Genomic DNA, 144,179 nt, shown 5'->3' on the forward strand with positions numbered 1-144,179 from the left:
TATGTCAGCAACATGATTGTTAAGTGAATCTGGCTTCCCCATTGACTTTGCTTGTCCGAAAGTCTCAAAAGGGGATCCAGGACACTGCAGCCATCATAAAGGTGAATCACGTTGCCCAGTGTCTGAATTTGGATCCCTGCAACAGTTGCAAGTGTGAAAAACAGCCATAAGTCTCCTTTTTCAGTACTGTTCTAACTTTGAACAGTCACTAAATGAGCTCTTGTAAGTCCAGGACTATCTGTGCCTAAAAAGCTGCTGTTTTTGGGGGGGAGAGCTTTGATCAGAACCAGCGTGGTTAGTCTGTGGTTCAGTCCTGCGAATCCGTGCAGGACTGGGTTTTATCCGAGGAACTTTGTTTCTTAACGAAGGATAATGAAAAGCATCTCGGGTGAACGTAATTTAGCGAAGGCGAAAAGACAAAAGCTGTAAATTACGCCTTCCTCAGCTGAAAATAAACTTCTAAATTCACTTTGTCTTTGGAATCGGGCGTTAAGCCCCTGAACGTGAAAGTGGTAGAATCACAAGTGGCTACACTAACATAATTGGGTGAAATGATGGCTTAAACTCTCTCCGGGAAAGTAGAATGAAAAGCCGTGCAGGAGATTACGATGTTTCCCCCCTGATCCTTGAAAATAATATGCTTTATTGCAATGCTGGGAATTATTTCTGACAAATGTAAGAGCCCTTTTTCCGACTCCACCCACCGAAGCCCCCGTGGAACAGCAGAACATTAAAAGGTTTTCCCAGGGAACCACTGAACAGAAACCTGGGTTGTTTTACAGCTGGTTGCATTTTTGGGCTCTGCCAATCACTGCTGCTATCCATCTCCTAAGTACGTAGCCAATAAAGCAGAGATCCCCAACCTTTTGGGCACCGTTTGCAACGTGGAGAGAGCTTTTTTGCTGACCAGAGGGGGCGTGGTTTTGTGCGCTTTCCTGCATACCGCGGATGGGGCTTTGCTTGTTTGTGCGGACCGGTTGCTGGCATGCCGCGGCCTGGTGCTGGTCCATGGAACGGGGGTTGGGGGCCCCTGCAAAAAAGGATACAGATAGTCCTCGGTTTACAGCAACAATGGAGCCCAAAATTGACCTTTGGGAAGTTGGTGGACAAAAATGCCAAATCCAATCTAAGCATCTGGATGACTGTGTGCTGAACCATAAGAATGAAAAAAAAAAAGAACAACTCTATAGCTTCCTAAAAGGGACGCGGTGGCTCAGTGGGTTAGGACGCTGAGCTTGTCGATCAGAAGGTCGGCAGTTTGGCGGGTCGAATCCCGAGTGCCGTGTAGCAGAGTGAGTGTCTGTTACTCGTCCCAGCTTCTGCCAACCTAGCAGTTCAAAAGCACGTAAAAATGCAAGTAGAAAAATAGGGACCACTACGGTGGGAAGGTAACAGCGTTCCGTGCGCCTTTGGTGTCTAGTCATGCCGGCCACATGACCACGGAGATGTCCTCGGACAAGCGCTGGCTCTTCAGCTTTGAAACGGAGATGAGCACCGGCCCCTAGAGTTGGAAAGGACTAGCACGCATGTGCAGGGGAACCTTTACCTTTACCTTATAGCTTCCTAAATGACAATCGAAGTCAGCTCTCACTTTTGCAAGCCGTCTGGCTAAGAATGATGGAAACCTGTGTGCAGTTGGCCTTAACTTATCTCCACAACTGAGCCACAGATTTCTCTTGCTAAGCACTGCAGTTGTTCAGTGAGTTGCACCCCATCTTATGACCCTTTTTTTACCTTGTTGTTAAGTGAATCCTGGGGTTGCGAAGTGAATACAGCTTCCCTCACTGACTTTGTTTGCCAGAAGGTCGCAAAAGGGGAATCATGTCACCCTGGGACGCTGCAACCGTCATAAATGCGAGTCAGTTGCCGGATGTCCGAATTTTGATTGTGTGACCATGGAGACGCTGCAACGGTCACGTGAAAAACGGTCATAAGTCAATTTTTTTAAAGTGCCTTTGCAACTTTGAACAAATGGTTGTAAATCAAGGACTACTTGTAGGGTGGTGGGTGAGGATGAACAGAAACGCATGCAAAGTAACAATGCGACACTGTTGCCCATAAAGTACAGGTAGTTCTTGACTTATGACAGTTCATTTAGTGACCGAAGTTACAACAGCACTGAAAAAGTGAATTATGTCCATTTTTCGCTTATGACCATTGCAGCACCCCCATGTTCACGTGATTTACATTTGGATGCTTGACATCTGCTTCCTATTTACGACAGTTGTAGTGTCCCAGAGTTGTGTGATCCCCTTTTGCAACCTTCTGACAAGGAAAGACAATGAGGAAGCCCGATTCATTTAAAAGCCATGTTATTAATTTAACAACTGCAGTAATTCACTTAACAAATATGGCAAGAAAAGTCATGAAATGGGGCAATACACACTTAACAAATTTCTTACTTAGCAACATAAATTTTGGGTTCAGTTGTGGTCATAAGTCAAGGACTACCTGTAATACACTGTTCTCATTATTCAGCCAATAGTATCATATCAAATGGCGATATATATATATATATATATGTATGTATGTATGTATGTATGTATGTATGTATGTGTATATATATATATATATATATATATATATATATATAGCCATTTGATATGATACTATTGGCTGAATAATGTATATATATATGTGTGTGTGTGTGTGTGTGTGCGTGTAAATTTTAAATTGCTAACAAAGAATTAATTCTTTTTTAGCAATTTAAAATTTACACAAATATGAGCTGTCACCGGTGTGACTACTGCCTGTCGATGGCCTTTAGGATAGGCTGACACAGGAGATAAAGATTTGTCCCATGTTTGGGGCCTAGCAAGGTAATCTAATAGTTAACAAGCATTTGTCATATATATATATATATATATATATATATATATATATATATATATATATACACATATATATATATATATACACATATGTATATGTATATGTATGTGTATGTGTATATATGTATATATATATGTATATATATATATATATATATATATATATATATATATATATATATATATATATATATATATATATATATATATATATATATATAAATATATACATGATTGCCTCATATGCAATCAGCCCATGGTTCGAATCTCAGAAGGGTATGGCTGGCTGATGACGACTAATAAGTCAGAAATGCATTTCAGTTTCCCTTTAATTCTTTGTTAGTAATTTACACAAATATAGGAATTGTCCGGTGTGACTACTGCCTGTTCGATAGCCTTCAAGATAGGCTGAAAACAGGAAATAAAGATTTGCCCCATGTTTGGGGCCTAGCAAGGTAATCTAAAGAGTTAACATTTGAAAAATATATACATATATATACATATATATACATATATATATATATATAAGAGGATTGGAGAAGCAGGTGACCCCTTTGCCAGCCAGATGGGACATTGACGGGGTTTAAGTGTCAAATTTTCTGATACAATAGTTGTATTTGCAAGTTATTTTTGTAAGGTTTTTTTTTGGTAAAAACAAAAACACCAGGTCTGCTACAATCTCTCCGTAATCACAACAACAGCTAAGAAGAAAGGATCAGAGAGGAAGACAGGAAGAAGGGATTGCTTTAGAGAGGCAGAGAAAGAATATAGTGATCTTATTTAAGTGGAGATCAGATGCTTTCCGGGAAATAAATATTAAAGGGGCCGGGTAACTGATTTCAGCAAAATTAAATTCCCAGCAAAAGTAGAAAGAGCATTTATGCTAGGTTCTGGTGTGGTGTAACGCACTGGTAATAATTAGGCAACTCTGATTGTTAGCATGATGTTAGCCTCTCACAATGTCAGGGGAGATAAGAGCATGCAATTAAGATGATTGAAATAATGATGGTTTTTTGCGTCTTTCTTTCTTTCTTTCTTTCTCTCTCTCTCTCTCTCTATTCCCCCCCTGACAAACTCTCGAAAGCCAAACCCTTCCTAAATGTGAAACACCAGACAGCTAATACTGGTATCAGAAAGAATAGTAATTAAAAGAAATAATCAGCCGTTTTGGTTTTGTAAGTGGGCAGGATTAGGGGTCATGATATGAAATATTGTAAACTTCTGTGGAATTGAAAATGGCAAATTCCCCTTTCCTTTGCAAGATCTGAGTGAATGCAGATTTCTCGGGAGGAAAACCTGAGGCTGACGGGAATCCCTCAGCGTTTGCTTTGACAAGGCAATGTAGTTGGAAGTTGCCAGTGCTTTTTTTGTAAAAGAAAGAGGTGCCGGAACTCACACATGTCATACAACCCGCTTTGCCTATCCTACAAGGTTCCATCCAAAAAAGGTGCTGGAACTCCGTTCTGAGCGTTCTATGACAAAAAAAGCCCTGGAAGTTGCACATCTGTGGGTCCTTCTCTCCATAGTATTGTTAATGGCTATACGGGTAGTCCTCAATTTACGACCACAATTGAGCCTAACATTTCTGTTGCTAAGTGAGGCAGTTAAGTGATATTTGCCCCATTTTGCCACCTTTCTGTTGCTAAAGTGAGGCAGCTGTTAAGTGAATCACTGCAGTTAAGGTAGCAAGACAGTCGTTAAGTGAATTTGGCTCTCCCCCATTGACTTTGCTTGTCGGAAGGTCGCAAAAGGTGATCACATGACCCCCGGGACACTGCCACCATCATAAATATGAGGCATTTGCCAAGCGTCTGAATTTCAACCACGTGACCACGGAGCTGCTACAACGGTCTTGTGAGGAAAAAAAAGAGTCGTAAGTCACTTTTTTCAGTGCTGTTGTAACTCTGAACGGTCACTAAATGAGCTATTGTAAGTCGAGGACTACCCCGTAACACTCCATTAGCACATATCTCTGAAGAAAAGATCTCTTTCACCTCTTTCCTTAACCATGTTGGTTTGCAAGTCCTGCAGGCTTAGAACTTCTATGGCAGGGGTAGGCAACCTCGGCTCTTTTATGACTCATGGACTTCAACTCCCAGAATTCCTGAGCCAGCATGTGGGAACTATGGCCCCCTCATGACTTGTGGACTTCCAGAATTCCTGAGCCAGCATGGCTCAGCTTGGAAACCTCTCCCTTTTCCCTCAGTATGGCTGGCTCAGGAATTCTGGGAGTTGAAGTCCATGAGTCATAAAAGAGCCGAGGTTGCCTACCCCTGTTCTATGGCATTGAAGTTCTGAATTGCCCTAATATCACAGAGGGAAAAGTTTAATGTTTTCAGTTCTGAAACTGTCAAATCACAATTTTTCTGGGCTAGGGATTGCACTCCCGTTTTGTGGGGAGGGGAGGGAACGGATGTCGTGATATCACTGGAGTTGTTGGGTCAAATTTTGGGGTTTTACATATTCAAAGACTCAGCCTTGGAATTGACAGATATCAAAGTGGTGGTGAGCTCTGCTGCCTTTTAGGATCAACCATCAACAGCAGTCAAGAAATATACTGCGGTCTTTAGTATATTTCTGCTACCCTTGGTAGACCAATCCTGATGGCCTTGGAAGAGATCAGAATCCTGCAAACCATGGCATTCCCCATGACGCTCTATAGAAGTGAAAGTTGGACTTTAAAGAAGCAGAATAAGAAGAGCATTGGTGCGTTTCAACTTTGGTGTTGAAGAAGACTCTTGAGAATAACACGTACAGCCAAGAAAGCAAAAGAACGGTTCATTAAACAAATCAACCTAGAATTCTCACTTGAGACACAAATAACAAGGCTGAAATTATTATTATTTTTTAATTTTAATTCCATTTATATCCCGCCCTTCTCCAAAGACTCAGGGCGGCTTACAAGCTTAGCAGTAGCCTTCATTCTATGTATATGCCTGCTTATTAGGGCCTTCACACACACCCCAAGTGGCATTATTACAAAGTCAGCTTAATTGCCCCCAACAATCTGGGTCCTCATTTTACCTACCTGGGAAGGATGGAAGGCTGAGTCAACCTTGAGCCTGGTGGGACTCGAACCTGCACTAATTGCAGGCAGCTGGTATTACTTAAGGAGGCATTAGCCCACTGCTCCTACTTCGGACACGTTATGTGATGATCCAGTTCTGGAAAATGGACTTATGCTGGGAAAGGTGGAAGGAAAAAGGAAGAAAAGGATGGACCATCAGCAAAGTAGAGAGACTCAGTTACAGCGGCAATGGATGCAACCTGAAAGAACAAGTCAGGGGCAGATTGCTATGGAGAAAACCTATAAGCTTTTATCAATAGAAAAAGAACAGAAAAGAGCAACAAAGATGTTTAGGGGATTGGAGGCTAAAACGTATGAAGAACAGTTGCAGGAACTGTGTATGTCTAGTCCAGACATGTCAAACACAAGGCCCGGGGCCGGATCCGGCCCGTGAAGTGGTTTCATGTGGCCCATGAAGCCATCCTGGAAACAGTGAAGGAACGGCCTCCACTGCCTTGGCCCTGGCCCAGAGACCCTCCTCCTGCCAGAGACCCTCAGATCTGTCCCACTCTTGCCCAGGCCCCCATAGGCACCCTTGATGCCAACGATGCAGAGCTGGCCACGCCCACCCAGTAGGCCATACGCACTCTAGCCACGCCCACCCAGTAGGCCACGCCCACCCAGGCCACACCCACCCGGCCCCCTGAGGGCAACCGCAATGCTGATGTGGCCCTCAATGAAATTGAGTTTGACACCCCTGTTCTAGTCTAATGAAGAGAAAGATTAAGGGGAAAACATGATAGCAGTCTTCCAATATTTGAGGGGCTGCCACAAGAAAGAGGGGAGCATCATTCCCCCAAAGCACCTGAGGCCAGGACGAGAAGTAACCGAATTTATCAAAGGGAAATCCAACCTAGAACTAAGTAGAAATTTCCTGACAGAACAATTAATCAGTGGAACAACTTGCCTCCAGAAGTTGTGGGTGCTCCAACACTGTAGGTTTTCAAGAAAAGATTGGATAGTCATTTGTCAGAAATTGTATATAGTCTCCCGCTTGAGCAAAGGGTTGGACTAGAAGACCTCCAAGGTCCCTTCCAACTCTGTTATTCTGTTATTCTATATGAGTGGCACATAAGTTGACCCATCAATTTACATTTTTGAAGCTTCTGGCCGCACTGTGCCTTAACCCCCTCTTCCAGCAAACCTGGGAACACAATTTCTTTTGTAGATCTGGGGATTTTTAAGGGGTGAATTGGGGATCTTTGTAGCTGAGCACGTTTTAAGGTGTTCATTTTTGGCCCTTTACTATACTTCACTTTCTAAGTTGGCAACCTGTGACCTCATTTTGGCGCCGAGCCCCAGATGGAGTCATTATTTACTTTGCAAGTTTGGAGCATTTGTTTGGGTAACTGTGCTTACATTTTGATGGGCTAGTTCAGAGTCGTATAAAGAATTCTTTGGCACTGATACATCTGCTTTTATTTATTTGTTTGTTTTTATTTCATACTTCTTAACACCCCAACTCCCTCACGTGGGAGACTGGTTTTCCAAGTGCTGAAGAGAAAAATTCCCTGGATGCATTCTTTCCTTTGGACTGGATGATTATTGAAGATACTAAATTAAGGAAGCAAATGTCTATGGAGATTCTCAGTCATCCAGGTCATGTTGTCCCAAAAATGTTGTGTTTTTTTCCCCAAAAGGCAACTGGACTTTCTTGTTTTTTTTCCTTGAAGACATTTCGCTTCTCCTCCAACTCCCATTTACAACACAGACCTTTCAGCAGTACCAGGAGGGTTCCACACCCATTTGCACTATTCAGGTGACCCTGAGGGCAGAGATAAACCTCCGAGTGACCTCAACAACTCTCAGAAAGAGTGCTAAGGACCAGATGACTGCCAGGAATATAAATCCTTCCATTCTCCGCCCTTCAGTCAGAACTGAAGAAGCTTCTTGGATGAGAAGCGAAACATCAAGGAAAAACCAAGTCCAGTTGCCTTTTGGAAAAACTCATCTTTGGGTTTAGGGGCGCACATGTTTGATGGCCAAACATTTGGGGTGCAGAAAGGCCCACAGGCTGGAGCACTGACCAAACATGGGTGCAGCAGCATGATGAATATTGATGTGGTTAGAAACCTTGAAGGTTCTTGTGTTAGGAGGGTGCTGTTTTAAAGTGTTGGGATATAGTTTTTCAAATTGTGCAGAAGCTGCTTTAGGATTTGGGGACTTAGACTAATGTTTTCGAAGGATACCAGCTGTCCTCATTTTGCAGCCAAGCTTTCAAAGAGGCCAAAATCACCGTAGTAGGTAAATAAAAAAATCCTAAACTTCCACCTGAGATTTGCAAAAGCTTTTGTCATGACAAATGTGCAAATTTTGAACGGGCCACACCGGTTATAGGCTGTTAGTGCAATTTTATGTCCTTCGTGCTGTCATAAATTGCCATAAATTGAGGAGGGGGTTGCCAGTCAGGCCACTGAAATTAAGAGGGGCAACCGGGAGGATGCAGTGCTCCAAGGAAGAGTTTCATAGGGTCTCTCTCGTCACCCATTTTTTATTTTTTTTTATTTTTTTTTATTTTAATTCCATTTTTATCCCGCCCTTCTCCGAAGACTCAGGGCCGCTTACAAGCTTAGCAGTAGCCTTCATTCTATGTATATGCCTGCTTATTAGGGCTTTCACACACACCCCAAGCGGTATTATTACAAAGTCAGCTTATTGCCCCCAACAATCTGGGTCCTCATTTTACCTACCTGGGAAGGATGGAAGGCTGAGTCAACCTTGAGCCTGGTGGGACTCGAACCTGCACTAATTGCAGGCAGCTGGTGTTACTTAAGGAGGCATTAGCCCACTGCTCCACCAAGGCTCTTGTTTTCCCCCAAATGTAATCATATTTCAAATTTCTGTCTTAGTCTCTAATAGCTTTTCTCTGCAAACCTTACATATAGATAGTTCTTGACTTATGACCACAACTGAGCCCAAAATTTCTGTTACTAAGGATGACAGTTCTTAAGTGAGTATGGTCCCCTTTTATGACTATTTTTGCCACAGTTGTTAAGTGAATCTGGCTTGCCCATCGACTTTGCTTGTCATAAGGTCGCAGAAGGGGATCACATGACCCCGGGATACTGCAACCGTCATAAGTATGAGTCAGTTGCCAAGCGTCTGAATTCTGATCACATGACCATAGGGATTCTGCAACAGCCGTAAGTGTGAAAAATGGTCATATTAACAGCTGCAAGACTTTTGGTAGCGCGATATTGGAGGAAGGAAGACCTGCCAACAATTGAAGATTGGACTTTGAAAGTTTCGAACTTGGCAGAAATTGATAAAATCTCGGCATATGTGAAAGTTCACTCGCAACAGAGATATACAGTGGAATGGAGAAGATGGATTGATTTTATTCAGAACAAATATGGGACTACAAAGTACCATTTAGCATTTGAATAGTTATTAGTTATTGTAATTAGAGGCTATATTATTTTTCTTTTCTATGGCTAAGGAGATTTAAAGTGCGATAGGGTTTAAAGAGTAATTATTGTAATTAGAATATTTTAGAGTAAGATTGTATGATGTAATACCCTGTATTTGGCTCTGGGAAGTCGAGGTGGGGTGTTGGGATGGGAGGGATGGGGAGAGGGGTGGGGTAGATGGGGTATATGTTTCAAAAATGTATTTTAAAACTTTTCAATTAAAAAAATGGTCATAAGTCACATTTTTCAGTGTCGTTGTAGCTTTGAACCATCGTGAAACGGAATGGTTGTATGTTGAGTGCTACCTGTATACATTTTTTTAAAGACAAGACTTTAAAAATACTTATTTTTGTTTTGGATTTTGTCTGTTCTTCCAGCATTGGGTTTCAGGCAAGAGCTTCCCCCCCCAGCCCCCCCCCAACGTACTTCCAGCTCCAGAATTAAATGGTGTCATTTATATCTAAGTAGGGCCTCACTTCTTAAATTATTCAAAGGTTTTAGCTTTCATTAATTCCTCTGTCTATATAGGCTGAGTTTTGTTGTTGATGTTGAAAGGGATTGCTTGCCTTTAAACTGCTGTAATAAGCCATTTTATCCTGCTCTGTTCTTCTTTCTCTTGCTTAAAACACAGGCTTGGTATCGTTTCACCAATTAAAAAAAATATATATGTTGACATGATATATGAAATTCAACCTGGCCTTCTGCGCAGAGTTTAAAAGGGCCAAGATTGGATCCCCTCTCATTTCTAATCTAAACAGTGGAGCAAAGAGGAGATTGGTTTACTAGGGTGCATGCAACCAGCTCTTGAATGAATGCCGATGAGAATATGTCAAGAGTTCAGCCAGTTCTCCGGGAATTTTGACCAGTTATTTACACATTCACGCAGCCTTTGCAGATTTCTCCAGCCCACCCAGAACCCACTGTCTGTGCAGTGAGCTTCTCCAACCTAATGTCCTTCAGATCTCTCTCTGTCTCTCTCATCTATCTATCTATCTATCTATCTATCTATCTATCTATCTATCTATCTATCTATCTATCTATCTATCTATCTATCTATCACAGGTATTCAGCGACTTAACTACACAACTGAGTGCAAAAATTCTGTTGCTAAGTGAGAAATTTCTTAAGTGAGTTTTGCCCTATTCTACCACCTTTCTCGCCACAGTTGCTAAGCGAATCACCGCAACTGTGAAGTTACTAACACAGTTGTTAAGTGAATCTGGCTTCCCCATTGACTTTGCTGGTCATAAGGTCACAAAAGGGGATCACGTGACCCCCCCGGGACACTGCAACCGTCGTAACTATGAGTCAGTTGCCAAGTGTCTGAATTCTGATCACATGCCCATGCGGAATGGATGCTGCAACCGGTCCTAAGTGGGGGAAAAACAGTCATAGGGTCCCTTTTTTCAGTCCCATTGTAACTTTGAACAGTCACTAAATGAAGTCGAGGACTACCTGTATATCTCTCTGAAGGGCATAGGGCAGGGGTCTTCAAACTTGGCCCTTTTATGACTTGTGGACTTCAACTCCCAGAATTCCTCAGCCAGCATGCTGGCTGAGGAATTCTGGGAGTTGAAGTCCACAAGTCATAAAAGGGCCAAGTTTGAAGACCCCTGGCATAGGGTATATGGTTTAATAATAAACCCCATATGGTATCATAGGGTTTGTTCTTGATTCCATTGGGTGCTAGTGCGTATGTGTGGGGTTAAAAATACAGGCAGCCCTCAACTTACCACCATTTGTTTAGTGACTGTTGGCAGTCACAACAGCACTGAAAAGGGTGACCTTTGATTGTTTTTCACACGACGGTTGCAGCATCCCCATGGTCACTTGATCAAAATTAGGATGCTTGGCAACTGGCATGTATACATGGCGGTTGCAGTCATCTGACCGCCTTTTGCGACCGTCTGACAAGCAAAGTCAGTGGGGAAGCCAAATTCACCGAACAACTGCAGAGATGCACTTAAACAACTGTGGCAAAAAAAGATCGTGAAATGGGGCAAAAATCACTTTTAACAACTGCCTTGCTTAGCAACAGACTACCTGCAGGTCCGTCCAGCCATAAGCTGGTTGTTTTCTCCCTCCAAAATTACGGGATGGCGATTGCAGACACGGTGGGCAACCACGTATGCTAAGGGCTAAATCTGCATCAAATCTTTTTCCATATTTTCCCATTTAGTTTTGAAGCCCTGTGGCGAATTCAAACCCAATCACTATTTTCTCTTCGTTCTATGTTCTACTTATTTTATTATCCTATCAATCATAGATTCTGGGAGAGAGTTTTTTTGGTGGACTCTTGCATCTAATCATTAATTGGGTCTGAGATGCCAAAAAAAATGGAATTCAGAAATATTTCAGTCTTATTTAACTGCTCTCCACTTTACTGGGACCTTTTCTAGTTTTGTAAAATTTTTAAAAAATGAAAAAGAATAATAGGTAGTTAAAAAAATTGTGCTTTTCCAAACAGATGTCTGAGTTCTGGTTTTGTAGGTGTTCAGTAAGAGCTACAGCAAAGCAGATGGATATTATTTATTGCACTATTTATTATTTTTTATTATTTTGCTGTTGTGGTGGCACCCTCAGGGTCCAAAGGCTGGGAGAAAAAGATCAAGTGTTAACACGCGTTACACACTTCCATATGTGTAACATGGAGGCATCCAGGGCGTACTTTACAGACATCAAATATCCTTCAGCGCAAAAATCCTTCCAAATCGTTTCAAGGAGAACCTGAATCCCATTATACAGGTAGTTGTTGTGATTCAGGGTCAGCCTGTGGGTTCGGTAGTTGGGTCGGACGACTCAGAGGAGGAGGAGGGGGTGTTGAAGAGCTTGCTGATGATGGCCTTGAGGCTCCGCAGAGCCCTCAGCTGGGCCCCTCCCACCTGGTCATGACGGAGACCCAGCTGTGTGAGCCTGACAGCATGGATGAAGATGACCCACAGCTGGCCCTGTTCAAGGACGCCCGACGCAGGAGGCAGTCAGTCAGGAGTAAACAGAGGAAGGCAATGGGGCACCTCGGAAGGAGGCAGAGAGAGGCCACGCCCTGAACTGTATAAAAGGGGAATGCGTGGGAGGGCTGGTTTGCTGAAGGCAACCGCTTGGATAGTTCCTGTTTCTTAGCTCGTGTTTTATGGTTGGTGTCTTGTCTTGCTCTGTTTTATGTTAATAAATTTGGCAGGCTTTATTCCAGCCTCTTGCCATTTGTAAAGGGGTTGTCCCTGCTTTTGCTGCAGGGCCAGTAGCAGGCTGGTACAGAACAGTAGTCCTCAATGTATAACGGTTCATTTAATGACCATTCAGCACTGAAAAAAGGACTTATGACCATTTTTCGCACTTACGGCCGTTGCAGCATCCCCATCCATGGTCACGTGATGAAAATTCAGACGCTTGGCAACCGACTCATATTTATGACGATTGCAGTGTCCCAAGATCATGCAATCCCCTTTTGCAATCTTCTGACAAGCAAAGTCAATGGGGAAGCCAGATTCACTTAACAACCGGGTTGCTAACTTAACAACTGCAGTGATTCACTTATCGACCGTGGCACCAAAGGTCGTAACATGGGGCAAAACGCGCTGAAAATCGTCTCGCTTAGCCACAGACATTTTGGGCTCAACTGTGGTCGTAAGTTGAGGACTACCTGCACTCCCTTGCGAAGGTTTCTTCAGTTAGCAGAATAATTTGGAGAAGAACTATCTTTCTCCCCTCTTCCCTTGTTAAACCCTTGGAAGTCAGGAAGCAAGCTAAGATTTATGTATGACCTGCACATCTGCCACCAGCCTTAGTAGAAAAGTGCAGTGTCTCCAAGTCCGGATGTTGACCCTGGGCAGACTCCATCCTGTCAGCTAATTCTCTTAAGAAGCCATCAAGTTTGGCTATTTACGCTGACCCGGGTTGGCAGGGATGGGGAGCTGGGTTGTATCTCCTCCAGATGGTGCCAAGATAAGAGGGGCTGAGCCGAAGACTAAAAATATACGGTAAATTCACCTCTCTTGAGATTCGAAATCTTACTGTAGATGGGTCAGATAAGGGGAATCCTTCCTACGATAAAACCTCCTTTTGTGCCATTTCTGTCAAGGCCTTTGTGACTTTGCAAATAGAAAGGTCAGAGCTGAGGGGGGGGAGAGAAATCTTAGACATTGTTTTTTTATTTGTTTGTTTGGTTATTGTCAGAGCTGAGGGGAAAAATCCTATTTATTTATTTATTTATTTGTGGGGGGGGGAATCTTAGACATTGTTTATTTATTCATTTAATTATTGTCAGAGCTGAGGGGGAGAAAATGTTAGACATTGTTTATTTATTTATTGTCAGAGCTGAGGGAGGAAAAATCTTAGGCATTCTTTTATTTATTTATTGTCAGAGCTGAGGGGAAAAAAATCTTAGACATTGTTTATTTATTTATTTTTTGTCAGAGCTGAGGGGGAAAAGAAAATCTTAGGAAGTTTATTTATTTATTTATTGCCAGGGCTGAGGGGGAAAAAATCTTAGACATTGTTTGTTTATTTATTGTCAGACCTGAGGGTAAAAATCTTAGACAATGTATGTATGTATGTATATATGCATGTATGTCTTTATTTATTTACCCAAGTAAAGAGAGACCCATTTCAACCTTTCTTCATTGCAGATATTGTATCTTGAGGGCTGACACATGAGAAGGCTTTGGGTTTAGCTCTGAAGCATCTGAGAACTATTAAGAGGGATGTTTTTGTGAAAATCCAGTTGCGGCTTTGTCTTTACTTGTTACATCCTGAAACAAATTCTCCACCATCCCCCGGGTTGGTGGGTTGGTGGGTTGGATAATGTGCCTTCCTCCCATCTCATTTTGATTTCGTTTGGAATAAGATGGAGTAAGAGAAACTCTTGTCAGACTTTCAAAATTCTGTTAACACTCTAAAGAATCCATGCTGCTCCTGTTTCGTGACTTAACCTACTTTAAAGGGCTGACAGATGTTCCAGTTTAGCATTTAATTTAACATTTTATTCGTGGCTATGAATGGAGCTGTAGTGCTTTCCAGTCTGACACTTAAATATTAAGTCTCTCTCTCTGTGTGGCTAAAATGCAGTATTGTAGGCAAACTCTGCCCGCAGCCTGGAGTTCAACCCTGAAGGGCTCAAAGTTGACTCAGCCTTCCAGCCTTCTGAGGTTGGTAAAATGAGGAGCCAGATTGTTGGGAGCAATACACAAATAATGCTGATGTGTCAACATCCAGCTCGAGAATCCAGATAAAGCTCCAGGTTCATTCTGTTTCTGAAAATCTTACTGTTTATTGAATAGACGGCATGGTAAAGTTGAAGCAATACTAACTGAAATTCCCAGGCATCAGTTCATACAATTAAACAATAATTTCTCCAGCCAAGCCTCCAACCTCTCACGTAATCCATGTAAACGATTTCACTTTGTTATGGGAACCGTCTGCTTCCTCTCCACACCTGCTGCAGTGTCCTTGGAAGGGTTTCAGGCTCTCATGGTCATCAGAGGAATTATAGAGGTTTAGTTTCTCCATCTAACCTGTTCTAAAGCATCACCTCCCCCGTCCCCCTTACCCTAATGGCAAGTTGAAGTGAAGAGGCACATAGCTGTCATTTTTTTTATTTTTGACATGATGTTGTAAACCACCAACTGTTGTAAGGAAGGTAATAAAATGAGGCAAAAACTCATTTGACAACTGTTTTGCTTTGCAATGGAAATTTTGGGTTCAATTGTGGCTGTAATTCGAGGACTACCTGTACAACAATTGTCTTAACAAAGACCATTTGGTGAAGAGAAAACTTGCACCTAACTGATTGGTGAAGAAACACCCAAATATTTAAGAACTGCCAAGGGCTACATGCCTGGGTATTACGCCTGGCTGAATATTGAACTTGTTTCTGGGTAAATGTGTGTAGGCATGACATGTCATCCTTTCAACACTGCAATGTGTGCAGGGCCCGGTTTTGATCTGAAAGGGTATGATCTTTGCCAGTCTGAGATGTTTTCCCTCCAGGCAGCGGCTTAAGTAATATACAGCCAATAAGTGACTTATTAGGAAATGAGTGGCAATTCTCAGTTAATCGTTTCATTTACTTGTTTCCATTTGCTAAAAGAGGAAGTGGATCCAACTGAATTTCATTTCTTTTTTGTGGTTCTGTTGGTTTTCCTTGACCTGGGGAGGCCTTTTGGTTCTTTGAGGAGAATTTCAGCTTTTTTAAAAAAAAACCAACAACAAACAAACAGGAAAAGAATCCACGTTTCTCATTCCAGCTTGCCTCTTTTTGGTGTTTCAGGCATATTCTACCGGGTCTGAGTTGGCCTCTAATGCAAATATTCTGCTTTTCAAAAGTGACTTTCCCACCCAACTGAGGGCAAGGTCAAAGGCCAAAGGGCTGCAGGGTTGCCTGCCCGGGAATGCTGTCTCTAACATTCCTCTTCCTACAATTTTGAGTGTCAAACAACCTGAATTGTTAAGATCTGGAATCCGATAAGGCAAAATAATTGAGCCCAGAGCATTTCTCTTGATGGGTTGATAGAAGCCTTCTTTTCGACTGGCTGCTTAATTGTTTGTGAGACTGACTTGTTGAATTTCTGGCCTGCCCTCCCATCAAGAGTTCAGAGGAGTCTTCTTAACATGGCTTTCTCCAGTTTGCCCCCCCACCCTCGCTCTTTCCCCAAACAACCCTGTGAGATAGGTTGGACTGAGAGACAGTCCCCGACTCCAGTCACCAGTTGAATTGTAGTTCTGGTGAACTTGAACCTGGATCAGTCTTACTCCAACACCATCATCGTCCCACCATCTACCTATTATCGATCTAAGTTGTACATGTAGGTTCTAGAGTAGCGCTTCTCAACCTTGGCAACTTGAAGATGTGCCTTGTCCCCAGCCTTGTCCCCTCCTTGGAGAAGAGCAAGGAGAAAGTGCAGCAAGGATCCCCCAAATGCCAATTTTAGTGCCCCAAGTGCAGACAACAAACCAGACCAGAAGTTGCTACATTGAGGTTCTTCAAACCCATCCTTCCATTATTTTGCTCTTGAGGCTCAAGAGTGAGTCATGTCCGGTGCATCCCAATCCTCCACTTACAACCACAACTGAGCCCAAAATTTCTGTTGCTAAGTGAGACATTTGTTATGTGAGTTTTCGCCCACTTTACAACCTTTCTTACCATAGTTGTTAAGTGAATTGCTGCAGTTGTAACCTGGTTGTTAAGTGAATCTGGCTCCCCCATTGGCTTTGCTGGTCAGAAGGTCTCAAAAGGGGATCACATGATCCCAGGACACTGCAACCGTCATAAATACGAGTCAGATGCCAAGCTTCTGAATTTTGATCACGTAGCCACAAGGATGCTGCAACGGTCATAAGTGTGAAAAACAGTCATAAGTCACTTTTTCCAGTGCCCTTGTAACTTTGAATGGTCACTAAGTGAATTATTGCAACTTGAGGTTTACCTGTATCCTCTTTTCCACCTGGGAAAAGGGGGAGGGGGAATTCCTTATCTTTTGGGCCCCGGATCAGCTTGCATGGCAAATCCAAATGTTTCCCAGATTCCTCCTCTTGCTTTAGACAGCAACCCAAGTTGGATTAGGAGGGGAACAATTTGGAGTGTAATCTGAGGTAAGGCACATGGAGAAACAGAGAAGGAAGGCAGGGATGCCGATCTGTGGGTCAGAAGTAAGGAAAAAACTTTTCCAAACTCTAGAGCAGGGCTTTTCAACCACCTGTGGTACGTTGGCACCTGGCAGGTGGTACGCGACCATCCTAGAAAAGTAGTAGCGGGGGAGGGAAATGAGCTGAACCGGTGGCAGCACCGCACAAGCCTGAGCGAGAGACGGCTGAAGCTGCAGGGCTGTCAGGGCTCAGCGGAAGCGCCGGGATCAGCGCCACTTTCCAGCTGATTGGCTGTTCTTTCGGGCTGTCAGGGCTCAGCGGAAGCGCCAGGATCAGCACCAGGCTCCAGCTGGAGCTCGGCACTGATCCTGGAGCTTCTGCTGAGCCCAGAAGAAGCGCCGATCAGCTGGAATGTTGCAGCATCTCCAGGGTCTTGTGATTTACATTCAGATGCTTGGCAACTGATTCATATTTATGACGGGCACAGTGTCCCAGGGTCATGTGAAGTGACCAAAACCTGCTGCAACCACCCAGCAGACGGGGGGAATAAAAACCAAACACCTCCCCACCCCACCCCTACTGCCAATCCTCAACAGAAATGCTCACAACAATGAAAACCTCGGACAGGAGGAAGAGCGCCGCCAGGCGGGCGGGCAGGTGTCTTGCTCGGCTGTGGATTGGGGGGCACTTTTTTCAGTGTCATTGTAACTTCGAATAGTCACTAAGCGAACTGTTGTAAGTCAAGGACTATCTGTACTTCATCACTTTTTTCCTTTTTTTTTTTTTTGGTCATCAAGTTTTTGACACCTTGCTAGGCGACTGGTGGTACTCGTATGTTGCCATATCCTAAAAGTGGTACAATGGGTGAAAAGGTTGAAAAGCCCTGCTCTAGTGTCTCAGTTTACCTTTAGCCCTGGAGCTGAGAACGAACACAGCCATTGTGTCTGCCGCTTTTATTAAACCATTAAGCATTTTAAAACATCGGCTTCCCCCTGCTATGGCAAAGCACCTGTCCGCTCTTTTTCTAAAGAGTGAAAAAACTGCAGGGAGTTCCTGATTTATGACTGCAATTGAACCCAACGTTTCTGTTGCTAAGCGAGACGATTGTTAAGTGAATTTCACCCCGTTTCGTGAACTTTCTTGCCGCAGCTGTTAAGTGAATCACTGCAGCAGTTAAGTTAGTAACGGGGTTGTGAAGTGAATTTGGCTTCGCATCCCAGGATAATGTTGCAGGATCCAATCTGGGTCGGTCATCGGGACCAGGGATTCTGTCTTCCGAGCTTTCAGATTTGTGCTGGAGCCCATCTTGGGGCTAGAGAAGTTGCTTGGGGATGATGGGCTCTCCAGCACAAGTCTGTAAACTCGGAAGAGAGAACCCCTGGTCCCGATGACCGACCCAGATTGAATTTGGCTTCCCCTATTGAGTTTGTCAGAAGGTCGCAAAAGGGGATCACATGACCGACCCAGGGCACTGCAACCGTGATAAATATGAAGCAGTTGTCAAACATCTGAACTTTGACTATGTGACCATGGGGACGCTGCAACGGTCATAAGTGTGAAAAATGGCCATTGGGTCATTTTTTTTCAGCGATGTTGTAACTTCGAATAGTCACTAAATGAATTGTTGTAAGTCGAGGACTACCAGCATATGTGAAATTTCAAATAACTATTACGTGTGGTCCCCAGGTTGCAACCGCCCATAATGGAGCCTGCCCATCACAGTCGTAATTCATGATGATAGTAAAGGAGTTCAGTTTTTTGAGGGTTGTTTTTTTTGTGTGACAGCTGTTAAGTGAATCCGGGTTTGTTAAGGGAACCAGTGGTTTGCTAATGGGTGCGATTTTCTGAAAACCCAAAATGAATATTTGCTTTAGTCAAAAACCGCAAGTAAAATTTGGTCACGTGACCATGGGATGCTGCAAATGGCCATAAATGTGACTTGGTTACTGGGGGGGGGGGAATGAACATCAAAACTTCAAATTGGGGTCATAAGTACCCCCAGATAAGCTTATCAGAACTTTGGTAAAACATAAGAATGTTTTGTAATGAACAATGTAAGTTTTGTAGACAAGAGAAGTATTCTTTATTGAAATAGGGAATTGTGGGTTACCCAAAAATTAATCTTTCTTTTGTATATTATAGGCTACTCTAGAGTATTCTATTGCAATTAGGTAAAACTTAAAAACAGGATATTGATATGTATTAGTGAAAATATATTGAAACTTCTGTTAATTGACTAGGTCACAACTAGAAATGTATTAACTTGATTATTTTGACTGTGTGGTAACTAAGGGGGAATCAGAGAGAGAATCCTTGTTGATGCAACCTGAACTATTTACAAACAACTTAATAATAATAAGTAAGTTGGAAGGGACCTTGGAGGTCATCTAGTCCAACCCCCTGCTCAGGCAGCAAATCCTATACCATTTCAGACAAGTGGCTGGCCAGTCTCTTCTTAAAAACTTCCAGTGTTGGAGCATTCACCGCTTCTGGAGACAGGTTGTTCCACTGGTTAATTCTTCTGACTGTCAGGAAGTTCCTCCTTAGTTCTAGGTTTTGCTTCTCTCCTTGATGAGTTTCCATCCGTTGCTTTTTGTCCTGCTTGTTATTTGTTATCTTGACTACCCAACCACGATATTGCTTCACAAATACATGTATTTCTAAATATTAAAAAATCAATAAAACTTGGTGGGGGGAAGGAACTTTGAACGGTTGCTAAGCAACCAGTCATAAGCTGAGGACATTTTGCAAAGTGATTTTATTTTTCTTGGCAATGCCGAGGGCTAGAAACATGGTTCCTTTTTAGAATCCGACAGTTTAAGACTTAAGATCCTTAGGAAGCTACTGGATTGTTCGTTTGAGCTCCCCTCTTCTAAGCATAAGTCCCTTGGCAAGTTTTCCCCGGCTTAAACCCTGCGGCTGTTTCTCATTTCTCCTGTGGGCTTCCAAGGATGACCTCTTCTCTTCTCTTTTTTTTATTCCAGATTTCGGCTTCTCCACCGAACTGGCGTTCACCATAGAGCCCAGCGACCAAATTGCGGCGCAGGAGCAACCCCTGGTCTTGGATTGCCAAGTGGAAGGGATTCAACCCATTAGCATCACGTGGCGGAAGAACGGGATGCTGGTGGCGGAAGGTGAGGGTGAGGAGCCCTCGACGCTGGCCAACGGCTCCCTCTACTTCTCCCACTTCCAGAAGCGGAAGGAGGACGGCACTTCCGATGAAGGGGAATACGGCTGCATGGCTCGGAATCGCTTTGGTTTGTTGGTGAGCCGGAAAGCCCGGATTCAGGCAGCCAGTAAGTGGTCCTTTTTTAAAAAAAATTCCATTTATATCCCGCCCTTCTCCGAAGACTCAGGGCGGCTTACAAGCTTAGCAGTAGCCTTCATTCTATGTATATGCCTGCTTATTAGGGCTTTCATACACACCCCAAGCGACATTATTACAAAGTCAGCTTATTGCCCCCAACAATCTGGGTCCTCATTTTACCTACCTCGGAAGGATGGAAGGCTGAGTCAACCTTGAGCCTGGTGGGATGCGAACCTGCACTAATTGCAGGCAGCTGGTGTTACTTAAGGAGGCATTAGCCCACTGCTCCACCAAGGCTCTTCCTTCCCAAACCATGTATTCGGATGTCCACTTTGGACTGACAAGGTTTCTGCCCCTGTCAAAACCAGTCCTGGTTTGGCTGGTTCCCAGCGGGCTCGAGAATATCCTTCCAATTTCTTGAGATGATGGACAGCGAGTCCTCGACTTACAACAGTTCACTTAACGACCATTCAAAGTTACAAAGTGAATTATGACAAAGTGATGTCCACAGTTAACGATCATTGAAGCATGCCCGCAGTCACGTCATCACAGTTCAGACACTTGACCAACTGGTTCATATTTATGACGGTCGCAGGGTCCCGGGCTCACGGGATCCCTCTTTTCCCACCTTCTGACAAGCCAAGTCAGTGGGGAAGCCAGATTGCCTTAACAAGCGGGATACTAAATTAACAACTGCAATGATCCACTTAACAACAATGCCAAGAAAGGTCGTAAAATGGGGCAAAACCTACTTAACAAATGTTTCACTTAGCAAATAGAAATTGTTGGCTCAGTTGTGGTCATAAGTCAAAGACTACAGTACCGGTATTGCACATTCAGTTTTCTGTATCGTCAGGAGAGGCTACCGGTGGAGCTGTTGTTTTTGTGGACTCTCTTTCCACCCATTCATGCCTCCCCCAACTACTCCTTATGAAAAGACCCCCCCTCAAGGGGGGGGGGTCCCTCATTCAGGGTCTAAATGGAAGAAGCCAGAGAAGGCAAGGCGGTTCCCACTCTCCTTGATTAGTTTCCATCCATTGCTTCTTGTCTTGCCTTCTGGTGCTTTGGAAAATAGGTTGACCCTCTCATCTTTGTAGGAGCCCCTCAAATATTAGAAGACTGCTATCATGTCACCCCTAGTCCCTTTTTCATTAAAGTAAGGTAAAGGTAAAGGTTCCCCTGCACATGCGTGCTAGTTGTTTCCGACTCTAGGGGCCGGTGCTCATCTCCGTTTCAAAGCCAAAGAGCCAGCATTTGTCCGAGGACGTCTCCGTGGTCATGTGGCCGGCATGACTAGACACCAAAGGCGCACGGAGCGCTGTTACCTTCCTACCATAGTGGTCCCTATTTTTCTACTTGCATTTTTACGTGCTTTCCAACTGCTAGGTTGGCAGAAGCTGGGACGAGTAACAGGCTCTCACTCTGCTACGCGGCACTCGGGATTCGACCCGCCAAACTGCCGACCTTCTGATCGACAAGCTCAGCATCCTAACCCACTGAACCACTGCGTCCCTTCATTAAAGTAGATGGACGTCATTAAAGTAGACATGCCCAATTCCTGCAACTGTTGTTCATATGTTTTAGCCTCCAGTCCCCTAGTCATCTTCATTGCTCTTCTCTCTACTCTTTCCAGAGTCTCAACATCTATTTTATATTGTTAAGTCAAAGATTCTGTACTGGGGTAGGTCTTCTTGCAATCTGAAGGAGATGCAGAAAAATGGCCAGCTTCAGAACTCAAGTTTTTCTTTTAAATCTATCAACTGAGAAGAAGGTACCCTGGTTCTGTACCGTAAGAACTTTTCAGCTTCTAGCAGAATAGCAAAAGAAGTGTCTGATCTTTGTGAGAGCAAAAGGATTTGGGGGAGATGTGTGAACAAGGCCTCCAGCAATCCCAGAACTTGCATTAGTCTTAAAATAAGCTTAGCATTTGAAGATAAATGCTGCAATTTCTCAGATACCTTCTCATGCATGATAAAATAGGCAGAAAGGAAGAGAAATTAGAAAAAACAGAAATGTATCTAGGTCATAGGCTATGGAGAGCATAAGTATAGCATATATGTATTTTTTAAAAATAGCATGCTTCACTAACATTTATTTTAATCCATCACCACTCTTTCTTCTTTGGAAAGCTTAGAATGACTGAATTAGCTGTTGGTCAGCTTCCAGTTTAAACTAGAATTGTCTGTTCTCTATCATTTCTGTGTGGATCTGCATTTTTAAAAATCTGCATAAAAATGTGCCTCTTAATACACTATCTTCTGTCTCTTTTAAATCTCCATTTACAATGTATATGCTGACTGGGATTAAAGATGGGCCGGAACATTAAGAGGAGTATAAAACCAGTTGCCAACAATATAGGGAGATACAAATTTGGTTGCAAGTTGGAAGTCAGACCCACCGGGGTTGAATTTGAGAGCATCCAAAACCTGAGCCACTGAATGGTGTCTTTCACCCACCCATCCCCTGTTCCATCTTTGCACAAGTGCACTAAGGAGGGTGAGAATCGACTATTTCAGATGCAGTAAATTGCAAGAAAAACTTCACACGGAGTCTTCCTTGCTCTGTGAGCTTGGTTGTTTGCACTGTTGATAGGGGTGTCCTAGCAGGGCAAATGATTCATAGTTATAGTTTATAGTTTTATTTAATTTGTATACCGCCCTTCTCCCTAGGGACTCAGGGCGGTTCACAGGGCATATATAAATTACGATACAAAAGTTAAAATAAGATTAAACCAATGCCCAAATAAATAAAAAACAATAATACAATAATAAAAACAACAATTTTAAAAACCCATATTCCCCCATCAGGCCAGACCAGCTAGATCGAATAAGTGGGTCTTCAGGCCGCGACGGAAGGTTCGGAGGTCTGATGTCATCCGGAGCTCCACCGGCAGTTGATTCCATAGTGCCGGAGCGCCCACAGAGAAGGCCCTCCCCCTGGGGGCCACCAGTCGGCATTCCCTGACCGGAGGCACCCTGAGGAGGCCCTCTCTGTGGGAACGCACAGGGCGGAGGGGAGTTGACGCCGGCAGCAGGTGGTCCCTGAGGTAACCCGGACCCATGCCATGTAATTCACTCTATATACACAGTATATAAACTGGGAATAAATAAACCCTACACTCACTGTCACAGATGGGGTTATCATTATAATTTAGCATATGATGAGAACATAACAAGAGAGAGTAAACATATATACACAGTCCACATAATTATAATTCACTCTGCCGAACACTTAATTCCCACAGCACTGTCTTAGGCCTAAGAAATTTACCCACATAGTAGGTTACTATCATCTTTCTCATCTTCTAATTTTTCCTACTATCTTCTCCTGTTGGTATCTTACGATTTATCACTTGTTTGTATCTTATGATTAATGTTACAGTCATGATTAATGATTGTAACTATGATTTGTGATCTATGACCTATCACTTTGTTGCTGTGTATGTGTACATACAGATGTTATACACCGGAGACAAATTCCTTGTGCGTCCAATCAAACTTGGCCAATAAAGATTTCTATTCTATTCTATTCTATTCTATTCTATTCTATTCTATTCTATTCTATTCTATTCTATTCTATTCTATTCTATTCTATTCTATGCTATGCTATGCTATGCTATGCTATGCTATGCTATGCTATGCTATGCTATGCTATGCCATGCCATGCATAAAACTCCTATACGGGTATGCCAGTGGCCTCATAACTGGATGATCAATTCAGCTATCCAGGCAATCACCTCTGGTGTTGCTTCATTCAGTTCTCCTGGGGGGGGGGGCAGAGAATTCACTGATGGTGTTGCCTAGTTGGGTAGCAAAACTTCTGCACGCAAACTGAGAGAACTCCAAGAACTTCACAAACCAACTCTGAACCACAGTGATTCTCCTCTATTGGTATATGGTAATCTGTGCAGTTCTTAATTCTCTCTGAACTTGGTTGTTGGCTTGCAGACATTTTGACTTGCAGTTATTTCATTGCTCAACTAAGGTGGCATCATTAGTGCCCTCATGTTGCACTGATGGGACACTGATGATGTTACCTAGTCTGGTAATAAAACGTCCGCAAGTTCAGAGAGCCCCAAGGATCCCACAGCTCAGCCCCCAACTACAGAGATTTTCTTCTATTTTAAAACCTTCACCTTTTTCATTTCCTGAACCTAGGAATTGGAATCACACTATTCATCAAGCAGTGGGGAAACAAATCTTTGTAAGTCACCCAGAGTTGCCTCGAGACAAGATGGGGAGCAAATAAATCTAACGAGAACTTGAGAAACAGTGGTCTGGTTAGCCATTGCTATAAGTGACCTGTGAACATCCCCAGTGTCAAGCACAAAGAATCAGGGCCACAGGTTGAGTTGAAGTTAAGAAGAATTTATTGCTGAAGCCTATACACGAGAATCTAGACAACTAAGATTCAATACTAAATTGGCACCAGATAAGGTTCAGCAGGAGAGGTTGAACTTAGACTACTTGTGGGAATGTAAGGACTCTAGGCTGATGAGTCTCTTAACTCCACCCCCACCCCCCCACATACACCATCACCACCACCTCTGCCTGCGCCTCTCCTACAGCCAGTAACTGCACCATCCCTGCATCTCACTCTCTGGAGAACTTGATCAAAATGACTTCTTTTTGGAAATCAATTTCTAAGGCAACTTCTCTTTCACCCAGCCGAATGGGGGGAAAAGAAAAAAAAAACAGGTTGGGAAAAATGCCAGATAACGTTTTTTTGTTTTGTTTTTTTTGCAGGGCACTTGGATGCCCATAGCAGGCTGGGGACTGGTTCTCTTCCTCTCCATGGCCTGTTTTTTTCAAAGAGAGGCAAGTGTTTGAAACTTAATTTTTTTTTTAAACAATTGGGTTGCTGTCTTGCCTGGGGTGGGGAGGGGAGCGGTCAGTGTCCCTTGCTAAATACCCCCCCCCATTAAGCCTGAACCTGGGATCTTCTCCTCAGCTCCCCCCCCCTCTCCCTTGTCTTGGCAGGAGCAGATGGCCTCTTGAATGGAGCTGGGAGTTTCTCCTGTTCTTTTGTTCTCCCATTCTTTGGGGCTGAATAGAGTCCTGCCAGAGGAAAAGCAGATTCTGCTCGCCCAGCCCCGCCTGGGAGAGGAAGCACCAAAGGATGCAGAGGCTGGAGAGGGTTGAGAAAGAGGCCTCCTTGCTCCACAGGTCTTCCATCCTTAAGAGGAGAGGGAAAATTCCCCAGAACACACACACACACACACACACACACACACACACACACACACACACACACAACTAGCGTGTCCTTTCATTCAGTTGTCTCCACCCCCACCTCCCTGCCCTTCCTTTTCATTTTCCTGCTTAGAAAAGGTGTACAGGACGGGGATGGTCTCTCTGCTTGCTCTTTCCCATGGCACTGATTGTGTCTGTAGCTCAAGGGAGGGGAAGGGGTGGGGGTGGTGGGGGGGGGCAGGAAGGTTGCAATGTAATCCAGATGTAAGTAGTTTTCTCTCCCGTTCCTCTGCTTCTCCCATCACGGGAAGGCGCAACCGTAGGTTTGTTTGTTTATTATTTCAAGCCATGCCCCCATCAGACTGCCCTTAAGGGACCTGAGCGAACGATAAAAATCAGGATAGAAAACGGAGGGGGGGGGGCGCCGGGCGGGGGAACGACGTCCATCTAGGAATGTTGTCGATTTAGTTCAGAACTCAAAGGTGCTTTTTTTTTTCCCCCTCCCCAAAAGGCAACTGGATTTTCCCGGTATTTTTCTTTGAGAACATTTTGCTTCTCCTCCAAGAAGCTTCTTTGGGACTGAGAAGGGTGAAAAGCAAAATGTTTTCAAAGAGAAAAGGGGGAGAGAGAAAAAAAAACAACCACAGAAGAAAGTAACTTTGGGACAACCGTGACCTGGATGATGGGAGATTCTCCCTAGAAATTTAGCTCAGAAGATATTCTGAAAAGGAAGGTCTCAGTCTGGTGACTGTAGAAAGAGAAAGGGGTAAATGTCACAAGTCTTCTATCATTTGGAAGCAACACAGGGGGGGAAAGTGTTTTCTTGGAGGCTTCAAATCAAACTCAGGCAATAGAGTTTTCTGAAGAGTTTCTTCCACTGAATGTTGTGCTGGAACAGTTTTCTAGGGAGTCTTCAGAGAAACAAGTTAGATCCAAATTTTGTGCTGCCGGGAAGCAGAAATATGCCCATCAATTCCCTGGTCCCCTGCATTATCCGGTTCCATTCCATTGTGTTCTGTTCTGAAGATGTTCTGAATTAAAAAAAAGAAATTGGTCGCTGTCTCAGCAAAGCGCCAGCTTCTACAGTAGCAGGCATGGATTATCCAGTAGACTTTTTGGGTCTAGATAGACATGGTCAACCAAGTCAAGATGGTGATGACACACATAAGAGCAGGTAGAGCCTTTTGTGATTGCCCTCTTCGTTTATACCACCATACTCCAAAGACCCCGCTGTGGCAGCTAGAGTACTGACAAGATTCAATAATTGCCAACAGGAAGAACCCATGAAACATATCATAAAGTCTGATGTTTCTAGTGAACCATGGTTAAACACAAGACGGCATTTTGCAGCCACGTTTTTGGGGTTAGGGAGCAGAACCATATCTTGAGTTTTCTGGTGAGATCAGGAAGGGAGGGAGGGAAGAAGTTCTTAAAGGTTCTCGTTTCTTTTACTTTTTGTGTCTCTCAGAGTCACCTCATAGGGGAGATTGGTGGCAAGATAGGTAGATGGATGGATAGATGATAGATAGATAGATAGATAGATAGATAGATAGATAGATAGATAGATAGATAGATAGATGGATGGATGGATGGATGGATGGATGGATGGATGGATGGATAGATAGATAGATAGATAGATAGATAGATAGATAGATAGATAGATAGATAGATAGATAGATAGATTAGATAGATGATAGATGGATGGATGGATGGATAGATGGATGGATGGACGGAACATCTAACCCAGAATTCAAATTGAAATCTATTCCTAATTTAAATCTTCTCATGGATTTATACCACATCCAAAATTTCATCTTTTCTATGTCCAGAGCTTCATACTGCAGGGTATTTAAAACAAAAGAATTCTAATAATATGTCTGATCAGGGCACGATTGTAATTGTTTAAAATGTCTTAAGGTCAGCCGTTTTGTGAGACTTGACCGCAAAGGCCGCTGAGAAAACTTTTCGTGGTTCTGCAACTTGAATTTGAAGCTTCCTTATCTGTTCCTCTGGACACAGAAATATCTTGGGGTGGATGGGAGGAAAGTCTTGTCTTCTGCTGTGCTTTTAGACACTAAGGGTACAGGACAAATTTGACAGGGCAACATCAACCTTCAACGGCACCTAATTTCTACGAAATCTGGCCTTCCGCCAGCGACAATAAATCCCTTGGCGTTTGGAATAGCAGACAAAGCACACTTTCTGAAGCTCCCTGGCATAATTACCAGAGGCTCTTTTATGGCAGCCTTTTTCTCTTGCAAATGCAACCCCCACTTGCTAAAGTCAATTTCGCCCCCCACCCCAACATAATAATTGTGGGGGGGGGCAGATACGTTGCCTGTGTTCCTTAGTAGAGAAACATGAGTGATGTTTTGACAGCCGATGGCAGGTACTTTCCTGAAAATGTAAAATCCTTCATTTGAATCCCATTTAGACAAAACGGCAGACTTTTCAATGGGCCCTAAATAAGAGGACCATTTTTAAGGGTGACTTTTAAAACAGGACTTACCCCCAAACTTCACAGCTATTGAGCGGGAGAATAATTCTTTGCCTCCCAATTCCCAGGACTCTTCCTCTTCACTGCATCTGGGAACCCTGAATGCTCCATTGAAAAGCTGCAGTTTTCTTAATGTTGGCCTAAAAGGCAGTTGATGAAATCCCTTATTAATCCCTAAAGCTTTTTTTTTTTAAAGGGGGGGGAGTCATCTGGAGTGCCTCCTTCATTTACACTGCCTTTCAAAATAAAATGTGAGGAAGAATGGAATGATCGTTTGTTCCTCATCGCAGCTGCAGACATTGTTATCATTTTAATTTTGCAAAAGTTGGCTTGTTTGTATTTCGAATCCTTCAGAAAGTGATCTCTCCGTCTTCTTTTACCCAAATGTCTGTTTAGTTATTTCCTTATCAAATTCAGATACAGGTATCCTCGGGTTATGACCACGACCGAACCCAAAATTTCTATTGCTAAGCAAGACAGTTGTTAAGTGAATTTTGCCCCATTTTGCGACCTTTCTTGCCACAGTTGTTAAGTGAATCGCTGCAGTTAGTGACATGGTTGTTAAGTGAATCTGGCTTCCCCATTGACCCGGCTTGTCGTAAGGTCACAAAAGGGGATCACGTGACCCCAAGAACACTGCAACCGTCATAAATATGAGTCAGTTGCCAAGCATCCAAATTTTGATCACATGACCCTGGGGATGTTGCAAATGGTCGTAAGTGTGAAAAATGGTCATAAGTCACTTTTTTCAGTGCTGTTGTAACTTTGAACGGTCATTAAATGAACTGTTGTAAGTGAAGAGCAACCTGTACTGTCCCATCTGACTCTCAGAGTTTTGTACTGAAGTTTTCAATCCGATGGCTAGATATCTGATGATTGAGTCTTCATTGATATATTACAATTTTGGGTAGAAATCCCTCCAGGTGGTGTGGCAAGAGTTAGTACATTCCAATGGCTCTCTGCATACGGTAAGTATTTTTTTATATATATATTTTGACTGATGAAGTCTCAGATTAACAAACTTTGGTCCAGTTGCCATGATTTACAACTGTACAACAACTGTATTCTGAAAGCTCCCAGCTTGCTTAGTTTCTTTGTTTAGGTGCCCAGGCATGTGTGAACAGTAGCTCTCGAGTTGGTTTATGGGTGATAGTAGATAGTAGGTGTCCCTGGAAAAATGAGCTGATTCACTAACTTGAGATGCGGGTTCTGTGAACTTATTATCCTTGTTTCAACCACCCTCACATATGGCTTCATACATCAACTTTTCTTCCTTAAACTTCTCTTACTTTTGCAAGGATCTCATCAACTCCAGCCAACCCTGTGTAAAAAGCGAGTCCCTTTTTCTCTCTCCCCGCCCCCCCCCCGCCAATCCCTCTCTCCTCCCCAGAAACCGGGTACCCCTGGAAACCTTCAGAAGAGGAGGACCACTTCAGTTTTCTAATGTAGATGAGCCCCATTTTTCCCCCTTAAAATCCAGGGCTGGGAAAGGAAAGCAGCAAATTCACAAAGCTTTGGAGAGCTTTGGACAAGAGGGGGATTTGCAATTTTAAACCAAGAAGGCTCAAGATGATCACCATAATTTTAGGAATGAGGAAAGGGAGGGGGGAAGGCTCCTTTCCTCCCAAATAAGCTGCTTTTGGGGGGGCGGCAAGTGGGGGGGGTCCGGATGTTTCAGACCACCCTGCCCTGTGCAAATAAATGAGCTGGTCCATAAATGGTCCATAATTACAAGGCTGCCTTTTAAGGATTCCTCTAGAGAATTTCTGAGTAATGGGGTCATGCGAGGTCAGCAGAGAGCACCAGAGAATAAATCTGAAAGCACTAAGTCTCCCCCTCCCCTTTTAGAGCTCTGCATAAAAGGTTTATTTGTAGAAGGGCAGCTTGGGAACGGCACCCCACCCCCTGACCCGCAAGTCCAGAGAATAAGTAGCCAGAGACCAGCCAAGCAGCTTGTGAAATCATTGTCTGAAGGTGAGGAGAAAGAAAGTGGCACAGGGAGTCCTCGACGTACGACCACAATTGAGCCCAAACTTTCTGGTTGCTATGTGAGACATTTAATAAGTGAATTGGACCCGTTGTATGACTTCTCTTAGTGCAGACATGTCAAACACAAGGCCCGGGGGCCGGATGCGGCCCGCGAAGTGGTTTCATGCAGCCCGCGAAGCCATCCTGGAAACAGTGAGGGAACGGCCCCCATTGCCTTGGCCCTGGCCCAGAGACCCTCCTTCTGCCAGAGACCCTCAGATCTGTCCCACTCCTGCCCAGGCCCCCATAGGCACCCTTGATGCCAACGATGTAGAGCTGGCCATGCCCACCCAGTAGGCCATACGCACTCTAGCCACGCCCACCCAGTAGGCCACGCCCACCCTGGCCATACCCACCTGGCCCCTTGAGGGCAACCGCAATGCTGATGCGGCCCTCAATGAAATTGAGTTTGACACCCCTGTCTTAGTGAATTGCTGCAGTTGTTGCGTTGGTAACAAGGTTGTTAATGCTTCCTCCGTTGACTTTGCTTGTCAGAAGGTAGCAAAAGGGGATCACATGACCCCGGGACACTGCAACCATCATAAATACGAGTCAGCTGCCAAGTGTGACCATGGGGAGGGTGCATTGGTCATGTGAAAAACAGTTATAAGTCACTTTTTTCACCACAGTTGTAACTTCGAACACTCACTAAACGAACTGTTGAAAGTTGAGGACTGTGTGTACACGAAGTGAAGATCAATCCGGGGAGGGGCTGGAGAAGCCAACAGGCACCTTGTAAGACTGAAACTAGCCAAACCAAGTTAGGCGGGGGTTAAAAGGTGAAGAGAAGCAGGGAAATCTGCAGGTTGGGATCCAAGGGCAGCACAACTTTCCTGTGAAGCCAGGAAAGTGGATAAATTGGATAAACCATAGTTTAAATTAACAGTGGGTACTTGAGTACCGTGGGTATAGGCCTGATTGTGGAATTGACCTGTTTCTGGTTTTGTGCCACTACCAGCAAATCAAATGGTCAAAAGTTGCACAACAGGGTCAATACACAAAACCAGGCTTAGCATGTTCTGCGAAAGCAACTATTGAGGTTTTCACAGACCTGGTTCTGTCTGTTGTTTGAAGTCAGGTCGAGACAATGGCAGATACCAGAAATAATTGTCTGATACAGACTGTCTGGCTGTTCAGACTACTGAGAAATGCATTCTTGATGGAAAAAGAGAGTTGTACATATATAGCTCCTTCCCCAGAACTTGGGTATGGCCTCCAGAAGCTCTAGAAGTTGCAGCTGGATTGTAATTTTTAATGTTAGGGTTGATAATTCATTCAGGGAATGTTCATTTTTATTTATTTTAAGTTAAATCAAATCAGCTTTGTTTCGTCATAGGTTGGTTGTTTTCTTGCAGATGTTTCATTACCCAAACTAGGTAACCTCATCAGTGCTAGCATTACTCACATTGATGATGTTACCTAGTTTGGCTAATGAAACGTCTGCAACAAAACAGCCAAGCTCAGAGGGCACCATGATTCCCACAGTCCTCCTCCTCCTTCTCCTCCTCCTCCTCACACACCCTCCTCTAGCCCTGATGATGGTACCTAGTCTGGGTAATGAAACGTCTGCAAGAAGACAACCAAGCTCAGAGAGCACCAAGGGCCCCTCATGTCAACCCTGAGCTACAAATATTCCCCTTTATTGGTACTTACTCATTCTCTTGGTTTCATCCAGTTTGCGGAGTTCACCCTGAGGATATCATTCTCCTTTCAAAGATAGATCAATGGATCATCTCTGTTCCTGTTAATGTGAACGCAAACACAATATTGTTAGATCATAGGGATTGTGACAGCGATAAAAACAATGATGAAAATATGATTCTGTACCACCAGTTATTTGTTGTAGCTGTCTTCTTGAGATTTGGGCATCATTGTGAAGGACAGCATGGCATCTAAAAGGAGAAAGAAAAAGAAATCTGGATTTCATCATGACATTATTGTTAGAAAACTTTGGGAGTGGGCAGCTAAAATCCTGTTAAGATTTTGAGTGGCCTCATTGATCTTGCCTTTTTTTAAAAAAAAAAAAGAAGTTCAGACTCCAATATTTAATTTAAAAAATGACAGAAATTTTGTAGTTGCAGGAGAATAGCCATCAGAGTAAAGAATTTTAGTGTCTAATCAAAATGCCTTTGCTGCTGTAGATTAACTATAGAAACATGAACATCTAAATCCACTGCAAGTATGCAAAGACTGCTAATTGTCAAGGTTTGGAACTCAAGCAATGAAAAGATACAGCAGTAGCATTCACACACATGTGCACACACAATATCTGCCCACTTTCATATTTCAGTGGCATCTTTAAAAGTCATTTCACTTCAAGCTTCACTAAAGATAAATATAGTTAAGATTATGATCCGGGCATGTATTTAATAACCTGCCAGGCCCATTGGACATCCAAAAGTCCAAAGAGTTTTGGAGGGCTCAGCTTGTAATTGTTCTGATGGAAAACTGGCAGTCAGCGTGTTGTCATTTGCAGTGCAAGAGAAACTCAATTTATTAGTGCAAAAAAAAAAAGATTATTCTCCAAAACACTTGAGGGCAGGACAAGAAGTAATGGGTCAAAGCTTATCAAAGAGAGATCCAACCTAGAATTAAGGAGAAACATCCTGACAGTGAGAATATTTAATCAGACGAACGGCTCTTGCCTCCAGAGATTGTGGTGCTCCATCACTGGAGCTTTTGAAGAAGATACTGGTCAGCCATTTGTCCAGAATGGTATAGAGTCTCCTTGCATGAACAGGAGGTTGGAGTAGAAGACCTCCAAGGTCCCTTTCCAGCTCTGTTCTTCTGTTCTTCTGTACTCAGTTCATTTGACAGCAGCATCCGGATAATCGTAAGTCACTAAGCAGCTCAGCCAGCCAACTTTCCCACCTCAACAGTCCTCTGGCTCCTTCTTCTTCCTCTTCCATTTGTGGGCTGACAAGACAGCTTGTGATTTTTGTCTTGGTCTTATTTCCCTTGATATCTGAGGAGGCAAAACACCTCTCCGTATTGTGGCTTGAATAATACCCTTCCTCGGCAACGAGGCACCAAGTGAGGCTGTGTAAGAAAACCCTGGCCTGTGAGGCGGGAAGAGGATGAGGACGGCCTGCCTCTTGCACTGAGCGAGTGGGAGATGGATCAGCCCAAAGGGGAGAAGGAACCTGCCATATTAAGGAACGAGGAAGAAGCCAGCCGCTCCTGCCTCTCCTTATGAAGCAGAGGCAGGAAACCAAGAAACTTGCACTAGATCAAGGGGTAGGCAACCTCGGCTCTTTTATGGCTCATGGACTTCAACTCCCAGAATTCCTCAGTCAGCAACTCGGTTGTCAAGTGAATCGGGCTGGTCAGAAGGTCGCAAAAGGGGAATCACGTGACCCCCGGGACACTGCGGCCGTCATAAATACAAGCCAGTTGTTGATCTTCTGAAAGCTGAACATGTGACCATGGGGATGCTGCAACGGAGGTCAAGTGTGAAAAACGGCCATAAGTCACTTTTTCTGTGCTGTTGCAACTTGAGATGGTCATTAAATGAACTATTGTAAGTCGAGGACTACCTGTACTGAGCTACCTCAACCAAGCTTGGCACCTTTCAAAGCGAAATGAAAACTCCAAAGATCAGAAGACAAAGGGACACGAGGACCTAGAGTATCTCTTCAGTGTTCAACCTGAGTTTTCTTTCTTGCTTTGGAGTTCCGTGCTTCTCACATTTCATGCAGTTATGCAATCATGCCTTACTCCCGAGGAAACTGCAAAGAAACTTTCTTTCTGTGCTTTTAGGCGTCCACCTAGATGGATTCCATCTAGCAGCATTCCAGTATTTGAGGGGCTGTTATAAAGAAGAGGGGGGGTCAACTTATTTTCCAAAGCACCAGAAGGCAAGAGCAGCAACCTAGAACTAAGGAGAAACTTCCTAACAGTGAGAACAATCCATCAGTGGAACCACTTGCCTTCAGAACATGTGGGTGCTTCATCACGGGAGGTTTTTAAACAAGAAATTGAACAGCCATTTGTCCAGAACGTATAGGGCAGGGGTAGGCAACCTTGGCTCTTTTAGACTCGTGGACTTCAACTCCCAGAATTCCTGAGCCAGCCATGCTGAGGGGAAAGGGAGAGGTTTCCAAGCTGAGACAGGCTGGCTCAGGAATTCTGGGAGTTGAAGTCCATGAGTCATAAAAGAGCCAAGGTTGCCTACCCTTGGTATAGGGTCTCCTGCTTAAGCAAAGGGTTGGATTAGATAACTTTCAAAGTCCCTGTCTGCTCTATTCTGATTGAAATTGATTGGAATTGTGGAGAAGAAAGGATAGGTGGCAAGTAAATTTATTCTTCACCTGCAAATGCAAATTGGGCGACAATTCCGTCATTCCCAAAGCGTGTGTCTGTTTGTGTCTGTGTTTGTTTGTGTGGGACGTCTGATGGGGAACAGACTTATTGTGGAGTTGTGGACTGGGAAAATATGCACTGGGCTGCCTTTTTGGAGACAGGCTAGGCTAGCTAATAGCCAGAGTGGAATTCTAGGAAGCAAACACAATCGCAGCCCCCAAAGAGAAGGCAACTCTGTGATTTTCAGGGTGAGCCACACATGACTGTTTTCATTTAGCCCTTTCTGGCTGGCCTGTCTCTCCACATCAGGGCTCGGCTTTCATCATGCAACTGTCCCGTCCCTCCCCCTCCTGCGCCCCCCCTCTCTTTAGAGGCCCTTGAAGCTAAAGGCTGATGGGCTGTGTGACGGGAGCAGTGACCTCTGAGTAAGTAGTCGAGCAGATGGCCACTCCTCCTTCCCCCGGAGCCCCTGGGGGCACCAGACCCTGACCTCTGCCTTTGCAGAAAGCGACTCGCCTATGCACAGGAACTGGCAGGCCCTCTCTGTTTCGTGAAAGCTCCTGCCAGCACTGGCTCCTTTCAAGCTGAGGGGGGTGGGGATTTGTCACGGTGAATCTTTGGGGGCACCAGGAACTTGAAAAACCCTTCTGGCTCTTCTACCCTTAGGAATTCAGTTAGGTCCAGGCCAGGTCCATGGGCATGGCAGTATGCCAGATGTTGGCTTACTACTTGTTGGAAAAAGCTTTCGGTGATTTCCGTCGATTTCTATCGATCAAGAGCAGCCTAAGAGTAACAGAATAACAGGCTTGGAAGGGACCTTGGAGGTCTTCTAGTCCAACCCCTTGCTCAAGCAGGAGTCCCTATCCATTGCAGGCAAATGGCTGCCCAATCTCTTCTTAAAATCCTCCAATGATGAGGCACCCTAAACGTCTGAAGGAATTTCTTAAAATCGTCCAACGATGAGGCACCCTAAACCTCTGAAGGAAAGCCGTTCCATTGATTACTCATTCGAACTGCCAGGAAAGTTCTCCATAATTCGAAGTTGCTTCTCTCCTTGATTAATTTCCATCCCTTGCTTCTTGTCCTGCCTTCAGGTGCTTTGGAGAATAGATTTGACCTCTTCTTCTTCTTTGTGGCAGTCCCTCAAATATTGGAAGACTGCGATCATGTCACCTCTAGTCCTTCTTTTCATTAGACCAGGCATACCCAATTCCTGCAACCGTTTTAACCATTCCTAACACCACCCTTGTGGACCACAATATACTTTTCTACTAATTTTCTGGGTTTGAAAGCTACATTGAGCTAAATCACCGGGGTTCCCATGATCTGAAAACCATAAAAAGCTCTTCAATTTTAATGGTTTGTGGGATCTGCAAGCCGGGTTTGTTTGTTTGTTTTGCTAAGCATCTTGCAGAAAGACTAGTCAGAGACGGGCAGAAAGGGTTTGCTCATCCGAAGATGGGGTTGGTTGGGGCTCAATTAAAATTCGAAACAATTTGAAACCTCAGGATCCTTAGATGTATAAGCCTTTTTGGAAGAAAGTGCACGTATAACTTTGTTATTAGCACAGGTTGCGAAATAGGTTGTGCTTGGAAATACTTGGTTAAGAAGAGCTTGCCTCAAGCAGTTGCTTATGTATAGGAATAGTCATCTGGTTCCTATTAAGGTGCAAAATGTACTCAGCTTGTACTTCCTGAACTTAAAAGTGAGTGGAATGCAATTGTACTTTGCAACGTATAGTTCACAACTCTGGGGAGAAAAAAACGCATACAGAAGTATGTTGGTGGAAACCCCAAATCTGCCTATTTTAGAAATGCATGCTAAAATGTATGCAAATTCTGTTGCAGACAGTTTCAACAAACTGACAAAGGTGTCGCAAAGGGATCAGTCAAACTTAAGAGAGGGGGAAAAATAAGTGAAATTAAACGCGAAACAATTCACAGTTCCATGTTTATGACTGCTAAAATAAATTTTAACAGAAAGTGGATCGGAAAACATATGGATGACACTTTGCAATTAATAGGTATCTATGGAATAGTTTACAAAAAAGATGTTGAGTATACAACATTTTTTTTTCAACATTTTTGTTGAATATCCAAAAAAAAAAAAAAGAGAGAGAGAGAGATTGATTTTGGGAAAAGTGTAAAGAAGAGCAACTAAGACTAAAGCGTAACGATTGCAGGAACTGGGTATGGCTAGTCTAGATAAAAGAAGGGCTGGGGGGACATGGTAGCAGTCTTCCGATAGTTGAGGGGTTACCACAAACAAGAGGGGGTCAACTTATTTTCCAAAGCAGCAGAAATGGATGGAAACTAATCAAGGAGAGAACTTCCCTAGGAGCAATTTCCTGACAGTGACAATTAATCAGAAGTGGAACGATTTGCCTCCAGAAGTTGAAGGTGCTCCCTCACTGCAGGTTTTCAAGAAGAGACTGGACAGCTGTTTGTCCAGAATAGTATAATAAGGTCTCTTGCTTGAGTAGAGGGTTGGAATAGAAGACTTCCAAGGTCCTTTCCAACTCTTGTTATTCTGTGTTTTGTTATCTTTACAGCCATCCTGGAGCTTCCTTTGCCAAACCTCAGCTTTCCCCTGCAACTTGAGAAAGCCCCCCCCCGACATAAATACATCCTTTGATGCCTTCTTTTCATTATGCAACTCTCTTGTTTCCTTCCAGATTTGAGAAAGGAAGAGTTTATAAATGAAGTGGTCCATCAGTTGGTTAATAAGGCCTCCTTATCACGTCTGTTTATCGGTGTTAGTTATGCCCTATAAAATTCATGGTGGGCCTCTTGGGGAAAATCAGTTAAATTGGAGATCAGAAGGGGGGTGAACTTCCACACAGCATACAGATACCTGTGCTTTGTGACACTGCAGGATCTCTGTGTTAGGCAGCGGTTTAAAGAAAATTAAAAGGAAAAAAAATGAAGGTTGTAATCAGATTTACCTGATGGCAGTTTAACCATTCTGAATTCAGTATTTCTGAATTCATCTCTCCCAGTCATCTCTGTGACCAGAAAGCAGACCAAAAAAAAGACCAGAAGGTGTTCATGATAGGCAGTGGTGGCATCTGCATATCATTAATGAATCTTTCTGCAATTGTCAGTGATAGAAGCTTTTTTTCCCCCACACCACAGCCTTAACTTGGTTATGGAATTTGTCTGGATTTGCACAATACACAAATCAGAAATCAACCAGGTTAAGTTACAACCTCCTTGTGATGTCACGTGCATCATTATTCCACTGTGCAAATGATGTTAATGATACTTTGAGGTCCTGCACATATGCTTCTGCTGGTCAAGTTTCAAACCAGGGTTACCAAGTTGGGCAAAAGTATTTGCCTGACCTTTATTGGTTAAATGTGTGGGGGTTTTTTTAAACATAGCCCCCGCAAAACCATTGAAGCAACAATGATAATCCGAATTGTTTCTCCTTTCAGAATTCACCATATGCTTCTTCCTTATTTCTGAGGGTCAAAACCTTATTTTAAAGGGAAAAATGTTTGGTGGGCTCTATACTACAGTAGTCCTCAACTTACAACCATTCAGTGACCGTTAAAGTTACAGTGACACTGGAAAAAAGTGACATGACCATTTTTCACACTTACGACCATTGCAGCATCTCCATATGGTCACATGATCAAAATTCTGATGCTTGGCAACTGTTTCATATTTATGACGGTTGCAGACCACCTTTTGCGACCTTCTGACAAGCAAAGCCAATGGGGAAGCCAGATTCACTTAACAACTGATGCGGGAAAGGTTGTAAAATGGGGCAAATTCCCTCAACAAATGTCTCACTTAAGAACCAGAAATGTGGGTCTCAATTGCAGTCCTAAGTCGACGAGTATGTGTAATAGCCAGAGAAACTTGCTTTTCATTTTTGTGTACAGAGGCAACTAAGCCACCAAATCTGGCACGCACCTTAAGCCAATGGGACTGTTTTTCCCATAAATTCCTTGTCTTCAGCCTGTGTGTTTCTCTATACAGGGTGCATTTGCTTTTTAAAAGCCTGTCATCATATTGTATTAGTTTAATAGGGGGGCTCAGTGGGTTAGGACGCTGAGCTTGTCGTCAGAAGGTCGGCAGTTTGGCGGGTCGAATCCCGAGTGCCGCGTAGCAGAGTGAGCGCCTGTTACTCGTCCCAGCTTCTGCCAACCTAGCAGTTCGAAAGCACGTAAAAATGCAAGTAGAAAAATAAGGACCACTACGGTGGGAAGGTAACAGCGTTCCGTGCGCCTTTGGCGTCTAGTCATGCCAGCCACATGACCACGGAAGATGTCCTCGGACAAGCGCTGGCTCTTCGGCTTTGAAACGGAGATGAGCACCGGCCCCTAGAGTCGGAAACGACTAGCACGCATGTGCGGGGGAACCTTTACCTTTACCTTTAACCCTCTCCTTTGGCTGAGAATGCCAGAACCAGGCCAAATGGAAGATTTATTCCCTGCACGCAGTTGCCCGGTTGAGAGATCTAAACATGGCGCGAAGCAGCAGCAGCTCCTTAAGGTGAAAAGGGGTGCCATTTTTAGCAGGCAGAAGGAGGGGAGGGGGGAGGACAAGATGTCATTTTGTCATTAGCTCAGCTTCAAAGAGGACAAGCCCTGGGCTGAAGGGGAGGGCAGGATGGAGGGCTGGGAAGTAATTAGAGCTGGTCCCCAGTGGTAGAGACCCTCTGATTTCTTTCACCTGGCACACAGCTGCTGGGGGGCAGGAAGCTACAATGAAAAGGGGGCACAAAAAAGGGAAATACACATTTTTCTCTCCAAGGCCCTTTTGGTTGAGGGACTCCAGATATCCAGACAGGACATTCCTGGGGTTGTCGATGATGTGATTAGAGCAGCCATTGGTCCCGGTCAACAGCACCTTAGATTTCCAACAGAAAGAAGGGGTTCCTATTGTTGTATCAGAGATGAAGCCGCTGGGGAGAGAAACGCATATCCTTTGAAAAGACCTGATTTCTGACAATGTGTGTGTGGGGGGAAGCTGCTGAGTATTGGGTGGGAAGATTCATGTAGAGTGGTACCTTGGTAGTCATTGTCAATATGAGTCAGCAAGCGTCTGAGTTTTCATCACATGATCACGGGGATGCTGGGATGGTCGTGGTAAGTGGGGAAAATGATCATAAGTGACTTTTCTCAGCGCTGTTGTAACTTTGGATTGTCACTAAATGAATGGTTGTAAATCAGGGACTACCTGTAAATTGGAGGTGGGGTGTGGACGTCTCCCTGTTTTTTGCCATTCCTCAAACACCCCCGAAGCGTTGTATACATCTGATCTATTTTTTGATCTTATAGTTTTCCCTGGGTTTGTTTTTTTTACTCTTACCAAAATAGGAAGCATTAAAGTGAATTAAATCTTCAGGAGAATGGATATTGTAATTCTACCCTTTTCAGCCTCCCCCTCTCCCCCCCCCGCCCCAGTTCTCACAAAAATCGTCATTAGTGACATCTTCACAGCCCATGGAGACTGGGGGGGGGAAGGGATTTTTCACACATTTTGTGGCCATTAGCATGAGAAAGACGGCTGGTTTGTGATAAAAGGGATTTAATGGGGAGAGAGAGCACTGTGATAGGATAGGGGGAAAACAAGGAGATTATTATTATTATTTTTCTGGTATGGAAGATTTTAGGAAGCCAGGCAGCCTGGCTTTCTCCAGATATATTGGTACTACAATTCCCAGTGTTCCAAGCTAAGAATGATGGAGATGGTGGTCCCAACACATCTGGAAGACAGCTGGTCAGTAATCACTTGACCGATACCTTTTCCTTTTTGGTGAAAAGCTGCGAGCCTCGGATACTTCTGGCTTTCCAAAGCTGCTGCCACTTTTGCTATGAAAATAAAATGCATTTTAAAAGGCAAAGGGGGAGGGGGGGTGGGGTAGGTGGAGAGCCACGTCTTTGCCGGCAGGAGCTTAACAATCCCTCCGAGTATTGCTTCAAATACATATAATAAATCTGGGCTAATTCACAAGGAGTTTACAAGCCTTTTAGAGATTTTATGGGACAAAGGAAGTTCCCTAGTCAAATTCTTCTTGCACTGAGCATATTTATATGCTCAGGTTTTCGAAGGAGCTGGCTTGGCTGAACAAACTGCCTTCTTCCCAAGGATGGGAGAAAATGACCAACCCAAGATGGTTTGGGCCAAGAATTGTGGCGCAGAGGTTAGAATGCAGTATTGCAGGCTAACTCACTATCACTCCAGGAATTCGATCCTGACAGCCTCAAGGTTGACTCAGCCTTCCATCCTTCCAAGCTTGGTAAAAGGAGGACTCAGATTGTTGGGGGCAAAAGGCTGACTCTGTAAAATGCTTAGAGAGGGCTGTAAAGCACCATGAAGTCTAAGTGCTATTGCTGTCGTTATCACTTCGCTGATTTCGTAGCTAAGGTAGGACTGAATTCACATCAGTTTGTAGCCTGATGCCTTAATCACAGAATAACAGAGGTGGAAGGGACCTTGGAGGTCTTCTGGTCCAGCCCCCTGCTCAAACAGAACACCCTATACCGTTCCAGACAAATGATTGTCCAATCTCTTCTTAAAAACCTCCAATGATGGAGCATCCACAATTTCTGAAGGCAAACCTTTCCACTGATTAATTGTTCTAACTGTCAGGAAATTCCTTCTTAGTTCTAGGTTGGGTCTCTCCTTGATTAGTTTCCATCCGTTGCTTCTTGTCCTGCCCTCAGCTCCTTTGAAGAATAGGTTGACACCCTCTTCTTGGTGGTAGCCCCTGAGATATTGGAACACTGCTATCATGTCGCCCCTAGTCTTTCTTTTCATTAAACTAGACATACGCAATTCTTGCAACCGTTGTTCATATGTTTTAGCCTCCAGTCCCCTAATCATCATTGTTGCTATTGTTAGCTGGGGAATTCTGGGAGTTGAAGTCCACAATTCTTTAAAGTTGCCAAGTTTGGAGACCCCTGCACTAGATCAAAATAGCTCTCTCATGGTTTTAAATTAAATTAGGTTGCTACATGTCAGGGAATTGCAACTGACATAGCTTGGCAAAATGCTGTCTATCATCCATGGATTAGCTGGCTGAGATTTACTGGATTCTTGGAGTAGCTTGTTGTTCAGATCTCAGCTTTGGTTCTATTTGCTGAAGATGTCAGGAATGGAGATGTGCAGAAGACTCCATTTCATCTTCCTTTAGCCATCATCAGCAAAGCGTGAAATTGCCCTGGAACCGCTAAATCGTTTCCCCAAACAACAGAATCTCTGTCTTGATGAAACACTAATTTGTGGGCTAATTAGGGAGTTAATTGTTCTAGATGAGAGTGAAGTCAAGAATTGCTTTCCACACGTGTTTGAGTGATATTTCTTGAGTGGGCAGTTGCAAGATTCACCTGATGGTACTGTTGCCCCAGTTTCCCTGAATTTGACAAGGTCTGTTTTCTCTGTTCTAACATCTGAACCAAAAGAAAATATTCTTCCTTGAGGGGCTGCTGGGTCTTTTGGTTTGCTTAGTATATAGAATAATAATAATAATAATAATAATAATAATAATAATAAGTTGAAAGGGACCTTGGAGGTCATCTAGTCCAACCCCCTGCTCAGGCAGGAAACACTATACCATTTCAGACAAATGGCTGTCCAGTCTCTTCTTAAAAACTTCCAGTGTTGGAGCATTCACCACTTCTGGAGGCAGGTGGTTCCGCTGGTTAGTTGTTCTAACTGTCAGGAAGTTTCTCCTTAGTTCTAGATTGCTTCTCTCCTTGACTAGTTTCCATCCGTTGCTTCTTGTCCTGCTTTCAGGTGCTTTGGAGAATAGCTTGGCTCCCTCTTCTTTGGGGCAGCCCCTGAGATATTGGTACACTGCTATCATGTCCCCCCTCATCCTTCTCTTCATTAAACTACTAGACATACCCAGTTCCAGCAACTGTCCCTTGTGTGTTTTAGCCTCCAGTCCCCTGATAATCTTTGTTGCTCTTTTCTGTACTTTTTCTAGAGTCTCAACGTCTTTTTTACATCGAGGTGACCAAAACTGGATGCAGTATTCCAAGTGTGGCCTTACCAAGGCATTGTAAAGTGGTATTAACACTTCACATGATCTTGATTCTATCCCTCTGTTAATGCAGCCTAGCACTGTGTTGGCTTTTTTGGCAGCTGCAGCACACGGCTGGCTCATAGTTAAGTGATTGTCCACTAGGACTCCGAGATCCCTCTCACAGTTGCTACTATTGAGCAAGGTACCACCTTTGAAGGGCTTTAGTTGGCTTGTGTGTTATGCTGATTCCGTGTGGTTGTAATAGTCTTGTCTGAGGTTTCGGAGAAGTTCTTCATTTATGGCAATGTGATTCTTTTTAGGGTTTGTGTTGGTTGTGTTGTATTGGGTTGAGTGGCCAGGGACTTTCTGATAAAGTTGCCTGGATATCCATTTTGTTGGAATATGTTGTATGGATGCTCCATTTCCTTTTTGTTTGTTTTTTTTTGCTGTTCTGGGTTGCAGCATTTGGGCTCACCTGAATAAAGTCCTTACTCCTTTATTGGCAAGAGAAATTTGGTTGACAATTGTGCCTGGAAAAGAACATGTGTTTGTAAATGCTGCATGCAAAAAACAGGGTCTTTGTTTTTTTTTTAGTATATGCCAGAAAAGAAAGTTGTTTAAAATCTTGCATTAAAATGCATACTTAACTAAAAGCAGCACTGAGAAAATGAGCATTAAAAATGCGTAATGAGGGATTTTATGTTGACAGCTGTATGTATGCATTAGTGACAGTTGGATGCAGAACGAAAACTCACCAATATAAGTGTGGATTTTTAATCTTTTAAAAGAATCTGTAAAAGAAGCCAACAGCCTGCCATATTTCCTGTTTCATTGCACCACACATTATGCCCACCCGCCCTCTGAAAATCAAATCAGAGATCTCTCTAATGGGCTTTTGCAATACTTACAGATTTAGAAAGTGAAGTCACACAATCTATCTTAACCTTGGCTTTGTTTTCTCCTGTTTGTGAAGCAAAAGTTATCATTTTCCAGGCACGATCTTGCAAAGTTCTTTTTAACAAGTTTTACTGAGGATCAATAGATAGGATAAATGAACAAATTTGTTGAAGATAAGCAATCTGAAATTAAGGAAAAACTTCCTAACAGTGAGAACAATGAACCAGCGGAAGAGCTTCTCTTTAGAAGTTGTGGATGCTTCATCACTGGAGGTTTTTAAGAAGAGATTGGACAGTCACTTGTCTGAAATGGTTTTGGGTCTCCTCTTTGAGCAGGAGGCTGGACTAGAAGACCTCCAAGGTCCCTTCCACCTCTATTCTGATTGATTGAATAAGCAGGATAAGCTTATAGGAAGTCCAGCAACTGGACTCTTGCATTCTGAAGCAATTTATCCCCACGTCAATTAGAGCATAGACTTTCTGACACTCTTTCTAGAAGTTTCTATATGATTCAGCTTCAGACTAGTTGCTTACATGATGGCCTTCTGACACTTGCCAGTCTGACTACCCTTGAAGAGTTGTTGAATTAGGAAATTCAGCTGGTGCAGAGTGCATCAGTGCAGACAGTCTGTGGCCCCTATTACATTGAGAGCTGCCCTGGCTTCCGGCTGACTTCTGGGTGCAATTCAAGGTTTTGATTATTACCTATAAACCCCCGCGTGGCATGGGTTTGGGCTACTTGAGGAACCTTTTCACCCCATGGGACAGGCCTACGCCACGGCAGAAGAGGAAGGCTGCAGATCCCATCAGTCAAGGAATTCCATTGGGACCTGGAGAAGAGCCTTCTCTGCTGTGGATCCTGCTCTTTGGAACATTTGCTCCCACCTTCTTTTTGCAAGAGCCTGAACGCCCAGCTCTGCCAGTTGGCTTGGGACCTCATTAGGAAAATTTCACACTGGAGGTGGTTGATAGACTAATAGCAGTTCCCACCTCCTCCCCCTCCCCCCCAATAAATTCTGCTCACTTCCTCCCCGTCTTTAGTTGTAACTTGTATTTTATTGTAATTTTAATGTGATTTTATACATTTCTCTCTCTCTCTTTCTATCTATCTGTCTCTATCACCTATCTATTTATTTATTTTAATGTTGTATGCTGCCCACAGTTACTTTGTGGTGAGATGGGCAGCAAACAAATACAACAACAACAACAACAACAACAACAACAACAACAACAATAATAATGTCAAACTGCTCTGGGAGTTCAGAATTCAAACAGACAAACACCTGCAACATAACACCCCGGGCTTAACAATTGTCCATAAGAAAGACAAAAAAGTCTGGATAGTGGACATGGCAGTGCCTGGAGACAGCATAATAGACGAGAAAGAACTGGAGAAGATAACAAAATACAAAGACCTACAAATAGAAATAGAAAGACTGTGGCAAAGGCAAGCAAGGGTAGCACCAATAGTAATAGGCGCCTTGGGTGCAATCCCAAAACAACTGGAGCACCACTTGGACACCATTGGCATTGACAAATTCGCCATCAGTCAATGGCAAAAGGCGGCTTTACTAGGAACTGCTTCCATCCTGCGACGATATATGTAATACCATCAAACATCCACAACTGCCTATCCCAGGTCCTTGGTAAGGACTTGAGAGGTAGACAAAAATGCCAAATCCAGTCTGAACATCTGGCTGACTGTGCGATTAATAATAATAATAATAATAATAATAATAATAATAATAATAATAATAATAATAATAATAATAATAAATCATCAAATAAACCAATTGTTATCAGTCTGTTGTATGAACCCAGCTGCTTCTGTTACCCCACGGATCACTATATTGTCTGAATGCATCCAAGGTTGACTTTGGACAATGCTTTGAGTGTCTCTGTTTTGTTTTCTTGTTGAAGAGGGAGGAAATGTGTTTTCTAATCCCAGCTCCCCTTACAGCTAGAGAACTGTGTTGATTTAGGACAGATTTACCGTTCCTAACGTGTAAGGAATGACTCTCAGTGCCTCTCAAAGCCTGGGAGCGGGGTGGTTGCAGCTTTATTGACCTTAGTCTGCCTTCTCTGAAGGATGTTGCCTGGGGCCAGCGGAGGGGTAGGTAGATGAGTGTCAAAAGGGCAAGAGCTGTGGTCACAGGCAGGCTGGAGACCAGGCAGATGGAATCAGAACACCAGACACAAACAGAAGTGTGAATTCCAGAGCGGGCGGAAAAGAGTGGAGTCATCTATGAGGCCATCATTGGAGCAGAGGCAATTAAAGCTGGGAGTCTCTGCCAAGTTGGATGAATTGGCTTCACCGCAAGAACTTAAGGAGAAAGTCCTTGAGTGAGAATAATTAACCGGTGGAACGGCTTGCCACCAGAAGTTGTGGGTACTCCATCACTGGAGGTTTTAAAGAAGAGATTGGACATCCATTTGTCTGAAACAGTATAGAGCAGACATGTCAAACACAAGGCCCGGGGGCCAGATCCGGCCCGCAAAGTGGTTTCATGTGGCCCGTGAAGCCATCCTGGAAACAGTGAGGGAATGGCACCCACTGCCTTGGCCCTGGCCCAGAGACCCTCCTTCTGCCAGAGACCCTCAGATCTGTCCCACTCCTGCCCAGGCCCCCATAGGCACCCTCGATGCCAACGATGTAGAGCTGGCCACGCCCACCCAGTAGGCCATACGCACTCTAGCCATGCCCACCCAGTAGGCCACGCCCACCCAGGCCACACCCACCCGGCCCCCTGAGGGCAACCGCAATGCTGATGCGGCCCTCAATGAAATTCAGTTTGACACCCCTGGTATAGAGTCTCCTGCTTAAATGAGGACTAGAAGACCGCCAAGATCCCTTCCAACTTTGTTATTCTGTTACGGCGGCTTGTCAGCTTAGAAAGTCAACTGTAACAGGAGTGGGTTTACCAGCCTGCACCTCTGTTGGCCAAGAGTGGTTATCTCGTTATGCCGACATCTGCAGACTATAATATTTCTTGGCTGCTTATGTGTATTTAATTTTACTCCATGTATTGGGTTTTTTTCATTGATTTTATGACTGATCCCCCATTATCAATCAATCAATAATAATATGCTTGATAATTTTCCCCGTCTGCCATACAGGTAGTCCTTGACTTACGACCATTTGCTTAGTGATCATTTGAAGTTACAACGCCACTGGCAAAAGTGATTTATGCTTTTTTTCAGATTTAAGACTATTGCAGCATCCCCAGGGTCACGTGATCAAAATTCGGACGCTTAGCAATTGGTTCATGTTTGTGAGGCTTGCAGTGTGCTGGGGTCACGTGATCCCCTTTTGCGACCTTCTGACAAGCAAAGACAATGGAGAAGCCAGATTTACTCAACAACCATGTGACTAACTCAAGAACTGAAATGATTCACTTAACAACTGTGACAAGAAAGATCATAAAATAGGGCAAAACTCACTTAGCAATAGCAGCCTTGGTGGAGCCGTGGGCTAATGCCTCCTTAAGTAACACCAGCTGCCTGCAATTAGTGCAGGTTCGAGTCCCACCAGGCTCAAGGTTGACTCAGCCTTCCATCCTTCCGAGGTAGGTAAAATGAGGACCCAGATTGTTGGGGGCAATAAGCTGACTTTGTAATAATGCCGCTGGGGTGTGTGTGAAAAGCCCTAATAAGCAGGCATATACATAGAATGAAGGCTACTGCTAAGCTTGTAAGCCGCCCTGAGTCTTCAGAGAAGGGCGGGATATAAATGGAATTAAAATAAAAATAAATAAATAAATAACTGTCTTCCTTCGCAACAGAAATGTGGGCTTCAGTTGTGGTGGTAAGCCAAGAACTCCCTGTATTAAGAATTAGTGGGTGAACAACTTTTGAGGTTTATATCTAGTATTTTCTTCATGAGCTCAAAGCATTCACTTAGAATCTTAGAGTTAGACGGGACTTCAGAGATCATGTAATCTAGCCCCCTTGCTCAGTGCAGAGTTTGCTTTGGGAAGATCTTCATTTTTTTTATCTCTGCAACCTCAACCCTGCGGGGCAGGGCTGAGCCAAAAAAGGAGTGGCTAGTGCAAATTCAGCCAATAAAGACATTTCATGGCTGCATCTCCTGAATCCTAGCCCCTCCATTGTTCAGCGTGTAGCTAATCTTTTGACAGAACATCTATGGCAGGGGTAGGCAACCTTGGCTCTTTGATGACTCGTGGACTTCAACTCCCAGAATTCCTGAGCCAGCCACGCTGAGGGGAAAGGGAGAGGTTTCCAAGCTGACCCATGCTGGCTCAGGAATTCTGGGAGTTGAAGTCCATGAGTCATAAAAGAGCCAAAGTTGCCTACCCCTGGTCTATGGCAAGCCATGAGTGTCAAAAGCTGCATTTTAAGAACTATCATAGAATCATAGGACTGGAAGGGGCCTCTGGAGGTCTTCTAGTCTAACCCCTCGCCCAAGGCAAGAGAACGTCTTCTATTTTGGACAAATGGTGGTCCAGTCTTTTATTGAAAACCTTCCCCAGTGGAGCCTCCAAAAGTCTGGGAGGCCAACTGGTCCACTGATGAATCATTCTCACCATCAGGAAATTCCTCCTTAGTTCCAGATTGGATCTCCCTCTGAGGACTTTTCACCCATTGCTTCTTGTCCTGCCCTCAGGGGTTCTGGAGAATAAATCGATGCTCTGCTCCCCTGTGACAGCCCCTCAGATATTGGAAGAGGGCTGTTAGGTCTCCTCTGAGTCTTCTCTTCATTAGGCTAAACACACCTAGTTCCCTTAGTCATTCGTCTTATCATTGCTGCTCTTCAGACGGATGATGCTTCTAATTTTATACAGGGAGTCCTCGACTTACGGCCATAACTGAGCCCAAAATTTCTGTTCCTAAGCGAGACAGTTGTTAAGTGAATTTTGCCCCATGTTATGACCTTTCTTGCCACAGTTGTTAAGTGAACCACCCCAATTTTTGATTAACACAGCTATTAAGTGAATCTAGATTTCCTATGGACTATCTTATCAGAAGGTCGCAAAAGGGGGGGGGATCACCTCACTCCTGGACACAGGAACGGCCATCACTACGAGTCAATCTGAATGGTCGCCAAATGAACCGTTGTAGTAAGCCACGGAATGTCTTTCTTTTAGATGCTGCATTTTTCACCAAGAGCTTTGTAGCTCGGGCAGATAAGATCAGCCTGCGTGAGTTCAAAAGGCTTTTTTTTTACAGGAACCTCCAAACGGGAGGCTGAAGCATCCTAGCGTGTGGCTGAGCGGTGAATTCCCTCATCTTGGCAGCCCCGGGCTTGGCCAGCCGCCAAGAGAAGCATAAGGCTGTGGTGAAGCTATTTTCAGTCAATAGGGCTTTCCCGGCACATAAATAGAATTGGGGGGGGGACCCCTACGTGACGCCTTGCCAGAGACTGGCCATATATTCCAAGAGGCAGCTGACTCCACATGCTCTCCCCCACTTCTCTCTGAAGCTTTGCCAGGGAAAAAATATGCAGAAACTGTTTTAGGTGCCACAGGGGCAACCGGGCTGTTAGGAAGAATTGCCCTTCTGTGTACAGGTAGTCCTACAGGTAGTCTTCAGCGTATGATCGCTGCTAAGCAAGGCAGTTGCTAAGTGAGTTGTGCCTCATTTTATGAGTTTTTGCCACCGTTATTACCCGAAGCACTGCAGTTGTTAAGTGAATTGTCTGGTCATTAAACGAATGTGGCTTCTTCCCCCATTCTTTGTTTGTCAGAAGACAGCTGGGAATTTTTCCTTGAGAAAAAGTCAGTTTTTCAGAGCAGTTGGAAATTTGTTCTGACAGGTTTTGGGTGCGCATAAGTCTAAAACAAGGATCGAACAGTTTCTTGCTTTTTTTCTTCCTGCAGAAAGAGGGGGAGTCGATCCCCACCCTCCACCCCACCCCGTTCCCCAAAGGTTGACCACTGAAATTTGTCGGCAGGGTTTTTCCAGATCTTCTTCCTCCCGTGGAATGCTTAGAGTCATTTGTGGCAGAAAACAGGGTCATTCTGACTGATGAGAGAATTACTTTCCATTTTATTTCAAAAGAGAAGAGAATTTAGAGGGGGAAAATGCTCTGGGGCAGGGCACGGGGTGTCCTTGCATTAATTTAGTGACAAGGTGGCCAAAGGTGTTTGTGAGTGAAGTTTTGGTTCCTAGAATTCACGGGAAGGGTATCAGGACCAGCCCTTAACTTGCAGCCCAGAAAATGTAATCAAGCCTATACACAAGAATGTAGTCACCTAAAGTCCAAATTGCTACTAGATGAGGGTCAGCAGAATTCAGGAAGGGTTGAACTTCAACCATTTGTAGGAACGTAATGACTCTCAGCTAATGATGTATCTAACTCCTTCCCCAGCTTGGCCTGCTCTCCTCCTACAAGTAGAAGAAGAAGAAAAAATCAAGAAAGCATTATTTGGGGGCATAGACTTATCTGAAACGATCTTTCCCCCATTTTGGTCTGATCAGCTCTGCACAAAAGGCCCAACCCTAGAGAATTCCAGATCTTCTCTCTCTCTCTCTCTCTCTCTCTCTCTCTCTCTCTCTCTCTCTCTCTCTCTCTCTCTCTCTCTCTCTCTCTCTCTCTCTCTCTCTCTCAGAGCCTCTGACCCTGGAGAGGAAGGGTCAGTCACGTGGCCCATCCCATAATTGAGAGCATGTATCTCCTGGGATAGAGAGCCAAGCTAAGCCTTGGCCTTACCCGAGGCTGAACAGAGCAAAGATGGCATTTTTTGATTGTCAGGAAAGAAGGAGGTAATTATCTCTAGCGGCGCCATTGGTTGCCTCTCTAATGAAAACCCGACACCTTGGCCGGGCGTTCTATAAATCACAACATTCCAACGGAAAGGGGCCTTCCGCAGTAATTAATGAACCACTATAAAGACATAAAATGCAGAGGGTGCATTGATAGACTGCCCTGTCATTCATCTCTATGTCATCTTCTGCTTAGGTGGATGCCTGCTCCAAAGAAAGGTGAATTTCTTGTAGCTCAGAGCAGGGCTGTGTGTGTGTGTGTGTGTGTGTGTGTGTGTGTGTTTCTAAGTGTGAAGTAAAACTAGGAAAACAACTGACAAGACATCCAGTCATTTTAGTTGAGAAACTGCTGGCCAGCGTGCCTTCCAAAGTTTTGTTGCATCATCCATTGGAAATAAAGTTTTATGAGATGTATAAGGTAAAGGTTCCCCCGCACATGCGTGCTAGTCGTTTCCGACTCTAGGGGCCGGTGCTCATCTCCCTTTCAAAGCTGAAGAGCCAGCGCTTGTCCGAGGATGTCTCTGTGGTCATGTGGCCAGCATGACTAGACGCCAAAGGTGCACGGAACGCTGTTACCTTCCCACCGTAGTGGTCCCTATTTTGCTACTTGCATTTTTATGTGCTTTCGAACTGCTAGGTTGGCAGAAGCTGGGATGAGTAACAGGCGCTCACTCTGCTACGCGGCACTCGGGATTCGACCCACCAAACTGCCGACCTTCTGATCGACAAGCTGAGCGTCCTAACCCAATGAGCCACCGCGTCCCTTATGAGATGTATATATGGCTGCAAATAGATATTTTTATTTAAAAGAAGGCTTTTATTTTAAATTGATTGAGAATCAAGGAAGGGCTGATGGTCTTAATAAGTGAGCCCTGGTGAGATCTTACACTACTTCTGATGGTACAAAACGTTTGCCATCTGACTCATGCTGGAATATTTGGAACTGAAGCCTGGCCAGAAGGACACAGTTGGCAGATTACCTTACTATGCTTATGTATATAGTGATGTGTAATGATTGCTGTGTTTGTTATTTAATTTTAATTCCCCCTTTTTGTTGCTTTAGTTTTCAACAATGTTCAGTGGCTGCAATAAATGGTTTTCATTTTGTGTGTTTGTGTGGATGGCAACCCTTCCTGGTATCTTACTCTGTGACTTTGTGGTTCACTTTATTAGTCGTAGTTCATTTTGTTATGAATCTGAGTTATGCAAGGGCAGTTGTAACCCTGGTCTCAGCTGGTTGTGACTGGAGCAGCTGTATAAGCCTTGCTAATAAAACCAATAAAATGATGCTTGCTATACAAACTGTAAGAAATTATTCTCACTCTTGTCATCTTTGCTCTCTCATATTTATACATTTCCCAGTGAACTTTTATCGGATGAAAATTCAGCACTGCTTTTGATCTTCTTTCTTCGTAGTATATTTCTGCAAAGGTATTGAAACCAGATATGTCTGCAGGGGACAAAATTAAAAAATTTACATAAGGTGTGCAGCCATCATGCTCAAAGCCATGTCCTCTTATGTGCACATGTGTGAACATGAAGAACAGTTGCAGGAAATGGATCTGTCTAGTGAAAAGAAGGACTGGGGGTGACATGATAGCAGTATTCCAGTATTTGTGGGGCTTCCACAAAAAAGAGGGGGGGTGTAAGCTATTTCCCAAAGCACCAGAAAGCAAGACAAGAAGCAACGGGTGGAAACTAATCAAGGAGAGAAGCAACCCAGAACTAAGGAGGAATTTCCTGACAGAACAATAACCAGTGGAACAGCTTGCCTTCAGGAATTGTGGGTGTTTCATCACTGGAGGCTTTTAAGAAGAGATTGGGCAGCCACTTGTGTGGAATGGTGTAGGGCAAGGGTAGGCAACCCTTGGCTCTTTTATGACTCGTGGACTTCAACTCCCAGAATTCCTGAGTCAGCTATGCTGACTCAGGAATTCTGGGAGTTGAAGTCCACGAGTCATAAAAGAGCCAAGGTTGCCTACCCCTGGTATAGGGTCTCCTGCTTGAGCAGGAGGTTAGACTAGAAGACCTCCAAGGTCCCTTCCAACTCTGTTCTTCTGAACAAAAATGGTGGACTTTTGAACATAACACCCTGCCTGCCATTACATGCAACCCACAGATGCCTCTTAATGACTACATTTGCTAGCCGTAGCAGTGCCGTAGAACACCTCGGAAACAAGTGAGAAGAATTTAGCTTTCCTTCCTTTTTTTGTTTCTCCATCCCTTTGCCGAAGGGATGATTGAGACCTTTTTCTTTCTCACCCTTCCTCTGCATCCTTTGCTGATGGCGGTAAAGATCATATGGTTTGTTTATTATTTCAAAAGTTCCTATTCAGTTTTGAAAGAAGTCTAGATCTTCTTTCGGTCTACTCTAGATTGACCACTGTCCACAAGCCTTCACGAGGTCGGATGGTGAGACGGCCAGTGTCATATTATTATTATTATTATTATTATTATTATTATTATTATTATTATTATTATTATTATTATTATTATTATTATAACAGCCAAAACCAAGAGAGAGTGGCGAGGATGGAGACATAGGTAGTCTGAGAGACCTTGAGGTATTTTGTTCAGATCTGGGGCCTGGAGAAAAGAAAAGTTGGCTTCCCAACCCATCGCTTGGACAAGACAGATGTTTCCTGCATGGCTGGCTAGATGGAGGAAAGGGCCTTTTAGGCCCTTTCATATTTTCCTACACTTGTATTATTTTTAGTCTATTATCTCCTCTTCATCCCCAGAAAATCTATGAGGTCTGTGCTTTCCCTTCCTCCCCCGTCCTATTCCCAATGCTCCTGGAGAATCAAGAGGGCAGGGATTTTGTTCACACTTGGCTACTCACAAAGAAGCCTCCATTCATAGCAAGGCCCCCAGGGCCTGTCAGTGGCAGCTTTGGACAATAGCAACATTAGACACGGAGGCCGAAACTCCACTTTATGGCGAGGTGGCTTGAATAACCAGTGGTCTTCTTCTTCTGAGTGGTCTTTGCTGAGGGGGGGGGAGGAGAAAGGACTTGTTACAGTGTCTTTTTTCTGAACATCTCAAAAGCCTTGTAAAACTCTTAGAATGTCTAAAGCAAAGAAGGTTGGACAGGATGGGAAAGGAAGGAAGAACGCCTAGGGGGATTTGAAGACCCTCACATCCATCTCTTGAACTTTCTTTCTGTCCTTTAATTTCACTTCCTTTCATATCCTTAGACATCCCCCACCCCCAAAGGGTACCCAGCCCCTGCCCTCTTCCTTCCTCCAGGGCGAAATCTCTGCAGATGCGTTGTTTGGCAGCAGTAATGTGAAGATGACTTGGATGACTTACAATAAAATATAAATGAAAGAGAGTCACTACAGAAATGAGATGTTTGAGGAATCCACCAGAAGAGATAAAAATCAGAAATGAGATCATAAGAGAAAGAGCTAGCCTAGAACTAATCGTAAACGACATATTAAAAACAGCAAATAAAGTGGTTTGGTCACCTGGAGAGGATTCTGCAGAGATTCTCAGTCCTCCAGGTCATGGTTGTCCCAAAGATTTTTTTTTTCATGAGGCAACAGGACTTTCTTGTTTTCCTTTGAAGACATTTAGCTTCTCACCCAAGACGTTTCTTCTGGATGGTGCGGAATGGAAGGATTTGTACTCCTTGCAGACAGCTAGTCATTTGCATTCTTTTAGTCGTTGAGGCCACCTGGAGGTTTATTTGGGTCATCCGGGATCACTGGGAGAGGATGTCTTGGGATTCCCTCCTCCTCCTCCTCCTCCTCCTCCTCCTCCTCTTCTCCCAAGAGGAGAAGGACAAAGTCTATGAGGCAGACCCAGAAGAAGACGGAGAGACAGCCTCAATGACACCTTACAACAGCATCAAATAACAATGGTTGAGGTCTCCAGGAGACCAAGAACCAGAACGTTGTACATCCCTTGATAGCTAAGGTGGTTATAGAATGATAGAGAGATGGGCAGTCAATCAGCCGTGTCTGCACCCTGCTTGGAATCCCATCCCTCCATTTAGGCCCAAGAGAAGACCCTTGGACGAGATCCTCCCAGGAGTCTTTTTCAGCGCTTGCCTATAAATCGCCCAGAATCGCTTCAATACTGATATGGGCGTATATAAATTGGATCAATCCATCAATAATATGCTTGATCATTTTCCCCATCTGCTATACAGATAAGTCCGTGGCTTACAAGCATTTCTTTAATGACCATTTGAAGTTGCGACGGCACTGACAAAAGTGGCTTATGACTTTTTTTTTTTTGCACACTTAAGACCCTTGTAGCATCCCCACGGTCAGATGATCAAAATTTGGGTGCTTAGCAACTGGTTCCTATTGATGAGGGTTGAGCATCCCAGGCGGGTCTTGTCATCATCCCCTTTTGCGACCTTCTGACCAGCAAGATCAATGGGGAAGCCAGATTCACCCAACAGCCGTGTTTCTCACTTAATAACTGCAGTGATTCACTTAACAGCTGAGGCAAGAAAGGTCATAAAATGGGGCAAAACTCACTTAACAACTGTCTTGCTTTGCAACAGAAACGTTGGCCTTGCTTGTGGCTGTAAGTCAAGAATTCTTAAGAAGAGGGGGAAAGGGGGAGGGGAGGAGATCAGCCCCCCCAGATTTATTGGGTAGCTACATCAAGTTACAGGGACTATGGGGGGCCCTGGGGCCTTTAGCAGTGCTTCCTCCTGCTCAGATGGCTGCTTCACGTGTCCTCTTCTTTGCATCTCTGTCCCTCTCCTTCCTTCTCTGCCTGGCATTGCTTCCACTTGATCTAATCCTGATCCTCTAATGATCCGAAGCACCCTTGGATTTGCTGGGAGACATTCCCTTAATGTTTCTCTCCTCCCTCTGCAAAATCTGGGGCCCCGGCTTCTTCCTTCTCACTAATGGTTTTCTGAATGAAAATAGATTGCCGGCTCATAGTTTCCATTTAGTTTGCCACTTAGTTTTCCAGGGAGGAAATAGGGTTTGGGTTTTGTGTGTGTGTGTGTCAGTGTGTGGTTTTTGTTTTTTTAAAGAATAAAGGTAAAGGTAAAGGTTCCCCCGCACATGCGTGCTAGTCGTTTCCAACTCTAGGGGCCAGTGCTCATCTCCGTTTCAAAGCCGAAGAGCCAGCGCTTGTCCGAGGACGTCTCCATGGTCATGTGGCCGGCATGAGTAGACGCCAAAAGCACATGGAACGCTGTTACCTTCCCACCCTAGTGGTCCCTATTTTTCTACTTGCATTTTTACGTGCTTTCGAACTGCTAGGTTGGCAGAAGCTGGGATGAGTACCAGGCGCTCACTCTGTTATGCGGCACTCGGGATTCGACCCGCCAAACTGCCGACCTTCTGATCGACAAGCTCAGCGTCCTAACCCACTGAGCCACCGCGTCCCTTTTTTTAAAAATGCTTTCATTTTTATTTTATCAGATTTGCTACTGTCCCTATCAGATGAGTGAGCCAGCTAGCTGCTTGATTAAGGAGGGGTTTCACCAAGCCGTTGGCCAGAATAAGTTTCTCATGAGTATGGATGAGGCTCTGCTTTGGCCCTTTAATGGGAGCAAAGAGGGTTGATTGCGATGATAATAATAATGTTGCTGTAATAAGGGACACTAGGGCCCAGGATGGGGCTCTGGAGCGCTAGGCTGCTAGATGCATATGTATATATTTGTCAAGTGCCCAAATTCTGACCATGTGACTGTGGGAATGATGAAACGGCTATAACTGCGAGGACTGGTTGTAAGTCATTTTCTTTTCAGCAGTGGTTGTAGTTTTGGTCAACAAATGAATAAATCAAAGAGTACCTATATTGATCAAGCTGATTTCTTGGATTTTTCAGTTGACATTTGGGATTGTAAACTCTATCATCTTCTTGTGGTTGCAATTGTCAAACAACTGTACAACGTTTTGAGGCTCGGTCTCCCCAGATGAACATTTGCAGCTTGACCACGAGGCTCGTTTGCACCAAAAATCACTAGAAACTGCTGGCATTGCAACAGTAAATAAAATGTAGGCTGCATCAGAGTCTTTTCTTTTCTTTTTCTTTTTAAAGCAGTATTTTATAACACAAGCCATGAATGTTTAATGCAAGCTACTTTGCCAAAGGTGGTGATTTTTCCCAGGCGCTGTTCATGAAAGACGCATCAGAAGGGTGCAGACCAGCATATTTTACTTAACATCCTCATCGCTGAATTATTTATGGTCTGCCTTGTTTTATTCATGATAAATATTAATACCGGCGTCTTTAGGAGGTGTGAGTCTTGCAGTGTTTTTACCTGGAAGAATGAGAATATTGCAATGAAGCGACGGCCGTGTTGTTTGTTACTTGGGCTGTCGTTGCTCAAATAAACGCTCCACTCCTGCAGTTCCCAGGGAAGGGCAGTATGTCCTCTCCGCAACCTTTTCCAGCAAACTTGCTAGAATCTAGCAGATTAGGGACAATTTCTTTTCATGTCTGCTTTGTTGGTTAGCTTCCTATTCAGCAAATTCAGAAGCTTGCCCAGGTATCATCTGGGAATTGGAAAGGACTTTCATTCTCAAACAGCGTTGTGAACTTTAGCTAAATTGAATGTAAAGTTGCAGGGTCCAATCTGAGTCAGTCACCGGGACCAGAGGTTTAGTTTAGTCTTCCCAGCTTTTGCACTTGTGCAGGAGCCGATCCTCTGTAAGAGAAGACGTTCCATGAGGATGGGCTCCTGCACAAGTCCAAAAGCTGGGAAGACTTAAACCTCTGATCCCAGTGACTGACTCAGATTGGATCCTGAAACATTATCACGGGACACATAGATTTGCCTTCATTTGTGAATCTAAAAAGTACTCAAAAAAAGGAGAGCAGAAGATGCAAATCTTGGAATATACTAGATCTTTTTTTCTGACCATGTTACAGATTCAGAAAGTGAGAAAGCTAAATTTCTACACATCAGTAGAAAGAGAGAGAGAGAGAGAGAGAGAGAGATGAAAGAGAGAATGGATAGATAAATAGATAGATAGATAGATGATAGATAGATAGATAGATAGATAGATAGATAGATAGATAGATAGATAGATAGATAGATAGATGATAGATAGATAGATAATAGATAGATAGATAGATGATGGATGGATAAGATTATCTAGAATTAGACAGATAAGAAGGAAGGAGATTATCTAGATGGAGAGATAGAGGCAGATGAAACAGAGAGAGAGAGACAGAGAGATGCACTCATTCCAATAAAAAAATTCTTTTTAAAAATTGTAAGATGATGGACTACCTGTACTGAGAAGGGTACATCTGAGTGGGTGAGCTACTTGCTTCATTTCAGCATAAGAAACCCCCAGAGAAATAAGATCTTGGGTTTAGGTGCTGCATCTGTTCTTAAAACTGCCCCGTGAAGAGCAACAGGGATTGGAAGGCGTCAGAATCATTTCAAGGGCAGCGCTGAACATATGCTCAGAGGTGCCACAAGGAAATTAAACGATGAAATAATATTAGATTTCTGAAAGAAAGCCTCCGTCTCTGTATACTGTGATTTATGCCTGCTGCAGCCAAGGGAACTCTCGGGCAGGTTGCAATATATATAAACAATACCGTGAAATGTCTACGGTATAATAACTTCAAATAACAATCGCAACGGAAAGTAACGCCAAGAAGCTTCTATAATCATAAAAGTAGGGGGGAAATGGAGACAGGCAGTTCAGATACGAGCCATTATAGAACTAGATTTACAGGCTTAACTGAATAACAGATTTCATAACAACCCTGATAGCTTTGTTGGTTGTTGTTGTTGTTATTCCTCTCCTTTCCCATAGAATTCAGATAGGTGCATATGGGGATCTCCACTCTTTTTCACTCTCTCTGCTTCTATTCTGATGCCGCTGGGTGAGATCATCCGTCACCAGGGACTGAGATGTCATCAAGATGCTGATGATACTCGGCTGTATATTTCAGGATATCTCAGTCCGTGGTGAGTTAAGCGATGCTGGGACCTCCCTCTCGCAGGGCCTGGAGGCTGTTAGGGCTGGATGGGTAGCAACAGATTGAAACGGAACCCTGGGTTTGGGGTTCTTTGGTCCATGGAGAATTGCCACCTTTGGTCTTTGAGGAGAATTGCCACCTTTGGTCTTTGAAATGGGACAAATTGCCACGGCCAGCTCGCCACAGCCAACTCACCATGGGACAACCAGCTGCGGGACAAATGAACAATTCTATTTAATTATTTAAAATAAACAAAACGTTATTTTAATTTTTGCCATTCACATTTCATTCTGTTCCTCCTTTTGTATCCTTTCTTCAATGATTCTATTCCACTATTTCTTTGGTATTAATCAGAGGTGGGATTCAGCTGGTTCGTACCACTTCGGCAGAACCGATAGCTAATTTTTTGTTGCCCAGGCCCAGAATGGACGTCCGGAAGCGGCATCCACGCAGAGAACTGGTTCTTCACCTATTTGAATCCCACCACTGGTATTAATGTAACTTTCATCCTGCAGCAAGTTGACCACAGCAAGTTGGTCATGGCGAATTGTCCTAGACCGTTTGGTCTTAGATGTGGGGTGGCCCTGTTGCAAACAGACCCAGTGCATAATCTGGGGGTTCTCCTGGACTTGCAAGACCTGTGCAAAGAGCAGATGGCAGTCGTAGTCAGGAGGGCCTTTGCGTAACTGCGAGTTGTATGCCAGTTATGCCCTTTCCTGAACCAACAATCCCTACTCACGGTCACTCACGCCCCAGAGTCACCTCCCATCTTGACTATTGCAATGTGCTCTACATGGGCCTGCCCTTGAAAGTTGGCACAAAATGCAGCAGCCCACATGGGTTTGTGCAGACCTTGGTGTATACATGTGTTATCTACCTTGTGGGAGCTGCATTGGTGGCTGGTTTGCAAATCAAGGTGCTGGTTGTCACCTTTAAAGCCCTCCATGGCTTGGGATCTGAGGGACCATCTCTTGCTGGTCACATCCACCTTTGGATGTGGAGAGTGGAGAGGCAAGTATGTTGTGGGTCCTGTCTCCTAAGGAGGTCCATCTGGCGGGACCCAGAAGAAGGGACTTCTCTGTGGTGGCTCCCTCCCTCTAGAACATCATCCCTCTGGAAATTAGATTGGCCCCCACCTTGACACTCTTTTGTAAGGCCATGAAGACATGGTTCTGCCAGCGGGTTTGGGGAACCCAGAGCAGCTCATTAAATGGCTGGTATGAGTGTGTGTTGTCTGGCGTGTGTGTGTTATTATTTTATTATTTTAATTTTATTTTATTATTTTTATTCCTTTTATGTTGTGTGTTGATTTCCTGTAAGCTGCCTTGAGTCTCTGTGAGCAAGTAGGCAGTAATATAAATTTTCTAAATAAATCATAGATCAAGTTAGCACTTTGTTGGTAGTCCTTGACTTACAGCAGCTCATTTAGTGACCATTCATAGTTACAACAGCATTGAAAAAAAGTGACTTAGGACCCTTTTTCACACTTACACTGCGGCATCTCCAGGTTCACATGATCAAAATTTGGATACTTGGCAACTGGTTCACATTTATGACGGTCACAGTGTCCCCGGGGTCATGTGATTCCCCTTTTGTGACCACCTGACAAGCCAAGTCAATGGGGAAGCCAGATTGCTTAACAACCTAGTTACTGACTTAACAGCTGCAATGATTCACTTAACAACTGTGGTAAGAAAAGTCGCAAAATGGGTCAAAATTCACTTAACAAATGTCTCACTTAGCAACAAAAATTTGGGGCTCAATTGCGGTCATAAATCGAGGAGTAGCTGTAGTCTATGTTGGATGTGGTTTCCCCCAGTCCAGGGGTAGGCAACCTTGGCTCTTTTATGACTCATGGACTTCAACTCCCAGAATTCCTGAGCCAGCATAGCTGGCTCAGGAATTCTGGGAATTGAAGTCCATGAGTCATAAAAGAGCCAAGGTTGCTTATCCCTGCCCCAAGTCCAACGTGTTAATGGCTACAGTAAACTGTCCTAAAATCTAAGCACATTGATGTTCAGCCTCACTAGAGCACAGCAAGGTACAACAATACTTCTATTGTGCTTCTGCCATGGTCGGTTGATGCTCAGAGCTCTTTTCTTAATGCAATAAAACGCCATTAGTGTTGAAGGGGCTTCTCTAATTTAATAAACTGTTCCCAAATTGCATTAAAACCAGGTTTGGGTTAGGTTTCCCTTTGGGATGAGAAGGAGGCAAGAGAAGGGCTAAGGCTGAATCAGCATGGAAGGACTTCTCCTGAAATGCATCAATCTGGCACTTAGAGCCGTGGAGGCGGGGAGGGGGAAGGGGGTGTGTGAGGCAGCCCATCTTTAATGTATGAACCGACAGGAGAAGCCTCCCATCTGTTGGGAGCCCAATGGGACTCTGAAGATGAGTGATGAATCTTGTCTGACATCTTGGTCCTCTCCCTTTAAAGAGAGGCACTAGTATTCTCTTTGACGTACGTTGCAGGGAAAAGATGGAGGTGCCCATGTCCACACGTGTGTTAATTCTTTACCTCTGTCGCCTGAAGGCATCTTGCAGGGGACAACAGAGGGGAAGCAGAACCAAAAGACACCCTTTTCCCATGGGGGTGGACAGCCGGCAGACAGAGTGGTTTTTTTCCCCCAGGGTTGGGTTGATTAGGAATTAGCCAGGAACTTGGGGAAGGGTTGGATGTGAAGAAGCCCACCTTCCTTTCCTTGAAGGCTTCTGTCCTATTTAAAGAATAGAATAGAATAGAATAGAATAGAATAGAATAGAATAGAATAGAATAGAATAGAATAGAATAGAATAGAATAGAATAGAATAGAATAGAATAGAATAGAATAGAATAGAATAGAATAAGGAATAGGAATAGAATAGAATAGAATAGAATAGAATAGAATAGAATAGAATAGAATAGAATAGAATAGAATAGAATAGAATAGAATAGAATAGAATAGAATAGAATAGAATAAGGAATAGGAATAGAATAGAATAGAATAGAATAGAATAGAATAGAATAGAATAGAATAGAATAGAATAGAAGTAGGAATAGAATAGAATAGAATAGAATAGAATAGAATAGAATAGAATAGAATAGAATAGAATAGAATAGAATAGAATAGAATAGAATAGAATAGAATAGAATAGAATAGAATAACAGAGTTGGAAGGGACCTTGGAAGTCTTCTATTCCAACACCCTGCTCAGGCAGGAAACCCTATTCCATTTCAGACAAACAGTGATCCAATCTCTTCTTAAAAACCTCTAGTGTTGGAACACTCACAACTTCTGGAGGCAAGTTTTTCCTGGATTGATTGGTTTATTTAAAGGCAATCTTGAAAAAAGTGGGGGAAGGAGGGAGGGAGGGAGGAAAGAAGGAAGGGGAGGAGGGAGGGAAGGGGAGAAAAGAAGGAAGGACAGTCTTTTGAGGTAGGCCAGGTGAAGAAACAGGCAGGGCAGAGCTCCTTCTTGTAGTAAGGTAGAATTGCAGAACCTTGAAAGCCTGCCCAAGTTCCTCTCTGATCCATCACATCCTAAACATAATCAAGATGGGTTTGTTTTGAGCTGCTCTTTTATTCCTCCATCTCAGGTTGGTGGGATCTCTTTTCCAAGACCTTCTTAAACGGCAACTCATTCCTTCTTCCCTTTCTCATCTGCAGCTTTCATAATCAGAGGAGCACTGCGTTGCACTCTGATGACTTTGGGTTAGTGTGGTAGCTCGAGAGGTGTGGGCAACTGCATCAAGACGCAAAAGGGACTCTCCCAACGCTACATGCCTTCCAGAGTCCAGGGGCCAAAGCTAGGAGGGTCACCTGTTAGAGGTCTCTGGTCCTCTTTCGTTTTTGAAATCAGGAAAGAAGAATCCTCTCGGATCCAGAGCTTTGGGCAGTCACAGCTGCTGATGTTTGGGCTGTTCTTCTGAGCGTCTGTGGAAGAAAGGACAGAATTGGAGGCTAAAGAAACAGCTCAGAGCTGTTGAGTGGGGAATTCAGTGCAACTCAAGCAACTTCATGATAGAGTTCATTTACTTGATAAGCCTATAATGAACTTTTCTATCTGCTTTGTGGAAAGAAACTCTCCTCTCCTCTCCTCTCCTCCCACCACCTCACAGCACAGTCTCTTGGAAGTAAAAATAGATGGCTGGTTTTAAAAAAATGTATTATAATTTTTCTGTGCTTTTTTATGCTTTTAATTCCAGCATCTTATGTGCGTTATTTTACTTTCAAGAAAGCAGTAGCCTGCTTCACTGCCTCTTAAGACAATGGCCAGGTTCCGATAAGATACTGAAGCGCAAACAGCCCATTTTATCACACACTCTAGTATGTTTGCATGAACCTACCTGGGTTTTCCTGTGCGCTCCCACAGGGAGGGTCTTCTCAGGGTCCCACCGGTAAGAGATTGCCGGCGGGTAACACCCAGGGGTAGGGCCTTCTCAGTGGGGGCGCCTGCCCTTTGGAACCAGCTGCCCGTGGAGCTTAGGACTGCCCCCGACCTTCGGTCATTCCGCCGGGACCTGAAGACCTGGCTCTTTGAGCTTTCCAGCCCAGGCTGAGAGTTCTTAATTGGGGTTTTATATTTTTCAGGGATCAAATTTAATTATTTTTAATTGTTTTTAACTCTTGTATTGTATTGACGCTTTTAAATACCTTGTAAACCGCCCTGAGTCCTACGGGAAAAGGGCGGTATATACACATTCAATAAACTTAAACTTCAATAAACTTAAACTTTTCCAGGAAGCAAAGATTGTTTTTATTCATTCATTCATTCATTCATTCAATTAATGCAAACATCCAGGTCAAATACATGACTCTGGGCCATTAACAACGATTAAGGGTTATGCCAGGGGTCTTCAAACTTGGCCCTTTTATGACTTGTGGACTTCAACTCCCAGAATTCCTCAGCCAGTCATGCTGGCTGAGGAATTCTGGGAGTTGAAGTCCACAAGTCATAAAAGGGCCAAGTTTGAAGATCCCTGGGTTATGCCGTATCAGGTGACCCCCTTTTCAAATAGATTCTTAATTCTGAACGACGTGTCTTGTGTCTTCTCTTTTAGCTATATCTGACTTCCACGTACACCCCCAGAGTGCAGTGGTGGAAGAAGGAGGTGTTGCCCGCTTCCAGTGCCAGATCCATGGCTTGCCAGAGCCCATGATCATGTGGCAGAAGAATCATCTCCCCATCAGCACAGATAACAACAGGTAAACATGCCCGAACTGGGTAGGATAGGAAGGTGCCTTCCCTTCTAAGAAGTCTGTTGATCCAGTTGTACAAGGTAGATGGAGTAAATACCTGCCAGTCATTTTGTCCCTTAAAATCACAGAAAGTCACCCTGGGTGGGGGCATCCGAGGGACAAGGCGGGCTATTTCACGAGCCACATCCCAGCCTGATTGAAGTGGGGCAGCCAATATCCTTCTTACTCTTTCCCTTCCTGCAAATGTTGTTTCTTGTCACCCAAAAAGGGAGACAGGACAACCCACAGACCTGTCCGTTTGACCTCTGTACAGGCAGTCCTCGATTTACGGCAGCCACGGGACCCAACATTTCTCTTGCTAAGTGAAACACTTGCTAAGGGAGTTTTGCCCCATTTTACGATCTTTCTCACCACGGCTGTTAAGTGAATCTCTGCAGCTGTTCAGTTAGTAACACAGGTTGTTGGGTGAATCTGGCTTCCCCATTGACTCTGCTTGCCAGAAGGTTGCAAAAGAGAATCTCATGACCCCAAGACATTGCAACCGTCATAAATGCGAGTCAGTTGCCAAGCACCTGAATTTGCTGCAATGGTAGTGTGAAAAAAAGTCATAGGTCACTGTTTTCAGTGCCTTTGTAACTTCGAACTTCTGTGTCCTGCGTGTGTGTGTGTGTGTATAAATAAATACTCTTTTGTCATGTTTATGTAGTGTATATTGGAGGTACTTACCCTTTGAGAGTTGAATGCAACAAAATTTCATTTTAATGTCTGCTGATTAGTGTACATTTAAAGTGACAATAAAGTATTCCATTCCATTCCATTCCATTCCATTCCATTCCATTCCATTCTATTCTATTCCATTCTATTCTATTCTATTCCTCCAATATCTATTCTATTCTGTTCTGTTCTGTTCTATTCTATTCTATTCTATTCTATTCTATTCTATTCTATTCTATTCTATTCTATTCTATTCTATTCTATTCTATTCTATTTGCACTTGGTTTGGAATGTAACACTTAACAATAGTCAGAATGGGCTTGTCCCAAAAAAGTTACAGATATAATAGATGAGGAGAATGCCATGGAGACAATGAATCTTGACCTCATCAAAGTATTCTGTAAGGTCTCTCACGATATCTTTATGAACAAAATGGCAAAATACAGACTAGATGAAAGAATTGTTGGATGGTGCTGTATGTTGTGCTGATTTCTTTCTAGAATTACTTTTTTCTTCTTCTTCTGAAGGTGATGTCAAGCCTTGTATTTATTATTATCCTAATTAATTATTTTTAAAACCTGATCTCCCGTTCAAAGCAGCTTTCCCAGGGTTGGCATAGAATGTTCTCAAATTATAATTGTGAAAGCGAACAGAACATTTAAAAGGCACAGTACAGTTAACTATGAAAATGTTAATTGCTTTGAAAAATTCCATCGCAGCCTGCAGATTTCAGGATTAAGACGCCAAACACTCTGTGGAAATCGAAATAACTTTTTAGCATTGCAGGAATAATAAAGTAAGCTCAGCAGAAAGTCGCCTACAACGTTGGACAACTGCTTGCTGCAACTTACTGTAGGAATCCCACAAATGATACTGGGTTGAAATATATGAGAAAAGAGATTCCTTCAGAGACCGTAGTCCCAAGCACCTATCCCAAAAAAGTGTGTTTTCTGAATCCCTCAGGTACACATTGCTTCCTAAAGGAGTTTTACAAATAACAGGACTCCGAGCCGAAGATGCTGGGATCTTCCACTGTGTCGCCAGCAACATTGCGAATGTGAAATTTAGCAGAGGAGCCAGGCTCACCGTCTCAGGTTGGTTGGAGAGGGATGGGTGGTGGGGTGGGGTGGGGTAGGATGGGGGTAGAGATCACAGGTAGTCCTCAACTTACGACCACAACTGAGCCCCAACATTTCTGTTGCTAACAATTAAGAGAGCTTTCCCCCCATTTTAACGGCCTTTCTTGCCGCAATTGTTAAGTGAATCACTGCAGTTGTTCAGTTAGTAGCATGGTTGTTAAGTGAATCCGGCTTCCCCGTTGACTTTGCTTGTCAGAAGGTCGCCAAAGCTGACCACCTGACCCCAGGGCACTGCCACCGTCGTAAGTATGGGTCGTTTGCCAAGCATCTCAGTTTTGATCACCTGACCGTGGGGATGCTGCAATGGCTGTAAGTGCGAAGAAGGGTCATAAGTCTTTTTTTTCAGTGCCATTGTAACTTTGAACAGTCACTAAATGAACAGTTGTAAGTTGAGGACTGCCTGCATTTTTTTTTTCATCAGGATCCACTATACTGTTAAGAGAGCAGGAAATAGATGTCTCGGGCAGCAGTTATTCAGAAACGATGAACAACCGTGTCATCGTAGAGATTTGTGCAATACCTCTGCCCGCTACCTGTCCTGGACATGTTTAGGTGGCCTTTTGCACACAAAAGACACAGCTTTCAAATTTGATCCATGAGGTGTAATGGTTGGGTATCAGAACTGTCACTCAAAGCAAGATAATGCAAGAAACTACTTTTCCAGTTTCTTTGCCAAGAGAAGTGAAAAAGAGGAAGGTGAGAGGAAAAAGGGTCTGATGGAAAATCAGAAGCCCTAATCTTGGGAAAAATACATCTATTTGGCGCCAGGGAAGGAAAGGATTGACAGCCCGCGTGTCTCCCTGTAGCATTCAAGGAACCATGTGAATTGTTTCATGAAATAATTCAGATACCTTCTCTACTTTCCACCAAACTGCACGACCCCAAATAACGCTCTCATTCAGAAACTGACCTGGCATACGAAGGCGATACGGAAAACTATACAACTATCCCAGCGTGGAATTCCAGCAGATTTTAAATTCTGCAACGTTTCCAGAGTTTTAAACAGTTTCTTTCTGTTAAGTCCCTTTAAGCCTCCCTCCCTTCTGCATGCTTACTGCTTTTATCAATCGATGAAAGGCTGAGGACTGCTGTGAAAGCAGTCTGGGGTTTTGGGTGGTTGTTTTTTTGAGTGCAGGTGTATCAGGCTGTTTTGCCAAGGGCGAGGGGGTTTACGGGCGTTATTCCATAACCTCTTGGCTTGCTGTACGGCAGTAGCTCCCAACTTTTGGGGCTCCAGGGACCGGTTCTGTGGAGACAGGTTTTTCCATGGACTGGGGGGCGGAGCATGGTATTGTATGCTGCCTGCATCCCGCAGGCTTCAATTGTTTATGTGGACTGGCGTCTAGTCATGCCGGCCACATGACCATGGAGACGTCCTCGGACAAGCGCTGGCTCTTTGGCTTTGAAACGGAGATGAGCACCAGCCCCTAGAGTTGGAAACGACTAGCACGCATGTGCGGGGGAACCTTTACCTTTACCTTTAATACATCATCAGAAAGAAATGTCCATCTTCCTACACTCTGAAGTCCCCCTTTTTATATGCAATTTGTTCACAGTTTTTAATATGGGTAAAAACAAACATAAAGAAAAAGAGAAAATGTAGAAAGCAAAACAGTAAAATAAAGAAAAAGAAATTCAGAAACAGAAAAAAAATAAGCAAATTTTGACTTTCTTTTCAACAGTTATAAGCAACCTCATTTCCCTTCTTCCTCCTCAAGGATTCCCAAAATCCTTTCTGCCCTTTATTCAATCCTTTTTCAATCGTCAAATTAGCAAATCCACATTTAAATTTTTCTATGGAGATTCTCAGTCATCCGGGTCATGGTTGTCCCAAAGGTGCATTTTTCAAAATGGCAATTTTTTCCATCGAAGACATTTTGCCTCTCATCCAAGAAGCTTCTTCACTTCTGACAGAATGGTGGAGAATCTCCACCATTCATTTAGAACTGAAGAAGCTTCTTGGATGAGAAGTGAAAGATCTTTTTTAAAAAAACAAAGTCTAGTTGCCTTTTGAAAAAAAGCTAGTTTGCCATGTTTCCACCAGGAGGTCCTTCTACATGTTGAAATTCCTTTCCTTAGAACCTTGGCTTCTGTCCACTTCTAATATAAAATATTTGCAAAAAGGAAATACGAAAGGTTTTGCTTTTCTGCTGTTTACTGCACAGGCTCTCCTTCTGCTGTTTACAAAGATCCTATGATCCTGGTGGGACCTGAGAACCTGACCCTGACGGTGCACCAGACTGCCATCTTGGAATGCATTGCAACTGGGAATCCCAGGCCTATTGTCTCCTGGAGTCGACTTGGTGGGTATTCCAAATCTATAGCCTGTCCTCTTGACAGGATAGCTTGTATATTACTTTGATCTAGTCAGAGGATCTCCTGGCGTCTTATTCTTTGGTTGGGCAAAGAGTCTGCCTTGTGTTCACACTTGCAATATTGGAAGCAGCTGCATGTAGACATCTGGATTTAGGATGCATAGAGGATGCAATGATTTATTATTAGATTTATATCCCACCTTTATAATGCTTCCTCCTCCTATTTTTCCCACCACGACTCTATGAAATTGCCTGAGCTAGGAAAGAGGGAATCTAAAGCTAACTAAGTCATACAGGAGAAAGGACTGGAACTCATGGTTTTAGTCCAGTGCTTTAACCACTGCATCAAACTGAATCTCTGTATTTGTGTTACGATTGCTTTATTTGCTTTGGATTAAAGGGGGCACAATGGCTCAGTGGTTAAAGACGCTCAGCTTGTAAGCTGGAGAGTTGACAGGCGAGTGTGCCACACGATGGGGTGAGCTTCTGTTACTTCCTGCCCAGCTTGAAAGCATGCAGATATGAGCAGATGAACAGATACTGCTTCAAGTGGGAAGGTAACAGCATTCTGTGTGCTTCGGTGTATAGTCATGCTGGCCACAGGACCATATCACAGGACAACACTGGCTTCCTCGGCCGAAACAGAAATGAGCACTGCCCCCTAGAGTAGGAAATGACTGGACAGGGGAAATCTTTACCCTTACCTTTTGACCTTTGTCTTAAACTTGCCTGAAAGTGTTTTAAGGCCAAATAATGACACTCCATATCATATTCTAGATTACTTCTCCACCATGTCTTTTCAATGTGGTTGGTCTCCATTCTCTTCTATGTTTTATGGGAATGACCAGCATAGAGTGTCCCTTGTAGGGTGATGTATGTGGATGATGAAGCTGGTTCAGAACTGCCTTCTCCAACTCTTTGCCCTCCAGATGTCTGACCATATTGAATGGGAGTGGTGGGGATATTGTAGTGCATCAGATCTGGAGTGGAGTGGGGGAAGTTGTCCTAGAACGAGCACTCCGCTAAGACCCTTGCTACAACTCATGTCATTTATTTAGATTAGTTTCCAAAGCATAAGAATTTTCAGGTGTGTGGACTTCAAATTCCAGAATTCCGCAACCAGCATGGCTATAAATGAGAATTCTGGGACTTGAAGTCTATGCACCTACCTGGACAATACCAAGGATAGCAAATACTAATCTAGGTTTAATTCCAAACACAAATAAACCCTCAAGGCCCATAGAGACCACCCCCCCCCAAAAAAATATCATTAGAAAATGAAATGGAAGAGGAGCTTGTTTTGCCATTTGGTATGCAAGTATCTTGCAAGTAACACACATACCATGCCAGCCATTTTGTGAAAGTGCCCGTAAAATGTTCTCAAAATGCTAAATCTGATCTCTGGTTCCCAAAAGTTAAAAGTATCCTGTCCTAGGTGAATTTCAGAGGAAAATGGATTCAGATTATACAAGAGGTTCAGCAAAATACAAATCCGCTTGAGGGTTTGGTTGCTAGGTTAAAAGTTAATACTTTTAAAGTCACTGTAGGAGGAAAGCCAAATTAATTTTTCATGCTAAAAAAGCAGAAGGATTAAGCAAATCTTTCCCAACAAACAAATCCCGCTAAAAGATCTAGCTGCTCATGAAAGCCTGTGTCTTTTAACAAAATTGGTTGGTTAGAAAAGGTGTTGTTGGGTTCTTCTGATTTAATACTTCTGAACTGAGCAAAGTCTCAATTAACAGCTTACTCGGGGACGGGGGGGGAGACAAACTTACAAATATAAAGGGAAGATTCCCCACACACACACCGCCGCCGAGTGAGGAATGGTGCATTCAAGTTCCCCCCCCCCGCCCCCCAAAAAAGAGAAAGACTTTTTGCTACTCCTGTTGGAATTGCATCTTCATCTTTCTAACACCCTCTTCCCTTCAAGAGATGTACACACACTCAGGTGCCTCTTTCAGAACACACGGCAATTATTTGTGCTTCTTTGAAAGGCTTGCAGATAAACGTTTCTCTTACAGGTTTCTTCTGGTTTGACATCTATAAAAGGATCACAGACTTAACAAGTCTGTTCTTTAGAGAATTGGAAATGCGTGCAAAAAGAGAAAAAAAGAGCCCAGAATATTGGAATACTGTCAGACTGGGGGAGGGGGGGGGTGTAGTGAGAAATAAATAACTAAACACCACCCTCCTTTCCCAAAACCCCTCCATATGACAGCAGTAAAGCCCAATTAATTGGATAATGTATTGGCACAGGACTCTGCCATTTCTCCCCCCCCCTTTCTGGCTGACAGCTCTCTCTGAATATTTTAGAAACAATAACGTCCATTTCAGCTTTGCTTCCATCCAGTATTTCAACCCTCCATGGGAAAAAGAGAGATGAGAGTTGGGGGGGGGGTTTGAGTGTAAATAATTTGTTCAGGATTTTCCGTTGAAAGGTGCAATCGAGCCGAATCTGAATTTTTTAACACAGACCTTTATGTCAGACACTCCGGCAAAAAAATTCCGCTTCTTAAATGCTAGGCAGATTTTGCTTTACATTTTGTTTTTGTTTTTTTTACTATGTACTAGGTGCAGTCAGCCAGCTGTTTAATGGCAGGAATGCTTGGGCAACGCCTGGCCCTCCTTCCCCAGAAGCTAGGAAACTTAAAAGGGCCTTCCCCACTTTTGCTGAACCCACCCACCTACTCCCCAAAATAGCTTTGAAATGAAAATAGTTTGAGGTGGGAGATAGGCTGACAAATGTTTAATACCTGAAGGTTTTCTGAAATTGCCCCACACCCTGAAATACGAATTAATGGTTTTATGTTTGTGTAATCTTGGGGTGGGGGACATGGGGGAGTCATTTCAGCTTATTTCCACTCCCTTTGGAAGAAGTCGTCCTTCCATTTATGGGTAGTCCTCAAGTTATGATCATAATGAAGCCTGTTCATCGTGGTGATAACTTACGAGGGTCGTAAATCAAGTCACATGATCAACCTGATTTTATAACCTTTTTTTTTGATAAGGGTCATTATGTGAATCCATGGTTTGCTAAGGGCTGGTTTTGCCAAAAACTGGAAGTAAATGCAAATTTTCGGCAAAACCATTGTAAAACTCAGTTACATGACCACAGGATGCTACAATTGGTTGTGAATAATGCTTGAGCACTTAGAGTGTGGTTATGTGACTAGTGGGGCAACGATTGGAATTTGGGTCATAAGTACCCCATGTCATAACTTCGAATAGTCACATAAGTCAAGGACTACTAGCATAATGCTCATTATGTACCTATTTTCTATCAATGATTGTTTCCTAACCGTACCCACCAGGAACTCATATTTGCTGGAGCAAAAGAGAGTGGGTTCATGAACCATGAAAATATAGAGCCAGCTTGATCTAGAGCAGACATGTCAAACACAAGGCCCGGGGGCCAGATCCGGCCCGCGAAGTGGTTTCATGCGGCCCGTGAAGCCATGCTGGCAACAGTGAGGGAACGGCCCCCACTGCCTTGGCCCTGGCCCAGAGACCCTCCTCCTGCCAGAGACCCCCAGATTTGTCCCACTCCTGCCCAGGCCCCCATAGGCACCCTTGATGCGAACGATGTAGAGCTGGCCACGCCCACCCAGTAGGCCATACGCACTCTAGCCACACCCACCCAGTAGGCCACGCCCACCCTGGCCACACCCACCCGGCCCCCTGAGGGCAACCGCAATGCTGATGCGGCCCTCAATGAAATTGATTTTGACACCCCTGATCTAGAGGTTGAGGCAACAGGTTAGAAAGTGGGAGACTGTGAGTTCTAGTCCTGCCATGAAAGCCAGCTGGGTGACCTTAGGCTAGTTCCTCTCTCTCAGCCCAAGTCGCCTCAAAGAGTTATTGTTGTGGGTAAAATAGATGGAGAAAGGAGAGTTAGATATGTTCGCCATCTTGGGCTATTTAAAAAAACAACAACAATGAAGGTGGGATAACAAATTTTTTTTTAAAAAAAATGGATCAGGGTGCCCCCATTTTGCAGTCAAAAAAATTAAGCATGGTTGCCAATATATGCGATCAAAGCTTGAATTTGCACTGTTGCAGCCGCCATCTTGACTTGTTTGACAGGGTGGCGTGTGAGATGCACACTTTGCAGTTCTGCTTTCAAGGAGGGTAATCCCAACTGGCTTGGTCAGTCTGTAAGCAGGACAGGGGGGGATAACCTTACTTCTTTCTTTCCTATTCCAGACGGGCGCCCAATTGGTGTGGAAGGAATTCAAGTCCTTGGAACTGGCAATCTCATGATTTCAGACCTCACCGTGCAGCACTCTGGGATATACGTGTGTGCGGCCAATAAGCCTGGCACAAGGGTGAGGAGGACAGCCCAAGGAAGACTCGTGGTGCAAGGTAAGACTCCTAACTGCGGAAATGCTTCTTCGCACCGCAGGGGACCCTAAAATGGGTTTCCTTGAATTTTATTCGTCAGTCAGTTGAAACAATGAGTGACTTTGTCCCATCCGTTCAGAATTTCCTTTTCTGCTTAAGAACATTAACAAGCATCAGGTTTCAACTGCAAGTGTTCCTGGCAGTACGTGAGAAAATGCTGTGCTTTAGTTAGAGTTCGCCGAGTTGCAAGTGGACAAGGCAAATTGTTTCCTCTTGCTTTTCTCCATTTCCCTTTCCTTCTTCTGCTTTTTCGTCTCCTTTTTTCCTCCTCTTTCTCCTTCTTCTCTTCCTTCTCCTTCCCCTTTTCTTCCTCCTCCTCCTGCTCCTCCTCCTCCTTTCCCCTCCTCTTCAGTTTATTACAACGATGTTGTTTCTTTCTCTCTTCTTTCTTTGTGTTATTTTAGCTGCACTTAATCCTCTCCAAAGATTTAAAGAAGGATATTCAGTGATCTCAGGAGGACTAGTTAAAAAGAGATCCAGAAGTCACAGTTTGCCTGCAGCTTCCCTTCCCTCACCTAAGGGAACATTGATAATGTTGTCAAGGAGGCAAAGAACATCATGTCCCTTATGATACAATTGCACAAGTGACACACAGAGATAATCCTTGAACTTATGACCACAGTTGGGAGCAGAATCGCCAATGCTAAGTAGAGATTCATTGCCATTAAGTTGCAACCAATTTTACGACCTTTTTTGCTGCTGTTGTTAAGCGAATCTGGCCTTGTCAGAAGCCTCCTGGGGAGGTTGCAAATGGTGACCACGTGACCCCAGGATGCTGGAATCCTCTTTGATACCAGCTGATTGCCAAGTGCCCAAATTTTGATCCCATGATCATAGGGAGACTGGGACAGTTGTAAGTGAGAGGCTGATTATAAGTCACTTTTTTCAGCATCGTCATAACTTTAAATGATCATTAGATGAATGGTCGTAAGTCAGTGACCACTTGTTTTATAGATCATGATGGCTGTTACATTGTGGCTTGTAGCGGGCACCTTAAGTTTCAAGACCAGGATGGGAACAATTTCATTTTGCTGGAAGACTCTAGCGAACTGTTTCTGGCCAATATTGACAGGATTAGAAGGCATAGTGGTGCAGCTACTTACGAATTCCAGATTTGCTACTCAGAAATGGTTGACACTCTGGCAGTTCAAGCCCTGGTAGCACTGTGGGGTGGAGTAAGCTCTCGTCACTTGCTTCCAGCTCCTTTCCTGCCCACCCACAGTTTGAAAGCATTATTGTGAGTAGATAAATAGGTACCACTTTGGTGGGAAAGACTAGTTGCTTGGGGAGAACAAAAGCCAGCACTGGACCTGCCCAGACACGAGATGAGATTGGCAGAAGAGGCCCTTGAAGATGTCATTAACCTGAATGCCACAAGATGATGCAGATGATGCAAGCTAGTTCGTCCTCTGTGGTGCACCGTAGATAAGCATGCAGCCACGAAACCAAACGAACTACAACTGGGCTGTCAGGACTACTCTGTAAAGTATGCCATAGGAAATAAATAAATTGACAGGGATTATTCCAAATGAATCAGTGCTTTAGCTCAGCCTGCCACCACTCCTTACTCAAGGCATCTATAACAAGTCCTACTGATGTCATTGTTGCGTTTGTGAGATTGTGTCACAGTGCTTGATATCACCTGCCTCCATTCCTCTGAAGTAGAGCGATGCCCTCCTATTCCCCAAGTGGATCGGAGAGTCCAGGAATGTGAAGACCAGCTAGTTATGCCATGCCACGTTTGAGGCGAGGGCAGTCCTCACACATTTCTACAAGATGGTGTTCGCTCTCTGTAACTTTTGATCTTCCTATCAGATAATACAATGTTACCTTGGTGCTCAACTGCTTTGAAACTCATCAGATTTGGTACTGAAAGCATTTTGACATGAAAATTTTGTCCTGGTACTCATCATTTTTTGTCCCGGTACTCAACACACAAGCTGGAATTTGTCAATGTCGGCTGCCTTGTGACTCACTACATTATTCCTTAAGGGAAAGATTTGTCTGGTACTCATCATTTTTGCTACTCATCGCCCCTCCCGGAACCAATTAATGATGAGTACCGAGGTACCACTGTAAAAATTCAACACAGTCAAATGCCAATTCTTTCCTTTTTATTTATATAATTACATTTTAGGTCCAACAGACCGAAGTTTCATTCTGTGGAATAAGACACTGTAGGAGAAGAGTCCTATTCATCTGTGGTAGCAAATATCAGACATGTCTGGTAATATTTTTTTTTCAACTGATATGATTGATTCAATTCATAAGCTTTCCGGATCAAGCACATGACATAGAGCCAGCCCTTCAATGCATCCGATGAAGTGAACTTCAGTCGCCAAAGCTGATGCCCTTTTCATAAAAAAAAAAATTTTTTTTTGAGTTTTGCTGAGAGCAGTCAGACAAACAACTGCCTGTGCAGGTGTAGTTCTTAACCACTAGTAAATGGACTATATAAAAGTTGCTTGGTTTGTTTATTTTCTGGTTCTGTTCTGAAAGAAGAGGAAGAGGGAGGAGGAGGAGGAGGAGGAGGAGGAGGAGGAGGAGGAGGAGGAGGAGGAGGAGGAGGAGGAGGAGGAGAAAGAAAGAAGAAAAGAAGAAGAAGAAGAAGAAGAAGAAGAAGAAGAAGAAGAGGAGGAGGAGGAGGAGGAGGAAGAAGAAGAAGAAGAAGAAGAAGAAGAAGAAGAAGAAGAAGAAGAAGAAGAAGAAGAAGAAGAAGAAGAAGAAGAAGAAGAAGAAGAAGAAGAGGAACTACTTAAGGGAGATGCTCAAATGGATTCCAGCACTGCCTCTCCCCCACCCCCTTTTTCACCGCAATATTGGGACTCTACCCCTGATCTGGCAGCCGGTGGAAGTCCTTTGAAATTATGTGCATGTTGTTGTGCACAAGAAAATCCTACCCCACCCCCTCCCCTGTACTGGCAGCTCCTAACGACGATTCCGAAAAGCCACTTTTAATGACCGTGGCCAGAAAGGGGTTTCTTGAATGTTTGCTGAGTCTTCAGTCTCCATGGTGAAGTTTTTGCAGAGAAGGCCTTTTTACCAACAAAAAAAGGGGAAAAAATAGAGGTGGTAGCTAAAACAACCCAGCTGGCAGCCCAGTGTTGAATGGTGCCTTAATCCTTTCCTGATTACAAGCCCTCATTTTGTCTTTGAAGTCGCCCGCTTCCCCTTTCTCATCAGCTTTTCTCGTGAATCATTTGGGCTTGATGAGCTTCGGAATCTAAAATTCTATATATATATATATATATATATATTTCCCACCCAAGCTCCCTAATTGGACATTTTCACAAGAGTGGAAAAATGCAAAGACCCAACGTTGCCCTAGGGCTGAAGTTGCTTCTTTTTGTCAGGTGGGCTCAGAACGGTTTCCCTTCTCAGAGACAGCAAGATTTTTGCAGGATCCAATCTGGGTCAGTTCCCGGGACCAGAGGTTTAGTCTTCTGAGCTTTCGGACTCATGTTGAAGCCCATCCTTGAGGAACAACTCTATCGGAATGTGTGCTTTAGGCTATTCTATGCATGGTATAAAGGGACACGGTGGCTCAGTGGGTTAGGACGCTGAGCTTGTCGATCAGAAGATATTGGCAGTTTGGCGGGTTAAATCCTGAGTGCTGCGTAGCAGAGCGAGCGCCTGTTACTCGTCCCAGCTTCTGCCAACCTAGCAGTTCGAAAGCATGTAAAAATGCAAGTAGAAAAATAGGGACCACTACGGTGGGAAGGTAACAGCGTTCCGTGCGCCTTTGGCATCTAGTCATGCCGGCCACATGACCACAGAGACGTCCTCGGACAAGCGCTGGCTCTTCGGCTTTGAAACGGAGATGAGCACCGGCCCCTAGTGTTGGAAACGACTAGCACACATGTGCGGGGGAACCTTTACCTTTATGCATGGTATGGTCTCCAGGACAAGCCTCAGCGTGAGTGCAAAAGCCTGGCAGACAAAAGCTCTGGTCTCAAAAAGGTGAAATTTATTATACTGAGACGTTTCATTACTCATCCAAATAACTTCTTCAGTCAAAATGAAAATTTTTGGTTAGGTGTAGAGTTGAGGAGTCATGGGAATGAACTAATTCTTGCAGGGGTTCCTTCCCCAAAATGAAATGCAATATGTAAATGTAGCCTCAGTCATCCAGGCCAGAAGTGTGTAAAAAAAGGTTAAATCATGGAAACTGGACCAAAGTTTATTAAACCGAGATGTTTTGATATTCATCAAAGTAAATTCTTCAGTCAAAATGAAAACCCTTGAAAGATTTGGTTCATTTCAATGACTCCCTCGCTCTATGGCCTAACCAAAAAAATTTAAGTTTGACTGACAAAGTTACTTCACTGAGTAATGAAACATCTCAGTTTAATAAACCTAGGTCCAGTTGCCATGCTTTAACATTTTTTTACATGCTTTTGACCTGGATGATCAAGTCTACATTTACATATAAACCTCTGGTCCCGGGGACCGACCCAGATTGGACCCTGCAACATTATCTTGGGACATGTGTGTTTGCTTTCATTGGCAAGATGCATTTCTCTGTCTGCTGAAGATTCACTTTGCAAAGTGGCTCTGTTCATAGCTGGTGGCCAGGCACAACTGAGGAAGGGAGGATTACACAGGCTTCAGTCCGGACTTTTAATGCAAGAATGAAAGAATATGACGACAGAGAGTGTTCACGAAAGCTTCTTTCTTCTAATTACATGTGTCAGTCTGAACAGATGCTACCACAGTCCTGATTTTCTTTTCACCCTAGAGCAGAGGTAGGCAACCTTGGCTCTTTTATGACTCGTGGACTTCAACTCCCAGAATTCCTGAGCCAGTTGAAGTCCACGAGTCATAAAAGAGCCAAGGTTGCCTACCCCTGCCCTAGAGTAACCACACCTCTCCTATAGCGTACAGAAAATTGAGGGTGATAGAACCTCCAAACCTCGTTTATTTAGTGGAGTACAGGTAGTCCTCAACGTACGACTTTATTTAATGACTTTGAAGTTACAGCAGCCCTGAAAAAAGTGACTTGCGACCAGTCTTTGCAGTTATGACCTTCATAGCCCTAACCTGAGTTGGTGTGAACACAATGAGTCCCAAACTGAATCTCTTTCAGAAGTAGGTGGAGAAGATTTCCAGAGCTCGTGATAGCTATAGGTTTAAACACTAGCACTTAGATTTATATACCGCTTCATAGTGCTTTACAGCACTCTCTGAGTGGTTTACAAATCAGTATATTGGTCCCAGCAATCTGGGTCCTCATTTTACCCACCTCGGAAGGATGGAAGGTTGAGTCAACCTTGAGCCCCATCAGGATCGAACTGCTGGCAGTGGGCAGAGTCAGTCTGCAGTACACCATTCTAACTACTGCACCACCACGGCTATGTTACTTCATTATTGGAGGCAGTACACTGAGGAACTGAGGAAGGAAGACTACTATTGTCCTTATACCCTACTGATCAGCCACTGAGACCCGGATGAGCCTCACCAACACATCCCTTCCTACATTCTTACCATAACCCTGTGATTGGAACCAATGTTCAGAAGTCCTACTCCATTCTTCTTCCCCAAACTCTCAAAATAATTTATCCTTCTAGACATGTGCTGTTGTTAAGCCATCAGCATAGCAATGAGAAATGGCTCTTCTCAGCTTGCAAGCTGTCAGGTGGCTGCAGATGGCATCTAGGAAAGGGGTTGGGTGAAGCACTGCCTCCTACATCATTTCAGAAGCAGGCAGCTGGAAGGGGTCTAGCAGTAAGTCACAGGAAGTGATTGGAATGGACTGTTTGGAAAACAAGCAGGGAAAACCTGGTGGGACCACCCATTCTTTAACTCAGCATGTTCTTCTTTTCCTTTTTTAATTACAGTCAAACATGCCTCCTTTGCCTCATTTAAATTTTGTTGCTGAATTTTCTAGGCCTTCCTTCCTTCCTTCCTTCCTTCCTTCCTTCCTTCCTTCCTTCCTTCCTTCCTTCCTTCTTTCTTTCTTTCTTTCTTTCTTTCTTTCTTTCTTTCTTTCTTTCTTTCTTTCTCTCTTTCTCTTTCTTTCTTCTTCTCTCCCTGTCATTTTTCCTTCCTTCCTTCCTTCCTTCCTTCCTTCCTTCCTTCCTTCTTTCTTTCTTTCTTTCTTTCTTTCTTTCTTTCTCTTTCTTTCTTTCTTCTTCTCTCCCTGTCATTTTTCCTTCCTTCCTTCCTTCCTTCCTTCCTTCCTTCCTTCCTTTCCTTCCTTTTTTTCTTTCTTTCTTTCTTGTGAGTAGGTAGAAAAACTAAAGAAGCAGAAAGAACATAGAAAGAAGCAACTTCCGATCTTTTTTTTTTAATCCCATTTATATCCCGCCCTTCTCCGAAGACTCAGGGCGGCTTACAATATAAGCACAAATCAATGTGCTTAGCAATTACTGCAGTTACAAATAAATATATCATCTGTCCTCCCTCTTTAAAGTTACATCATAATTCCCTTCTTTCCATGTTTTACTCTTTCTAATTATCAAACTCATTCATCACCAATTCATTGTTTTTCTGTTGTCAGCAACAGCTTCAGCACAAACAGTTTCCCATCACTGACAAACGGATTTATTGTCTTCTCCCTAATCAAACAAGTCATTTTTGCCCATTGCTCTTTATTCTTGAGCCTCACTTGATGCTGAATTACACCCAGCTGTTCCCCACTTTTGAAAACCAAACTGAGGCTGGTTTTATTCATCTTGTCTCCAACTCTTTCCTGGACTTCAGTTCTCTTCTCTTCCATGGAAAATAGCAGGCTGCTTCCTCTGCTGTAAACTTCCTATCCCAGTGAACTTCCTATCCCAAATTAAAAAGTTTACACAATTGGTTAACATTCAGGGGTGTCCGCAGGATACAATAAAAAAAATCAAGGTAGTGGTCATGACGGTGCAACTGCACCTATTTTTTTCATCTACACCGTATGGACATCCCTGGACTGTAAAGCTTGAGAAGGACTTTTAAGGTTCCTGGGATCTCTGGTGAGAAGGTTAGTCTGTGTGGTGGATTTGATGATGGACTTATTCCTGAGCAAACACACAAGTTGCCATAAGCTTCTACCCAACCAAGTGTCCTTTGTAGGGGTTAAGAATACAGTTGCACAAATTCCTCACCAGCAGAGTTGCCAACAAATCATGGGGCAGGCAGGAGGTAACCAACCGATAGCAAACTTGTATGAGTTCATTTCTGCAACTTAAGAGTATTGTACATATTAGGTCTACCAAATAACAGAATAACAAGAGTTGGAAGGGACCTTGGAGGTCTTCTAGTCCAGCTCCCGGCTCAACCAAGAGACCCTATAGCATTTCAGACAGATGGCTGTCCAATCTTTCCTTGAAAACCTCCAGTGTTGGAGCACCCACAACTTCTGAAAGCAAACCGTTCCACAGGTTAATTGTTCTCACTGTCAGGAAATTTCTCGTTAATTCTAGGAGTTCTTAGTTCTCTTTTTGGTCCCTCTTGTAGCTAATGTTGAAATAGAAATTAAATGCAAGTGAGACTGCCCTCTAGATATAGTTTGTAATCCACGAGTGTATTAAAAATGATGAACAGATATATTTTTAAAAAGATGAATAAAAGATAAAAAGGAAAAGGAAATCTCAGCTGAAAAGAAAAAAAAATAGTAATTCAGCTGAGAGTAAAAAAAGAAAAAGAAATATCAGCTTGTAGTTACAGATGGTCCTTGAGTTATGACCATAATGGAGCCTGCCCAAGTGACCGACCCAATTTTATAAAATTTTTGCAGTGGTCATTAAATGAACCAGTGGTTTGCTATGGGCCAATCTTAACCAAAAACTGGGAATAAATGCTGTTTTTCATCAAACCAGTCATAAAATGTGGCCACATGCCTGCGAGATTCTGCAAATGACGTAAATGTGGGCCGGGTTATTATTTATTTATTTATTTATTTATTTATTTATTTAATTTGTATACCGCCCTTCTCCCGAAGGACTCAGGGCGGTGAACATATCAAAAACAAGATACAAAAATTAAAAACGATTAAACAAAATGCCCACGAATAAGTTAAAACACATTAAAAGTAGGTTAAAACACATTAATAAAACCCTAACCCCATCCCATCAGGCCAGGCCAGCTTGTTCGAAAAGGTAGGTTTTGAGATCGCGCCGGAAGGAGCGGAGGTCGGGCGCCATCCGGAGCTCGACCGGAAGATGGTTCCATATTGAGCATCCAAAGGGGAAGCAGGAGGGGGGGTGCATCAGAACTTCAAATCTGTGTCATAAGTAGCTTTGGGGGAGTCTGTCATAACTCTGAATGGTCACTAAGCAGCCGTTTGTAAGCTGCGGACTTCTTTGCAGAAAGCCACAAAGAAGACCAGATCATTTGCCTCCTCCTCTCTTCCCCACTGGCTGTCAGGCTGCTTTTTGGTGTCTCAGGACCATGATTGATGCCCTGATTTCAAACGCCTCTGAAGAGACACTCATGCCCTTCAGTGTTGAATAGGCTGGCTGCTCTTTGCATTCCTTCTCTCCTCCGTCTCCTTCAGAATAAAAGGCCTCCGTGGCCCAGCGAGTATTAGCAGCTCCTTGACTGTCCCATAGTTGCCAAGGAGCTGCTGGACTCTGAAAGGCCTTCTGTTTACCTTCCTTCCATTGTTCACCCATCTTTGCTTCTCCATATGGAGCTCCATGCCGCGGTTTTAGCGCACCGTGGTGGGGAGATGTCTGTGGAATGCACTACAGTGGCCTCCTTCACACAACAAAGGTTACCGGATCAGGGGAAAACCCAAGCCTCTGAAAGTGCACCATTTGCTGACCTTGCTAAGGGTTAATCATGGCTAGATTTTTGTGGGTTCGGCCATTATACACAGAGAGTCTCTTTGGTTCGTTTGTGGTTCAGTTTATTATGCAAATCCTAAGATTTTTAGCAGGCTGATTAAGCAGCGTGGACATATTGTGATGGTTAACATACATTTAGAAAAAGATCCTCTTTGGAAGATGGAATATGATTGGCAGGGAAGGAAGGAATTCAGTCACTATATTCACACCATAGATGTTGTGCAAATCCAGTGGCCGCTGGCACACATGCTAAGCCTGGTTGGGATTCACCTTGCTTGGCTTCGTGGCTTAACACAGCAGTTCCCATCCTTTATGTCTTGGCGGTCCAGGGGGGGGGGCGTGCAACTGGTGGACCAGTGTGTGCGGGTGCCAGACTGCCATTTGTACAAGTCAAGCAGCACACATGTGCACACGTGCGCTGGCCAGCTATTCACATGGCCCACTTCCAAACCACCAACAGCCCGGGAGTGGGCCATAGCCCGGGGGTTGGGGACCCTTGGCTTAGCATATTGTGTGAATCTGAGCTACTTAGGTTATTTATAGCTGAATGTATTATGCACAAATTCACTAAGTATGTTATTTACCCAGCATCTGGATGATATAACTTCCTAAGTAGGAACAACAGAGTTGGAAGGGACCTTGGAAGTCTTCTGGTCCACCCCACCTCCCAAGCAGGAAATGCTGTAACATTTCAGACAAATGGCTGTACGGTCCCTTCTTAAAAACCTCCACTGATGAAGCACCCACAACTTCTCAAGGCAAGCGGTGCCACTGATTAATCATTCTCACTGTTAGGAAGTGTCTCCTTAATTCTAGGCTGCTTCTGTCCCTGATTAAGTTCCATCCCTTGTTTCTTGTCTGGTTTCTGGTGCTTTGGAAAATAGGTTGACCTACTCGTCTTTGTGGCAGTCCCTCAAATATTAGAACACTGTCATCGTGTTATCCCTAGTCCTTCTTTCACTAGGCTGTTGTTGTTGTTAGCTGCGAAGTCATGTCCGACCCATCGCGACCCTATGGACAATGTTCCTCCAGGCCTTCCTGTCCTCTACCGTCTTCTGGAGTCCGTTTAAGCTCAGGCCTCCTGATTCAGTGACTCCATCCAGCCACCTCCTTCTCTGTCGTCCCCTTCTTCTCTTGCCCTCAATCTTTACCAGCGTTAGGCTCTTCTCCAGTGAGTCCTTTCTTCTCATTAGGTGGCCAAAGTATTTGAGTTTCAACTTCAGGATCTGGCCTTCTAAAGAACAGTCAGGGTTGATCTCCTCTAGGACTGACCGGTTTGATCGCCTTGCAGTCCAAGGGACTTGCAGGAGTCTTCTCCAGCACCGTAGTTCAAAGGCCTCGATTCTTTGGCGCTCAGCCTTTCTTATGGTCCAACTTTCACAGCCATACAATGCAACTGGGAAGACCATAGCCTTGACTATACGCACTTTTGTTGGCAGGGTGATGTCTCTGCTTTTTAGGCTAGACACACCCAATTCCTGTAACCATTTTTCATATGTTTTAGCCTCCAGTCCCCTAATCCTCTTTGTTGCGCTTCTCTGCACTCTTTCTAGATTCTCAACATCTTTTTTATAACAGTTAGCAAAACATCTCCAGAGACTTTACCAATGGTGATCTTCTTGTGGTAGGAAGTTCTCCAGTTTAAACAAAGCCTGGAGAAGACTCTTGTCTTGTCCCTGTCAGTTATTCCTCTATTCCATTGTGACCAGAAGAGAATATTGATTTTAGTGATCCTGGGCTAAAAGCTCTTAATCGTTTCCCTGTGTAGGAAAACCAGAATTGCTTTTCTTTCAATTCCTCTGCCCAAAGTCAAGCAAAGAAGGTGTCTTTCACTTTTCTTTTCCAGCTCCTGCAGAATTTGTCCAGCACCCTCAGTCAATTGCCAGGCCTGTGGGCACCACCGCCATCTTTACCTGCTTGGCCCAAGGAGAGCCTTCCCCGCAGATCACATGGTTGAAGAATGGGCAAATTTTGGAGCCGAGTGAGCACATTAAACTGAAGAACAACAATAGGTAAGATTCTCTGCTGACAGCAGCGAATCCAGTAGAGGGAGAAGCGAACTCAGGCGGCTGGATCTGGATCTACCAGATATCAGGATAAAGTCAGGGTCAGTTCCTACAAACGAGCCAGTTCCTTGGCAGCAATATGGAAGTGGCTTGCTATTGTCTTCTTCCAGAGAGGAACTTTGACTACCCAGTCTGACCTCCAGGTAATGGGAAAAAGGTCCTTCCAAATCACACCTTTAGTGCTTCTAGACTTGTCCTCATGTTCATGTTTCTGAATGCAGCATATGGCTCAAATGTTAGACTAAAGGGCTCTTAATAATGAACAGTAGGAAAATGGGAAAAAAAACAAGAAGAAAGTACATATTAGTATGATTTATTTGTTAGAGTTGAAACCCGGGTCTCTGTTTGGGGGGAATGGGACAACTTGCCGTGGGACAACTCACTGCGGGACAATTTAACAATTCTATTTAATTATTTAAAGTAAATGAAAAATTATTTTAATTTTTACCATGTACATTTCATTCTGTCCTTCCTTTTGCATCCTTTCTTTAATGATTCTTTTCCATAATTACTTTGATATTATTGTAACTTTTGTCCCACAGTGAGTTGGCTATGGCAAGTTGGCCGTGGTGAGTTGGCCATGGCAAATTGTCATAGACCCTTGTTTGGGGGTTGAAGTCTTGTGTCTAGTGTTCCCTCTTCCCATTTTGCCCCCAGGAACAACCTTGGGAGGTAGATTGGGCCAACCTTTGTTGATCCATAGAGAATCCTGGAACTTCTGGGCCTGATGGAAGACTGGAGCATGGGCCTCCCCATTCCTAACCCACCAACTTCAACATTGCACTGCATTGGGTCTCATGCTAGCTAACGATGAACTAATATGAATCTTGGTTTAAGTTGCTGATGTAGTGAAGTGTCTGAGTTGTAAATGTGACTTGATATATGACATGGGGGCTCCTTCTCCACCTTAAAGTTAGATTCTCCAGAAATTAAAGGCAGTATGCCTGTTCTTCTCCCCCCCCCCCCCAAAAAAAACCCCTTCACCTGAGAGACAAGTTACATTAAAGGAGAGGGAGAGTTGTGAAGTCCTTGCTTTGTTTTCCAAGTTCTATGTCTTCTGGTCCAACTCACTAATAAATATACTGCTCAAAAAATAAAGGGAACACAAGATAAGACATCCTACTATTAAATACAGTACATTGTGTTGTTTAAGTGTTCCCTTTATTTTTTTGAGCAGTATATATCATACAGGCCCTAGAATGACTCTTCCTAGTGATATTCAGGAATTCCGTAGGTCATGTTGAAGGAATTTCTTTCGTTTATTACCTATGGTTTCTAAACATTATCTTGAGTCTAAAAGCAACATCCAAGGCTAAAGCATTGAAATGAGCCAAGAATTCCTTATCACAGAAGTTGAGGATAAAGTGTCCCTAAAGTTAGACATTTTGAACACCAGGATGTCCTGGTATCTAAGAACTGCTGCCAGGGTTAACCAGGGCCAAAGTTTCAACCAGATTTCTCCAAACTGACCCTTTCTGGAAATATGGCAGTACAACTACAGAATTCTGTGTGCCTCAGTTTTTCAACAGCCTTATATTAAGTCATCCAGAAATAGAATTGGGGTGGGGTGGGGGGCGGGCAGATGTGCCTTTGAGGGTGGAGGTTCGTTCTCCAAGGTTGAGTGTTGGTTTCCGAATGTTTCGTTACCGGGCTAGATAACATCTTCAGCAGAGCTTAAGGGATGTCTGTGTCAGTGTTCTACTTATATAAGGACTTCAGGTGTGGGAGTGTCAAGTGAGGGTGATTTTAGGTGGTCTTCCAGGATAGGTTCATTCTTTGGCTTACACCTGTTTTTCTGACCAAGGTTGTCCCACTGGATCTGCACTCCATGTTCTTGGAGATCATCATAATCCTGTAGCTGCTTCTCTCTGAACTTGGCCCTCTTATCTCACCAGCACAATCTTGTTTCTCAGCAAAGCTTACGCAACCCTAGTTTTTCTGTGCTAGAAGAACGCAATGTTTGTATCCTGAAAATAGCGGGGTAGATTGAGCCTAGTGCGAAAATTGCCACTCAGGGGACTTGGTTTCTATGGAAATAATATAGAACAATGCTGGGGAAATAACAGAGGGCAAGCTATAAATCTCTAGGTTATAGAATCCCTTAATGAAAGATAACAGGGTTAAGTATATGACTGGAAAAAGTAAAAAAAGGAAAAAGTAAAAAAAAATGAATGAGAATCATGCAGTGTTCCTTGCCCAGAGAAATTTCTCAGAGTCAGACTGGGGTGTCCCAAAGGGGGGTGGTCCAAAAAGTCAAGGTGGTGGCCAGAAGAGTGTTACTGAAACCACTCCATTGTTGTTGTGTTGTTGGAAGTCGTAAAGCTTCAGTTGCAACCACCAACATTTCCCCACCACGTTGATTGTTAGTCAGGTGCCAGAGTTGGAAGGAGAAGTTGGCAACTGCAGTCCTGTTTGGAAAACATCTGGTTGGAGAACGTCTCATGTCCGCCTTGTCTTGTCTCCCAACATGGTATAAGTCCTCCTGCTTCAGTTGGACTAGAAGACGTCCATGGTCCCTTCCAATCGTATTATTCTATGTTCTATGAGACAAGTCATCTTGGTATGATTTATGGCAGGAGTGCACACCATTATTAAGTGTGGGTCCTTGAAATTCAACTTTCAAGCGGTGTGATAGGAACAAACCCATGAAAAGTGGTGGGGCTGAGGCCGGAGTGAGAGTGGGCCAAGAAAAAGTTAGTCGGGACAACAATCTATTATTGGAATGTCTGTGGAGATTCTCAGTCACCTAGCAACTTTGAGACTGTTATTGAAATATAATTTTAAAAATCCCACTTTGGCTTCCTTAAAAGTGGCATCAATCTGGCATCAGCTTCTGGAGGGGCTCAGGGATCACACTCAAAGGTTTTTGGAGAGAGTTGTAAAGCTGGTTGTAACTTGTGCAATGCCTTCCTTGCAAGAAGAGGTTCTAAACGAAAGGCTGCAATCATCTCAGCTCCCCAAGCTTGCAAATGCTGGCAGATTAACGCCTGCATCCTTTTTACCCTTCTCTCTCTCTCTCTCTCTTTCTTTCTCTCTCTCTCTCTCTCTCTCTCTCTCTCTCTCTCTCTCTCTCTCCCCTGCCAGCCTGTTCCCGCTTTTCGAATTTGACTGGCCTGTCAGGAGCATCGTGCCAACAAATGGAGGCTGGGGAGAGAGGGAAAGAGAACAAAAGAGGAGACTGAGCCAGGGGGAAAGCTAATTTTGATTTAAATTACATTTGCAATTAATTGCATAATCAGAATGGAAGTCATTTAATGAAAGAGAATTGGTGCGATTGCTCCTAAATATTGGAACCCTTTGTTCCTCCTCTTCGGTCACGTTCAAAAATCACAATCCAACAGCACATTTTTGCCGTGGTAGGGATGGAGTGGGGAGGCGTAAGGAGGTCTAAGGGTGGGAAGGTTGCTTGTGATCTTACAGTGTCCTGCCCAGAGGGAGTAAGCTGCTAGTGTAACACACTCCGAGCAGGAGGGAAAAGAAGAAAGGGAAGGAAAAAAAAAAGCTGTCACCACAAAGCTCTTTGTTTCTCTGCCTCCAGGCTCAGTTGTGTGTATCAGGAGTGTGTGTGTGTGTGTGTGTGTGTGTACATGTGCATATGCTAGGGGACTTAATGTGCAAACTCGGAATATAAATTGCATTAAAGGGTCTGCGTTACCGGAATGCATTTATCGCAACAGCAGGTAGCAAAAGCCGAGCTTGTAAGCGCAAAGGCAAGCTCCTAATATCGATTTTTCATTCCTTGCTGGGAGATTGTATTTACAAAATGGTAATTAAGTGGGTTTCATTCATTAATCCTGCCAAAAAGCAATTCAGAGGACTCAGGTGTCATTTGCTGGGCTCCATAAATTTGCATCTTATGAGCCCCACCCCCTTCGCTGCCCAGAGACCCACAAATCCTAAATCCCTCTTTTCTAAGTTGGGGCGGGGGACTGGTTTCTTCTCGAATGGACTGGGATAAGAATAGGTTGCACCAGAAACAATATTCCACTTTCTGATATATTTCTGAGATTACTTTGCTCCCAAACCATTGGCAACTCACATAGGCACAGTGGACTTCTGATGTCATGCACTTAGTAATAAACCCACATCCTCCTTTTGCACCAGTCGAAACTTCCAGAAACCCTTCAGCAACAGCTTTGAAAAATAGTCTCGCTAGCTGGGGTACTTACTTAAGAAAACCTGTTACAGCCACCCAGTCGCTCTCAATGAGTGGGCGACTTACCAAAATAAAAACCCAATATACAGACAATTAAAAACAACAATAACAAAGACCTTTTGCCAATTTCAGCTATCTGAGGGACAGGCGTAGAGGGCACAACTACGGTTGATACAGTTGTGCAAAGTGTACGACGATTCTCCCAAAGGTGCTTTTTCAAAAGGCATCTGGACTTTCCCTTTTTTTTCCTTTGAAGACGTTTCGCTTCTCATCCAAGAAGCTTCTTCAGCTCCTCTTCAGCTGAAGAAGCTTCTTGGATGAAAAGCAAAATGTCTTCAAAGGAAAAAACAGCAACTCCAGTTTGCCTCTTGAAAAAGCCCCTTTGGGACAACCAGGACCTGGAGGACTGAGAATCTCCATAGACATGTAAACGATGATTCTATGTTCTAAGTCAGGGGTGTCAAACTCAGTTTCATTGAGGGCCGCATCAGCATTGCGGTTGTCCTCAGGGGGCCGGGTGCGTGTGGCTGGGCATGGCCTACTGGGTGGGCGTGGCTAAAGTGCGTATGGCCTACTGGGTGGGCGTGGCCAGCTCTACATCGTTCGCATCAAGGGTGCCTATGGGGGCCTGGGCAGCAGTGGGACAGATCTGAGGGTCTCTGGCAGAAGGAGGGTCTCTGGGCCAGGGCCAAGGCAGTGGGGGCCGTTCCCTCACTGTTTCCAGGATGGCTTCGCGGGCCGCATGAAACCACTTTGCGGGCCAGATTTGGGCCCCAGGCCTTTGTGTTTGACATGTCTGTTCTAAGTGTTCTATGTAAGAGGGGGGAAAAACCCATTTATTTCTGACTCTTTTTAGCACAGTACAGCCTCAGCTTTACCATTTTACACCTTAACATGTAGCTGCCATTTCTATAATGACGAACTTACCAAATCAGCGCAATCCAAAGTCAAAGTTCCATTTGTTTCCCCCGTCTCTCAAGCACCTCTCAAGGATGCTTTTCAAAAATCAACTGGTCTGTTGTTGTTTTTCCCCTTGAGGGGGAAGAATAAAATGTTTCGCTTCTCATCCAAGAAGCTCCATCAGTTCTGATGGCAGGGAGATGGGAGGATAGGTAGCGACAGTTGAGCCTGGGTGGTGAGGGATGGAAGGATAGCTTCAGATAGGGTGGCGGGAGGGAAAATGGAAGGATTGTGTTTCTTTGCAGTCATCTGGTTGTTAGTACTCTCCCTGAGAGCTCTTGAGGCCACTTGAGGGTTTATCCGTGCCCTCAGGGCCACCTGAATCAGGCTGCAGTTGGTTGTGGAATCAACCAATCTAGAGGCCTTTTGGAGTGGAAAAAAAACCACCTTTGAGATGAATCTCCACAGACATCTCAAGCATGAAATCCAGAAGTCCTCTTAGGTTTTTGGTTTTTTTGGTGGTCTTGCATGAGGAATCTATATTGCTGAAAACTGATGCCAGAATTTCTCACTCTTCCAGGTGAGAAGAGTGACGGGGGCAATGTGAGCCTTAACCTTGCTGTAAAGTCTCCTTTGATTTGTGCCAATTGAATTGTCTCCTGAAGTCTTCAAGGCACCCCTCTGTAATTCTCTTGACCATCGTACAGTGGTGTGGTTACCCACTGCTTTCTCACAGCCCTTGTCAATTTCCTAGTGCAGTCGGCTGCGCTGGGTTGTCCTGGTGGTGTCCCATCCCTAATTACTGCTTATAGCTTTTTTTCAAAATCTGCCTAAGTGATGACTAGACCTGCCGTCTGTCTGGGTAAAAAAAAACAAAGACACCCACCCCCCAAACTAAGCCCTGTCCAGACTTGTGATGGTTTTTGGTTCCTTCCAAAGGGTTACAGGCAGCCTTTAACTCACCGAAACCTTGCCGACTCCTGGTTGAAGCATCCATGTGTGAGCAGGCTTCTTTTCAGTAGGGTGGGGAGGGGCTACCCTCTGTCTCTCCTTCTCTCTCTCTGCCCTGTTTTCCCACCCCCACCCTTGGCTTACATGCTTTGCACAACTGGGTGTGACTCTCGCCAAAGGATGGCCTTCTGTGTTTGCCAGCATTATCGCACACCAGCTAAATGCAAGATTTCTCCAGCTTGCTGGTTGCGCCTTTAGCAACTGGAGCATGAAAATTAAACAGTCCAGCATGCCTGGTCTTTGCTGGCTGTGAGCGCCTTGACCAGTCTGGCCTTGCTAGTGAAGTTTGGAGTTTGGAGTGAGAGAGAGAGAGAGGGGGGGGAAGGGAGGGAGAGAGAGAAAAGGAGAGAGAGAGAGAGAGAGAGAGAGAGAGAGAGAGAGAGAGAGAGAGAGGGAGAGAGCAGATGTCCCAGCCTTTCATTCATCTCGGACAGCTGCTACAAAAAGAGCATTGATCTTCCTCTTGTGAAGCAAGTTTTCTACAAGTCTGAACATCTGGCTCTCTTTCGCCTCTCTCTCTCTCTCTCTCTCTCTCTCTCTCTCTCTCTCTCTCTCTCTCTTTTCTTTCCATCTTTTTGCACAAGCATGAAGCATCTGCAAGGCATCTCAGAAGAGGAAGGGAAGGAATGTTTCCTGAGACTGGGAATCTTCCAGCTGGATAGTTGCTAGCCTTCTCATCAAAACCCAACGTTTAGCTCCTCTGCTGTTTTCTTCCTTAGTGCATGCACAGGTAGTCCTTGACATACAACCATTTGTTTAGTGGACATTTGAAGTTACAACAGCCCTGAAACCCTTTTTCACACTTCACAACCGTTGCATCATCCCCATGGTCACGTGATCGAAATTCAGACGCTTGGCAATTGGTTCATAGTGACGACTGTCACTGTGTCCTCCAAGGTCACGTGATCCCCTTTTGCGACTGTCTGAGAAGCAAAGTCAAGGGGGGAAGCCAGATTCACTTAACAGCCGTGTGACTGACTTAACAATTGCGACGATTCACTTAACCACTGTAGCAAGAAAGGTCGTAAAATGGGGCAAAACTCATTTAACAACTGTCTCATTTAGCAACAGAAGTTTGGGGCTCAGTTGTGGTCCTAAGTCCGTATGTATTGGCTCCAAAATTGACTAGGGGCAGAATTTGTATGAGAAATAAGTGGAACTCACAGCCCTCCCTTTGTTCTAATTTACTCCTAGTAATTCTACTAGAGGGAGGCGGTGGCTCAGTGGGTTAGGACGCTGAGCTTGTCGATCAGAAGGTCGGCAGTTTGGCGGGTCTAATCCTGAGTGCCGTGTAGCAGAGTGAGCGCCTGTTACTCGTCCCAGCTTCTGCCAACCTAGCAGTTCGGAAGCACATAAAAATGCAAGTAGAAAAATAGGGACCACCACGTTGGGAAGGTAACAGCGTTCCGTATGCCTTTGGCGTCTAGTCATGCCGGCCACATGACCACGGAGACGTCCTCGGACAAGCGCTGGCTCTTCGGCTTTGAAATGGAGATGAGCACCGGCCCCTAGAGTCAGAAACGACTAGCACGCATGTGCGGGGGAACCTTTACCTTACCTAATTCTACTAGCATTATTCGTTATCATTTCCTATCCATAGCACACCCAACCTGGATACTGCATTAACTCAGAGGAGGGAGTGTACATTGAATAATAAATTGAAATCAAGCAAAGAAGCTAGATTTTAACAAATAGCTTGGGCTGTCTAGTAAAACAAACTAGGGCGAATGGTAACCAAACTTATCAAGTTACACAAAGAGAGTATTCATGTGGATGGAATGTGCTGACCCTATCTGCACCCCACTAATGATGTTACCCCATTTCCCTTCTGCTCCACTTTCAACCTCCCAATGTGTGGGTCACGGTGAACCCCAGAACGACAATACAGGCAACCTTGCTAGAGAAGTCCCATTTCTATGTGGCCTGTCTAGGATCTCCTCCTGATCTGCTGAGCCATTTAAGTTGGCTTACCAGAAGGATTTAATTTAATCTTAAATTAAATTTGACTCCTTGTAAGTTTACAATGGCAAGCTCTATTAATTTGGCTTTTTAGCTTGCAGACAGCACTAAACCTTGATTAGGCCAGCACAATGCTGCTTGAGATGAGTGGGCAGTCCATTTAAGACAGTGTTTTGTTTTTTTCAACCTTGGTAGCTTTCAGATGAGTGGACTCCCAGTTTCCGGGATTCTGGCTGGGGAATTCTGGGATTTGGAGTCCACCGTGTGAAAGCTGCCAAGATTAAGAAACAGAAGAACATTTAAGAGCTATAGTTGGGCAGGTTCTTTTCACCAGGCTCCCCCCCGCCCAGAAGTGGGGTTATTCACAGAGCATAAGAATGCAAGATGTATTGATAAGAAGAGAGAATATTTGTAGCTCAGGATCGAAATGAGGGCTCCTTGGTGCTCCCCTGAGCTTGGTTGTTTTCTTGCAGATGTTCCGTTCCCTTCTTTATTTCAAATTTTTTATTTCAAATTTTCATTAGTTTCTTAAAGTATAGAATACAGAAATAGAAAGAAAAATATAAAAGTAATTAGAAATTAGGGGAAGGAAAAGAGTGTAGGATAAAGGGGAAAAGAAAAGGAAAAAGCACTAGTGCTAGCAGGGAGTGGTAACACTGATGATACAACGAAGGAGAACATTTGTAGCTCAGGGTTGAAACGAAGGCTCCTTGTTTTCTTGCAGACGTTTTATTGCCCTAACTAGGTTACCTAGTGAAACGTCTGCAAGGAAACCACCAAGCTCAGAGAGCACCAAGGACCCCACAATCCTCCTCCTCCCATTCTCCTCCTCTTTGCAAAGCCCGCTCCCTCCTAACACTGATGATGTTACCTGGTTTGGCAATGAAACGTCTGCAAGGAATCAACCAAGCTCGGAGAGCACCAAGGACCCCACAATCCTCCTCCTCCTCCCATTCTCCTCCTCTTTGCAAAGCCCACTCCCTCCTAACACTGATGATGTTACCTGGTTTGGCAATGAAACGTCTGCAAGGAAACCACCAAGCTCGGAGAGCACCAACGATCCCTCGGCGCAAGATGTGCTTTTTGGAGCAAGCTGGTGTCTGTCTCCCCTATCCAGTGTACCATTTTGCTCACTCACCTCCCCATAGGAAGCCATTCACAAGCCTGTTCTACAGGGTGATTTGCTGGACTTATCCAAAACTGCTTGCAGCATTTTCCAGGCCCTTCCTCAAACCCTTGGGCTTTGCAGGGAAAGGTGTAACATTTCTCTTCTTTTCTCTGCCAGGTTTGAGTACCAGGCAGATTTACTTGGGAGCGGGGAGGCGGGAGGTAACAGCTGACATCCCCCTTCCTTGCACAACCACATGGGTCAGCTTCATGGCTCTGTCATGTTTTATCACCCCTTCCCCCTCTCTTCACCCCACCCCCCTGCTCTATGGGGCTGAGCCTCTTTACATAGAAACTGTTTCACACATGTGCCAGATGGAGCCCGCACATAAATTAGATCCTGGCTGATTGCAAAAAGCTTGACATCAGGTCTGCAATTCTCTGCCTTCCCTGGGGTGTTTTGCTGCTGCGACCCACGAGAGGGGATTAATGTTTGCTGTTGCAAGGGGGGGGAGAGCACACCCCCTTTTCAGGGCGTGCGTGCGTGTGTGCTTGCGTGTGCATTTCCATGCTAAAGGCTCCCTTTGCTCTTTGGAAAAGGCAAGGATGAGGCCATGATGAAAAGCACATCTGATTTTATTTCATTTACCGTACACTAAAACAATTAGCATTCCCTGTCAACAGGGTAAGGGTACTTGACAGTTTTCCTTTTTGGCATCTCATGAAAAGAGGTTGGGAACAACTTTTTGAAAATCTGAACATTGCATCGCACGGTTTGAGAGGAGGCCTGTGGCTTCTTGCTTAGCCTCCCTCTGGTAATGTGGGACATGCTCCCCTGTTTTGCAAAAGTTTGTATAAAGTCAGGGGTGAAAATGGAGCTTTGGGATGCCTCAACCTTCAGAGTCAGAGAATATTCCTGGGATTAATGAATCAGGCAGGGCGTTCGGCATTGAGCACAAAGGCTCATTGTGTTGTGTGACATCTACTTCCGGGTCAGTGGCTTAACCTCCTTCCCTAAAACTATTGCCTTCCTGATATGCTTGGCTTCCAACTCTCAAAACCCCTGAGCAGCAGTAGGTCAAGATTGCTGTCTCCTTGGCTTCCGGACATGCTTTAGTCCTGTTCAGAAAACCTGATGCATTGATGACTTGGGTCTTGCCCGCTCAAGTGGAGTGTTCTTCCAAATTTGCTACTATCATCTTAACAGAATAACAGAGCTAGAAGAGACCATGGAGGTCTTCTAGGCCAAGATGCTCCTCAAGCAGGAGCCCCTATACCATATCGGACAAATGGCTGTCCAGTCTGTTCTTGAAATCCTCCAGTGATGGAGCAGCCACAACCTCTGAAGGCAAGTCGTTCCACTGATCAACTGTTCTCACTCTTAATAAATTTCTCCTTAATTCCAGGTTGCTTCTCTCCTTGATTAGTTTGCATCCACTGCATCTTGTTCTGCTTTCAGGTGCTTTGGAGAATAGGTTGAATCCCCCCACTCTTCTTTGTGGCAGCCCCTCAGATATTGGAATGCTGCTATCATGTCACCCCTAGTCCATCTTTTCATTAAACAAAGGTAAAGGTTCCCCCGCACATGCGTGCTAGTCATTTCCAACTCTAGGGGCCGGTGCTCATCTCCGTTTCAAAGCCGAAGGGCCAGCGCTTGTCCGAGGACGTCTCCGTGGTCATGTAGCCGGCATGACTAGACACCAAAGGCGCACGGAACGCTGTTACCTTCCCACCGTAGTGGTCCCTATTTTTCTACTTGCATTTTTACGTGCTTTCGAACTGCTAGGTTGGCAGAAGCTGGGATGAGTAACAGGTGCTCACTCTGTTACGCGGCACTCGGGATTCGACCCGCCAAACTGCCGACCTTCTGATCGACAAGCTCAGTGTCCTAACCCACTGAGCCACCGCGTCCCTTTTCATTAAACTATACATACCCAATTCCAGCAACCATTCTTTATATGCTTTAGCTCTAGTCTTCTCATAAGTCCCGCAGCACCAAAAGAACAGCTTCTGAAAATAGCCTAAGCCACCTTTGCATCATCTGTTGTGGTGATCCCCAGGGTTGCACTCCCCTGGGTTAAGAAACTCCCCCTCCACATCCCTAATATCTCTCAGCTTCTCACTTTGGGGACAGAGGGAGTTTAATCAGTTGCACTGAATCCAGGACTTCGCAGAGGTACTTTGCAAAAATCATCTCGGCAGCCAAATTTCATCTGGATGCATCCCGTACCCTTCACAGTTCTGGCAATGAGGAGAGGATGGTGTTGAACAAGGCAGATGTGAATATCTGGAACTGGGATGCTAAGAAGAATTTGTGCTGATCTGGTAGTTTGTTTATAGCATATTTTGTTCAGTTATTTATATTCTCCTTACCTGTGCAATGGGAATTCCTCATTATATTTACTTCATCGATTAGCCTTTCAACCGTTATCACCAAACAATAAATATTAACTTGGCTGCTTTTCTTTTGCAATTGCTGGCCGGGTTCAGATAACTTGCTTAACCGTAAGCCTGTGTGAAGCAAAGAGTGATGCTTTGCTCACTTAGCACGTTCTGTTCAACCAATAGAACAGGTAATAGTTTAAAACTATAGCCTGGTTCACCCACACACAGTGAAATGCAAACTGTTCAGTGCCATTTAGCCAAGTCTTGTTTGTTATGGGAATCTAGCCAAACTGGCTGTCAGTCCTTCAAGGTAAACCAGATGAGAAATCCAAAGTCACGCAGGCTAATACTGCATTTTTCTAGAATTACTGTAGCAGAATCTTGCAAGTCTGCCTGCACTCCCCTCTCTCTCGCTATATCTTCATGATAGTTAGAGATAGTCTTGTCTGAAATAGCATTAGCATTTAGGCTTAAATACCGCTCCATAGCGCTTTACAGCATTCTCTGGGTGGTTTACAATGTCAAAACATTATTAGCATATTTCCCCCCCCCAAAAAAAACACAATCTGGGTCCCCATTTTGCTGACCTTGGAAGGACGGAAAGCTGAGGCAACTTTGAGCCTCATCAGAATCAAACTCCAGGCTGTGGGCAGAGTTTGCCTGTGATCCTGCATTCTAACCACTGCGCTCGCACATGGCTCATATCCGTATGCATTTACACACCTGTCTATGGAGATTCTCAGTCATCCTGGTTGCAGTTATCCCAAAGATGCTTTTTCATGTGGCAACTGGACTTGTTTTTCTTTGAATGAAAGAGCCATCCATTCCCCACCATCCAGTGTGAACTGAAGAAGCTTCTTGGGTGAGAAGCAAAACCTCTTCAAAGAAAACCAAGTCCAGTTGCCTTGTGAAAAAGCATCTCTGGGATTTATACAGCTGGTATTCCGTTACATTCACACAGCTATTCCATGAAAAAGTGTTTCTTTCCATGTTTCCTGAACCTAAAAACAGTCATTTCTAACTGGGAGAGTAAATGGTAGGGTTAAAAAGAGAGAAGAAAGAGAAGAACGACGAGATATTCACACTATATAATTTTTTAATTTATAACTTTCTGCAATGTTTGCTTCTGGGTCCAATTCAGGATGTTAGTAAACGCCTTTAAAGTCCTTCAGGGCATGAGTCCAGGTTACTTACGGGACCATCTCATCCCACTGGGATTGGCCCACCCTACCAGAGGAGGCAAGTCCCATTGGACAGGGAATTTGGTGGGCGGGGTCCAGGACAAGAGCCTTCTCTACTGTTGCGCCTGCTCTCTGGAACATCTTGCCCCCACCCGCCAGATTGAGGTCTTCTCCGGCCCTCCTGACCTTCCATAAGATCCTAAAGACCTGGGACTGCCAGTTGGCTTGGCGCTCCAATGAGGGGTTTCACATAGGGGTCGTTTGATTGATTAACAACAGATTCCCCCTTTTAGCTGGGATGCAGCATTTGGATCTTTATAGTATTTTATTTATGTCTGTTAAGGAATTTTATTTGTGCAGAGGTCTCCTTGTGCTAACAAAGAGTTGCACAGACAAGGAATGGTACTGAGAGTAGTAAAAGTCACACAAGAATACACTGAGTTATAAAAACAAAAAGTAGTTTACTTTTGAGGTGGTGTAAGAACAAAAATGCACAGTCAAAAAATAAACAGTCCAGGTCATAAACAATAGCAACAGTCCAAAGAGTAATCCAAATACAAAGTCTTCTTACCGGTCCAGAGGTCAATACACAGTTTAGGTTACAACAGTAGTAAACCAACAGCAGAGCAAAAACAGTAACAGTAGAGATCAGTGAATTCAGAGAGAGAGAGAAGCTACGTTCCTAGCTTCCTCTTATGGCCATGAGAACACTTACACACCCATTGGCCAATTAGCATCTTAAAGACATAGCATTATGGTTAATATATTTTCAACCCAACATTGTAGGCTAACACCATATGCCTAACATTCTCCCCTTTGGGTAGAATAATATATTACTCTTACAATCTTATGCACATTCTTTCACAATTAGCATTGTGTTTCACAGCACTTTGTACCTTCGTAAAATGGTCTGCAATATTTACATCAGATGGGCAATACTCTAGCTGTATTAATTTATCTTTGACACATTGTCTGACATTTAAATAACGAAGATCAGTATGTTTAGATCTTGTTCTTACTGCAGCTTTCCATGATGCCTGTTCCTTTTCAGGATACATCCTGATCTCATCATAGTTAGATGGCTCTACACTAACTTGACATATTATACTTGCTTCATAGCGATCAGGTGGATGTCTGATGCGCGTTGAACGCCAAGGAATTACAGGGCTTTGAATTCCTGACTCCTTTCCTTCCTCTGACTCTGATTCATCTTTAATCTCCCCTATCTCCTCTTCATCTTTTACAGGAGATGTATTATCATTGCTAGTTACGTTATCAGAGGAGTCCTCAAACACTAGAGGATCAGTATTAACAGTTTCTTGCTCTAACCTATCCCAACCAACGTGCTCAAGGAATTTTGCACTCGCACTATTATATACATTAGTTGTGCCTCGTTCCCAGAAACGATAGGATCTATGGTTAGCTTCATAACCTACGAAGTATAATTGCCTAGCCCTATGTTGGCCTTTACTCCTGAGTTGTGCAGGAATGTGGACCCAAGCTGGGGTGCCAAACGTGTGCAGATAATCAAGGTTTGGTCTTCTACCATGCCATATTGTATATGGTATTTTACCAGTAGAAGTATTAACAACTATATTCAGAACATGGTTTGCACATTTTGCTGCCTCCCCCCACAGTCTATCTGTTAAGCCAGAATCTCTTAACATGGTTCTAATCATGGCTTGTAACGTTTGCCCACGTCTCTCAACAAAAGCATTATGTTGAGGCCTATATGGGGCTGAACGTTTATGCTCAATGCCAGCAGATTCTAACATATCAACAAAACGCCTATTTGTAAATTCAGTACCATTATCAGTAATTATGCACTGAACCTTTCTCTTTGTTTTTCTCTCGACGAACTTCAGCCAGTTTGCAAATTGTTGAAAAGTGTCTGCCTTTGACTTAAGCAGATAACAAAAACCATAACGAGAGTAATGGTCAAGTATACTTAAAATATAACATGATCCTCCTAAACTTGGTTTCATGGGTCCAATTAACTCAGCAAACACAACTTCCAAAGGTACAGTTGTTTTGAAGCTGTTTATCCTGTTTGCCGGACTTGCCTTACTGTTTTCCTGATTACAGGCATTGCAATTCAAATACTTACTACATGGCTTCAGTTTAATTCCCTCTACTAACTCAACTGTTTTACGTAGTGAGTTAAAGTTTACATGCCCTAATCGCCTATGCAATAAATGTATACATTCATCATGTGGCTTCTTGTTCTCACATATTGAGTTAGCTTTAACTGTACTAACCTGGTTACTTGTGAGAACGAATAAACCATTTTTCAAATTAGCAGTTACACAGGTTCCATTCCTCTCAATAGTGCATTGCTCCCCTCTGAATGTTACCACAAACCCAACTTTAACCAATTCCCTTACAGATAACAGGTTGAATCTTAGTTTAGGTATATATAACATAGGTAACTGTTCATCAATGCATGGACAATAGGAATTACCTTCACCAGAGGCCTTCATCCTCCAACCGTTGGCTAGTGAAACATATTGGTTGCTGTTTTTCATATTAATAAACCTATCCTTCACTTTAGTAATGCTTTGTGAAGCCCCACTATCAACAACCCACAATTCATTGTTTCTGGATGTTGATTCATCAGAAATAGCCAAACCAATGCCCTTCTTAGCCTTTCCATTGCTATTTACATTCTGTTTTCTACCCTTTCTACAGAATTTGGCTATATGCCCTCTAGCCCCACAAGAAAAACATTTCTTGACGTTGTAAGCAGTGGTGAATGGCTGCTCCTCTCGTGGCTGTGTCTCTCTCAGCTGGTCTCTGTCACGCCTCCTTCTGGACTCTTCCAGCAGTCTCCCAGTAATGTTAGTCAATGTCAGTTCCTCTCTGGTCAGGACTTCCAAGGAAGAAACATACTCATCATAACTCTCATCCAAAGATGACAGAATAATGTAGACCTGATGCAACTCTGAAAAAATCAGCTCCTTTTCATGAAGCTCTTGAAAAGCTGCCTTCATGTAATTTAAATGGGTCAGCATATCTCCATTCTTCTGCAGACGAGCCCTAAACAGCTTACGTGTAAGGTGTATATGTGCACCCACACTGTCACGAACATAAAGCCTTCGCAAAACATCCCAACACCTAGCAGCAGACTCCTCACCACGAATATGGACAAGCTGCTGGTCATTCAGTGTTAGTCCAATAATGCAAAGAGCTTTCTCATTGCTACGTTTAAAGTTGTCTAACTTCTTTGCATCCTCTTCATTATCTGGATCCCAAGCAGTAGTATCTGGTGGGTTATTTACAACAGTCCATAGTCCTTCCTTGCGCAAAAGCAAGCAGCATTTTGTGGACCAGGAAACATAGTTTGTCCCATCCAACCGGGTTATCCAGGAGATGCCTGACAACTGTTCCTGTGCCATTTTACACCAAATAGCTAACACAAACTCAGCTAGGAAAACTGTATGTACTAACTCTCAGTACAGGCCTGGGCCCATAACCAGTGTTAAAGAATTTTATTTGTGCAGAGGTCTCCTTGTGCTAACAAAGAGTTGCACAGACAAGGAATGGTACTGAGAGTAGTAAAAGTCACACAAGAATACACTGAGTTATAAAAACAAAAAGTAGTTTACTTTTGAGGTGGTGTAAGAACAAAAATGCACAGTCAAAAAATAAACAGTCCAGGTCATAAACAATAGCAACAGTCCAAAGAGTAATCCAAATACAAAGTCTTCTTACCGGTCCAGAGGTCAATACACAGTTTAGGTTACAACAGTAGTAAACCAACAGCAGAGCAAAAACAGTAACAGTAGAGATCAGTGAATTCAGAGAGAGAGAGAAGCTACGTTCCTAGCTTCCTCTTATGGCCATGAGAACACTTACACACCCATTGGCCAATTAGCATCTTAAAGACATAGCATTATGGTTAATATATTTTCAACCCAACATTGTAGGCTAACACCATATGCCTAACAATGTCTTTTAGGTTTGCTATAGTTTTTAACCTTCTTAAAATTGTAAGCCATCCAGAGTTACCCTGTGATAAGATGAACAGCCAACACATTTGATAAATAAATCAATAAAAAGTTCTTTCCCCAGCCCCAATTTTTTTTTTCATTCTAGCCAAACCTGAAGGGATCTCAGCCATCCCTTAACAAAGGGATTGTATTCAGCCAACATTAACCCTTTAACTTTATATTACTGTAAATGCATAGCTACTTTAATAGATTGGCTATTAAAGCAGCTACGTTTTTGTTCAGGTTCTTATTTTTCGGCAGCCTGAAAAAAAATAGGTGGTTGTTTTAAAGAGGTGCTGTATTGGAATATCTGTTTTTAATCATTCTCAGCACCCTGATTTAGTCTATTTCTTTATACATTCAGATTAATGCTACTCCCTGCCACCTCCCAGCACTCAGCAACAATTATGCAATAACCGGGTGTAAGGCTTGCAAATTACATTATGCATTTTTCACTGAACAGCTGCGAAGGAGTTGGAGTGAGCCCAATCCATTTGAATTCTAACTTCTAAATTGCCCAACTCTTGCAGTCTGGAAGCTGGGGATAAAAAGGATTGGAATAACGGATCATACAATGGCTGGCAATCTCTGGCAAAATGTTTGCTCACAGCCACTGGGATCATTTCATGATACACTGAACCCACCAGTCCACTTGTTGAGTTGTGCGGCTAATGAAAGAACCTGCAGACCTTCATGGCTGTCCCCAGAGTCTGGTCCAAAAAGCCAAGAGGGCCACAATGGGACAGTCTGCCCATTTTTGTGTACAACATGCACAAAAAGTTGAAGCAGAGCTTCAAGTGCATCATCTCAACTCTCTTGTGTACATGTTGCAAACGCTTCTCCTAATAAGAGAGATTTTCTCTGCTCTGCTTTTCCTGTCTTGAAAGTTGGAAGTTCCTAAAAAAAAAAGAAAATAGTTGGCTAGAGTACTGAGGATTGCTGTGAAGAATGTCGGAAGGCACTGCTTTCTTTCTTTCTTTCTTTCTTTCTTTCTTTCTTTCTTTCTTTCTTTCTTTCTTTCTTTCTTTCTTTCTTTTTTCCTTCCTTTCTTTCTTTTCTTTCCCTTCCTTCCTTCCTTCCTTCCTTCCTTCCTTTCTTTCTTTCTTTCTTTTTCTTTCTTTCTTTCTTTCTTTCTTTCTTTCTTTCTTTCTTTCTTTCTTATATTTCTTCAGTTTGGTTTCTTTTTTTGAACTTGCTTTCTTTTTATTTATTCTTTATATTGTCTGGCATTAGTTTTTATCTTCTTGTTTAAAAGTTTTAATGAAGATAGATAAATAGATAGATAGATAGATAGATAGATAGATAGATAGATAGATAGATGTTGGTTGGCAAAAGATAACATTCACTTCACTTGGTTTTATCAGTTATCATGGGTGTCTGTTTGAGCAAAGTGTGTAATAGAACAGAACAGATTTGGAAGGGACCTTAGAGGTCTTCTAGTCCAACCCCCTGCAGAAGCAGGAGATCCTATACCAGTCTGGACAAATGGCTGTCCAGTCTCTTCTTAAAAACCTCCAGTGATGGCCCACTCACGACTTCTGAAGGCAACCTGTTGCACTGGTTAATTGTTAATTGTTAACCAGTGGTCGTTAATTTGTTAACCAGTAGTTAACAAATCAGTGGTTAACAATTGGTGAGTAGTAATTTTCTGAAAGGTCCTTGGTACTCTCTGAACTTGATTGTTTTCTTGCAGACGTTTTCATTAATCAAACTAGGTAACGTCATCAGTGCTAATCATTGCTAGCATATATTGATGATGTTACCTAGTTTGGGTTGTGAAACTTCTGCAAGAAAACAGCCAAGCTCAGAGAGCACCAAGGGCCTCTCATTTCAGTGCCAGGCTACAAATATTCTCTTTTATTGGTAATTTTATGTCGACTAGAAATGGAGAAAGGCCTTTTTTCTCACTGTGGTTTACAAAGGTTTTTTTTTCCCTCTGTTGAGTTGTGGGCCAATTACAAGAGCCAATTAATTCCATCGCCGGCTTCTTCGACTCCTGCTTACTTCCTCTCTTTCCTTCAACATAATCCACTTGCTTTCTGGGATCCAGGTTTTCACACTCTGGCAAGTGTAAAATTTTTGTCTGAAATGGTAATGGGTTTCCTGCCTGAGCAGGGGTTTGGACTAGAAGTCCTCCGAGGTCCCTTTCAACTCTGTTGTTCTGTTCTGTTCTGCTCTGCTATGCTCTGCTCTGTTCTGCTCTGCTCTGTTCCCTATTCCATTCTGTTGAGTCCATTGGGCTTTATCCCACCCTACACAAGACGAAGCATGCAGGGAAGTCTCACCTATGCAATCTCGACTTCCTTTACTCCCTTTTCAAATGCTGAAGGATTAACCTAGTCTGCATGGGGCCATGTGAATGGGGTCAGAGAAAGGCTGAGACCTAGGGGGCTTGCTAGGAAATGCTAATCTTGCCTGGTTTGATTGTTTCCCATCCAGCACGCTCACCATCTCCAACATTGGTCAGGCAGATGAGGCCATCTACCAGTGTATCGCCGAAAACAGTGCAGGGTCCACCCAAGCCAGTGCCCACTTGACCGTGCTGTGGGCCGACCGACTTCCTGGTCCTCCTCAAGAAGTGAAAGCAGCTTCCGTCTCGGCGACCACCGTCCAACTGCTGTGGAGTGAGCCATTGCAAAACACAAAGGAGATCATCGGCTACGTCCTGCACATTAGAAAAGCAGCAGGTAGGAATGGCGGAGAAGGCCCAGGACTGCTAATATTCATGCTGTACAGAGAATCCCTTTAATTGCACTTCTGACTGGCGCTTCTCAAGCAGAAGGTTAGCAGTTAATTATTTTTCCAAGGAGAAGTTTTTATGGGAGACCTGCTCAAGGATGGTCACTGATGGAATGATGAGGAGCAGAATAGAATAGAATAGAATAGAATAGAATAGAATAGAATAGAATAGAATAGAATAGAATAGAATAGAATAGAATAGAATAGAATAGAATAGAATAGAATAGAATAGAATAGAATAGAATAGAATAGAATAGAATAGAATAACGAAAGAATGGAATGGAATAGAATAGAATATAGAATAGAATAGAATAGAATAGAATAGAATAGAATAGAATAGAATAGAATAGAATAGAATAGAATAGAATAGAATAGAATAGAATAGAATAGAATAGAATAGAATAGGAGTTATGAAAGAATGGAATAGAATAAAGTTACAAAATAATAGAACAGAATAGAATAGAATATATAGAATAAAGTTACAAAATAATAGAATAGAATAGAATAGAATAGAATAGAATAGAATAGAATAGAATAGAATAGAATAGAATAGAATAGAATAGAATGAGTTACGAAAGAATGGAATGGAATGGAATGGAATAGAATAGAATATGGAATAGAATAGAATAGAATAGAATAGAGTAGAATAGAATAGAATAGAATAGAATAGAATAGAATAGAATAGAATAGAATAGAATAGAATAGTTATGAAAGAATGGAATAGAATAAAGTTACAAAATAATGGAATAGAATAGAATAGAACAGAATAGGATAGAATATATAGAATAAAGTTACAAAAGAATAGAATAGAATAAGAATAGAATAGAATAGAATAGAATAGAATAGAATAGAATAGAATAGAATAGAATAGAATAGAATAGAATAGAATAGAATAGAATAGAATAGAATAGAATAGAATAAAGTTACGAAAGAATGGAACGGAACAGAACAGAATAGAATAGAATAGAATTCTTTATTGGTCGTGTGATTGATTGATTAATTAATTAATGCCAAGATATTGGGTAGAAAAATAGAAAAGCTGCAGAGCATCTTATATTACATTCAGCAAGAAAATTGGCAGAAAAAGCTACCTGGAGAACTTTCAGGCAAAGAGCAATTCTTGGTATCCCGAGAATAAGGGAGAAAGAACCAGAAATATATTTTTAAAGAAATTCTAATGGCGGATTTCAGCAATGTGTCATCTGATCTCCTTCTGTTGGGCGAAACAGAAGGATAAGATGGATGGATGGATGGATGAATGGATGAAAAGCCACCTTGGGAACTGTAATTCAGGTCTAAGTTGTCCAAGAATCCCTTGTTTTCAAATGTCATTCTTAGTCCCTTACTCCTTGTTTTCAAACATCCATTCTTACTGCACGAGCAGAGGGTTGGACTAGAAGACCTCCCAAGGTCCTTTCCAATTCTATTATTCTATGTTCGCGACTTCTCTAGTCTAGAGGCAAAGACATGTTCAAGATCCATCAATTTGGTCCAGGTGATGAAAGCAGAATAATGCCATCAGCCACGGTCCCCACCCGTTTTTTGTGGCTGTACAGTGACATGATGTACATATAAAAGAGATGTCGTGTTCACGCAACATTGCTGTCTTCATTTGTCAAATAGTTCAGTGGCTCCTTACTTTTCATACCTGTTCAGGTAAAGCATTATTGGCTGGCTGTGTGCAGCCTTGTTAGTTTTACAATGATGGATTTATTTATTTATTTATTTATTTTTTAAAAAAATAACTTTTGGTAAAATGTGCAGATTAATATACAATCTTTGATAATAATAATAATAAAAAATAGCTAGAGAACTAGTCAGTTTATTTGCAGTACTTCCTTTTATTTTTATTTTTTTTATTTAAGGGCATGCTTTCCCCCCAGTGTTATTATTCTTCCTTAGGGAGGATAATGAAGGCAAATAGTCTCAAAGACATCCCCTTTTGCTTAAGAATAGGATTAGGAATTTAAACCCTCTTTCCCCAGTCTTAAATTTAGCACTCTCTCTGCCATGTAAGCTGCTTTGAGAAGCTAAATGAATTAGGGGTGTGTGTGTGTATGTGTGTGTGTGTGTGAGAGAGAGAGGGGGGGGAGGGAGGAGAGACCAGAACGAGAACACAACACAAGAGAGAGAGAAAGAGAGAAATAGAGAGAAAAAGAATGAGGAATAAGAACAAGGTTTTGGCATGCCTGACATCTAGTGGCAAAATACAACCTGCCATGTTTTTTTTAACATTGGGCCTCCCTTAAGAAGGAAGAATCTGGAAGAGAGTCTGGAGATCAATTAGAGAGATTCTATCTCCAATACATTCATCAGAGAAATTGACAATTGTCACTTGATTCTAAGCAATGCTCTGCCCCAAATTCTCAAAATGCCTTTCCTGGTGGCGAAGGACATAAGAAATTGGAGGCAGATCTATAGGGGCTCCTTGGTACGAACTGAGGATCTGCTGCAAATTTCTTCCAGTTGGTGGTTCCCTGGACCCCTTCCTTCCTTCCTTCCTTCCTTTCCTTCCTTCCTTCCTTCCTTCCTTCCTTCCTTCCTTCCTTCCTTCCTTCCTTCCTTTCCTTCCCTCCCTCCCTCCCTCCCTCCCTCCCTCCCTCCCTTCCTTCCTTCCTTCCTTCCTCCCTTCCTTCCTTCCTTCCTTCCCTTCCTTCCTTCCTTCCTTCCTTCCTTCCTTCTCTTCCTTCCTTCCTTCCTTCCTTCCTTCCTTCCTTCCTTCCTTTCTTCCTTCCCTCCCTCCCTCCCTCCCTCCCTTCCTTCCTCCCTTCCTTCCTTCCTTCCTTCCTTCCTTCCTTCCTTCTCTTCCTTCCTTCCTTCCTTCCTTCCTTCCTTCCTTTCCTTCCTTCCCTTCATTCCTTCCTTCCTTCCTTCCTTCCTTCCTTCCCTCCCTCCCTCCCTCCCTCCCTTCCTTCCTTCCTTCCTTCCTTCCTTCCTTCCTTCCTTCCTTTCCTTCCTCCCTCCCTTCCCTTCCCTTCCCTGACTCATTCCTCTTGTATTTCAGACCCAGTGGAAATGGAATATCAGGAGGCCGTCAGTAAAAACACTTTCCAGCAGCTTGTGACCGAGCTGGAGCCTTCCACCAGTTACAGCTTTTATATAAAAGCCTACACCTCTCGTGGTGCCAGCAAGGCCTCTGATGTCGTGGTGGTGAGCACCCTGGGAGAAGGTAAGAAGTATCAGCTTCAGGTTCAGATGTTCTGCAGAGGGAATTAGCCCCGTGCTGGGCATCGACCCATCTTGGCATTGGGAAGCTCCCACTTTCAGTTTTGGAAGGGTGGGGGAACTGCTTGATCCAAATCTACAAGCAACCCTCAACCGATGACTGCAGTTGAACCCATGATCTCCATTGCTCGGTGAGTCGGTTGTTAGCCCCATTTTACGACCTTTCTTGCCAGCGTGGTTAAGTGAATCAGTGTGGTTGTTGAGTCGGTAACACGCTTGTTAAGTGAAACTGGCTTTGACATTGCTGGTCAGAAGGTCGCAAAAGGAGATCCCAGGAGCCAGGACGCTGTAACCGACGTAAGTACGTGCCAGTTGCCCAGTGTCCAAATTTTGATCACATGACCCTGGGGATGCTGCAGCAGTCTTAAGTGTGAAAAACGGTCCTAAGTCCCCCTTTTGTCAGTGCTGTTGTAACTTTGTACAGTCTAATGGGTGTAAATCGAGAATCACCTGCAAAGGGGTCTCTGAAGGCTAGGCAGAACTTGACATGGTGAGCCAATCATCACACCTAGAATAGAATAGAGCTGGAAGGGACCCTGGAGGTCATCTAGTCCAGCCCCCTGCTCAAGCAGGAGAACCTATACCATCTCAGACAAGTTACTGTCCAGCCTCTTCTTAAAAATCTCCAGTGGCGGAGCGCCCACGATTTCTGGAGGCAAGCTGTTCCACTGGTTGATTGCCCTCACTTTCAGGAAGTTTCTCCTTAATTCCAGGTTGCTTCTCTCTTTGATCAGTTTCTAATCATTGTTTCTCGTCCTGCCCTCTGGTGCTTCTGTGAACAAAGTGACTCCCTCTTCTTTGTGGCAGCCCCTCAAATACTGGAATGTTGCTATCATGTCTCCCCTGTTTCTTCTTTTCTTAGATTAGCCAAACCCAAGTCCCACAGCTGTTCTTTGTATGTTTTAGCCTCCAGACCTGTGATCATTTTAGTTGCTCTTCTCTGAATTTTTTCCAAACTCTCAACATCTTTTTTGTAGTGTGGTGACCAAAATTGGCTGCAGTATTCCAGGTGTGGTCTTACTAGGGCTTTGTAAAGCAGTACTAGTACTTCGCATGATCTTGATTCTGTGCCTCTGTTTATACAACCCAGGATTGTATTAGCTTGTATCACCTTCGTTGTGAAGCTGTTTAATGGATAAGTCCAGATCAGCCCTCACCCCTTATTGGCCCAAACACCTCATGTCATGGCTATCTGTCTATCTTCACTTTTTAAAAGAATTCTGTGCTCAGAAATTCTGTGTGGATAGATTTACACATACTGTAGTGCTGGCTTTTTTCCAAATGCTATTGCCTTTTCATACAACTGAAAAATGAAGAGGAGAGTTGTGACAATACTTGCCAGTCCCAACTTGGCAAGTCTGGAAGTGCAGCACGTGCTTACAGGTGGTCCTCGACTTACGACCACAATTGAGTCCCAGGTTTATGCTGCTAAGTGAGACATTTGTTCATTCAGTTTTGCTCCATTTTACGACTTCTCTTGCCACATTTGTGAAGTGAATCCCTGAGGTTGTTAAATTAGTAACACACTTGTTAAATGAATCCGGCTTCCCCCTTGACTTTGCTTGTCAGAAGGTCGCAAAAGGGGATCACGTGACCCTGGGTCACTGCAACCGTCGTAAATGTGAGCCAGTGCCATGTATCTGACTTTTGATCACGCGACCATGCTGATCATCAGTATGACAAATGGTCCTAAGTCACTTTTTCCAGTGCCATCCTAACTTTGAACCATCACGAAGCAAACTGATGTAAGTCGAGGACTACCTGCATTTTGAGATAGCCAATCTATCCTTCTGCCAAAGTTCCTGGTTCCTCGGAGAGAACGCAGCAGGATTTGACAAGACTTAAAATCCTTCAAACCATTAACCCAAAGCCTTGAGGTTCAGGATAGTAGCTTGCAGACTCATAAGGTCTGGAGTTTCTCTTTATGTCATTGCTTTTCTTTTAAATACACAAGCTGGGTGCCACCCTTTTCCAGCTCTTTAAATGCTACTGTTAGGGATCCGGTAACCAGTTCATAAATTACAGCGGCCTCTGATGCTCCAAGCCAACCCTTCCATTCCTCCCTGCCACAACCTCTGGGCTTTTTTTAAAAAAAAAACACAACAACTTTGCACTGGTGGAATAGAGTTAGGCATTATATTCTGTAATGGATGAGCAGGCACAGTTAATCATTAGCTCAGCACCCTGCATCCTAGCTTGATTTATGATCCACCACTGTGCTTCCTTCAGATCAAGAGTACATCCAGAGTAACATCTGGGGGCTGTTCCTGACGTTTGAGGGTTGCTTATGTTCCACATAAGCAACCCTCAAACTTCAGGAACAGCCCCCAGATGTTCCACATAAGTAATCCCTGGTTTAAGGCAAGGGCTGGCGGTGAGATATATTTGATAAAGTCTGAGGGACCATCTCCTGCCAGTCACATCCACCTGTCCCACTAGAGCAGGGAGACAAGGAATGTTGTGGGTCCCGTCCCCGAAGAAGGTACGTCTGGTGGGATCCCGCAGAAGGGCTTCCTCTGTGATAGTCCCCCTCCCATTGGAACATGGTCATCCCTGCAGAAATTAGACCGCCCCTTCCCCGCTTTGGCAGTCTTTTGGAAGGCCCTGAAATCGTGGGAAATGCAGAAGGCAATGGAGCCCATCAAATGGCTTATTTAATCGCGTGCTGTCACTGGGGGAGTGTATTCTTTTTTTATTCCCCCCCCCCCGTTTTGTATTTTTACTGTTTGTAAGCCGCCTAGAGTCGCTATAGGCAGCTCTATAAATGTTCTAAAATAAATAAATACACGTATTATTTCATGGGTTGTTTTTTTTTTGTGGGGGGGGGATGTTCCAAAGTTTCTTTGAGGTGCCCTAGCCTGGACTTTAAGCTTGGAAGGAGAAAGAAGAACTGGCCTCACCCTTCTTTGCTTTCTGCTTTCTTTCAGTACCCGCAGTGCCTTCTCTCTTCATTAAAGTTCTCAACAGTACCACCGTCCAAGCCATGTGGGAACCTTCCATCAAACTGGGCCAACACGAAGGGTTCAAACTCTACTACCGCAAAGTCCACCTTCCCCACTTCACGGGGCCCATGCTTTTGCCCAGCAACGTCACCTCTTGCAACATTACTCATCTTGGTGAGTGGAGAAGAGGAATGTGGAGAGAGGGGGGGAGGGGGAGAGGGAGGGAGGGAGAGAGAGAGAGGGGGGCTACCCCAAGCATCACACTCTTGGGTAGATTAATTGATGCTTGATTATGTACCATCAAGGCATTATCATCTCTTAGGGACCCCACAGATAGATTTTCTCCATGGTGATCTGTCCCCAACCTGGTCCTTCAGAGTCCTTCAAACCTTGCAGTTGGTTCTCCTCTTTTTTTTTCCTTCCACCTTTCCCAGCATTAAAGCCTTCTCCAGAGAGCTGGTTCCGGGTCCAAAGTAGGATAACTTGAACCTGATCATTTGTGCCTCAACCCTGGGTTGATTTGTTCAGATGCCTCGAGCCAAATAAAGCCCTGTTGCAATGGAGGAGAGTATATGAAGCTCAGGGTTGGAGTTTGGGGTTGGAGACGTCCTCGGCTTTTCATTGGCAGAGGTTTCCTATGCAGCCGACATCAACAGATGGATAGTGAAACATCTGCAAGTGACAAACCAGCCTTAGATAAATTCCTATGGGCCCAGAATCATCCACAAGTCACACAGAGTGAAAGAGACAGGAACGGGACTATTTTCCATTTTGTGAGATTTCAATTTTGGGCTCAAATTTGGACGGCATTAATTTGTGGAGGGGAATGTCTGCGGAGACTCTCAGTCGTTATGGTTGTCCCCAAAGGCGCTTTTCCAAACGGCAACTTGACTTCATTGTTTTTTCCTTGAAGACATCAAAGTCCACATTCTGGACAGAGACGATGGCTGGTTTGAAAGAGAGGTCAAGGAGGCTACTTACCTTAAGACTGAACAGCCCTCTCTAACCAGAGGGAGGGATACAAGACCACCTGTCTCCAGCCTACAACACAGTCCTTTCAGCAGTTCCAAGAAGGCTCCGCACCCATTTGCACCGTTCAGGTGACCCTGAGGTCACCGATAAACAATCCTCAAGTGGCCTCTCAGAAAGAGTGCTAAGGACCAGATGACGGCAAGGAATATAAATCCTTCCATTCTCCACCCTTCAGTCAGAACTAAAGAAGCTCCTTGGATGAGAGGCAAATCCTCTTCCAGGAAAAACGAGGAAGTCCAGTTACCTTTGGAAAAAGCACCTTTGGGACTTGTGTAGGGGAGTTCCCCAGACCCCCCCAGAAGGGGAAGATATTCAGTGCTGATAGCTTCCCACTTCTGACGTAGATGCCAGAGAAAGCAGCAGTGCCTTTGCCTACCTAGCACACTGAACACATCCCTGCCCTGGATTGACCTAACCGTATCTTCCCCTGTTTCCATGTTCTCTCAGACCCAGCAGTAGTGTACGAAGTCAAGCTGCTTGCTTTCAACCAACATGGCGATGGGAACGCCACCGTCCGTTTTGTGTCCCTTCGAGAAACTGTCGAAAAAAGAGGTGAGAGGCTCAACTCGCTCTGAGGAGCCTTGAGATGTTTGGAGGTTGCAGAACGAGAGGTGGGAAAGGGGAGAGAAAGGACCAAAAGACAAACTGAGAAAATTGTGCTGTATCTTGTATATAATATTTATTGGGGGAGGCGGGGGGGGGGGGAAATGTAGACAGAATTTAAAAAAAAAATACAGAAACTTAAAAGAAAAGAGTAGAGAAAAGAAAAAAGATTTTAAAAGGTAAAGAGAAAAAGAAAAGGAGGAAAAAGGGATCTAAAAATATGACTTGTGTTCCTCTTTGTAGCCGCTACCGGCATTTTTGCCTCCTAAATGTCATATCTTGGTTCCCCTTTTCTTATAAAGAAGCTTTTTTAATCAGCAAATCCCAAGGTCATTGATACGTTCGTGTTGGTCCATTTTCAACAACAACAACAACAACAACAAAAATTCCAGAAAATGCTTCCGGTAATTGTTGTTCCCATGTGTATCTTCTATATTCAAGTTATCCAAGAGAAGAGAATGTCTGTAGCTCAGCGTTTCAATTGTAGAGTCTTTAGTGCTCTCTGAGCTTGGTTGTTTGCAGATGTTTCATTACCCAACTAATGAAACCTAACTCTCCTCAGTGTGAATGTTTGCGGGGTTTATAAGCAGGCAGCAAACCCCACCCTTTCTCACACTGAGGACATTACCTAGTTGGGCGATGAAACACCTACAAACAGCCAAGCTCAGAAGCATCGAAGACTGCGTAATTCAAAGCATCTCCTAAAAAGCCTTGCTTCTTTTCTGATATTAAGCTTCCCTTAATTGCTTTAAATTGTAAGGGCACCATCTTCTACTCAAAAGACTTGGATGGTCATCTTCCCCAAAAAGATGCATGGCCCTCGCATCTGCAGGAATGGCAAGGTACGGGCAAGAAATAGGATATGTCAGGAATGGCATCATATCTCTGACCGGAAGAGTGTTATTTGTATTACTCGTCCTACCTCTACAAGTGATGTGAGAGTAAATGCAGGGGATTTGCTTTCCTGCCCTACAATTTGTCTCAGAGGTTCCCAGAAGTGTAAAGGATTTTCCCTTCCTCTTTCTCACCAACCTTAGACCTCAACCCACCCTGCAACTGCATGAAGGATGAGTCAGCCAACAAAACATCAGCTACTGGGATCATCATTGGAATCCACATTGGTGTCACCTGCATCATCTTCTGTGTCCTTTTCCTCATGTTTGGCTATAGAGGACGGTACGTTGCCCTTTCTGCCCAACATCTGTTTTTAGCTCTTGTCGCCGGGCCATTTAGACAGACGTAAGAGTTTCACGAGTTGTGTGTATTAAGCCGGCCTGTAGGTCTTCGTAACTTCATGCTCCTGCAGTGGCCAGTAGCACTTCTGCAAAGCAGCCTGGCCAGACAGTCTGTAAAACTGAAGTAGGGGAGTCTTCCACCCTGCGGGCCCTGTATCGTGGAACAATGGTGATCTGAACCAACATCGGAGCCTGTCTTTTTTCCAAGCCAGATTCTTGATCCATCTAACTCAGTGTTTTGTTTTGTTTTTAAACTACCACTTTTAAGATGTGTAGGCTTTAGCTTCCCATGCTGACTGGGGAATTCTGGGTGTCGAAGTGACCAAGTTTGGAAAAACACAGAGCTCGTTCAGTGTTGCCTCTACACTGGGGTGCCAGTGTGTGGGCACAGAGCTTCAAGAGGTCCAAAATGCAACCTTGAAGTATTTATTTGTTTATGCCTTAGAACAGGGGTCTTCAAACCTGGCCCTTTTGTGACTTGTGGACTTCAACTCCCAGAATTCCTCAGCCAGGAATTGAAGTCCACAAGTCATAAAAGGGCAAGGTTTGAAGACCCCTGCCTTAGATTTCTTCCATGCTGAATTTCTGCAGCAGCAAGAGTTGAAAGTGAACATGAAGATCTCCGTCTTATTAAGATAAAAGATACATATCTGTAATTGGCTAGCTATATATCCAAACTAAGATGGCTCATATTTATCCTCCAATTTATCCTTAGAACTAAACTCTGAGAAGAACCATTTAGTAAGGTGAAGGCAGACATGAAACTGGATCTCCCTGGTCTTAGCCCGACACGTTATCCTTCACAGCACCCTGGGGGGTTTTTGTGAAGGAAAACCCTTTCCTCCAAGAATGTGAGGCAACGTTAGTAAACCCCCAACTTTGCTCATGAAAGTGACTTGCCTTTTTCAGTCACTGATCTCCTTCAGAAGAGTTAAGAGGCATCATGAGATAATCCCTTCCCCTGGTTTACACTGTCCAGTGATGGCTTCCCATGGTCTTAGATGAGCTGCTTTCTCAATGCACCCTGGATGGCTTGCAAGAAAAGCCGGTCCTGATCCCCTCCCCACAGACCTTCCAACGACGTGTCTTCTTTCATGTTTGTGAAAGGGACCCACCATGTTTCTCTCCCTCTCATTTTTAGCAGATTGCTGACGTGCAAAAACGTGCAGGAGCAGCTGTCAACCCCGCAGATTTCGAGAGGGCCGAGAAATGTCACTGGCCAGGCTCTAAACGGGTCTACTAAGAGGGACGATCCAGATGCCAATGGGAAACAGCTGGATATGAATGAACTGGAAAGATTGTTCCCAGCTTTGCATTCCTCACCCAGTCTGCACACAAAGGGAATAGCGGTAAGAAAAAGCATTGTGGAACTGGAATGTTGTTCAGCTTCTTTTTGTTGTACAGTGTAAACACTGGTGTTGTATGTATCAGAGAGAGAGAGAGAGAGAGAGAGAGAGAGAGACATGCATTTCTGGCTACCTTGAGTCTCTTTTTTTATTAAGAAGGCCAAACAATGAACGATCTAAGTCACTGGTTCTCAACCTGTGGTCTCTGGACCCCTGGGGAGGGGTCTGTGATGTCATCACAGGGAGCCCACAGAGTCTTGATGCAGTTTAGCGCTTTAAATCTTGACTTAAGTCTTGGTGGTCCATAGCCATGGCCCATGGCACAAAAGGTATTTAAAGGGGGTCTATGGTGAGGACGCTGAGCTTGCCGATCAGAAGGTCGGCAGTTTGGCGGGTCGAATCCCGAGTGCCGCGTAACAGAGTGAGCGCCTGTTACTCATCCCAGCTTCTGCCAACCTAGCAGTTCGAAAGCACGTAAAAATGCAAGTAGAAAAATAGGGACCACTCTGGTGGGAAGGTAACAGCGTTCCGTGCGCCTTTGGCGTCTAGTCATGCCGGCCACATGACCACGGAGACGTCCACGGACAAGCGCTGGCTCTTCGGCTTTGAAATGGAGATGAGCACCGGCCCCTAGAGTCGGAAACGACTAGCACGCATGTGCGGGGGAACCTTTACCTTTACCTATGGTGAAGAAAAGGTTGAGAACCATTGATTTAAGCAGTAACAGGGCAGAACTATAAGCAGAAAAGAGATTAGGATGGAAAACAGAGCAGAGGAAATGTGCAGATGTATTTGATCATTTTGAAGATTTGACTTTGGTCCAGGTCTTTATGGGAGAGAAGGAAATAGAGGGAACCATGGGATTTAATTGGTGTGAGGGGTTTATTTTTTTATCTGTCACATGTATAGGCTGCCCAACTTGGGCATACCAAGGCAAGTCCATCATTGCCCACACCACTGCTTTCTAGACCAGCTGAAGCTTCTGGATGGTCTTCAAGAGCAGTCCAATATAGAATGCATTGCAGTAGTCAAACCTTAGGTGACCAGCGCATGAATGACTGAAGGCCCCCTTCCAAATCTGGAAATGGGCACATCTACCACACCAGATGAAGGCTTTCTTGGCCACAGCTGGCCCCAGAGTTGTGGCTGCAATTAAGGGTCGCTTGCTTCAAGGATAGACAGCCTTTGATTTGATAAGATGGCAAATCCCGAAGGTGTTCACTTGGGTGGGAAGTAGCAACATGAGTGGTGTGGTGCAATTAATGGAAAATAACACCAGGATATAATTTGTGTCATTTGAATGAATTCTTCATGTTCTAGGATCCGATCTGGATTAGTCACCAGGACCAGAATTTTTGTCTTCTGAACTTTCAGACTTGTACTGGAGCCCATCCTCAAGGAACTTGTCTCTAGCAGAGTGTGTGCTGTTCTGTGTGTGGCCTGTGTGTGATCTGTGTGGCGACACACAGAACAGCACACATTCTGCTAGAGAGAAATACTGAAGATGGGCTCCAGTACAAATCCAAAAGATTGGAAGACAAAAACTCTGATCCTGGTGACCAAGCCAGATCAGATCGACCTAGAACATTATCCTGGGACGTGTATATTCACCTTCCTTCATCTTCATGTTCTTGTATTTTGTAACAAATGTTATTGAGCAGGCTTTGTGGGTTCCAATAGCATTTTTTCCATTGCCTTCTCAGCTGGATCACATTCCAAATACTTCACCTATTGAAATCCAGATATCTACACTTCCACCAGAGGAATTTAGCATCCTTGAGGAAGAGGACAACACCTTGTTTCCAAATGTACCTTCTGGCCCTAACAGCCAGCCTCTGCTCACCATCAGCCAAGAAGAACCAGCTTTGAAGCAAGCTCCGACCAATGAAGGATAAGTTGCCAAGATAGCTCAGACTTCCTATAGGACATACCAGCCACTATTTTTTTGTGCCTGGTGATGTCTCTACGATGACACTAAATCTCAGGTCAATGTAAAAGTTCTGATTTCTGCATAATCTGTGCGCAGCTTTGTGGAATCTCTTATGAAGTTGATCTTTCTGACCTGCCTCAGGCTTGTAGCCCATATCTACCCATCTGGATCTCCGTTTTCATTCTATAGCTGCCAAACTAGTGTCTTCTGTCAAGAGAAAGTTGAGCACTACTCCATAACCTTTGACACCAGGTGGAATCAGTACCATTTTGGGGTTCACCAAGGTGTCCCTTCACTTGCAGCTTTAGAATGATCATTTCTGGATCCATCTTGGCAATCTGGTTGAACTAACCCACGATGAAGGACCTCCCAACTTGGATCCCCAATATGGAGGGTTCAACGGAGCCACAGATTTTTTTTATTTTTTTATTTTTTGGTCGTGTCCATTCATAATTCTCAGGATAATTTCTTTGTGGATGAACTGCTTCAAAGACAAAGTGAGCGTGACAAAAAAAAAACGGAAAAAAGAAAGAAAGAAAGAAAGAAAGAAAGAAAGAAAGAAAGAAAGAAAGAAAGAAAGAAAGAAAGAAAGAGGCCTGGAGAAGGGCTCTTGAAAGAAAGAAAAGACTTGGATGAACCCCCGAAGTAAATTCAAAACCTACCTCAACCGGAATTGAATGTCTTTTGGGAAGAGGCAAACGTATCTTGTGTCTTCCTTTTGTCTTCAACGCAAGTAGTGTAGCACTTGGTCAGTACGTGTTTTGGTACTACCTCAGAAGTCACACTCCATGTCCACCATGTTGGTCATTGGCTGATATTTCCTCTCCCTCCCCCTCTTTAAAAGAACCCTTTGTTATCATCCTTGTTCCAATGTAAAGCACTTCCAAAACCTTGAAAGCAATGTTCTACCTCAAGACATTTTTTTTAATAGAAGCGCTGGGAGTTCTTCCAGCCGATCTCCTCATCTCTCTCTCTCTCTCTCTCTCTCTCCCCCCCCTCTCCCTCTTCCTGCTCACTTCCAGTATCCCAAGAGACAGAAGAGCATTGTGATCACTGAGGACAGTCCCTCTTAGTGTGAGAAGCTTTACTTTTAGGCAAGTTGCTAGTTAACTTGTGTAGAGTTTTACTGTGTCAAGAATTGTTTTATATCATGTCTTTTTTTTCCCCTAAACAAAGGAAACTCTCATGATTGCTAGGATTGTAGCAAAAGGCAGGCTGCCGATCACCTAAAAATAACTTCCATTACAAACGGGTTACTACTGAAGAACTGTTCGCTATTCAAGGTACATTGTTCAAAGCTGGTTTGCCACATGCACGTTCCTGGAATGCTTGCTACATTAAGGACTGTTTCTTTTATATAATGGAGGAGCTGAACCAGGATAACTTTCATTTTTGCTTTAGAGAAACCCCTGGATTTTCTGCAAAAAACACTGAGTTAGGATCATCTTAAACCAGGTGTCTTCAAACTTGGCCCTTTTATGACTTGTGGACTTCAACTCCCAGAATTCCTCAGCCAGGCACGCTGGTCGAGGAATTCTGGGAGCTGAAGTCCACAAGTCATAAAAGGGCCAAGTTTGAAGACCCCTGTCTTAAACACTTAGGCTGGGCTGAAACAAAATGCTTAGCTTGGCTTTGGATTAGTATCCAGCTAATGGCCTAGTGGTTAAGATGCTGGGCTTGTTGGACGGAAGGTTGGCAGTTTGAGACCCGAGTACCACATGACAGTTTGAGTTCCTGTTCTTGCCTCAGCTCCTGTCCTCCTAGTACTTCAAAAGCGTGCAAATGCAAGTAGATAAATAGGTACCACTTTGGTGGGAAGGGAACAACATTCCATGCACCTCGGCATATAGTCATGCTAGCCACATGACCATGGAAGTGTCTATGGACAATGCTGGCTCCCTTGTCTAGGAATGGAGATGAGCATACCCCCCCCCCTTAGAGTTGGACACAAGTGGTCAAGGGAAACCTTTATTTTTACTCTCAATAGCTTACTCTTAGCTATTATGGTTGACCAGCCATAGTATATGGCTTTGGCACATTGTGTGAACATCTCCAATCACAGTTTATTCAAGACAGCATTGTGTCATGCCAGGGCCCTCTATGAAGCCAATGCTTTCCATTCAGAGAGCCTTCCTCCCAGGTTGTGTGTTTAAAGTTAGTGCCGGAGTCTCCATTGATCAGACCCTGGTTTGACTTGTGTTATGTGGCAGGCAATCTCTCCAGATCTTCCTTCAATCTCCAGTCTGAAATCTTTTCATTGGAGGTGAAAGGGAACGATTTTGGAATATGGGGCTTACGTTCAATGCTGCCGTTCATTTTCCCCACACAAAATATAGAAAGCTGTGAAATGTACGCATCCTGTTTTCGTTCAAAGGTTCTCACTAACCTAACCTCTGTAGTGTGCCTGTGTGCAAACCAGACACAAGACCAGCCTGTTTAATAAGATGCCTCCAGCTGATCCTCGCAGCCCTTGAAGCCCCCCTGATGTGATGTCCACGATGGATTTCTTCCTGTTTCTTTTGTTAGTTGCTCTCTAGGTCAGTGATGGCAGCACAGATGGTCATAGACCACATGTTTAAAGCCTTAGCATGGCCTTTCCTAACCTGACCACCTCCACATGTGTCAGGACTTCAATTCCCAGAATTCCTAGCTAGGTTGATTGGGAATTCTGAGGGTTGAAGTCCCAACTTGTTTAGAGAAGGCCAGCTTGGGGAAGTCACCTTAGAATGTAGCATATTTTCTTTATAGAGTAACCTACCTCAGTTGAAGCAGTCCGAGCAGGCAATGCTGTTCATCATAAGAACTTCTCCAGTAGGATTGTTGGTGGGAGATTTTCAATATCTACCTACCTACCTACCTACTTATCTACCCGACCCGTTGACCTAGGAAAAAGCATTTAAAAAAGCATTTCAGTGAAAATTGAAATGAGACTCTTAACTCAGCTCCCTTTTCCTCTCCTAATGAATTTCCTGACACTGTTTGGATGACGTTCTTCACCTCTAGCATAGCCACTTCATGATCATGTTCTTTCTTTGTTTAATGTTGAATTCCTATAGCTATTTTTATACGCGGTAATTGAAAGGAAAATGTTTTAAAACTCTGGGTGAAAAGAGAAACAAAAAGAAGTGACTGGGATGGAGGAAAGAAGCAAATGTCTAAAGACACAACCAGCTACAGTATTAAGCCTTCCTTTAAAAAAAAAAGGTGGATCAAAAAAAAAAGACTTAATTTTTCAGCCTGAAGAGATGGTTGGCTTTCCTGTCACTCTCGGTTTCCTCATTATCAACTATTTTATTTTTTGGGTGCGCACATCCATTAAAACAGGAGGAAGAAATAAAATGTATCTGGAATTATATCCCTTGTTTCAAGATGGCTGTTCAAACCTTTCTGGCATCACGAGAAGATGGGTGACAACAGGATGAGTAAAGACTGAAGAAAAATCGATTTATTTCAAAGGTCTATGGAGAGTCTCTCATCATAAAGGTTAGGGGTGTTCCAAAGGTGCTTTTTCCAAAGGCAGCTGGACTGTTTGTTTTTTTTCTTTGAAAACATTTCACTTCTCATCTAAGAAGTTCTGAAGTTAGAACCGAAGAACCTTTTTGAATGAGACGTGAAACATTTTCAAACAACAACAAAAAAAACCCAAGAAGGTCCAGCTGCCTTTTGGAAAAAAAAGCGATTTATTTCAAACTTACATATAGCGGTAAAAATCAGGAGGTCCCAGATTTTTGGAAATGCTGGGCTTCTTTGGCATTCTAAAAAGCCTTCACTAACTTGAGGCAAGAAGTCACAAAAGGCCCTCACTTCTCTGAGTGAGTAGGGCGAATCTAAAATCTGGGGACCTCATAAAGGTTTGGTTTTAAGAGGGAGAACAGATGCCTTAAACCAGACATGTCAAACGCAAGGCCTGGGGTCCGGATCCGGCCCGCGAAGTGGTTTCATGCAGCCCGCGAAGCCATCCTGGAAATAGTGAGGGAATGGTCCCCACTGCCTTGGCCCTGGCCCAGAGACCCTCCTCCTGCCAGAGACCCCCAAATCTGTCCCACTCCTGCCCAGGACCCCATAGGCACCCTTGATGCGAAGGATGTAGAGCTGGCCACGCCCACCCAGTAGGCCATACGCACTTTAGCCACGCCCACCCAGTAGGCCACGCCCACCCAGGCCATGCCCACCCGGCCCCCTGAGGGCAACCGCAATGCTGATGCCGCCCTCTATGAAATTGAGTTTGACACCCCTGCCTTAAACCCTGCAAGCTTTAAGATGCACGATCCTGAAATTGGGCTGATTTTTTTCCCCCATGGGGATGTTGAAGAGAGGAAATGGAGGCCTCACAGCTTTGAAGATTTCAGACACCCAATTTTCTCCTTAAATCCCAGCAGAAAGGAGCCATCAAAAAGTTGAATGTTCAGCCCTTTCAGGAATTTCACGACGTTATAGGTCTTTCGGTCTTCAGTCGCAAAGACGGAAGAGTTTTCGACACTTAATTTCTGTCTCTCTGTGTTTCCATCAATGGGAGACACGGATTTGATAGTTCTCCATTCAGCAGACTTTGAATGCCAGAGATTTAATCTTACTTTGAACTTTACACACACACACACCAACTCCATCAGATAATGAACAATCTCAGTGGTTTTCAAAGCCGTCAGAAAAAGGATGTAGATTACATCCTTTGGATAAATTTTGCAAATGATGGGACCGCCTTTATCCAATGGGTCCATAAAATCGAGGTTTTACTGTAATACCCGTGGAGGCATTTCCTTCCTTTCTTCTTTTTCTAGGAATCCCAGATTTGCATAGTAATGAGACTATATAGAACATAACGGTCACCTTATGGAGATGAGGATTAAATCCTCACTATGAAGTTCACTCAGTGGAGATGCATTGCACCATCTGTTACTCTTAGTCTAGTCTAGTTCCTTGGAGCTGTGTGTGTGTCAAAATAAAAAGGAAATAAGTTGCACAGCCATGCATTCCCCTCCTCAAAAGCCAGGCTGCAATATTAACATCATATTATTATTAATAAAAATAACCACCTTGATCATTGTTCTGCAGAACTGCAATTCCAGGAGGGCCAGTTTGAAATGTTTCTCACAGACACTGAATCCTAAAGTAAGAAGGGATCGTTGTGGTACTTCTCTGATCTTCTCTGTGCAGGATTCCCAGCTGAAACATTCCCTCAAAGATAATTGTCTAGCCTCTGCTTACACACAAGCAAAGAAGGGAACCCACCATCTCTAGGTCACTAGGTCCTCCTCTTAACCCCTGTGATGGGAACATTTAGGACATTTTTTTCTGAAAAGATCCAATCAAAACCTGCCTTCCTCTTAACTTTAACCAATTATTTTGTCTCCTGTCTTGGAAGAAGAGATATCAGGTTTTGTAGCATTCCTTCAGCTACATCACAAGTAGTATTTTTATGCCTTCCTAGTTTTTCAGAAGGTTAATAGCAATAGCAATGGCACTTAGACTTATATGCCATCCCATAGCGCTTTATAGCACTCTCTGGGTGGTTTACAATAGTCAAGCCTTTTGCCCCCAACAATCTGGGTCCTCATTTTACCGACCTCAGAAGGATGGAAGGCTGAATCAACCTTGAGCCAGTCGGGGTTGAACTTCAGACAGTGGTTAGTCAGGCTGCAATACTGCATTCTAACCACTGCACCACCACGACTTTTCAGTGTTAAATAGGTGTTTCTCAGCATCAGCAAGGTGTGTGGACTTCAACTCCCAGAATTCCCCAGCTGACAAGTCAGCTGGGGAATTGTGGAAGCCAGTCCACACATCTCCGGTGTGCTAAGGTTGAGAAACACTGGATTAAATAGTCTGAATGTTTTCAGACCTTCTTCAAAAGATTTCTGGTTGCTCCAGTTTCTGATTCAAATCCGGAGGCAGGGTCTCGGCAGCACAGATTCCAAGGGAACAACTCTCTGTTATTTGAGAACAGCATTTCTATGGATGCAACCCACAAACGCATCCGTCTTTGTGGCTTCACAAACCGCTGAGTCACATTTTGCTTGGGGTCTCAGCTATAATCCCAGCATCACCATTCCCACTCCTCTCCTCCTGCTTGGTCACCCAGACCAAAGGCAGTCGGTGGCATCTCTAGGAGTTTTCGAAAGAAAATTTAGTTCTCCCTCTTGAGCAGAAACCTAACGTTTGAGATTTAACCCACACAGTCACTAAACTTAAAATAGCTTAGTAGTTTACATTGTGTAGCTGAGAGACAAAAAGGAAAGAAAGAAAATGGGCGTTTAGCCCGACTGTGATTGTACTTCTCTTCGGAATGCTTCTTTGGAATGGCGAGCTGCCACAGCATGTTTTAACGTACTCGTAAAACAATGTGAAAACTTGAATAACAATAAAGAACTGTGGCCAAAGCAAAACCACCTCTTCTTTTAGATTGGCTTCAGTTCCAGGTCCTGCTTTTAATTTAATTTCATGTCCTGTTACTGTAAACAAATATTTGTCACTGTTTCCTTTAATTAAAAGGAAAAAGATTTTGCCATTTGATTTATGAGATTATAATAGCCCATCATGGAGAAATTGTTTCCTTCCTTCCTTCCTTCCTTCCTTCCTTCCTTCCTTCCTTCCTTCCTTCCTTCCTTCCTTCCTCCCTTCCTCCCTTCCCTTCCCTTCCCTTCCCTTCCTTCTATATAGATTTCTGTTGATATGAGACAAGTGACATGAACCTCTAAAATTATTATAAGTATTATTACAAGTGTTATATTTTTATTCAATGTTTTAGATGATTAGTTTTTTCCTTGGTTGATTCTTTTTTTTGGGGGGGGTGTCTCTTTATATTTTGAAAAATTCTATAGCCATAGAGATTCCTAACAGACCAACTTTCAAAGTGAACTTTTTTTTCTGAACGGATCCTTGATCTTGACTCAAGGAAGTATTTTTTCCCCCCAGTCTTTTTGGAGTTGTAAATTCTGCTGCCAATTCGACTTTATAATGCAAGATCAGGGAAGTAAGAACAAAATTAGGCAATTAAATAATTAACTTGCTTAGTGCAACCTGTCTACCTGTATTTTAGAAAGCAAGGGAGCAAAATTCTGCAAAGGAAACTGCAAGCCTTCACTAAAGATCAGGCAAGATTGTTGCGTGGCATCAGATTGAACCATGCAGTGCTTTAGTAGAAGAAAGAATGTAGAGAAGGTTTCTTATGCTGAAAGTCACCTTTCAAACCTTACTTTGACTTGGCCATCTCTAGGTAGGTTAGGTCCACCTATCTCCTCTGTACCGTGCTATTATGGGATGTTATGAGAAATACATTGGACAATTTAGAAGGTATGCCATCAGTGGTGACATGATAGCAGTGTTCCAATATTTAAAGGGCTGCCACAAAGAAGCGGGGGTCAAATTACCCTCCAAAGCACCAGATGGCGAGACAAGAAAAAATGGATGGAAACTAATCAAAGAGAGAAGCAACCTGGAACTAAGGAGAAACCAGAGGATGGATGCTCCAACACGAGGTTTTTTAAGAAAAGATTGGACAACCATTTGTCCGAAATGATATAGGATTTCCTGCCTGAGCAGCGGGTTGGACTAGAAGACCTCCAAGGTCCCTTCCAACTCTGTTATTCTGTTAATTACAGGTCGTCCCTGACTTGCAACCATTCATTTAGTGACCGTTCAAAGTTACAAAGGCACTGGGGGGAAAAAAGTTTTCATATTTGCGACCATTGTAGCAGCCCCATAGTCATATGATTAAAATTTGGATGCTGGTATTTATGAAGGTAGGGACGCGGTGGCTCAGTGGGTTAGGACACTGAGTTTGTCGATCAGAAGATTGGCAGTTTGACGGATCGAATCCCAAGTGCTGCGTAGCAGAGTGAGCACCTGTTACTCGTCCCAGCTTCTGCCAACCTAGCAGTTCGAAAGCACGTAAAAATGCAAGTAGAAAAATAGGGACCACTGCGGTGGGAAGGTAACAGCGTTCCGTGCGCCTTTGGCGTCTAGTCATGCCGGCCACATGACCACGGAGACGTCCTCGGACAAGCGCTGGCTCTTCGGCTTTGAAACGGAGATGAGCACCGGCCCCCTAGAGTCGGAAACGACTAGCATGCATGTGCGGGGGAACCTTTACCTTTACCTTGTTTATGAAGGTTGCCGTGTCCCCGGGGTCACCTGATCCCCTTTTGTGACCTTCTGACAAGCAGAGTCAATGGGGGAAGCCAGATAAACAACCGTGTTACTAAGAACTGTCTTGCTTAGCACTGTCTTGCTTAGCGGTGGAAATTTGGGGCTCAGCTGTGGTCCTAAGTCGAAGACGCCCTGCAATTCCTAATGTGCTTTCCGTTTTTCATCCAAGAGGGTTTTCTTTGCTCGCGAGTAAGCCTCGACCCGTTTGCTTCCGGCAGAGATGGTCACTATCTCAGAGGAAAAAAAGCTTACTTTGGCCGTAATTTTTCCATCTAGGTTTTGGAAATGATTGTCCCAGCATCCACACAGTTCCCTGTGGTTCCTTAAGGGGCAGCGGAGCATGACGGTTGCCGGCTCTGATCCAGCTCAGCGCCCAGACACGAAATCCCACTTTGTAAAAAAAAAAAATATGGCACAAGTTAAGTCATGTTTAAGCAACGGTTCCCACGAAATAGGGTGCAAATGTCCAAGAAAAGGAAAAAAAAAAGTCCAACGCTGAGTACAGAGAATCCTCAACTTATGACCACAGTTGAGCCCATTTTTTTTTGCTGCTAAGTGAGAAATTTGTTAAGTGAGCGTTGTCCCGTTTTTACGACTTCTTTTGCCATATTGGCTAAGTCAGGGGTAGGCAACCTCGGCTCTTTTATGACTCATGGACTTCAACTCCCAGAATTCCTGAGTCAGCTGTGCTGACTCAGGAATTCTGGGAGTTGAAGTCCATGAGTCATAAAAGAGCCGAGGTTGCCTACCCCTGGGCTAAGTTAAATCAGTAACACGGTTTCCCCATTGATTTTCCTGGTCAGACGGTCGTAAAAAGGGATCACGTGACCCCCGGGACACTGGCCATCATAAATATGAACCCTACGAATGTAAATCACGTGGCCCTGGGGATGCTGCAATGGTCATAAGGGTGAAAAACGGTCATAAGTCTTTTTTTTTCCAGTGTTGTGGTAACTTTGGAACGGTCGCTAAATGAAGAGTTGTAAGTCGAGGACTACCTGTATTTTAAATGTGAAACACAAAAGCTTGAAGGAACAAAAAAAAAAAACCCAAGAGGGCGATTTCTGAACTCTGCTCTTTGTCTTGGGAGCCAAAATATCCAAACCTCTTCCCTACCTCTCCTGTCGAATGTGGGAGAGGTCCGTGCAAAGCCTTTGCTCTCCCAGGACTAGGAAATGAAATTGGGCAGCAGCCGGAGACGCTGCAGGCTACAAGGCTCATGGTAAGACAAGAGATTGCAGATTGTCCTCGACTTACAACAGTTCATTTAGGGACCCTTCAAAGTTACGACAGCACTGAAAAAAAAGTGACTTATGACCACTTTTCACGGTTACGACTTTTGCAACATCCCCATGATTGCCTGATCAAAATTCAGACACTGGGCAACTGACTCACACTTATGACGGTCACGTGATCCCCTTTTGTGACCTTCTGACCAGCAAAGTCAGTGGGGAAGCCAGCTTCACTTAGCAGCCGGGTTAACAGCTGCAGTGATTCACTTAACAACGGTGTCAAGAAATGTCATAAAAGGGTTCTCACGTAGCAACAGAATGTCTCACTTAGCAACAGAAATGTTCGGCTCAATCACGGTCATAATTTCGAGGATTATCTGTACTGGTCTGAGATGAGTCTTCACCTGCCATACCTTCCTGATCAGAACAAGAATTAAAAACACAACTACAAGGTTCCCACCAATGCAAGTACATAGCTACTCCTCGATTTACAACCATGTTTTTAGTGACAATAGCACTGAAAAAAAATGTTTATGAACAATCCCTGCACTTACAACCATCACAACATCCCCGTAGTTACATGATCAAAATTCAGCCCTTTGACAACCGGCATATATTTATGATGGTTGCAGAATCCTGGGTAGATACGATCACCATTTGCAACCCGAAATATGATCCATTTCCAACAAGCAAAGTCAGTGGAGGAAGCCAGATTTGTTTTAACAGCAATGGGACTCTCAGAAAGAGTACTAATGGCCAGATGATTGCAAAGAATATAAATCCTTCCATTCCCCACCATTCAGTCAGAACTGAAGTGAAGTGAAATGTTTCCAAGGAGAAAGCAAAAAAACAGGAAAGTCCCCTCGGGACACAGAGGTAAAATAAAATTTGGCATCTCAATTAACGACCATCTTGCTCAGCAAGAGAAATTCTCGTCCCAATTGTGGTCATTAAGTCGAGGACTATCTGCATGCTGTTGTCATCCACTTCATGCTTTTGATTTGTGCTGGAAGAATCCATTTCTGCTCTATTCTCAGAGCTGATTGGACATGTTAAGATGTGTGCACTTCAATTCCCAGAATTCCTCAGCCAGCCACATATCTTAAAATTGCCAAAGTTGAGAAACACTGTGAAGTTAGAGAGGATTAATATGGAGACTATTTGCAGAAAGAAGATGGGACTTTGGACAAATGTAATGGGTTAAAACCTATTGAGTCCACTAGATGGCAGCACCTAGGAAATGTCGGCTGATTCAAAATAGTAACCTGGTTAGTACTCGGATGGGAGACCACCAAGAAATGCTTGGGTTGCATGGAAGCCTGCTGAGTGCCTCCGAAATTCCTTTATCTAAGAAGATTGGGCAAAATAGTAGTTGCATCAATTAAACCAAGCTAATTGATGAACCTCCCTTTCCTAAAACTTTGACTGTTTTAACCTTTCCATACAACATGAAAGATAATTATTTGGGTCTTCTTTGAAATAATGCTGACCTCCGAGCACTTTTCCCCCACCCACCTCCCATTTATTTTCTATCTTCCCTGTCTTGCCCTTTGAAATCTCAGTGACCTGGTTAGTTTTGTGCTTACCAACAAACAGAAGAGAGGAGATTCTATATTGCTTTTATCTTTCTTTATCTTTGATAGAATGTTCTGTTTAGTGTTTTAGCTCATGGTTATTCATACCAAGAACCAAAAAAAAATAAAACCTTAGAATAAACGAGATCTACTTCTTTGCGTGTGTCTTTCTTTCTTGGGTGTGCGTTCAGCATGTCTGTTTGTTTGGCATTAATGACACCCGTGGAAAATAGATGCCATATCTCCTTGGAGGTGAACCTATGGCACACGTGCCACAGGTGGCACACAGAACCCTCTCGGTGGGCACACGTGCCGTCGCCCCAGTCCTAGGCCTTCAGCTGGGTTTTATTTATTTATTTTATTTTGTTTTATTAAACTTCTATACCGCCCTTCTCCCAAAGGACTCAGGGCGGTGTACAGAGCAATAAAATGTGACATACAAAAGTTAAAAGAGAATTAAAATTAGTTAGCCCTAACAATAAATAATTAAAATAAACATAAACCCTTAGTCCAGGTTGGCCTGTTCAAACAACCAAGTCTTCAGGTCACGGCGGAAAGAGCGAAGGTCGGGAGCCATCCGGAGCTCAACAGGCAGTTGGTTCCAAAGGGCTGGCGCGCCCACAGAGAATGCTCTCCCCCTGGGGGCCGCCAGCCGGCAATCCCTGACCGACGGCACCTGAGGAGGCCCTCTCTGTGGGAGCGCACTTTTGGCCTCTGCCGCTGTGTGCAAAAAAAAAAAAAAAGGTTCAATCAATTTCAATTTCTCGCAGGGAAAAAAAAGATATCTTGCAAAGTTGGAATGGATTGATTGAACTTTTTAGTCCCACCCAGTCTGCCGTTTCCACTGCAGCCACGCCCACCCAATGGGTCATGCCCACCCAATTGGCCACTCCCCCCAATGGGCCACGCCCACCCGGCACCCGACGATACATAAGTGGGTTTTGGGTTGCAGTTTGGACCCTCGGTCTCTAAAAGGTTCACCATCACTGCCATATCTAAATACTCCATTCTTACTTTTAGATAGCGGGCAGCAAATCATCAAATGAATCCTAGCTCTCTCCCAGCAGCTCCATTGCCTGTCGGTGGCTATATTTTCAATAGCCACTTGCCTGAAATGATATAGGGTCTCCTGCTTGAGCAGGGGGTTGGACTAGAAGACCTCCAAGGTCCCTTGTGACTCTTAATACTGTATTCCGCACATGTTGCACTTACAAGCCACGTTTGTTTTGACCCCCGTTTCTAGAGCAAGTGTAAGTTGGTAAGAGTCTCACACTTTACGAAGCCATCAATTGTTTTCCTGCAGGATTTGTAGACTGCAAGGAGATTAGCCTATTGAGGGGGAAATGTCCCTGATGGTGGGGCTTAGAGCAGGCGTCATAAATATAAGTCAGTTGCCAAGCATCTGAATTCTGATCACATGACCATGGGGATGCTGCAGTGGTGGTGAAGTGTGGAAAACGGTCATAGGTCAATTTTATCAGTGCCGTTGTAACTTTGAACAGTCACTAAATGAACTTTTTATGCAGATTCTCAATCATCTAGGGTCATATTTGTTCTACAGATGCTTTTTCCGCGAGGCAACTGGACTTTCTTTTTTCCCTTTGAAGACGTTTTGCTTCTCATCCAAGAAGCTTCTGCAGATCCTAGAAGGTGGATCACAGGATATATGTGGGCTGTTCTGTACCAGCCTACTACCGGCCCTGCAGATAAGGCAGGGACAACCCCTTTACAAGAAGGCAAGTGGCTGGAACTAAGCCTGCCAAATTTATGGACACAAAAGCAAACAGAGCAAAAACAAGACACGAACCATGAAACAGGAGCTATTCAAACGGTTGCCTTCAGCAAACCAGCCCTCCCACACATTCCCCTTTTAAACAGTTCAGGGCGTGGCTTCTCTCTGCCTCCTTCCGAGGTGCCCCATTGCCTTCCTCTGTTTACTCCTGATTGACTGCCTCCTGCGTCGGTCGTCCTTGAACAGGGCCAGCTGTGGGTCATCTTCATCCACGCTGTCAGGCTCACACAGCTGGGTCTGCGTCGTAACCAGGTGGGAGGGCCTGGCTGAGGGCTCTCATCAGCAAGCTCTCCAACACCCTCAGCAACCTCTCCAACACCCCCCTCCTCCTCCTCCTCTGAATCGTCGGACCCAACTGCCGAAACCACAGGCTGACCCTGAATCACAACATGGGCCTCCTTGGGCCTCCTGGAATGTTTGCTTCTGCTCAGGAGCAGACGGCAGTTGTGACGGTTGGGGCCAGTGGCGTAGCGTGGGTTGTCAGCACCTGGGGCAAGGCAAGTAACCCGTGGATTTTAGCACTCGAGTCTCTTCCACTAGCTCAGGAATTCTGGGAGTTGAAGTCCATGAGTCATAAAAGAGCCAAGGTTGCCTACCCTTGAGTTAGGTTCAAGGCAAAAAAGGGTCTCTGGAGAAGAGGGAAAATGCTAGCTTAAAACTGAAACAAGGCAACTTTAAGGTGCCTCAGCTGTGATTTAGGATGAGACAAAGAGAGGACATGGCGTTGAAAATGGTTAATGGGGCATGTTTGTTCCACTCTTAGTGGATGTCAAGATAAACCCCACGAGAGAATGACCTTACAACAGATGTGAATAGGCTTGGACTACGTTTGTAGATTGAGTGCATACATCACATGGAGCGATGATGGGCTTCATCAAGATTTATGATCCCACAATTGGCTAGTTTTCTCCATCTTGTCCTAAACCCTGGATACCACCCACGGTTTATGGCTTAGCATGTGGTGTGGGGTGACCCAACATGTTAGGCGACAAACAATGACTTCCAACTTACAATGCCTCAGCTTCCCAAGGTTATTCCAAAGCCGGAAAAGCCAACCAACCCACCCTGAAGCTTTGCCTGCTTAGGCTGAACCCCAGGAGTTCATACTTGCTGTGGCGCCTGACCTATTTTCTGCCCAGACGCTGCTTATCCAAGCCAAGCCGCCTCCTTCTCTTTGGCACCTCGCCCCAAAGATTCGCCGGACTGGCTGGAAACTCTCGCTGCTGGCGACGTGTGTCGGGGGGGCGTCCCGATCGCCTCCTGCAGGGGGAACCGAGTGGCCACAGAGAGTCAATACGGCAGGAGGAGGAGGAGAAGGAGGAGGAGGAGGAGCAGCAAGCAGCCGCAGGTGCGGCAGCTGCAGTTGTTACCTTTACCTCCGGGAAAGGAGGAGACGGGGGCGGGAGCTGGGTCGGGGGGGCCGGGCTTGCAGGTTGAGAGCCAAGCGGAGGAGAGCCACGGCGGGAGAAAGAGAGGGAGGCGAGACGCCGCCAAGCCTCCCCACCCCCACCCGAGAAAGGAGGCGATCCGCAGCCGCGAGAGGACGGGATCCCGCTCTGGCTGGGCGCAGCGAATGCGGTTGCTTTCTACACTCCGCCCACTCGCTCGCTCCTCCGACCCTCGGCGAAGCAGAATCGTCCCCCTCCGGCGAGCTTAATGGGCACCCCCCCAGATGTTGCACCCGGTGCAGCCGGCCCCCCCTGCACCCCCCACGCTACGCCACTGGTTGGGGCATTTGCATGGATTCAACCTGTGTGCTAATTGTGCCCATTCATTGACACTCATGGCTGCCACATACCTGCGCTCAGACCCTTGTGTCATGCTCACCTTGTCCCCTCCAGTGGGTCAGAGGGAATGGTCTGATGGAGGATTGCATGCTCTTGCTTGTCCTGGATAACAGCGTTCATGTTCACCTGGATTCTGGAGTTCTTATTTGTGGGACCCTTTCATTTCCCTGGTCCTTTGTCTGAACCAAAGGAGCCACAGAGAGTTTTCAGTCACAACCAGATGGCGTGAGCTGGGAGTCGCATTTAAAGAGCACATCAGCACCTGAGACTTTAACATGTTCCCGTTTGGGGGCTCAAGTATCAGCCTGTTATTTTAGGGGAAAAGCAGGCCGAACTGCAGAGATTTGGAGTTAAATATGTCATCAGTTTAGAATTCCTGGCATTGCCACAAACAATTCAAGTTAACCTCTCTTGAATTCTGTTGGCCCTTATTTGGTGTCAATTCTTGCACAGAGGCTTGAATAAATATTTTATGCTGCAACTTAATATATAGTCCAGATCTTTTGCGCCTGACAGTGATTTTGAAAAAGGAGGACTAGTTTTGGCATCATTTTCTTTCTTTACTTTTTTACAAAGTTGATTTTTTTTAAAGACCACTATTCCCAACTTGGAAGCTTTCCTATGATGCCATCTTAAGATGTTATCTCTCACTGTTTCTAAATTATTTGGCACTCTCTTTCCTTGGTTAGTTTGATGGGAAGTGAAAAATTGAAACTGAGAAATCAGTAGGGAAGATTGATTTGGCAAATGCCAAACTGATTACCCAAGTATATTTACCAGATTAGTGCTCCTGTGGCGCTGTTTAGCTACAGAGTTCAGGGTCTTCTTAAGTACGAATTCTTAATACGGTGCCCATTTTCTTCAGACAGGTTAATAACCCTGGATTCTGAGCCAAGTCCCTGGATTGACTACCACCCTTTTCCCATCAAAGAAAGCCTCTTTGCTCACTTTCAGTTGGGTTCTCCTTCAGATGCTCCTCATACTCCTGCACGGCTGACGCACAACTGTTATGGAGAAGTTCCCCCAAACGTTTCAGGTCAGCTACAGATTTGTCCACAAGTTCGGCATCCCGAGCTATGCATTCCAGTCTAAAAAGGCAGAGATGGGATGTAACAAAGGTCCTGTACAGCAAATCCCCCCCACTCAACACACACACAAATCGGACATTATTTTAAAGCACTTCCAGAACATGGAGGGGCTAAGAGCAGCTACTGGAGAACAAGTTTGGTGGGGCATCACTCCAAACACAATTAACAATGTATCCCACATAACCTGTGCAAACCCACAGGTTGCGTTCATAGGTCCTGCTGATCTAACTAAAGATCTAAATGTAAGAATGAACAATACTGAAGGATCGGGAGAGGCAAACCTGCCCCCTAACCTCCTAGGAGGATGCAGGAAGCCTTCTGGCAGGTGGTGATGAAGGATGAAAGGATAAAGGATAAAAAGGATGAAACTGAATGTAACCTAGCAGGACCGTAGAGGGGATTAGGAAAGCAGGTGATAACGCTCAAGTGATGACATCGAACATGAGCAATTGCATTATATGTGCAATGGCATCATTTCATTTATTTAAATAATTGATGGGGCCAGCCATCTCCTGGAAGTGATTCTGAGTCGCAGAGCACAAGGTTTCAGGTAGGATTCAGAGCAAGGAGAAAACTCTCTCATTGGTTGGAACTGCTTGGGAGAACTAAGAATTACCCTGAGGTCTGTGCCAACGAGAATCTGCTCTTGCGCTATAGATTCTTATTCTCTCCCACTTTTCTGTCATGCAATCTCAATTCATGGGTAGGAAAACCTTCCACGAACGCCTGGTTAAGCATCAAAATAACAACAGTGCCCTGTTAATTGGACTATAAAGATACAGTCACTTAATTAATCAAATCCTAAACGTAGCCACTGGGAGTGACAGTTTCCAATTGAAAAGAACTTATTTCTCACAGGGTTCCTTTAGCTTCGCAGACAATTTCTTTTCTCCTTTCTTGTAAGTGTTGGGATTATTCTTGGGTAGGTGGGGGCTGACAGGTGTCCTGATTTCAACCTAAAAAAAATTACACTCAACTTTGCAGAAGCTCATTTGTATTGGTGGCCATCCCACTCCCATAAATCATGATGGGACATGTCATCAAAAAATGCTTTCCAGACTGTCCCCTTAATATCACAAAACCTATCCAAGGCCACTGGAGAACTACAGATTTTTAATGCTGGGGGTTAGAATCTCTAATATAGCTAGGTAGAAGCTATGGAAATGTGACTATTACAGTTGTGGTTTAATAGTGCTTCATATTCACTCCTTTTTCTTAGCTCAGGGAAGGAACAGTGTTTTGGCCAACAGAATAACAAAGTTGGAAGGAAACTTGGAGATCTTTTAGTCCAGGACCAGAAGTAACAGATAGAACTACAGAATAAGAGTTGGAAGGTCTTCTAGTCCAAGCCCCCCCCCTGCCCCCGCTCAGGCAGGAAACCCTATACCATTTCAGAAAAATGGCTGTCCAGACTTTTCTTAAAAACCTCCAATGTTGGAGCACCGACAACTTCTGGAGGCAGGTTGTTCCACTGGTTAATTGTTCTGTCAGTAAATTTGCAATGTCGCATGGTCGCACAGAGAGACGGACACTTGAGCTGGGTAGTACTTCTTTATTTGGATCAGGAATGAAGCTGGGGCAAAGGGGTTTACCTGTCGTTTCTTATACCTGCCCAGGTGAATGGTGACCAATAGATTTGAACCTGGGCTTCCCGCCAGTGCAGGTGGCCAATAGGTTTAAACCCTGGCTTCCCACCAGAGCTGACCATGCCTGGGGCTGTCAATGACTCACTCTATTCAGGCTTTCCCGCCTAAGCAGTTATAGCCTGGAGCTGTCCAGCCCCCTGCTGTGCTGGTATTTCCTGCAGCCTACACTACAAAATTAGTTCTAGGTTGCTTCTCTCTTTGGTTCTGTTGCTTCTTTTTCTGCCTTCAGGTGCTTTTGAGAATAGGTTGACTCCTTCTTTGTGGCAACCCCTGAGATATTGGAACATTGCTATATGTCACCACCCCATGTCCTTCTCTTCATTAAACTAGACATAGCCAATTCCTGCAACTGTTCATGTTTTGGCCTCCCACCCCCTAATCATCTCTGTTGCTCTTCTCTGCACTCTTTCCAGTCTCAACATCTTTTTTTTCATATATAGCGGCGACCAAAACTGGATGCAATATTCCAAGTGTGGTCTTATTAAGGCATTATAAGCTGGTACACTTCGCACTTCACTATAAGGCTAAGCCAAGCATCATGGTGCTGCCTTTGCGTTACGTCTGACCCTGGCAGCTGGGGTGCACTCAGCAAACCATGGTTAAAAATCAACCATGATTTAAAGCAGTTCATCGGCTGCAAGCTAGCAGCGAGAGGCGACTCCGTCCACGTGAAAGCAAAGCGACAGGTTTAACAGCAGTTTCACTTGCCGCTACTGAGCATGCTCGGAGTTCAAGGGGCCTTCCGCCCCTTTGAGCTTCAGATGCTACTACTGCGCATGTCTGAGGCTGCCCTCCTGTAGCGAGCATGCTCGGAATGCGAGGGGGGGGGAAGCCAGGAAGGGCTCTCGGGAGGCTTCAGTTGGCACTACTGCGCAGGCTCCTAAAGGGGCGTGTTTCTTCAACAGCTGTTAGTGAGCGTGGCTGAGATTTTTTACCGCGCATGCCCAGTAGGCACCTGGGATGATCCTGGAAGGCGAGCGCTCTGCCTCTTCTTCCAAGTCTGCCTCCGGACGGGCTGGGGGGAGACCGGAGTGTGGGGGTGGGAGAGGGGAGACCCCGGTCCTCCACAAGGGGACGAGGAGCCCGGCAGGCCGCCTGTGAGCCCAGCCACCGACTGGCAGAAGTTCGGCAGGGGAAGACGTCTCAATAGAGACTCGACCGGTTGGATTTCTTCCTGGTCTCGAGGGTGTAAGTCTTGCGGAGCTGTGGGGAGGGGGGCGGGAAACCTTCAGATGCTGATAGCCCCCCCCCCCCAATGATGGGTGAGGGTTAGATGCAGCAGGGAGGGGGGGGCGGCGCACAGCCTTACCTGTTGAATGGCGACCTGTCCGTTGGGTTTTCTTTTCTTTTTTTTTTATAGAAAGAAAAGGCGCCTCTGCCAGGCTGGGCTATTGGCGGGGCGGGGTGGGTGGGTGGGTGGGTGGAGGAATAAAAACTCTCTCTTTGTCATGGATGTGATGACCAGGAATAGAACAGAACAGAATAATAACTTTTATTGTCTCTTGAAATGTAGGTTAATACCTTAAAATGAGATTTCGTGGCATGCAGCCCTCAAAGGGTAACCACCTCCAATATTGGTCTGATGGGTGATGGGTTTTGGGTTTTAATTACTGATTTTAACTAATTTATTATATTCGGGCACAATTGTTTAATCTGTTTTCAATTTTTGTATTGTATTTTTTGGTATTTTATTGCCCTGTACACTGCCCTGAGTCCTTCGGGAGAAGGGCGGTATATAAATCAAATAAATAATAAATAATAATAATACACTGCACAAACATGACCAAACTAATAGTAAGAGTAAGGAGGGACTTTTCGTGGGTCCAGGAACTGTCTGAAAAGGGCCAGGCTGCCCCCACCCACCCCCGCATCCTCATTGCTGGGGTGGGGAGGGGTACTGAATGCAGTCTGCTTCTCTGCTGACCCCTCCTCTTCTCCTCCTCCTCCTTAGGGCCTCCTGGGAATGCCGGCTCCAAGCCCCGACGAGGCTATCCCCACCGCGGAAGGGGTGCGAGAGATCATCCGGAAGGACCTCTTGGCCGCCGACCTGAAATGCAGCCTTTTCGCTTCTGCCCTGCAGAGCTACAAGCGGGACTCCGTCCTCAGGCCCTTCCCAGGGCAGTACGCCTCGGAGGACAGCAAGGATTTTGAGACTCTGGTGAGTTTCCCCCACCCTGCCGGCCAGAGACAGCGGTGGGCACGGGCCGGGAGGGTCCCTGGAGAGTCAGAAGCTGCAGATCAAACCACATGAGCTGATGGTCTTGCAGGCTGTGCTCCTCCTGGTGCAGTCTGGGCTGGCAGGAGGCCGATGCTGTGATTTCACAGGATCAAGCCCACGCCCCAAAGCCACTTTTGTCCAAAGGGGCTTCTTGCCTGCTTGCTGAGCCCTACAACGAACCCCTGAAATTTATTTATTCCTTTATTTAGGGAGATTTAAATGGCTGCCCGCTCACTCGCCGTGATTCTGGGCAGCTTACAAAGAGAAAGACTTAATAAAAACATGGATGGAGATTCTCAGTCATCCAGGTCACAGTTATCCCAAGGATGCTTTTTCAGGAGGCAACTGGATTTTCTTGTTTGTTTGTTTTTTCTTTGAAGACCTTTTGCTTCTCATCCAAGAAGCTTCTTCAGTTCTGAAGCAAAACATCTTCAAAGAAAAAAACAAGAAAGTCCAGTTGCCTCTTGAAAAAAGCATCTTTGGGATTAATATCAACAACAATAAGAAGCAATAACCTAACCGTCCTTCTGGCGACACCAGTCAGTCAATCAATAAGCCGCTTGATGAGCTGCATCCCACTCTGGTACCCCAGGCCCTTTGGAAAAGGCAGGACTCCAGACCCTTGTGGAAGAGGGTCCAAATGGAGGACAATCGAATCCCTGCAGGGATGGTGTTCCAAAGGGAGGGAGCCACCACAGACAAGGCCCTTCTTCTGGGTCCCACCAGATTTACCTCCTTAGGAGCAGGGACTCGCAATATTTCCTGCCTCCCTGTTCTGGTGAGTCGGGGCTGGGAGCGCTGCACATGATCACGGTTAATCTTACAGGGTGGCGATTGGAGAGGGAAAAGTCTTGTGAACAGTGTGGAAGAAATGCAAACTTTTTATTCCCTCTCTGTGCAAAACAGAGACTTGCATTTGTTGTGGGGTTTATAGCGTGGCTCACCCACAGATCTTTTAAAAAAAATAAATCCAGATTTTCAGATAGAGAAATTGGGTGAACACCTTTCTCTGAATTTTTCAAGAAACAGGAGATACTTCCCCAATTTTTCCAAAGATTTTGTCATCTTTACTGGCAGCGGTGGCACCTCAACTGGAATAGCCCCATGGAAGGTCCCTCCTTTATTTTTAATTTTTTTTCTTTTTTTTTCTCACCCCAGCCAAAAAAACAGGCAGCCAAAGAAGCTGCAGAAAGAGGAAATCGGGGATAAAAGTCAGGCAATTGCAAAAACAAATCTCTGCCATCCATTTACTAACTAATGGGAATATTCCCACCCTAATTATATCTTTCATAGCTGTTCATGACTTTGCTTGTTGGAAATCAAGATTTACCCTGTGCTAAGATGGGCAGCTAATAAATCTGAGAAATAAATATAAATATATAAATAAGGTTGCAAATGGTGACCATAAGACCCCAGGACGCTGCAACCGTCATAAATCCATACTGTTTGCCAAACACCTGAATTTTGGCCACATGACTATGAGGATGCTGCAACGGTCATAGGTTTGAGGACTGATCACTGTAACTTTGAACGGTCCTGAACAAATGGTTGTAAGTCAAGAAATGCCTGTTCAGCTAGTCCTCGACTTACAACAGTTCATTTAGTGACCATTCAAAGTTATAATGGCCCTGAAAAAAGTGACTTATAACTGTTCCTCACACTTACGACCGTTGCAGCATCAAAATTCAGATGCTTGGCAACTGACTCATATATATGTCCCTTACAATATCCCTGGGGTCACGTGATCCCCTTTTGCGACCTCCTGACAAGCAAAGTCAATGGGGAAGCCGGATTCACTTAACAACCTTGTTACTAACTTAACAACTGCAGTGATTCACTAAACAACTGTGGCAAGAAATGGGGCAAAATTCACAACTGTCTCGTTTCATGACAGAAATGTTGGGGTCAGTTGTGGTCATAAGTGGAGGGTTACCTGTAGTTATGAAATTGCCACCAATGAACCGTCTGCTAATAATAATAAAGTTGGAAGGGACTTTGGAGGTCATCTAGTCCAGGGGTTGGCAACTTTTATGACTCGTGGACTTCACTCAGGAATTCTGGGAAGTTGGAAGTCCACGAGTCATAAAACAGCCAAGGTTGCCTACCCCTGAACTAGTCCAACCCCCTGATCAGGCAGGAAACTACAATTTCAGACAAAGAGCCTTGGTGGAGCAGTGGGCTGATGCCTCCTTAAGTAACACCAGCTGCCTGCAATTAGTGCAGGTTCGCGTCCCACCAGGCTCAAGGTTGACTCAGCCTTCCATCCTTCCGAGGTAGGTAAAATGAGGACCCAGATTGTTGGGGGCAATAAGCTGACTTTGTAATAATGCCGCTTGGGGGGGGGCGAAAGCCCTAATAAGCAGGCATATACATAGAATGAAGGCTACTGCTAAGCTTGTAAGCCGCCCTGAGTCTTTGGAGAAGGGCGGGATATAAATGGAATAAAAATAAAATAAATAAATGGCTGTCCAGTCTCTTCTTAAAAACTTCCAGTGTTGGAGCATTCACCGCTTCTGGAGGCAGGTGGTTCCACTGGTTAATTGTTCTAACTGTCAGGAAGTTTCTCCTTAGTTCTAGGTTGCTTCTCTCCTTGACTAGTTTCCATCCGATGCTTCTTGTCCTGCCTTCAGAGGCTTTGGAGAACAGCTTGACTCCCTCTTCTTTGGGGCAGCCCCTGAGATATTGGAAGACAGCCATCACCGTTCCTTATATGTTTTAGCCTCCAGTCCCCTAACCATCTTTGTTGCTCTTATCTGTACTCTTTCCAGAGTGCTTGTTAGTTGGGGGGGGGGGTGTCTGGTTTTAGCTAGTGATCAGAGTTTTCAGCGCCTGGGTTGGAACATGGATTATCTGAGGTCAGAAACCAGCCCCTTGGCCTGAGGCCAAAGAGGATGTATTGCTGCAGTACCAGTGCAAGATGTCAGCAGCTCTTCCCACCGGGAAAGCCTTTGTGATTTGCAGAATGCAAAATTTGAATTGATGTGGGAGGCCCTGAACGGATAGAAGCTTCTAATCGCTTCTTTCTAATTCACACCTTTCCAAGGACAAGCAACCAGACTAGTTTAGGAAACCTCCTCCAGGCAGCCTTTGTGTTTTTAAGTAATGGTTTGAATGGCCTTCCTAGGAAATGGTTGGGCCTGCTGCTTGGAAGAGCGCCGAGGATTTCTTGCTTCCCTCTTTGTCACAGAAGAGTGCAGCTCGGATGGTTGATATGGAATCCTAGAAGTCTCTTTCAGTTGCAGGGGTTCGTTTCCTTCGCACTCCAGCCTCGGAGTCACCACCGTGTTCCCTGTTGACCGGCGGCAAGAGAATGAATTCTTGCATTCCAACAATGCTCGGAACTCGAAAGCTGGGTCAAGAGAACACAACTTCTCTGCTTCCCTAAATAAATCCCAAAGGTGTGTTGTTGTTGTTTTTCCAGGAGGCAGCTGGACTTTCTTGTTTTGCTTTGAAGACCTTTTGCCTCTCAGCCAAGAAGCTTCGCGGCTGAGAATCGAAACGTCTCGAAAGAAAAGGAAGGAAGTCCAGTTGCTTCCTGAAAAGAAAAGAAAAAAAGCACCGTTGGGATGACTAGGATCTGGAGGACTGAGAATCTCTATAGACGTTCCCTAAATAAATTAACGGACAGGTGGTCCTCGACTTACGACGGCAATGGAGCTGAAAATTTCCATCGCGAAGCAAGGCAGCTGGTAAATTACTTTTGCCCCATTTTACGATCTTTCTCACCACGGTTGTTAAGTGAATCACTGCTGTTGTTCGGTTAGTAACACGGTCGTTAAGTGAATCTGGCTTCCCCATTGACTTTGCTTGCCAGAAAGTCGCAAAAGGTACCCCAGGACACTGCAACCGTCATAACTATGAGTCAGTTGCTAAGCGTCTGAATTTTGACCACCCCATCTACAACGGTTGCAACAGTGAAAAATGGTCATTGGCTCACTTTTTCCGGTGCTGTTGTAATTTTGACCGGCCACTAAATGAACTGTTGTAAGTCGAGGACTACCTGGCGTTGTTTTTCTACATGACGTTAAACCTCATGCAGAGCTAAATTTTATCCAGGGATAGCATGTGGAATAAGCCCAATGAATGTCTTATGCAGAAAAGCAGGTTTACTAATGGCGTTTGCTAAACTTATCCAGAAAGGCAAAGATGCCTGTGGAAATTCTTTCCCAGAATAGTCGGCCGTATGTAATTAGGAGATATTTGTTAGCGATAAAAACAGAACCCTATTTTTATTTTCCTTTTCCTGTTGTCAGACCTGGAGGATTCTGAGTGGAGAATTCTCAGGTCTTTCCTCTCCAGCATGTCACTGTGCCGACTGAATCGTAAGAGTGGGAAGCAGTCCTGGGAAAGCTAAGCAGGGTCAGCTCTGGTTACTTTTTGGATGGGGAACTGCCAGAGAATACCAGGGCAGTGGTTTAGATGAGGAATTTGAAGCAAAAATTTAGGAAGTTGGCCATGTTAGTCCCCTTCCATGTGTTTGCCAAGAGAATTGTCTGGATCTGCTCATGAAGCTCATAATACTTCATGTTTAAATTTAAGAGTAAGAGGGTGTTTTTTCCCTATATAATTTTAATGTTATTTGGATTGTTTAATCTGCATGTTTTTATATGAAGTTGTTGTGTCTTTGTTTTAACTTTGTGTAAGAGGTTACCTTATTATATAATTATACCTGTACTGATAAAAGTTAGAAGTTAATCTTCCTCTTCTCCCCTCCCATCTTCATTCTCCTTTTTTTCACTTTCTTCCCCTTTTCTTCTCTGCTCTTTTTTGTCATCTCCGTCCCTCTCCTCTCCTCACTTTTCAACTTTTTTCTTTTTTTGATTTCCTTCTCCTGAAATCTTTCCCTTTTCGTTATCTTGAATTTTATATACTGTGTGTGTGTGTGTGTGTATATATATTTGTTGTTGTTAGTTGCGAAGTCGTGTCCGACCCATCGTGACCCTATGGACAATGTTCATAGTTTTCGCGGGTGTTTGTATGTGGATCTTTGGTCATTCGGGTTTTTCCCCGCGTAGAATTGAAGGTGTAGGAGCAACGTTTCGATGGAATCCCATCCGTCATCCTCAGGCTGGTGGCTTCAGCTTCCTTCTTCTGGGAGAAGCATGTGGTAGTGGCTGTTTGTTCCTCTTTTTTAAACTGCCAGAGGGGGTGTGTTCTGTGGGTGGAGGTGTGCTCTGATTGGGTGGGAGTGTGTTTTGAATGGTGGGTGTGTTCTGATTCTTCCAAAACATCATATTAAAAACATACAGATTAAGCAATCCAAATAACATTTAAATTATACAGCAAAAAAAATCACTCTTAAATTGAAACGTAGAGTATCACGAGCTTTATGAGCAAATCTAGACAATTCTCTTGTGGCAAACATATGGAAGGGGACTAGCATTGCCAGCTTCCTGGGTTTCCCCTTCAAATTCCCAATTTACAAAAACAGAGTACTATCTCAATTTGCTCAGGACGTTGAGCCCTGGAGCTGAATCAGGCTCATTTTATGTTCCAAAGCTGCCTGCCTTTGAACAGTAATATATATATAAAGGTAAAGGTTCCCCTGCACATGCGTGCTAGTCGTTTCCGACTCTAGGGGCCGGTGCTCATCTCCGTTTCAAAGCCGAAGAGCCAGCGCTTGTCCGAGGACGTCTCCGTGGTCATGTGGCCGGCATGACTAGATGCCAAAGGCGCACGGAATGCGGTTACCTTCCCACCATAGTGGTCCCTATTTTTCTACTTGCATTTTTACGTGCTTTCGAACTGCTAGGTTGGCAGAAGCTGGGACGAGTAACAGGCGCTCACTCTGTTACGCGGCACTTGGGATTCGACCCGCCAAACTGCCGATATCTTCTGATCGACAAGCTCAGCGTCCTAACCCACTGAGCCACCGTGTCCCATATATATATATGGGACACGGTGGCTCAGTGGGTTAGGACGCTGAGCTTGTCGATCAGAAGATATATATGTATATTTTCTTATTTGAGCCACTGGAGGGCTCTTGAAGCGTGAGATGGTGTAGAAAAGCAATCCACCCCTTTCCCGTGTCCCTCTCTCAGCTTGCAGATACAAGTGCATTAGGGAGTCTGCAACAACTCTTGGATTCTCCCCAAAATCCTGACCAAAGAAACTTGAAGCTGCTCCACTGGATCCTGTCCTCTAAGGCCTGGTGCATCCACGCCGCCAACAAAACCAAGGTGAGAATTTCCTGGATGGGAGAAGAGAGACCCAACTCAGAGAATTCAGATGAAAGGTAGTTTTGAGAGCCGAAATTCATCTGGGAAGAGCTTTGCAAGCAAGGGGTCAAGGAACCCAAGAAGGATGTCGCTGTCTATCTGGACCATCGGGTCCTTGACATGCTCTTCTCGAGGGCCCCAATAACCATTCGTTCCTCTGTCCTCCGGTTTTGGGGAGGGGATACAGGTCTGTGGCTCCTTCTGTCATGGTTCCGATAAATGAGACAATTCAAACAAAATGCAGTCATATTATTTATCTAAAAAGTCTTAGTAATGAAAGGAAGCATCAGTACTCACAGAGGGATGCCAGAATCTGAAATGTCCTCCCCCCACCCCGAACCCATCGTAACATACACAATTCCTGCCCTTATCTACATGTCATCAATCACATTATCCAATTAGTTTTACACATGAAGTTTCACTTCCCATTCTGTAGGCGGGCTTTTCTAATCTTCTCAAAACAACCGGTTGATGTTCCCTCTCCCCCCACCCTAGGGATTCAAAGCGAAACAGTTAAAGTAACAGGCTGTCTCTTATATTGTCAGTGCCAAAACATGTCGATGTTTGCTGCATTGACACCTTCCTTTGGGTGCAGTCCGAAGACCTTGAAGCTCAAAGGGCTTAAAAGCACAGGTGAAATAGAAGTTCCGTGTGAATAATTTTGCTATATTTTGATGTTCTTCCAAGTACAAGAAGATCCAGGAACTGGCGGGAGCTCCCAGCATGCCTGTCCCGGTGCCGGACTTCCTCTTTGAAATCACCTACTGCAAAGAAATGAACGCCAAATTTGAGGACACTCAGGCGGGCAGAGACCTCATCTATGCCTTCCACGGGAGCCGCTTGGAGAACTTCCATTCCATCATGCACAACGGCCTGCAGTGCCACTTGAACAAGGTAAGGAGTGAGCCTGGTTCAAACCATAGGAAGAGAGGCTGATCGTGGTCGGGCCGGCATCCCCTCTGCTATGTTCGCAAACCATATATATATATGTAAAAAAATTTTTTGCTTGCTAACAAAGAATAAATTTACACAAATATGAGCTGCCACTGCTGTGGCTACTGCCTGTAAATGGCCTTGGTCTAGGCTGAAACAGGAAATAAGATTTGTCCCGTGTCTGGGACTAAGCAAGTGTATTCTGAATGCTTAACAAACATTTCACACACACACACACACACACACACACACACACACACACACAGTCCTTGACAGTAGGCTCCGAAATTTGCGTTGCTAAGTTGTTAAGTGCGTTTTGCCCTTGTTTTTTACGACCATTTCTTGCCACAGTCGTTAAGTGAATCACTGCAATCGTTAAGTGAGTGACACGGTCGTTAAGCGAATCTGGCTTCCCCATTGATTTTGCTTGACAGAAGGTCACCAGAAAAAGGTGATCGTGCCACTCCAGGACACTGCAGCCGTCACAAGTATGAGTCAGTTGCCAAACTTCTGGATTTTGATCCGCTGGCCGTGGAGAGGCCGCGACAGTCGTAAACGGCCATAAGCCATTTTGTTTTCCAGTGCTGCTGTCACTTTGGTATGGTCCCTAAATGGACTGTTGCAAATCAAGAGCTACCTGTAATAGTACGTGGGCATGACCTTGGGAAATGGGGAAAGGCCCACAGTTGGAAAATAGTGGATAAGAAGCCTAGAATTCCTCTTTTTGGGCAAGGAGATGGAGATCTTTCCGCTGTTTTTCAGACCTCCTTGTTTGGGGAAGGCACTTACCTGACCAGCGACTTAAGCCTGGCCCTCCTCTACAGCCCGCACAGTCTGGGCTGGCAGCGAAGCACAATGGGCCCGATCCTCAGCTGTGTCGCGGTTTGCGAAGTCATCGATCACCCGGATGTCAAGTGCCAAGCGAAGAAAAAAGGTCAGTCTCACCCCATTCTTTTACACTATCTCCTTCCTCCCTCCCTCCCTCCCTCCCTCCCTCCCTCCCTCCCTCCCATTATTTTACACCATCTCCTTCCTTCCTCCCTTCCTCTCTCCGTCCCTCCCTCCCCAACAGCAACTGAGAATTTTGGTGTTTCAACCTATTGGCCAAACTGGAGTATTGTTGTTCTGTACCAGCCTGCTACCGGCCCTGCAGATAAGACAGGGACAACCCCTTTTACAAGAAGGCAAGAGGCTGGAACTAAGCCTGCCAAATTTATTAACATAAAACCATAAACAGAGCAAAGAAAGCAAACACGAACCACAAAACAGGAGCTATTCAAACGGTTGCCTTCAGCAAACCAGCCCTCCCACGCATTCCCCTTTTTAAAAAGTTCAGGGCGTGGCTTCTCTCTGCCTCCTTCCGAGGTGCCCCATTGCCTTCCTCTGTTTACTCCTGATTGACTGCCTCCTTCGTCGGGCGTCCTTGAACAGGGCCAGCTGTGGGTCATCTTCATCCACGCTGTCAGGCTCACACAGCTGGGTCTCCGTCATGACCAGGTGGGAGGGGCCTGGCTGAGGGCTCTAATCAGCAAGCTCTCCAACACCCTCAGCAACCTCTCCAACACCCCCCTCCTCCTCCTCCTCTGAATCGTCCGACCCAAATGCCGAACCCACAGGCTGACCCTGAATCACAACAATTGTTTTGTCATGACTCTCCAACTAGCTCTGCTGGCTTAAATTTTGCTGAGCCTAGGACGTTACCTGCATACAGCCCTAGGCATCTGCTGATCTGGATTGAGGCCTTTGTGTGCTGGGAATACATGTGCCGGGGATCCATCCTGCCCCTTCCTTTTTGCCGTGAGCTGCTCAGCCGGGACCTTGCGTTAAGTTGTGGCTGAAGAACCAAAACTGTTTTGGACCTTCTGTCCGACTTGCACTGCAGCCCTGTGTCAAACCGATCCTCGCACGTGAGCATCTCCAGTTTCTTTTCTTAGACTCTCAGTTTCAAAGAAAACCTTACTCCCACCCCCCACCCCCTTTTTTTTTTTTGGCAGACTCCAAAGAAATTGACAGGAAGAGGGCCAGGGTGAAGAACAGCGAAGGGGGTGACGTTCCTCAGAAATATTTTGTCGTTACAAACAATCAGCTGATACGGGTGAAATACTTGCTAATATATTCACAGAGGCGGCACCGAAGGTGAGCATCCATTCCTTCCCCCTTGCGCAGCTCGCTCTTCCCAGGAGTAAAGATGCTTCAGGGCGTGTCTGAAGCTTTTCGTCTCTCCACGGTTCAAAAATGCAGAAAAAGCAAGAAAGAGCCATCGTAAGAGCCACCGTAAAACAGTCAGGGGAAACCATAGCGGTGGTAGAGTCGTCAGGCAGCTGAAGAAACCTGGCTGCAGAACAGAGCTTTCAAGGCATCGGGTTTCCTCGCCCTGGGCTTTAAGTCAAGCTCCTAGTCCTTATGACGGCTAAAATGAAAGTATGCCGCCAGGGGCAGCTGTAACCGTTCTGCATGAAGCCTAAATGTATGCACGTACATCTACGATATGTATATGTATGTTATGTGTACATTGTTAGCAAAATACAGGAAGACCTCGGTTTACAACAGTTCATTTAGCGACCGAAGTTACAATGGCAGTGAACAAAGTGACTTATGACCATTTTTCACACTTACAACTCTTGCAGCATCCCCGTGAACATGTGACCCAAATCCAGGTGCTTGGCATCTGGTTCATATTTATTTATTTATTATTTATTTTATTGAATTTATATACCGCCCTTTCCCAAAGGACTCAGGGCGGTTTACAGGGTACTTAAAACATTGATACAAAAATTAAAAACGATTTAAAAAAATTAAATTTAATCCCTGAAAAAAAAATATAAAAAACCCCGATTAAAAACTCTCAGCCTGGGCCGGAAAGCTCAAAGAGCCATGACGGTGGCCGTGTCCCGGGGGTCACGTGATCTCCCCTTTGCAACCTTCTGACAAGCAAAGTCGGTGGGGAAGACAGGTTGACCTGATAGCCCTGTAATGGCAGTCGTAAATGGAGGATTACCTGTATGCACTCGGCTCCTCTTGTCCAATATTCTTTACAGCAGTTATAAGTACAATTATAAGTTTGCTTCTTACTCTTAAGATCACAACAGGCCTTTCTGCAGCCTGTTCTGTTTAATCTTATAACCCTAAATCTTACATTCATCTTTTTTTTTTCTGTTTCACGTGAAAAAAGTGAATAAGAATTCTCCAGGTAGCAGCAAATGTAACTTATCCTCTTTTCTCTGATCGAAGGAAGTCAGTTTAGCCATTTCAGCAACTTCACCAGCCATTCCTCCATTCTGGATTATGCCTAATCTTTCCATCTTTGTGCCTATATTAATCTCACTGCAGTTTCATACAAAAAAAACAACACACACACAGGGTTCCATGCCTTTTTTCCAACTCTTTGAAACCTCTGATTTCAACTCTATATTAATATTTAAAATCTTCCAGATCCAAGTCTGTATTTGGATCCAGAACTTTCTAGCTTTTTTTACATGTCCAC

The 144,179-nt window shown here is 44.2% G+C and overlaps 2 protein-coding genes across 2 annotated transcripts in view; both read left to right on the forward strand.

The window, feature by feature from the left end:
• Positions 1-15,137: 15,137 nt before the first annotated feature.
• Positions 15,138-114,027, forward strand: IGDCC3 (immunoglobulin superfamily DCC subclass member 3; the record flags this gene model as incomplete). The annotated part of the gene is made up of 15 exons (XM_083371736.1): positions 15,138-15,181; positions 18,123-18,241; positions 19,874-20,185; positions 62,781-62,925; positions 64,597-64,727; positions 66,938-67,075; positions 71,291-71,449; positions 82,103-82,268; positions 101,450-101,697; positions 104,754-104,918; positions 107,902-108,090; positions 109,396-109,500; positions 110,589-110,727; positions 111,931-112,135; positions 113,836-114,027. The coding sequence occupies 15 exons, from the start codon at positions 15,138-15,140 to the stop codon at positions 114,025-114,027; spliced, it is 2,457 nt and encodes an 818-aa protein (XP_083227862.1).
• An 18,345-nt stretch (positions 114,028-132,372) lies between these two features.
• The window catches only part of PARP16 (poly(ADP-ribose) polymerase family member 16), a 13,100-nt gene continuing 1,293 nt past the window's right edge, over positions 132,373-144,179 (forward strand). Inside the window, exons 1-6 of the mRNA XM_083371383.1 lie at positions 132,373-132,514; positions 133,278-133,484; positions 139,586-139,723; positions 140,450-140,656; positions 141,458-141,629; positions 142,690-142,831. Of these exons, the coding sequence (XP_083227509.1) occupies positions 133,290-133,484; positions 139,586-139,723; positions 140,450-140,656; positions 141,458-141,629; positions 142,690-142,831 (854 nt within the window). The 5' untranslated portion in view covers positions 132,373-132,514; positions 133,278-133,289. The remainder of the gene's footprint in view (positions 132,515-133,277; positions 133,485-139,585; positions 139,724-140,449; positions 140,657-141,457; positions 141,630-142,689; positions 142,832-144,179) is intronic.

The sequence above is a fragment of the Vipera ursinii genome (assembly GCF_947247035.1).
Source record: "Vipera ursinii genome assembly, chromosome: 11".
NCBI classification, from domain to species: Eukaryota; Metazoa; Chordata; class Lepidosauria; order Squamata; family Viperidae; genus Vipera; species Vipera ursinii.